This window comes from Rhamphochromis sp. 'chilingali' (genome assembly GCF_963969265.1).
Source record: "Rhamphochromis sp. 'chilingali' genome assembly, chromosome: 8".
Taxonomy (NCBI): Eukaryota; Metazoa; Chordata; class Actinopteri; order Cichliformes; family Cichlidae; genus Rhamphochromis; species Rhamphochromis sp. 'chilingali'.
The window spans coordinates 4,645,598-4,789,776 of record NC_137935.1 but is presented as its reverse complement, the minus strand read 5'-3'; the positions used below and the strand labels follow the sequence as shown (position 1 = coordinate 4,789,776).

At 41.4% G+C, this 144,179-nt stretch overlaps 3 protein-coding genes and 3 pseudogenes across 10 annotated transcripts; 4 read left to right on the top strand and 2 right to left on the bottom strand.

The window, feature by feature from the left end:
* Positions 1-26,174: 26,174 nt before the first annotated feature.
* clns1a (chloride channel, nucleotide-sensitive, 1A) lies at positions 26,175-31,451 on the top strand (the record flags this gene model as incomplete). Of its 2 annotated transcripts, XM_080889224.1 has the most annotated exons (7): positions 26,177-26,564; positions 27,517-27,653; positions 27,852-27,983; positions 28,089-28,199; positions 29,459-29,632; positions 30,327-30,393; positions 31,082-31,451. In XM_080889224.1, coding segments are annotated over exons 1-7 (741 nt in total). In that variant the 5' UTR covers positions 26,177-26,445. The 2 variants fall into 2 exon arrangements, with proteins under 2 accessions (XP_080745349.1, XP_080745350.1); XM_080889223.1 differs by lacking the exon at positions 31,082-31,451 and having other exon boundaries at positions 26,175-26,564; positions 30,327-30,397.
* A 1,764-nt stretch (positions 31,452-33,215) lies between these two features.
* aqp11 (aquaporin 11) lies at positions 33,216-38,439 on the bottom strand. Of its 2 annotated transcripts, XM_080888664.1 has the most exons (3): positions 37,351-38,414; positions 35,627-35,743; positions 33,216-33,982 (listed from the first exon to the last, which is right to left on the bottom strand). In XM_080888664.1, exons 1-3 carry the CDS (start codon positions 38,114-38,116, stop codon positions 33,882-33,884), a joined length of 984 nt encoding a protein of 327 aa, XP_080744790.1. In that variant the 5' UTR covers positions 38,117-38,414; the 3' UTR covers positions 33,216-33,881. The 2 variants fall into 2 exon arrangements, with proteins under 2 accessions (XP_080744790.1, XP_080744791.1); XM_080888665.1 differs by lacking the exons at positions 33,216-33,982; positions 35,627-35,743 and adding an exon at positions 35,755-36,921 and having other exon boundaries at positions 37,351-38,439.
* A 60,217-nt stretch (positions 38,440-98,656) lies between these two features.
* Positions 98,657-114,346, bottom strand: LOC308401128 (putative nuclease HARBI1). Of its 3 annotated transcripts, none has more exons than XR_013972470.1 (5): positions 113,995-114,344; positions 100,844-103,937; positions 100,655-100,767; positions 100,458-100,569; positions 98,657-100,377 (listed from the first exon to the last, which is right to left on the bottom strand). XR_013972470.1 is itself a non-coding variant. In XM_080889222.1 (5 exons), exons 2-5 carry the CDS (start codon positions 101,274-101,276, stop codon positions 99,995-99,997), a joined length of 1,041 nt encoding a protein of 346 aa, XP_080745348.1. In that variant the 5' UTR covers positions 101,277-103,937; positions 113,995-114,346; the 3' UTR covers positions 98,660-99,994. The 3 variants fall into 3 exon arrangements, 1 of the variants encoding a protein (XP_080745348.1); XM_080889222.1 differs by having other exon boundaries at positions 98,660-100,377; positions 113,995-114,346; XR_013972471.1 differs by lacking the exon at positions 100,844-103,937 and having other exon boundaries at positions 98,664-100,377; positions 113,995-114,341.
* On the top strand, positions 105,591-108,047 carry LOC308400973 (tubulin alpha chain-like; annotated as a pseudogene). The gene is made up of 2 exons: positions 105,591-105,605; positions 106,897-108,047. The product of its transcript is annotated as a tubulin alpha chain-like (transcript).
* A 4,643-nt stretch (positions 114,347-118,989) lies between the features above and the next one.
* On the top strand, positions 118,990-121,446 carry LOC308400972 (tubulin alpha chain-like; annotated as a pseudogene). Its single transcript has 2 exons — positions 118,990-119,004; positions 120,296-121,446. The product of its transcript is annotated as a tubulin alpha chain-like (transcript).
* A 9,196-nt stretch (positions 121,447-130,642) lies between these two features.
* LOC308401038 (tubulin alpha chain-like) lies at positions 130,643-134,589 on the top strand (annotated as a pseudogene). Its single transcript has 2 exons — positions 130,643-130,698; positions 133,670-134,589. The product of its transcript is annotated as a tubulin alpha chain-like (transcript).
* The last annotated feature ends 9,590 nt before the right edge of the window (positions 134,590-144,179 follow it).

The following is a 144,179-nucleotide window of genomic DNA, read 5'->3' as shown; positions in this document are numbered from 1 at the left end:
GCTGGTTGGTCAGATACTGTGAGAGATGTAATCTATTACTCTTCCTGTGACTTCCTGAGAAAGAAATTGTCTCTGAGATGTACTAATAATGTACTGATGCTTTCTTTATGGGTAAAAGATGAGGCGCATGAAACCAGTCCAAGTAGTTTCTGGTCCTGTTTCTCTTTTCATGTCACAAACTGGATGGAAGATTAGTGAATGTACTCTAGGACAGTTTGGTTCATGTGTTCATGTCAAACAGGTGACATCAGCGTCATGTGGTTCTGCTTCTTGCACTGATCACACAAACACACTCACACAGACACACAAGTAGTGTAATGCCCTCCACCACAGTGGATTTTAAACTTTAATTCAAGGAGTTTAACAGAAGGTTTGTGTTAACTGTTCAGGAATTACAGACATCTTTATACAGTTTCTCATTTTCACAGGCTCTGAATTAACTGAACACCTGACTGAGCATCAGTTTCATGTCCAGGTGAGGCTTGTTCCCTCATTTTGACAGATTCAGCTGGTTAAACATCTGGATCAGTTGTTTTATCAATGACCTAGCTGATGTCATTGGTCAGAGGAGAACGGTCAGACTGCTTTGAGCTGACAGGAAGTACGTAACACATCAGACCTTAAAGTGGGCTTCACCCCCCTCCCTACCTCATGGTTATCTTTGTTTCATGTTGATTTCATATGAAAATAAATCAGTAGTGAGCTGGGACACAACAAACAGATTAAAGCATATTTAAGTGTTCCTGCAAACAGGTGAGCACTCTTTTAAAATGAAGTCGGAAATCTGTAACAAGCAGATTTATTAATTATTGCTGTGTTCAGAATTTTTGGAAGGAATCTCAGGAGAAAAGTTTGTCTTCTTAAAAAAGGATTTACTTTGCTTTTGGCAGTTGAAATTACAAGTTTACACAGCGCTGCGGACCTCTATGTAAACCAGCAGCATGTTTCACAAAAAGGATGACCCTCAAATGGGCTGTACAACATTATATAGTGAGACAAAAACAGAGATTATAGCAGCTATCTTTCACCCACATGGACGTGGCAGTCTTGGTGTCTGCTGCGAAGCATCCTCGTATTTCTGTGACCTCGTCTGGTATCCGCTGCCTCCTCTGTAAGAGACAGAAAAGGAAAACACTTCCCTGCCTAGCCTTGATAATCTACCGTAATGCTATTATCCATCATACTTCTTCAAAGTTGGTTTAGAACACAGGTGTCGAACTCCAGGCCTCGAGGGCCGGTGTCCTGCAGGTTTTAGATGTGTCCTTGATCCAAATGTGTGTCCTGATTTAAATGGCTAAATGACCTCCTCAACATGTCTTGAAGTTCTCCGGAGGCCTGTTAATGAACTAATCACTTGATTCAGGTGTGTTGACCCAGAGTGATATCTAAAACCTGCAGGACACCGGCCCTCGAGGCCTGGAGTTCGACACCCCTGGTTTAGAATATCATATTTGGAACCTCTGACCCAGAGACTTATTCTATTCATAATCTATGTGTGCAAGCATGTTTGCAGTTACCCCTCTGCACTCTAAGTCATTTCCTACAATATATCAGTCCAGACAGTCATGAAGCGCTGTGGTGATGACCACAGCCACCTCATGTACACGGTATTTCTCCTGCACTGATTGTGTGTGTGTGAAAACAGTCTGAACCACAAAGCTGTACGTGAGCTCCACTGCAGCAGTTTGTCGTGATGTATGTACGTATGATCCTCACAGAAGTGAGTAAAGACAGAGTTTGTAAGGACTTATAAGGGCTGAGGCAGTTATGTAATCTTGTAATCTTGGCTCGGTACACACACGCAAACACAGATACACACAGACACTCCGTTTTAATCTGTATCTAATATTTCTGAGCAGCATGTCTTCATTATCTGTGTGTCTGCAAACACTCTGGTTTCAGTGGTTTCAGATCCATTTTTCTCTCACGTTGGTACAAATTAGTAAACACTTTTTATGTTTCACTGTTTTCACACAAGTAAGCAGCACGTCCTTATCAAGATCAATATGCTTGCAAAGTAGAGTTTTAGTCAAAGGTAATCGTAGTAATAATAAAACATTTTAGCATTATTTTCTGACTCCATGTTCTGAGTGTTACATTTTGCCAACTTGTCTGTTGGCGATAAAAAGTAAATGTTAGACTGAAAGCAGGTTTAAGTGTCCAATGTTCTTCATGATGATGCAGTGCACTCACACAGAGCACAGCACAAGTGTGGTTTGTCACTGATATTTGGGACTTGAGTTTGTGCAGCTGAAAGCAGATGAAGAGGTAATTTCATGGAACAAATCAGAGGTTTAGATTTAAAACACACTTTACTTCAAAGAACAGGCAGTAAACGTGCAAATTGCTTGCAAGAAACTGACCTCACAGCAACATTGTTCCTTGAGTGGGCTGGTTTCAGCCATTATGCAAATGTACTGTTTAAAAGTTAGGGGAAACCTGCAGTCAGCCGAGACTGAAGAAGTCACTTTAATGAAAACACTACGTCCAGATGAACAGAATCAAGTTTTTGGGACGTTTATGGAAAGTGAATTAAAGTAAGTACACACAGCCTGACTTAATGGAAATGTCTTTTACATTCAGTCAGCGTGTTGTTATAAACTTCATTGGGTTGTAAAAAATTTCACTGTTACATTTATCTTTTGGGTGACAGCATGAAGACAGAGGGGAGGATAGAGAGAGAAGTAACCACCACCTCCCTTCAGCACCTCCTGACAGTAACATGGTCCTGTTCCAGAATGAGTGTTGAATCAATAATGAAGTGCAGGTTGGAGAGCTTTCATCAGGAAAACAACTTTTTGGATGTGACAACAGGGAAAAATACAACTTTTTTCTATCTTACTACTACTACTAATAATAATCAGGTAAAGTAGGGATATTTCTGCATGCATATGTCTTTGTTTGTGTGTTGCAGCAGGCCCTGTACTGGTGAGGGCCGCCTGGCTCCTTCATTTAGATCCAGGCAGACTTTGAGGACATAAATCCGTCATGATTGTGCAGAGCACAGAGACGCAGACTTAAGACACACAGACTGACACAACATCAGGGAATAAACAAGTAAAACAATGAACATACAGCAGAGCTGAGAAGAAACAATGAGAGCCACACATGAACAGGTAAGGGAAATGAAACACAGAGACACTATTAAGAGGGCGAGGGTAAGAATTGGAACGGCTCTGTTTACGGCAGCAAGGTCGCTATTTCTCCAGGTCACGTCTTTTAGTTAGGAAGTTAACTATGAAAAATAGTGTTGAAATGCATCCGTGTGCACTTCAGTTCCCTCCTGCTTTCATCTCCCCGATGTTGGCTGACCATGAAGACAAACATGGCTCTCCTGCCTCTTCTGTGAGGCGAGACTAAACACACAACATCTGCCGGACTGAATGAAGATCCATCCTGAACTGGTTAAACAGCAAATAGTGATTTTAAGTTTTCCCATCAGGCCTGTTTCCTTTATTTTGTACCGTAGCAGTACCGTATCTACTAGCTAGCTGACTTTGGGAGAGACCACTAGCCTCAGCAGTGCAGGAAAGAAAGGGCAAATTACCAATGATGTCACTGTTATGATACCAAGAAAAAAAAAGAAACAAAAAGCTATATGTTTTGATATAGTTTCAAGAACTAATATTTGCCTCTTGGATTAGCCTCCAACTGCGCATGGACCATGCAAGTCCAAAACCCGAGAGTGCTCTGGAAGTCAGTTCCTGTCACTTAGTTATGTTCGGTATTATTTGCTTAAATGTGATACAGTGGGATGCAAAAGTTTGGGCAACCTTGTTAATAGTCATTATTTTCCTGTATAAATCGTTGGTTGTTAGTAAATATATGATATAGGAGACACACACAGTGATATTTGAGAAGTGAAATGAAGTTTATTGCATTTACAGAAAGTGTGCAATAATTGTTCAAACAAAATCAGGCAGGTGCATAAATTTGGGCACTGTTGTCATTTTATTGATTCCAAAACCTTCAGGTGTCGGTGTGTTGGTGGTTCTTTGTGTCTGGGGGTGGGCGTCCGGGTACACACCGGCTCACTCCTTGGCGGCCGCTTGTCGGGGCCTGGGGCCTGGGGCCTGGGGCTCGCTCAGGCCCCTTTGGAGGTGGGGTGCCCCCGGCCTCTCGGCCTGGGGCTCGGTCACTCAGGCACAGCTGGGGGCCGGCGGAGCTCACGGGCGCGTCACTGCAACTCCCCCTGACTTCTGCTCCGCAGCTGCTGGGCGAGCCCTCATCTGGGACTCTCCTCAGCTCTTACTGGAACAGTGGCGCGGCTGCCCCTCTGTTGGTCTTCCATGGTCTCTTGTGTTCTGGGGGCCTCTGGATGTCTGGAGTTTTGATCTCCTCCATACCCGCTTCACACCCTGGAGGACGGGGCTGTGGCCCCCCCACACTCCCTAGCAGATCATTACATGGAGAAACCTTTGGAATGCAAGCATGCTGATCCACACAGGTATGCACACATGGGTATTCACAGACGCGGACTAAAGCTTTCTTGGCTGCTACCTCAAAGCACACTGTGCGCTGTCTATCTTGCGTGCTGCACAATATCGTTTATTATTTAGTAAATATTGATATCTATGACTAGCTAGTTTATTGTGATGGTGCTTTGTTTTCTTTATTATTATGTTGCTCTTTGTTGTTTGCTGTCTCCTCTGTTTGTTTTTTTTGTTTTTTTTTTTTTTTTTCTCCATACAGGTGACCCAGGAGTTCTTTTTTTTTCTTCTCTCTCTTCCCCCCCCTTCTCACCGTCTCTTCTCCCCTTTGGTTTTCTTTCTTTCTCTCCCCCTCTTTCTCTCATTCATTCCCCCTGTCCTATTTATTTAAAAAAAAAAAAAAAAAATGACAAAGGATGAACTGAAGCTCTGCCATCACGTAATGTCGCATACTGCTGTTTCTGATGTCATTTAGGAAAAAAAAAGAAAAAAGAAAAGACTTTATTATTGGAACTCAAATTGGCTTAGTAAACTCAGTGACCCCTGACCCTACATACACAGGTGAATCCAATAATGAGAAAGAGTATTTAAGGGGGTCAACTGTAAGTTTCCCTCCTCTTTTAATTTTCTCTGAAGAGTAGCAACATGGTCATGGTTTAGGGGAAGGATACAGAAAGGTGTCTCAGAGATTTCAGCTGTCTGTTTCCACAGTTAGGAACATATTGAGAAAATGGAAGGCCACAGGCTCAGTTCAAGTTAAGGCTCGAAGTGACAGACCAAGAAAAATCTCAGATAGACCGAAGCGATGAATGGTGAGAACAGTCAGAGACAACCCACAGACCAGCACCAAAGACCTACAACATCATCTTGCAGCAGATGGAGTCACTGTGCATCGTTCAACCATTCGGCGCATTTTACACAAGGAGATGCTGTATGTGAGAGTGATGCAGAGGAAGCCTTTTCTCCGCCCACAGCACAAACAGAGCTGCTAAAGCACATTTGGACAAGCCAGCTTCATTCTGGAATAAGCTGCTGTGGACTGATGAAACTAAGATTGAGTTATTTGGGCATAACAAGGGGTGTTATGCATGGAGAAAAAAGAACACAGCATTCCAAGAAAAACACCTGCTACCTACATGGTGGTGGCTCCATCATGCTGTGGGGCTGTGTGGTCAGTGCAGGGACTGGGAATCTTGTCAAAGCTGAGGGACACATGGATTCCACTCAGTATCAGCAGATTCTGGAGACCAATGTCCAGGAATCAGTGACAGAGCTGAAGCTGCGCCGGCACTGGATCTTTCAACAAGACAACGACCCGAAACACTGCTCAAAATCCACTAAGGCATTCATGCAGAGGAACCAGTACAACGTACTGGAACGTTCATCTCAGTCCCCAGACCTGAATATTATTGAAAACCTGTGGTGTGAGTTAAAGAGAGCTGTCCATGCTCGGAAGCCATTAAACCTGAATGAACGAGAGATGTTTTGTAAAGAGGAATGGTCCAAAATGCCTTCAACCACAATCCAGACTCTCATTGGAACCTACAGGAAGCGTTTAGAGGCTGTTATTTCTGCTAAAGGTGGATCTACTAAATATTGATTTCATTTATTTTTTGTAGTGCCCAAATTTATACACCTGCCTGATTTTGTTTGAACAATTATTGCACACTTTCTGTAAATGCAATAAACTTCATTTCACTTCTCAAATATCACTGTGTGTGTCTCCTATATCATATATTTAACTGACTTTTTGTTATTGTAACAACCAACGATTTACACAGGAGAATAATGACTATTAACAAGGTTACCCAAGCTTTTGCATCCCACTGTGGTTGGTTTTGATTATCATGTTCAACACTGTTTATTCATATCTGACCTCAAACAGCCTATGGAAAAATAGTGAATGCAAAAGAAACAATCTCTGTGTGAGGTGATAATTCTGCAGAATTTATTTTTTAATTAAAAAGTCTCATTGTGACTTCATGTGAAAGAAGGCGTTTCAGAGATGTACCAACAGTGGAGTGCTTTCTTTATGGGCAAAAGATGAGACGTGTGTTTCTGGTTTCATTTCTTTTTGCCTCGCTGCAGTTTAGTATCTGTATCAACAACAGAAAACACTGATCACACAAATAAGACGCACACAGAGTGATGATTACAACATCATATAAGGTAAGGTCTTGTTTTCCTGTCTGCTTTCAGCTCTGTGTTTCTAAATCTAAAGTTCATGACAGGATCTGCTGTGGTGGAACTTTGACATCCCATTTTCCTCCTTTAATGGTTGCAATATAATAACGTTTATTTTACCCACAGTCTTCACCAGCCCACTCACCCTCACCACTAGATGGCGCCATCTGCTCATTCGCCTTCTTTCTGTTGCTTTCGGGTCAAATCTGACCGATTTACAAATTAAAAACTCATAAATAAATGTTGTGTTTTACATCATTTGCACTACGCACATATGTGAACATATAAAAGTGATGGGCACCCTTTTCTTTAAACTTTGAGTGTTTTAATCAATGTTGTTAAAACATTGTGTGGTGTTCCTGGTCAAGAGTGACCGCCATAGGAAATGAATGGGAATCCACCCAGCACCCACCCTTTGGCGTCAGACCCCCTGAATGGCCCACTGAACTGAATTTGGTGAGGAAAAAATTTCTTATGTTCATTTAAGAGCTGCTAAAACAGACTGGTCAATTGTGACTGGAACACTAAAGTGAGGGGGTGGGGGTGCACACAACCAGACTTAATGGCTGAAAAAAACATTGATGTGGATTAGATAGGTCTGTAACCAAAAAAACTGCACAGGATTTTTATTTTTGTTTCTTATATACTTTTGACTCAGTGAAACTGGGAAAAATCATTTAAAAATTCCATCTCATCAGGTTTTCTTGCAACACTAGCATTTTTAGTTAATTAATTATATACTTTCCCTTTTTAAACTGAAATCTGATATCCCCAAAAATTGATTCTGGTCATCTGGATGTAGCATTTTCAGCGGGAGAAACATTTCTTCACTCATCCAAGTGACTTCTTCACTCTGAGCCAACTGCAGGTTTCCTCAACCAGTAGTACATTTGCACAATGACCTCACATCCCACTGAAGGAACAATGGGCTGTGAGGTCAGTTCCTTGATCATTAATATGCAAATTGTCATGACTATTAATCAAAAACCACAGATCAAATCCCATTTATCAAAAACCATTGATCACTGATTAATGATCAATTGGGGGGGGGGGGGGGGGATGGTTCCTTTAGGCAGGCGAAGCGACTGATAGAGGATTTCCTTAATGAGGAATGGCAATGGTGAAAGTGAGCAGTGAATGCGGACCGGAGCACAAAGAAACAGAGTTAATCACACGGCTTAACACGAATGAAGAGTGGAGCACAGACAAGGCCTAGTGACCCCAGTGGGTGACTGAACGAACTGACGATGAGTAGCCCAGCTCCATCCTGCACCACACATTTACACACCAAGATCAGACCCTGTACAGGCTACAGTGATGCTTGTTATTAGAATCAGTGTCATTCTAATTTCTTCATTTCTTAATAGGCATTAGAGAAAAGCTCTGTTTTAGCACTTTGATCATTTTTAATCACATAAGGTTGGACATAAAGACCTTTTATCCTCTCTTAGCTGTGATGTAAATGCAGCTGGGGGGACTTCAACCTCTTTCTAAGGTGAAGTTCCTGAGTTCAACTCCACCACTCAGCCGGGATCTTTCTGTGTGGAGTTTGCATGTTTTCCCCGTGTTTGCATGGGTTCTCTCTGGGTACTTCGGCTTCCTCCCACAGTCTGAGACATGCAGTTAGTGGGGTTAGGGTAATTGATGAGTCTAAATTGCCGATAGATGTAAATGTGAGTTTGAATTGTTGTCTGTCTCTATGTGTTAGCCCTGTAACAGGCTAGGAACCTGTCCAGAGTGTATCCTGCTTCTGGCCCTATGACAGCCGGGATAGACTCCAGCCCAGCTGTGATCCTCACAAGGATAAGAGGATGGAGAGTGCCTCTGAATGCCACCCAAATATTATTAGAAATATTTATAAAAAATAATTTGCCCTTTTTTGGCTTGACCACATGCCCCAAAGAATGTCTCTGCACATCTGTGAAAATAAGAATAAAGATAAGTGTGACAGCACTAATGGAGGAAAACTAAAAACATTTCCTGCAACACTCTCAGTATTCACTTATCAGGATTCAGGTGAACGGCTGTGTCTAAAAATAGACTAATAACTAACTTTCCAAGGCCCCAAAGAAATTGTTACTCTAAAGTGATTGTTAATCTGGTTATTTCGCTCCTGGTTCAAGAAAAACGTCTAAAGTAAGATGAGAAAAAACAAACTGGATGTTGCTGCTGTGATAACCACATTTATTCAGGGCCTTCTTGATACGATGTTCTTCTGCTTCCCTGGCCGCTGTGTCTGTGGGGATGTTATTCGGTCTGTGTTGCGTCCTGATGACACCCAGTTTGTACTCCAGTTGATGATGAGTCAAACCTTAAATGATTAAGGAACTGACCTCCCAGCCCATTGTTCCTTCATTGGTGCTGGTTTCAGTCATTGTGCAAATGTACTGTTTATATGGTTGGAAACCTGCAGTCAGCTGAGACTGAAGAAGTCACCTGGATGAGTGACGAACCGTTTCTCCCACTGAACACGCTACGCCCAGATGAGCAGAATCAACTTTTTGGGATCAAACTTTCTTAATATCATTATTCCTCTCTTGTTGTTCACACTGTAGAAAAATATAAACAGAAAAAACTGAAATCAAAATACAGAAATAAACAATTTTTATGGTTTTACTTTTTGCAAAATAACACACTGAGTTAAATAATCCACGTCACTGCCGCTTTCAGCCACTAAAGGAGGAGAATGGGGAGATGGCGCCTCCTAGTGGTGAGAATGAGTCGCTTCTTGAGGACTGAGAGTCCAAATAAGGGAATAAAAACAGGCATTTATTTTTTCTTTATAAATTTGCTGTTTATGTTGTGAGAAGTAAAAAAAGGAAGAATATGGCGTAATTAAATTGCGACTGCACCTTTAATTTGATTTCTGAGCTCTGGAGACTTTAAGTTGCTCTCTGAAAAAGTGCAGCAGGGATTTGGAAACTGGTTAGAACAAAATATTGGGTCACTCTGAGAAACCACTGCCCATTTCTCTGGTGCATTAATGCAAGAGGAGGGTCTGGATGACCAGGAGGAGCCAGAGCCTCCACAGAGTAAAGAGGAGGAGGAGGAACTGTGCTGCAGCCAGGAGGGAGAGCAGTTTGTACTGAAGCAGGAGGCTGATGCCTTTATAGTGACAACAAGCAAAAAAGCAGTTCAACTTCTCCGCTAGTTAGATGTGAACTTCAGCTTCTCCATGACTGCATTTAGTTGAGGAGGGATCTGGTATTAGTGAGGAAAAGGCTGGGAGGTTGGTGGTTTGTGAGGCTGTCTCCAACTCTGCAAGCTCGCTTCTGCTTCGTTTAAAAAATAAAAATTAAACACCTGGCTGTTTTTGAATATGATTTGGGAGGAGCTATAATCATGGTCTCATTCTAGTTGTTTTAAAAGAAATCATTGCTAGATACACGATCACTGTACACGATCTCTCAGAGACACCTTCTTTCTCGGAAGAGTAATAGATTACATCTCTACAGTATCTGGTTAACCAGCTGCCGTGGAAAGTCAGCTTTGAGTCTTTTTAGGCACAGAGATAAAAAATGTTTGGTTAAATGCTGATCGGTGAATACTGAGAATTTAGAATCTGATTAAAACTGTCACACTAATCCTTATACTTTTTTGAAACCCTGCAAACAAGAAACTAACAACTCTTTTTCATCATTTGCATTTTTTGCTCTTATTTTTTTGCTATGTGTAAATAATTCACAGCAAAGTGTTATTTTCCTCAGTGGTTAGCTCTGTGACCTCACAGTAACATGTTTTCTTCAGGAGCTTAAATTTCTCCAGCCAAAAAATACATTTCAGGCTAAGGGAATGCTTCATGCACCAAAAACGACATAATCACACAGCCATTGATACTAAATAAGACATCTGATTTGACATGGCTTCATTTTTCAGTATGACATACTGCCAATGCAGTAAAAGCATACCTAGATATAAAAACAGTCAGGGATTGGCCTCCCCAAAGTCCAGAGAACTGTTCCTGAAGACATCTTTCTTCTAATTTCCTTAAGTAGAGTTCAGTGAGAGTTTGGTCTGTGTTGCAGGCTAAAGGTGTTAACACCAAATACTGAATTTCAACCTTATACATATGTACATATTTCCTATTTCCAAAGTATTTGTACCAAAGTATTAAGAAATGAAGGGTGACTCCAAACCTAAGCACAGTACTGTATTGTGAGTAAACTGGCAAATTGAAGAGGAGACTCCATGCTCCTCTTGAGTTGTCCCAAATTAACAAGAGTGATGTTCAGGCACATCTCTTTTGTATATCGGTATATATATATGTGTGTGTGTGTGTGTGTGTGTGTGTGTGTGTGTGTGTGTGTGTGTGTGTGTGTGTGTGTGTGTGGTGCGCCTAAATGTAAAAAAATAAAAAATACAAAAATGTAAAGTTAGGCGCACCCAAGTTTTTCACCATTTTGCTTAGCACCGCAATTTTACATGTGCACTTTTTTGGGAGGAAAATTGCCGTCCATATCGATTTGTAAATGATTAACTAAAAATCTTGTGCTTGTGCTTAAAGTGGTTTGGCACTCTTTGGTAGTATTGTAGACAATGTTAAACTTAATCATCATCTCGGCCTCCTCTGACGACCTGTCTGCTGCTGCCTGCCGCTGAAAAGCAGTGGGGAGAGGGGACACTTGCTGCAGTGCATTTATCGCAGCATATAATGTGTTTTCTGGATACACTGTGCTTTTTCAGCATTCAGAGATTGATGGCTCCGTGTCAGAACACTGGCTATGAATTTCAGATGGAACAGGCCTTAACTTAACAAAAAAGTTATCAGTAGTTCTTTTCATATTTTCTTATTCACAGCTACATCCACTTCTGTCGGGCCTAGGCTGCTGACTAGGGCTGGGTACCATCTCTGGTTTCTATTATCCATTCGATTCTCATTTCCAAGGTCCCGATTTGATTCGATTCAATTTAGCCTCAGACAGCCAGAAATATTATAATTCTGAACATTTATCAGTACTGATACATGTGAGACTTCATCAGAATTGTGAACATCACAGCAGATGCCTTTGTGTGAAAGTAACTGAGAACAAAACACAAAACATGAAGGAGATTTTCCTGGCCCGAGTTTTTATAGCAGATAACCTTAAAAACATTCTGCAATATTCTGCAATTTTACATAATTTGCAAGTCTAAATTTCTTCAGTATTGAACAGCAGAAATTAGGCTTTCTTGTCCGAGGTCATTTAAGTAAAAAACAAAAGCCAGCGGCCGACAGCGCTGTAAACAACGGCAGACTGTTGGGTAATAATCGAATGAATAATGCAGAAAACAGATTTGTGATGGAAAACTGTTCTGGGAGTACAGAGAAAGAGAGAGCTGTGCATGAAGTGTGATTTTTATCGTGGTGGAAGCAAAGCAGCAACGGTAAGATTCATGATGATGTTTATCAAATGTGAAGCGTAGTTTGTCGGCACTCAACTTTTTTCAGACCATTGCAAAAAATTTGGTGCTTCCATGTGATTGGCTGATAAGATACTTCTTCGTTACATTCTGAGTAACATAAACAAGGGAGGTAATGGAAGGCAGTGGATCACACCACACCGAGACATCTGAGTCCATTTTTCAAACTTCAAAATGTGTTGATTTACATCTCTGATCCTCTAATACAAATAATAATATGAGTTCAACACTTAGAATCACTTAGAATTTCCACTTGAATCTGTCAAAATGAGGGAAACTGATTCTCAGTCGGATGGAAAGTTTGATTTTTAAGACACTCGGACCTAAAAGTATCTGGCAAAATGTTAGCTTAATATTAGCATTTAACCAGCTGTTTTTTTTTAATCTGCTCCTGTCAGTTGTTGGGAGGTGAGAGTTTTGTTTATCTAATCTAATAAATAACTTGATGATATTAGGAGTAAATAAGAGTGTTTATGCATGTTTTTGTATTTTGGTTGAGGTGGAAATGAGGAAGGAGCGGGAGCAGTGATGAAGGAGGAGAGAGAAATAATGAGAAAGAGATGATGAAAAAATAGACATATAGTGAAGTGAACATTAAGCAGACAGACCACTGGATAACCAGTCAAATGTTTCATGCATAAATCTGATGATGTGATAAAGAAGTGGCGTTCCTCCTCCAACCACAAACAGGAAGCTCATGAAGCGAGCAGTGTCAGTGTTTATGTTACACTGACCAGGAGACCTCTGAGCAGGATGGCTGCAGTCGCACAGCTCTGCTTCTCCCTGCTGTTCACTCTCATCAGCAACATTCATGCAGAAGAATTTATTCTCACTATTGAAGAAGGAGGCTCTCTTGAATTCAAGCTCCCAGATCAAAACAGCTCCTGCATCACCTCCAGACGTGTTGGTGAAGATACTCTGGTCCTGTGGAACATCTCTGACCCCTGGAACAGAAACTTCACAGTACATGAAGACCTGACAGGACGACTCTCATTTCCTGAGACATTTCATGGTTCTCCTTCATTTACTCTCAACAACCTGACCCACTCAGACTCTGGACTGTACCAAGATGTGTGCTGGACTCAGGGCAACGTGACATATGAGAGAAACATCAGCCTGACTGTGTGTAAGACAGTAAGTAAGGAAACAACGCGTAATGTAACACACAAAGCCATAGTGGACGTACGATGTGAAGGCGCAGGTGAGGATCTGATGGTGAAGTGGATCAAACATGACTTTACGTATAACAAAGACTTAAAGCTAACAGTTTTAGATGATGGCACAGCTTTGAAGGTGAACAGTTTAAGAGAAAGTTTCCTGGAGGTAAAGAAAACGTCACTTCTTCACGTCTTCAACACATTACAAACATTGTACATCTGCCTGGTGATGAACCAACAGCAGTGTGTGAGCACTCACTCAGTACGTTTGACCAAAGCAGCAAAGATAGTCCATGGCTCAGTGGGAGAGACAGCTGTGCTGCAGTGTCCCTTCATTCATGACCAACACCCGGTTTGGAGGAAGTGGGAAATGGGCTCGAAGACTTATGAAGAAGTCGGTCAAAACTACTCGCTGGTGCTTGCATTGCTAATGTTAAATGATTCCGGTTGGTACACCTGTGGAGGTCAAACCATAAAACAATGGTACAAACTTTTGGTGTGCCCCAAATTTGGTCCACCTGCAGTAGAGGTCTTCTCAGAGGGAGATGAAGTCAATCTCACATGTACTACTGAGAGAAAACTGGGTATGAAGCCCTGGTGGTTTATGAATTCGATCAAAAGAGAAGGCAAAATCATTGAATTTACTGAGATTATTGAAAATCAAAGCAGAATCCTTTTTTCCAATGAAAGCCTGATAATGTCTAATGTCTCACTAGAAGATGCAGGAGAGTATTGGTGTACAGTTTTAGAGTCAGAGGATGAGTGTTGGTCAGCAGAAAAATTTGTTCTGATCCACAGAGAGGCCTTTGGGGTTTACTCGACCTTCTACAGAGTCAGGTGGATACTGCTCAGCGGTCTGCAGGTGATGCTTTGTGTTGTTGTGGTCTGTGTGATACAGAAAACCAGGAAAGGAGAGCAGCTTTCAGCTCAGACACACACTTAATATGCTCATCAGCATTTAATAACAACATTATTATTATAAGTAATAATAATAGTGTTAATATTAATACAGGGACCTAGGATTGATGGAATCAAAACAAAAACAAACAAAAATATTATTGTAGATATGAATCTGTGACCTGACTGTACGGCTCGCTCTCTTATATGATTATATATTTTAAACATTTTGCCTTTTTTATCTTTCGACTTAATTCTTATTTTTTTGTACTCATTTTTTATTTCAGCTTTAATGATTTTGTGCTTTTTTGTTTTATGTGATTTAATTTTATCCATATCTCATTCATGTATCTCTCAGAGTATCATTTTGAATATTCTTCTGTTTCTATCAGTGATCAGTTCGATCTATAAGAAATGTTAGAAACCAGTTGTAAATGTATTCGTTCTTCACTCTGATGTGAATCATTATCATCTCTCTTGGAAAATGTATTTTGTTATTGTGTTTAAGAGCAGATTCATTACAGCACCATGTTTATCTGCACTATATTGTTTTCATTGTTGTGAATCATTTATATTTGCATTTCAATTGTTGTGATGCAGCAGACTGGAAACATGATTGTCTGATACAGCAAACACTTCATAATATGGACTTTACTGCTTTGATTGTGTTTTTATATTCTCCATTTTTGTTAGGAATCATTTCTGAAATAAAAATATCAAAATCTAATTTAACAGGCTGAATGTTGATGTTCTTCTGTCAATGACTCCATGATGATTTTAAATTTTAATAAACACACAATCCTCATATTTCAGTGCAGGATTTAATTAACCGGATCAGAGCTCCCAAACTTTGTTTTCAGGATTTTGAGTGAATATGCAGCCAACACACTTTAACATGTCTCTGATGTAGAGTGAAACAGAGCTGTTACATCATTTATTAACGTGGTGATTGTTTGAGAGAGAAATGTCTGTCTGACTGTTCATTTCACCTTATTTTTGAGAAATGATCAAACAAAAGGTTTTAAGGAATGTCGTCCTGCTTTTCTTTAATGTGCACTGATAGTTTAGTGTAAATCATGCACTTAGCTCACAATGGCAGATAAAAGAATGATGAAGGACATGAAAATAAAATGCACTGTAGATCACATAATATCACCAACATCAATCAGTGAAAATCATTTACACTGAAGCACGAGCCTGACTGATTTTAGGATAAAAGTTGAGGTGAAACTGTAATCGTGGCCTCAGTCCTGCTGTGGGTGTTCAAAACAAGAGCATTGCGGTAGAGCCGATCACTTTTCATACATTCTCAGAAAGTCACATGAACAGTAATAGATTGCATCGTGCACACTGAATGCTGATAAGTGAATACTGAGAATTTAGAAGGAAATGTTTTAAACTTGTTCCAGATAGTCTCATTAAAACTGTCACACTAATCTTTGTACTCTCTCAAACTCAGAAAAACTCAAGAAATCTATTTTTTTTTCATAATTTAAACATTTTCTCCAATTTGTAAGTGCTATGTAAATCAGGTGTTATTGTCCTTAGCTCTGTGGTCTCACACTAAGAGGGTCCTGGGATCAAACCTGGTCAGAACTCTGTGAAGGGTTTGCATGTTTTCTTAAGGAGCTCCAATTTCTCCAGTCATCAAAAACAGTTCAGGCTAAGAGAACCATTACACCCACTACACTGGTCGCTTCACACACCAACAATAACATCATAACAGCCACGTGCATTTATATACACTGCTAAGGTGTTTTTGACACAGTGGGAAACAGCAAAAAATTCAGAGGTTCACTGATAATACCGAAATAAGACTAAAGTGTGGCTTGTGCCAATGGATTTAACATCACTTTTGTGCTTTCTTATCCTCGCCAGAGCAAGAACAGCAAGGATCATGGCTCCACAATGTCACCGATCTGGGTTCAGGACCCTAAATAACTTGTTACTCTAAAGCGATTGTTAATCTGAATAGTTCTCTCCTGGTTTGAGGAGAGAGATGAGAAACAGCAAACTGGATGTTGCTGCGGTCACATTTATCTTCCCCTCACACACCTGGGGGGCTGATGTGTGTCCCACAGGATCTAATTCCAGTTGTTCTCCACCACCTCCAACAGTGAAGCACAGCTGGAGTTGAGGACTTGTAATCCACATGTGACACAGATGTTCCTGTGCACTACCCCAGTCGTCTGGTTGTGCGTCTCAGTGTACAGATACACCCACATAGAATGACCACCCCCAGATAGCTACCAGCGAACTGCCAGCCAGTTACCTGTTGGCCGTTCCTCCTCCTCCTGGGGTGTTTGGGCTTTCTACACTCCCCTTTCATTCAGTCACAGAGTGGCACCAAGAGGTGGCGCTTTCTTCACAAAAACTGAAAATGTCAAATAGACCAAACTTTACAGACAGCTTGACTTTTCAGACATTTTTCACTGCACTAAAAGTATTTCTGAAAACATTCCTTCATTTTAATTTAAACCAATTTAAAGTAAATTATTAATTAATTAAATAAATAAATGGAAAAAGGAAACCGTTGATAAAAACGTCATACTCTAAGCCCACAAGCAGATGTGAATGTAAAAGCTGATATTTGTACAACTTTCATGTTTCGTTTACTGTTTGCTTCATTGTTACTTGTTCAGACTTCTGTTTCATCTCTAAATATCCATCCATCCATCTTCATCCGCTTTATCCGAGGCCGGGTCGCGGGGGCAGCAGCCTAAGCAAAGAGGCCCAGACCTCCCTCTCCCCAGCCACCTCCTCCAGCTTATCCGGGGGAACACCAAGGCGTTCCCAGGCCAGCCGAGAGATATAATCTCTCCAGCGTGTCCTGGGTCTGCCCCGGGGCCTCCTCCCGGTGGGACATGCCTGGAACACCTCACCCAGGAGGCGCCCAGGAGGCATCCTTGTCAGATGCCCGAACCACCTCAGCTGGCTCTTTTCGATGTGGAGCAGCAGCTGCTCTACTCTGAGCCCCTCCCGGATGGCCGAACTTCTCACCCTATCTCTAAGGGAGAGGCCAGCCACCCTTCGGAGGGAGCTCATTTCTGCCGCTTGTATCCGCGATCTCGTTCTTTCGGTCACTACCCACAGCTCGTGGCCATAGGTGAGGGTAGGGACGTAGATCGACCGGTAAATTGAGAGCTTCGCTTTTACACTCAGCTCCCTCTTCACCACGACGGACCGGTGCAGCGTCCGCATTACTGCAGCTGCAGCCCCAATCCGTCTGTCGATCTCCGGCTCCCTTCTCCCATCACTCGCGAACAAGACCCAGAGATACTTGAACTCCTCCACTTGGGGCAGGAACTCATCCCCGACCGGGAGTGGGCACTCCACCCTTTTCCGGCTGAGAACCATGGCCTCAGATTTGGAGGTGCTGATCCTCATTCCCGCTGCTTCACACTCGGCTGCGAACCGTTCCAGTGCGAGCTGGAGGCCCTCACCCGATGGAGCCAACAGAACCACATCATCTGCAAAAATCAGAGATGAGATTCTGAGGCCACCAAAGCGAAAGCCCTCCGCCACTTGGCTGCGCCTAGAAATCCTGTCCATAAAAATTATGAACAGAACCGGAGACAAAGGGCAGCCCTGGCGGAGCCCATCACGCACCGGGAACGAGTCCGACTTATTGCCGGCAATGCGAACCAAGCTCTTGCAACGGTTGTATAGGGATCGAATGGCCCGTAGCAATGGGCCAGACACCCCATACTCCCGCAACACCTCCCACAGGACACCCCGAGAGACACGGTCGAATGCCTTCTCCAAGTCCACAAAACACATGTAGACTGGTTGGGCAAACTCCCATGCACCCTCAAGTATCCTGGAGAGGATAAAGAGCTGGTCCAGTGTTCCGCGACCAGGACGAAAACCGCATTGTTCCTCCTGTATCCGAGGTTCGACTAGCGGACGAACTCTCTAAATATGATTTATATTTTTCCATCAGATTACAGCTCCTTTGTTCGTTCATTTTAATTTTAGTAGTTTCAAGTGGTTGTTCAAAAAACACCTGAGGCATTGACAACATTTTTAGGTAAATAGTTGTATGAACTTTATTGTTTATAACATTTGTGCCTAGGTTTTTTTTTTAAATTTACAATTCATTTTTGTATTTCAAGCTGTGAAAATAATTCTATAGATATGTTTGTGGTTTTTACATTACAAAAAAAAACCAACGACAGCCTTTTCTTACTCATTTATGTTTTTGTGTGATTTCAGATCAGTTGTGTTAGTACGGTATGTCAATAAATAAATAACTTTAAATTCAGACATGTGAGATTGTGCTGAAAAGGTTGATACCAAACAAGGCAAGAATAAAAAATGTAAAAACAATTTAAAGGTGATGAAATAGAAAGGTAAAATCAAAAGTAGCCAAAAATGGCCAATTATACCCTGGACCCCAGAGGCTTAATCCAATAAATCATGAGAAGCTAGGTTTAAATTTTTGGTAAAAATGTATTCATGACAATGATTTCTGGCATTTTGTGTAAATTAAAGCAGGTAACAATTTGATTATTACTAACAAAAACAGAGTGAAAGTTAAGTTAGACTAGTGTTTGTAAATGAACCACCCCATGTTGTGTAGCTTTCTTGATTTTATACTTATTGAGCTACATACGGATTTATTCAGAATCAGAATCAGAATCAGAAAGGGTTTTATTGCCAAATGTTGAGCAGGTTTACAACATTAGGAAATTGCTGCGGTGCTTCAGTGCAAACATACTGTCATAAATTACGCTTAAATAGACATGAAAATAAAAATGAGAATAAGAATTAAAAGTGCTAAGTAGATAGATATATACATGATATATACATGAGTGCAGGTGGTGATCAGTGCCAAACATGGAATGATGCAGTGACACAGCGTAGGGTCATGTGTTAGTGGTGGGAACAGTCATACGGTTATTGTTCATGTGTCCAACAGCAGAGGGGAAGAAACTGTTCTTATGGCGAGAGGTTCTGGTGCGAATGGACCGGAGCCTCCTGCCTGAGGGGAGCAGGTCAAACAGACTGTGTCCAGGGTGAGAAGGGTCAGCTGAGATCCGAGCTGCACGCCGCAGTGTCCTGGAGGTGTACAGGTCCTGCAGAGATGGGAGTCTGCAGCCAATCACCTTCTCAGCAGAGCGCACAACACGCTGCAGTCTCTGTTTGTCCCTGATAGTGGCTCCAGCGTACCACACGGTGATGGAGGAGGTGAGGATGGACTCGATGATTGCAGTGTAGAACTGCATCATCGTCCGTGTTGGCAGGTTGAATTTCTTCAGCTGCCTCAGGAAGTACATCCTCTGCTGGGCTTTCTTAATGACGGAGATGATGGTGGGCTCCCACTTCAGGTCCTGGGTGATGGTGGTACCCAGGAAGCGGAATGAGTCCACAGAGGTGATGGGGGTGTCAGACAGGATGATGGGGGGAGTGGAGCTGTGTGCTTCCTGAAGTCCACATTATATAGAGAATAGAAAACATAAAATCAAAATTCTAATTTTTTATGTAACTGAAATCTTTAATTATCTAAGCTAAAGAAAATATTTAAGTTATAGACTATTTATATGAAACCTTTGTATATTTAATGCATTTGATGTATATAATGTATACATGTAAACTTATATAATTGTCATGGTCCTGAGTCTGTGGACTCAGTGCTGTTGTTTTGATTATTTTCTCATGTTTAGTTTTATTCTGATTTTGTATTCTGTCTGGGAACTTCCTGTTTTACTTTGGAGATCTGTGTGTGACTTAACTGTGTTCAGCTTGTATTTCCCTTTCATATTGTGAATTAGGATCAGCTGTGATTTCCTCCTATGTGACAAGTGCCTCAGTATTTATGGACCTTACAGTCCTTACAAACTCTGTCTTTATTCTGTTTCCAAACTATTTTTCAAGAAGCTGGTATAGTGAGGATCAAACTGATTTGTAAAATTTTTGTCTCTCTCACTTGACAAAAATACCAACAGGACAAACAAAAAAAAATCTGAAAACACAAAAATATTTTTGTTGGTTTGACTTGATGGAAAATAATCAACTGAGGAAAAAAAACATCCATCTTCTTTCTAATCCATTTGATTTTCAGAGTCACAGTCTGTGACTCTGTGCTGCGAGGGATCGGGATGTCTGACATTAACACATGAACCAAACTGTCCTAGAGTACATTCACTAATCTACCGTCCAGTTTGTGACATGAAAAGAGAAACAGGACCAGAAACTACTTGGACCGGTTTCATGCGCCTCATCTTTTACCCACAAAGAAAGCATCAGCACACTATTAGTACATCTCAGAGATACTTTCTTTCTCAGGAAGTCACATGAAGAGTAATAGATTACATCTCTCACTGTATCTGACCAAACAGCTGCTGTGGAAAGTCAGTTATTAGTCTTTTTAGTCTTTTTTTAGACACAGAGATTGATGTTTTAAACTTCTTCCAGATAAGCTGATTAAATTTCTCAAACTAATCTTTATACTCTTTTCAAATTCAGAAAAACTCAAGAAACTAACAGCTATCTTCATAACTAAAATGTATTTCTCCCACTTTTAAGTGCTACGTAAATAATTAGACTGTTAAAAAAATCATTAAAGATGCAGTTGTCACTGCTGAGCAGCCAGTGTGTTAAAGGTACAGACCCAAATGCGGACACGGGAGAACTGAACTGAAGTTAAACAAAGAGCGAACCTTTTTGGGGGCTGATACACAAGAAACCAAAAATCAAGGCGAGATCAAACTTGGGCCTAAACTAAAACCTAAACTGGGAGAACTAAATAATTTGACAAACCGTGACCACAATGAGGAACGATGAAACAACTATGACAAGAGGTACAAGAACGTGATTTTGAGCAGCAGCATGAGAAACAAAAACATAAACTAGAGATTAAGGAGCTTGTAAAGAAAGTCGTCTGGACTTCTTTAGGTTGCTTGAAGACGTTTCACCTCTCATCCGAGAAGCTTCCGAGAAGCTTCTTCAGTTCTAGGGTCACATGGTGGATAAGACAGGTCCATGTCACTATAGATGCCCTCCAGAGCAAGATTAGACAAACCCTTCTACCCTCTCCTATCCTAGAAGAGGTTTATAAGTTTGTGGACAAGGCTCAGCGGGCCAACACTTTAAAGGAAAAGAAAGACAATGCAGGAAAATCCACAGCTTGCTTTCAAAAACACTCACTCCTCAGTCTGAATCTACACAACTCAGAGAAGAACACACACCTGAGGACAGTCAGGAAAAATGGGTGAAGAACCTTTCTGACCGGAATCTCACTGAACCTGAAAAGAAAGTGTTGGCCAAAGGACTCATTTTTGCCATTTCTCCTCAACATTTGCCCATAGTGGCCCTCATCACAGCCACAGAAACCGCCATACGGATTAATGAATTATCACAAACAGAAGCAGAGCAAATCAGGATGAAAGTCTCAGCCACCCTCTCCAGTGCCAAAGTCCTAACCTCACAATACAACTAACTACTTTTAACTTTTAGTAACTGGATTACTTTTTTGGAGAAGTGTTGAGCAGTGCATCATCAACAGCGATCAACTCGAAACTGACGACGGAGGCATGCTTGGAAGTTCTTTGGGAAATTTATTACATACTGACACACATTACATCCTCTCTTCAAGGCTTTGTTGTGTTGCCACAGTATTTAACTGTCTTCTCACATACATTGCACACAGCATAATTTCTATGCTGAGCACCTCCAGTTTCTCATTGGCTCTTGCGGAGCCTTAGCACGCACATGAATGAGAGGTGGAAGGCGATTGTGGTTTCTATTAACAGCAACAGTGGAGGTACGATGTGAGGGAGCAAATAAGAATCTGCTGGTCCAGTGGATCAAATACGAGGGGGATACACGGCAAAGAAATTCTTTTACAACGACAACAATTGTGAAGGTGAAAAGTTTAAAAGAAAGTTTCTTGGAGGTGAAAAAAACACCACTTCTGCATGTATTCAACACATCACAAACATCTTACATCTGTCTGGAGATGAACCAACAGCAGTGTGTGACCACTCACTTTATAGATGTGACCAAAGCAATAATGTTCATCTATCACACAGTGGGAGAGACAGCTGTGCTGCAGTGTCCCTTCAGTCATGGCCAACCACCGGTTTGGGAGAAGGTGGACCTTTACTTTGGATCAAAGAAAGCCGGGCAAAACTACTCGCATGTGTTTCCATCACGATGTTAAATTATTCAGGTTGGTACATCTGTGGAGGTCAAACCATAAAACAATTGTGCCGGCTTGTAGTGTGCCACAGATTTGGTCCACCTGCAGTGGACGTCTTCTCAGAGGGAGATGAAGTCACTGTGAGATGTTCACAAAAAAGTGAATGGCTCACAAGGTGGTTCATGAAGTCAATCCAGGCACAAGGAAAAATCACTGAGTTTACTGAGATTATTGAAAATCAAAGCAGAATCCTTCTTTCTGATGACAAACTGATAATCTCTAATATCTCACAGAAAGATGCAGGAGAGTACTGGTGTGCAGGTTTAGACTTTTTTGAAGAGTGCAAGTTCACAGAAAAAACAGTTCTGATCCACAGAGAGGCCTTTGGGGTTTACTCGACCTTCTACAGAGTCAGGTGGATACTGCTCAGCGGTCTGCAGGTGATGCTTTGTGTTGTTGTGGTCTGTGTGATACAGAAAACCAGGAGAGGAGAGCAGCTTTCAGCTCAGACACACACTTAATGTGCTCATCAGCATTTATAATGATAATAATAATGATAATAATAATAATGATAATAATAACAAACAAAAATATTATTGTAGATATGAATCTGTGCTCTGAGCTGACTGGATGGCTCACTCTCTTATATAAGTTATAAATTATTATTATTATTATATTTTGCCTTTTTTTTTTAATTCTTTGATGTACATCTTGATGATCTCTTTTCATATATTCTCATTTAATGTCAGCTAAAGTGATTATGTGCTTTTTTCTTTTATGTAATTTGATGTTTATCCATATCTCATTCATGTATCTCTCAGAGTATCATTTTGAATATTCTTCTGTTTCTATCAGTGATCAGTTCGATCTATAAGAAATGTTAGAAACCAGTTGTAAATGTATTCGTTCTTCACTCTGATGTGAATCATTATCATCTCTCTTGGAAAATGTATTTTGTTATTGTGTTTAAGAGCAGATTCATTACAGCACCATGTTTATCTGCACTATATTGTTTTCATTGTTGTGAATCATTTATATTTGCATTTCAATTGTTGTGATGCAGCAGACTGGAAACATGATTGTCTGATACAGCAAACACTTCATAATATGGACTTTACTGCTTTGATTGTGTTTTTATATTCTCCATTTTTATTAGGAATCATTTCTGAAATAAAAATATCTAAATCTAATTTAACAGGCTGAATGTTGATGTTCTTCTGTCAATGACTCCATGATGATTTTAAATTTTAATAAACACACAATCCTCATATTTCAGTGCAGGATTTAATTAACCGGATCAGAGCTCCCAAACTTTGATGTAAAATGAGTAATCAGTGTGTGTGCGTGTGTGTTCTGAGGCAAGATTAGAAAATTGCATAACTGCCTCAGTGCTTGTGGACCTTATAGTCCTTACAAACTCTGTCTTTTGCTACTGTAGGCCCCGGTCTGGATGGACCTGGGCTCCCTTGCCTTGGTGGGTACCAGAGGACGGGGGTGCCTACTGGGGTCAGCGGGGGAGCTGGCCCTAGGGAGGGGCATCCTCCCCTCCCTCCTTTTCCTCCCCATCCCCGGCTACCTCCCTCTTCCCGCTCCACCACACTCACCCACACAGGTAGGGCCTTGGGGTGCGGGTGTGTCACAAGGGTGCATGGGAGACATCCCCCCCCCCCCCCCCCCGTCCCCTTCTGACCACCTTTGCCTCAATTTTATCTCACAACTTAGACATCCACATTACTTACACTCTCATAACACACACATATATATAGGGCCTTGAGGGTGGGCACGTTAACAGCATCCAGTGGACGGTCTGTGTACTCAAACCTACCTCTGGCGCTGGTGCCCACCTCCCAATTTTAAATCCATGTAGACACTGAGGGTTCTCGGGAGGGGCCGTGCTAACACCTGCTGCTCTCTGGCAGCAGCACCATGCTCTCCCTTGTTTTAAATGCACTTTAGACTTTAGAACAACACGCAGCAACACTACACATGAGCGGGAGGAGGGAGGTATGGGGTCTTCACACACCCCCGTTCTCTGCTAGCCATTGGGGCGGGGGGGCTGGGAGGAGATGTTAGCTGTCCGATTGGCCTCCCTGCTGCTGCGGAGCCTGGGACGGTCTGCTTGCCTCCACCCCGGGGGAAGGGTAACATCTCTTGGGTCTGGGTTCTGTTTCCCCCTCTGGGGGCGAGGGTACCTGGACCCGGGGTATAGAATATGTTTGGGGAGTGTGATTGTGTGTACATGTCCATTTATGTCAATCCTTACGTTGGGTGAGTGCTGAGTGTTTGTATATGTGTGCATGAGGGTGGGAATGCATGTTTGTGTCTGTGTGTGCCTGTTTTTCTGTGTCTATGTCAGGTCGGGTCTTACACTCCACCTCTCTGGGAACTCCCAGGCCCTCCAAGGCCTATCTCCCCTCACCACACTCCCTGCCGGTGACTGATGCCTTTAGGGGTCGGTGCATTGGTGGTTCTTGGTGTCCGGGGCTGGGCACTCAGGTATGTACCGGCTCACTCCCGGTGGCTACCTGGCGGGGCCTGGCGCCTGTTGCTCGGTCGGGCCTCCTCCGGGGTGCGGGGGGCCCTCGGGCCTCTGGGCCTGCCGCTCGGTTCACTCTGGCACAGCTGGCTGCCGGCAGAGCCGGCGGGCATGCCGGTGCAGCCCCCTCTAGCTTCTGCTCGGTGGCTACTGGGTGACGCCTCGTCTGGGGATCCTCAGCCCTTCCCATGAGGGTGGCACGGATGCCCCTCCGGTGGTCCTCTTTGGGCTCTCGTGCTTTGGGAGCCTCTGGATGTCTGGGGCCTGGATCTCCTCCATGCCTACTTCATGCCCTGGGGGACGGGGCTATGGCTTGCTACATCCTCTTGCAGACCATTACATGTGGAAACCATTTGAATACAAGCGCGCTGATCCACACAGGTATGCACACGGGTGTTCACTGCTCGTAGACTTAAATTACACCTTTCTTGGCTGCTACTTCAAAGCACATTGTGCGCTGTCTGTCCTGCGTGCTGCACAACAACATTGAATATTCAGTATTTACTGCTGTTTACACTTAGCTAGATTAATGCGATGGTGTTGTGTTTAGTATGTTGCTTTGGTTTTTTTTTTTTTTTTGCTTGTTTTCTATTCTTCTTCTCTCAACAGGTGACCCAGGAGATTTTTTTCTCCCCCCCTTTCTCACTGTCCCTCTCCCCTTCTGTTTTTCTTTTCCTTCCTCTTTCTTTCTCCCTTTCCTATCCCTCACTCATGTCTGTCCCGTCTGTAACATCTGAAAATAAAATATAATAAACAATAAAAACAAAGGTCGATCAAATGGACCAATACGGCAATGCCACGATGATCCATTTGGCAAAGTAAATCCATTGGGTATCCTTGTTGGTCTTCAGACAACAATTCTGACGGCTAAAGAACCAAATGGGACTGGCAAAAAAACAAACAAACAAAAAAAACAACAAAAACAAACAAACTCTGTCTTTATTCTGTTTCCAAACTATTTTTCAAGAAACTGATATAACGAGGATCAATTATCCAAACGTAATGAGTTACTATTTTGAATATTAATGATTCTTTTTTATTAAGTCAGTGTTTAAATCAGTTTATAAAGCCCTTAAGTTAATGTCTTTACCAACAAGTGAAAAAAAGAAAGAAAAAAAATCTTATAAAATCAGTGGTGTTTACTCAGTGTGTCCTTTCCCTTTTTTACCTTGTTGATTTGTGCTTGTTTATTTAAAAAATCGTGTTTGTTTTGTCTATATGCTCAGTCTTTGTTAGAATGGTTTTTTTTTTTAACTTTTTTTGGGGGGGGGGGGGGGGGGTAAATAATGTAAGAATTTATGTTTCTACATCTTTAGGAATAAAAGATTACGAAACAGCTCCATCTCGCGACAGCTTTTTAAACTGCCAATCTGGAGTATGTGAATTCTCGTTGGGAGTTCTGTGTTGTCGCGATACTTTAGCGTGACGTCACCCTGAACAAGCACTTTGTAACCTGTGTTTTCAGTTTTTGTCACGCCTGTTCTCGCACTCAAAGCTTTCTGTCCCGGATCTGCTAATCCAAGGGAAGAGGCGTTATAGCACGGCTGACGTTTACTCGCCTCCAGCTGTCGGACTTTGATTTAGCACTGAGAAGTTACCCCGGGTAAAATTAGCCAGCTTTAGCCAGCACAAAATTTGTCACGCAGCTGCGCGTTTTCACCGGTTTCTGTTCTTTTCCGTCCGAGCGGACCGAGGACTATGGTATTACTGAAAAACCTCCACCCTCCCACCGAGGGAGTGAGACACGAACAAGCCGAGACCACGGCGGTTCTGGACGGCCAGCGGCTCGGCTGCGGCACCCTCTACGTCGCAGAAACGTAAGTGGTGCACGTGGCGCGTGTTTTGCTCTTTGGCTCGTGGGTCTGGGGTTCAGGCTCGTGTTTATTGAGGTTCTTATCGGGATTTCACGCGCACTTCATTGGAAATCACACCAGTTTACATTATAGACATAAAATAAAGGTCTGCTCCGCGCGCTGAAATCACTTCCGGAGCGCACTCTTTCAAAATAATACATTGCAGAACAAAATGTGGATGTCTTCTTTTAAATCCAGTATTAGAAATATGTCTACTTATTATTTATATTACATTTTTTTTCTGGTACTTCTCCGTAAACATGATATATTTTGTGTGTGTTTTGGTATTACTTGGACTCTCGGTAATGTTAAAAGGCGGGTTTCTTTTTCCTTTTTTTCATGTTTTTTTTTTTTTTAATGTATTTTTTATTTTAATTTTTTTGGAATTTGTTTCTGTGCTATCATTGTATTTCTTTCCTTTTTTACATTGTCTTTGCGTTCTTTTTCTTCTTGTTGTCTTCATGTTGTTATATTATTTCAGTTATTCAATTCTTAATTTAATTTCATATTTATTTTTCTTAAGCTAGTAAAAAATTTTGGAAAAGCACAAAACAGCAATAAACTGGGAAGGAAACATTGTGTGTGTGTGTGTGTGTGTGTGTGTAAATTCAGATTTTACAGCTGTGTTATGTTTCTCACAGACCCTCGCTGTTGCATTACAATTACATATTTTCTTATTACATATTTTTTTACAAAGCACTTTTTTACTTTTAGGAAGTAGAAGCAAACAATGTTAAAGTAATTTAGTTGGCATTTTGTAACATTTTTTTAAAATATCATATGATAAATTAATAGTCAGTTGAGACCGTAATTAGTCGTTGCCAGAAAAGTCAGATAATAAGCTTGGCAGACATTTAAAAGCATCTAAAAGTTGTTTAGTGCTGTTGTTTAAAGCAGTTTGTTTTCTTTTTATCAGGCGCCTGTCGTGGTTTGACAGCTCAGGCCTGGGTTTCTCTCTGGAGTATCCCTCCATCGGTCTGCACGCCATCTCCAGAGACGTCAGCGCTTACCCACAGGAACACCTCTACGTCATGGTCAACGGCAAACTCAACAGTGAGGCGAAGTTTACATCTGAACTTTATATCTCTTTTTACTTGTTTAGGCCCCCAAAAATATGTAGTTTTTGGGGGGTGAGGGGAGTCCAGTCTTCAGGGTTGTTAAAGCGTGTTTGACCTGTTGTGTACAAATAGTTTCTTTACAGTTTCTGAAGGAGTTTTTGGGTCACTGCTGACTTCTCCTGTTTCCTTACAGAAGAGAACGAGGCAGAAATGGCAGAGAAAGCAGCTGATGATGATGATGACGGCAGCAGTGATGGTGGTGACGATGATGAAGACGAAGGGGCGATCACAGAGATTCGATTTGTTCCCAGCGACAAAGCGGCATGTGAGTGACCTCGCTGAGGATGAGCAGCAGGCTGCACATCCTGTATAAACGACAGTTGGAGATGGCGCAGCATCACACTTATACCTTTGTGTGCCTTACTTGCAGTGGAGTCCATGTTCTCAGCCATGTGCGAGTGCCAGGCGCTCCACCCCGATCCCGAGGATGACGACTCGGACAACGACTTTGAAGGAGAGGAGTACGACGTGGAGGAAGCCGGTGAGGCAAAACTCAAACGCATAGATGCAGAATGCACCTGGCTCAACGTTACAATGGAGTGGCCTGTAAAAATGGGTCTGATTTCAGTCTGGATGATTTAGGATCCTCTTTTCATGCACTTCTTTGTCTCTTTAGCAGACACAAAGAAGACAACAGCTCCTCGCATTCCAACAAACAGTGATATAAATCCTCAAATTAATTCAGAAACACAAAACAAGCAGAAAATCTTTCCAGAAAAAAAAGTTTTCTTTTTAAGCATTTTATTGTATTTGAGAATACAGAGTAGAAATGGCTTTGTGCCTAATTGTATTTCTATTGAAGTGAATTTCTTACATCACCAATGGCTGTTCTTGTAAAGTTGATCTGTTCTGCTCATTTCCAACCTAAAGTTTTATTCTTGGACACTAAATTATCTTTAAACACATTTCATATTTACTTTATTCCTCCTTCCGACAGCACCACAGTTCATCCTCGATCCTCCTTTGTCTGACACAAACCCCTCCCATTTATCTCCTTTAGCTCCTCCCATTTAAGTAAGCTTCCTTCTGATGGATGGATGGATGGATGGATGGATACTTTATTAATCCCACAAGGGAAATTGTTGCTGATTAGCTTTGTCTAGCAAAGAGAAGGTCTGATTAGCCACATTATGGATGTCCCCGTGTTTGAGATTAGACAGATCCAGGTTATAAACTAATCCTCATTAATAAGCGCTTAAAAGCTCATAATGATTACTTGTTAGTATGGTGATCTCATGATTTGTTATGGTGGCTGTTTTACTCTGAGCACGCACCATTGTAGCTGCATATATGACAGAAAATAAGGATTACCAAATAGTTCCAGTTTAAATAGTTTACTGTAAAGAACATTTGATAAAATAGTTCTTTTGTCTGAATGTAAAAGTCTTCTCATTTTTCTCCTTCTGTCTTTTCTCTTTCCACTTCACGGACTGGTGACTCGGACTGCTTGCTTGCAGAGGCTGGTAAGTTTAAATGAGATGAGCACAGAGTAACTGATGTTTATGGCAGTGCAGTGTGGACAGGTGGATTAAACAGTACTCTTTGTAAATCTGTCTTTAAATCACTGAAGAAGCAGCAGGACTGAGAATAGATGGTTATCAGCAGCTGAACTTTCAAAATAAGAGTGAGGGGATTGTGCTATCCTGTTGTTAAGTGATGATGTGTGAACCCTGCATCCAGGTCCAATTTGTCTTTAAATTGTTGCTGCTGAATCACCATCTCTCTCCTCCACCTGCTTAGAGCACGGTCACGCTGACATCCCAACCTTCTACACCTGCGACGAGGGCCTGTCGGCGCTAACGCAGGAGGGTCAGGCCACGCTGGAGAGGCTAGAGGGGATGCTGGCTGAGTCAGTCGCTCAGCAGTACCACATGGCTGGAGTCCGGACGGAAGAAACAAAAGCCGAGTTTGAAGGTCAGAGTCGCACAAACCTCGACCTGTCGCTCTTTGTGTTTTAGTCTTAATAAGTAATGGCATGACACACGGAGCACGATGAGACCGATGTGAGGGACACAATAACACAAAGTTAGACTAAAACTAAACAAAATGGCACTGTAGATACAAAAAAGGTCAACTCATGTTCGACGTTGCTCTGATGCGTATCGGGAAGGCGGATGGTTGATCAGCATGCAGCCTGGCTGTCATCCATTGCTATCTGAACTTTGCAGCATTAGTGTTTTGGTTGCCACCATGTTGGTTTATTCAACGAACTGTATTTGTCAGATAAGTTCATTAAAATGCTTCAGGAGGCACCAGCAGCATGGACAGAGTGGAGGTGAAGCTTAGCAGGCAGCTAGCAGCTACACCTGTGGTGACACACCTGTGAATCAAAGCAGCCAGTCCCTAACTTTAAGCTCTGGTATGAGTTATCATCACCTGTACAGTTGTTACTAAAAATGAAACTATCCTATGTTTTTCTTGCTTTAACCAGTCAATGAGAGACTAATAAATATACTGTTCAGTTTATAATGTAGAGCAAATATAAATTACTTGCATTTCCTCAAAAATCTTTTCTGTGCAGTGAAAATTAAAGTATTTCTGGATGATTTGCAAGATGAGGATCAATTATTTTAAGATTTATTTCTGGTGTGTACATTTATGTTGACAGATGGGATGGAGGTGGACACAGCAGCGATGGAGGCGGGTCAGTTCGAGGATGCTGACGTAGAGCACTGGTAGGTCTCAGTGTGTCGGTCAGCATTTGCAGGAATTGGCCTTTAGAAGCAGGAACAGGCAGTCTGGCCAAAGAGCAGACGTTATGAAGAGAAAGAGAAAGCTCTGTGAAAAATGTGGTGGTAAAACAGTAGCTTGAGGGTGGAAATCTTTTTAAAACTTCATTTTGGGGCAAAGGCGGCACACTTTTAAGCATTTTAATCTGATTTAACAGGTGATGCTATAAGTGCTGATTTTAATTAGCACTGAAATAAGAATTCATTTACGTCATGCTTCAAAAATAAGTACAATTACATTTATAATGGCTGCAAAAGATCATGTGATGATCTTTTGGGTCCAGATCCACCGTCTGAATCTCACCATGCCGGTGAAATGTAACTACACTCACACTACACTACCACTTGTTTAACTAAAAATGTGTGAATGGGTGGATGACTGGATGTGTAAAGCGCTTTGGGGTCCTTAGGGGCTATTTACCATTTAAAAAAGGCAGTGATAATATATACAGAATATCATATGCAGAATAAAATGTAAAATGTGTGCTGAGATGAGAAACATACTGCACACGGCCCACTGAGCTAATCATCAATCAGTGTTTGCATTGATTAACCGTGTCGTGAACTTGCGACCACAGAAAAGTTGCCCGTTTGCAGTTTGGTTCATTCGTGTGCGTTCTGACTCTTTCTGTAGATGGAAATCGTGTCTGCAGCCGGTCAAAGCATCAGTGTTGCATCGTGGGATTGAAGACAAGGACAACAGCACTTCTTTAAAGCTCTTACTCTCTTTTCTGTGAAACCTTTTACCGCTGAGCTTCCGACATCTGCTCTGCCGCATCGTGTGGTTTCTGTTAATTCGATAACGGTCACATCGACATACTGTCAGGCACTTCTGTAACAAAGCTACTCTGGACTTTTGAGATGCAGTCCTGAACGTGTTTGTAAAACCAACTAACGCTGAGTTTTTGTTTGTTTTGTACCTAATGACCAATTGAATATTTGATGTTTTTGCTGAGGACAGTGGATCTTTGTATGTGATTGTCAATAAACAAGTAGTTTTTGTATCAGCTTGTTTATTTCAGTGTTAGTGCAGATAACAGTGAAACTCAATGTGGATGGGAGCACCAAAGTTTGTCCGTCTGGAGCTGCTCATTAATTCGTATATCACAGAATTTCAAACACCACAACAGTTTGAGGTGTTTGTCTTCAGTCCTGTTTTTGAGCATCAACAGTTCATTTGTAAGGCGCTGTTCTCAGGCCAGCAGCTCTAGCGGTCCTGGTTAAAGTCGGTGTCAGCTGTGTGAGTTATAGATGTGATTTATTTCCTACAAACTAAAAAAGCTGAACCATCGTCCTCCAAGTGTTGATTACATCAGCGGTCCCCAACCCCCGGGCCTCGGACCGGTACCGGTCCGTGAGTCGTTTGGTACCGGGCCGCGAGAGTTGAGGCTCAGGTGTGAAATGTATGGTTTTCAGGGTTTTTATCGGTTTTCAGCGTTATTTTGTTATCGTTTTTATCGTTTACTCGGTTTTCCTGGGTCTTTTCACGTGTGTTATGAATAAATCTTCTTTGTTTTGGTACCGGTACTAGTTTCATTTTGTTGTATTTATCCGCGACACCTTAAAGGCCGGTCCGTGAAAATATTGTCGGGCATAAACCGGTCCGTGGCGCAAAAAAGGTTGGGGACCGCTGGATTGCATCATTTTTTACATGGTTTGTAAATGGAACAGTTCCATAGCATTATATTCTATAGACCATACTGGTGGATCTGGAGAAGCTGACCATTAAACCACCAGCCTTCCAATAATGGTAAACAGCCTGCACTTCCTCCTCAGCTGTCATTGAACAGGCAGTGAATGCCTACTCATTTGGATATGCGAGGAGCAGCGCCAGGAGCCTCTGGTGGCAATTTTTTAAGGATTTTATATATGATAGAAGCTTCTGAGTAATTTTCAGCTTTGCATGGTTTCACTAAGGTCAGTCAAAAGAGGAAGTGTAATCTCACAAAATTATATTTTCTTGATGGGCATCTTGACACTGGATTGAGTCTTGAATTTTGCAAATGTTTAATGGACTTTATCAAAAAACGGTAATCATAAAATAGTAAATGAGCCAATTATTGCATCAGCTTGTAAAAGTTTTCCATCTTGCAGATTATCTGCACAGAAGAAATCAAAAATATCTTTATTTAACTTATTTGAGCAGCCATGTATCCCACACGGTGAAATGAAAACGCCCTTTTCGAAGTTTCCTTCAGTTAATCTTCAGAAAACGGATCAAACTTTACTGCAGGCGTCTCAAACTCGCGGCCCACGTCACACCTATTTGCGGCCCATATATTGACGTGAAGAAATACAGTGGAATTTGGTCCTTGTTAAAGTGAGTTCTTTAAAAAGCAAAAAGTTTTTTAATATGAAGGCAACAAGAGCAGAGAGCACAAACATGCTGAGGGATTGGCTGTTAGTCCAGTGAGAGAGTCAAAAACTGATGTGCACACTTATGTCTGCGTTTTTATTTTGTTAAATACAAACACAATTATGCGATGTTTCTTGTTTTTCTGGTACTACTTGAACACTAAAGTGGCCCACAGCTCATTTAAGGTTGAGACCCCTGCTTTATGGTATCAACATAAAACTGATGCATATTTAACAGCAACAGATGTGTTCAGACTGACACTTGGATTTGGCTGAAATGTGTTTTTCAGCCCTGAAATGTGCAAAATTTCATGAAGCTAATATGAAGTATGAAGCTAATAACTTTTCGTGGCTTCTTTGGAAACACTAATGTTTTTGCTGAACCCTTCCCAGGATCAAAGAAACAACCAATCAGCACTGATTACACTGTTTATTTATGTTTGCATGTACAGTATTTACAAAGAGCTCAAAGGCACTAATTGCATTTGTGCAAAAACTAACAGACATGTGCATGTACACTCCTACACTGTGCATGGCTCAGGAATGTTGTATTAGGTAAAAATATGACTAAAATACACAGATCATTTACTCAAAGACAGACTAATGAGGTTGTTGCAATATTATGCTACATCACATTTTCAGTTTGCAGTTGTCAGATTAGTTTAGTAGCTTAAAAAGTGATTGAAACATAAAATAGGGGCTAAGTGTATGTTACTGTATAACATTTGTTTGCAGGGTTACAACACATCTGTGTCCTTTATATCAGCTCTGTGGTTCCAGTCTTTTAAAAAAAACAAAAAAAAACTCATGCAAACATTATTTTAGTAACCCTAAAAAAGGTCAGTGTGTTGACTCAGGATTAAATACAAAAAGTTCTACAGGTTTGATTGAAAGTAAAATGTTGGCGTTGCCCTGTTCACAAATTTAAAAGCTAATTTTGTGTTGAACTTCTCAGATGTGCTTCTGGTATCCCTTAAAAAGAAGTGCATTCGTGCGGTTCTTCTTCTTCCTTCTTTCTCAGCAGCAGGTTGACAGTCCGTCACAAACAGCTTCACCTGAAAATCGCCGTCCAGTAACGCTCACGCCTTCTTCTTGCTCTCCGTGGGAAGATGGCGAGGTGACGGTTTTGTTGAGAGCGCAGGGACGAGTTTGTCGAACAGCAGCACCGAGCTCATCATCCCTGAAAGAACCACGATGCAGAAGAAGAGGAAAAAAATTAAACTTTTAGGACAAAAGTTGTTTTCTGTATGTCAACCATGAAACTTCTGAATAAAACATTTAAGGTGTTACTGTGAAGCGACGCACACCGCTCAGATAAATGAAACAACTCCCAAACAACAGTCACCTCGAGGTGCTTTGTACCCAAAGCTGTCTTATTTTTTAACTACACAACAAATGTCAGTCAAAAACTGGAATATTTCATCGACCAAAATCTGATGTGTGCTCTCTCACGTTTTTGAGTTTTGCTGTTGCATCAAATTAAATGTGCCTGAATCCTGAAACGGCAATCATGGGATTTATTCCATTAAACAAACGATGTCATTCCTGAAGCACCGAGAGATATTTTTAGACGCTCGTCGCTCTGCCAGTGAAGGTAAATTACACACATCTTTGCTTCAAACAAATGAGTCATGAGATTTTAATATTTAAGCAGCTTATCAGATTTGTGTCAACACTTTGAACACAACTGGCTCGCTGGCTGCCAGAGACACAGGCACTAAAACGTAGCAGTGCTCATCGCTAATGCGGTTTCTTCTGTCTAACAGTTCAACTAAAACCTTTACTGGTGATCCACGTGGCAAAGAGGGGTCATTTATGACCACAGCTCTTTATTTCTGTGTACCGTCGTGTAAAAATATTTTCTATCTTGAATCTGTCCTGGAAATATAAAGACGAAACTGTCTTTAAGGCTGCACCACGTTTTGGACTCAACTTGAAAGAAAGGCAGATGTGAAGGGTAAAAGTGAGGTCAGAGGTCAAATGTATATGTATGTATATATGTATATGTAAATATATATGTAAACTCCACGGTGTGTGCATACAAAAATTGAAACAGAAACATTGTGGGGCGGTATACAAAGACAGTTATACAATATAATAAATAAATAAATAAATAAATAAATAAATGAATAAGGGAGGGGCTATGGTCATTTAGGGTGGGGATGGTAATTTCACTGAGACCAAAATATTGCACAGAACATGGAAAGACTGAGAAGGTCAGAAAGAAGGTCCAAAATAAAGTGATATTCAGGAACCCCATTTATCATTCCCTATACGCCGACACGATGAAAATACAATGACAGTAAGAAACATAGTTTTAAATAGCACTATTATTATCCCTTTGACATTCAGAGCAATCAACTGACCTTGAAGGAAAGATCGGAGGTCAAATGTGATATATTTTAAACCTTTATATGGTATTTTCTATATGTTGACGATACACACCACACTTGTAAGAATCATAGTTTCTTAGTTAAAAGGCTTTTTGTCTGTTTTCAAATAGCATGTAAGGCAAATGTTACTGGATTGTTAACATGACTCCACGCTACACCCCCTCAAAGTTTTATCAGAATTCATTCAGGACTTTTTGAGCTGTTGTGTTTATAAACAAAATGAAAAGCCAGAAGAAATTTCACTTATCCTTATTAAAAGTCAAAGACCTGAATTTATAGCACTGAGGATTTTCCAGCCAGTTTGTGCAAAAATCCCATTAAAAACTATTTTCAAACTGATGTTACTGGCTTCAGTCGGCAGCAGGAAAAATACTTGTGATCTCTTTAAGTTGAGATTTTTCTAGCGTCTCTGTCAGGTGTGTTAGTCTCACCGAGCAGCGGGCCCAGCCAGTAGACCACGCAGTACTCGAGGAAAGAGTGTCCACTGCAGGGGAACTGTGTGGAGAAGGCCAGCGCTGGGTTAAAGACAGCTCCGGTCACGCTGCCACCTGGACACACATGCACAGTTTTATTAGTGAACTCACATTTGTTCATCATTTAAATCTGCTATACAGCACAAAGCAGCTGAATGCATTCCTGAATCTGCCTTAGAAAGTTAAAGTCTGTGAAGGTTCTCAGTCATCCAGGTCATATTTGCATCTGGACTCCAGACGCTTTTCTTCTCCATAAAGGTATAAAAAGAGAGCAGAAAATGATAATATTCCAGCGGATGTGTGACTTTAAAGGTTACTGGCTGAAAAAAGGTCATTGATCAAACAGATTCTTGCTTAGATTTTAATTCGATTCTCTGCAGGAAAATTTGAAAATATTTCCTCCTAAATTCTCAGTATTCACTCATCAGCATTCAGTCAAACGTTCATTTACGGGTGTAGTTAAAAAACTGCTAATAACTGACTTTACACGGGAGTTGGTTGACGGACACAGTGAGAGATGTAATCTGTTACTCTTCATGTGAGAAAGAAGGTGTCTCTGAGATGTACTAATAGTGTGTTAGTTCCAAATAGTAAATTAGTGAATGTATTTCATGGCAGTTTGATTATTCTGGGACAAACAGTGCAGTCTTCCTCAAAGCATCACTGTGAATATAATCATATAATGTTAAAAATATAATAACAGTCTTTTTATTATTGGTCAATGAAATAAATAAATCCTCTTTATTATCAGAGTGAAAACACTTCCACAAACGAACGTCAACTGATGACTCCATAATTATTCACCTCTTTAAAGATGACTGACCTCATTCAACAGCCAAATGACTTATAAAATCCTAAAATCACATATTTCTGGAAGGTCCACTCACTGGTTATTCAGCATGCCAGGCTGCAGTTACACCATGCAGACAAAAGAGCACTCGGAGCAAGTTAAAGGAAAGTGTATTCAAAAGTAGAAGTCTGGGAATGGAGACAGAGGAGTTCACTTAAATCTGTCATGATGAAACGGAAGCAATCAAATCTGCCTAAATCTGACACTCAAAGGTAAACTGGATACCTGGCTGACCATCACGTTCACGACCAGGTGAGGACGGATCAAAGATCAGGAGTCGATTTTAAGCGTTGAGTTTGGCTTGATCATAATTGTCCCTGTCTGCTTGTTCTAAATAAACACACAGTGAACATGTGTTCCTCTACACACACTCAGAGTAAAGGTTCACCGGTCACGCTGCCACCTGATTGGCTCCCATTCTTAACACTTTAGGACTGAGGCTTTTCCAAGCCCCCAGTGTTTGTGAAGAGAGACCGTTATCATGGCTCTCCCGCAGGGTAACGTGTCACTGCCTTTTGATGCCTGCACTACCCTGAGGTGGGACACGTTGCCACATAACTATAAGCTGCACACTTTTGTGTGTAATATGATGAAAACTACACAAACAAAGCGGCTCCGACCCTCACACCGCTAATGCGTGTTTATGAGAGCAGGAGGTCTGAGCCACTGTTCAGCCACATTTAGGTGATTTTTATGTATTCGTGGCTGAAGTGTATGATTGGTGCCCGGTTCGATGTAAATACTCTGATGTGCTCGTGATTTCCGATCACGTGATTAATTAGCGGTGGAGCCGGATTTGATTCCCTGCAGCAGTCATATAGAGTTATCATACCTGCATAAACCGCTGTGGTGATGACCGCAGCCACGGCGTGCACGCGGAATTTCTCCTGCACCGATTGCGTGTGCGTGATAACAGTCTGAACCGCAAAGGCGCACGCGAGCTCAACCGCAGCGGCCTCGTGCAGGGGCGCGTGGATGGGGCTGGTGCATCGGAACCCGAACAGCTTGTGTCGCGCGTGCAGTCTCGACAGCCCGACCCCCCACAGCCTCGGCACCGCAGCGCGTGCAGCGGCGGCCGCCGCGAACTGGCACGCGATCCTCCGCAGGGCGCGGGAGCCCGACAACTTGGCGTGGTAGGCGCGCTCGAGCGCACCGGAGGGGTTCCCGATCGCCCCGCTGAAGGTGAGCCCGTGGACCACCGACGCCAAATACGTGAAGGTGAGCGCGAGACCAGGCTCGATGCCGCCCACCTCGGACAGCAGCTTGAGCTCGTGGGTGCAGCAGCACAGCTGGAAGGTGGACACGAGCTCCACCACGTACTCGGAGAGCCCGGTGTCTGCTAGGGCCCGAGCCAGCAACCTGCGGGTCACGTCGCTCAGCACGACGATCCCCGCGAGCACCGCCAAAGACACCGCCACGTCCGCAGACATGCTGCCGGCCGGTCCGTGCTCCCAGCCGGGGACAATCCCTGTGCGTGGCCGCTGCGTGCACTGAGCTGCGGGCCTCCTTTCTCCCACTAGAGCGCCCTGATGATGGGGTGCGGAAGTCTTTGCTGTGCCGGGGTGCTGTTTCTCTATACCGGAGGATGTGGAGTTCATGCGGGAGCAAATGAGCTCCAGTCCCGGTGGCTCACATGGTGCGGAAGTGACTGAGCTCCGCAGTCCTCCTCCTGCTGGTTGTCTGCTCACAGTACGGACTAGTGATGTGTCGGTCGCGAACGAAATGTAAAAGGAAAAGGCTGAAAATTTAAATAGTTAAGAGTTGAAATGTGAATAGTTGGTTTTTGTATTATATGATTTATTTCTTACATTTTATGTGGAGTGAATAAATAAAAGTATATTTACGGTGGCCCCTACAGACAAAGCATGTGCCAACTCCAAAACACATAAAAACTCAGAAACACACAAAAACTCAAAACACATACAAAAGACAACCGAAGTGCTCCAGGATGCTGGGCGCAGTGTTGAGCTTTTGTTATCTTGTGGCTACACAAGCCAGCAAGTACCAACGACCGGATTTGGTGTGTGGTAGTAACAGGTAAATGAACTTTTTTTTTAATTATTTGAACATATATGAGTGCTTGTGTATAAATACACAGAAAATACACAAATGCTTTCAATTGTGTAATTTAAGTGATCTAGTAGCTCTGTTTTGGAAGTTCAGTTAATGCTAGAAATGTGTTTTGGAGTTTGTACTAAGTGTTTTGTCTCTAGGGGCCACCGCATATTTATATATAAACATATATAAATAAAACCATTTTTTTTACATTAGTAATTCCTTTTGTGCATAATGTTATATTATTGTTAACAATAAATTAAAGCAACAAAACAACCTGAAGAGCCGGCTCTTTTTAGTGAGCTGAGCCGAAAGACCCGGTACTCTAAAAAGAGCCGGGAATCCCATCACTAGTACGGACTCAGATCAGTATAACGATGTAGGGAAAGGAGGGCTGATTCACTGCGTTTCTTCTCCTTCTTCCGCTTTCTTCCATGTTTTTTCTCCCACTCGCGGCCCTGTGACATCACACACAAACATTTTAAAATTTACTCAAACAGAAGCAATAATCATATTTACAGTACAAAAGAGTTACTATCAAATTATATTTAATGTCAATAATACTTTTATATTGTGCAGAATCATGAAGTATGATCATGAGTACTGGTTCATTAAAGTATTCTTCACTATTTTGTTGCAGTAGATTATTTCAATTAACCTACTTCATATTCTGCAGTGAAATCTAAATTAGTGAAGAAATAAAGCAGACACCATAAACCATCCCTTAAATTGTGTTGGCCGGCATTCTGTTTTTGGCTGCATGTTAAGGTCAAAATGCTGATGAGGTCTGATCCAGTTTACTGATATACTCTGTTCTACATCCTGCACTGTAATATGAGGATTGTGTGTTTATTAAAATTAAAAATCATCATGGAGTCATTGACAAAAGAACATCAACATTCAGCCTGTTAAATTAGATTTAGATATTTTTATTTCAGAAATGATTCCTAACAAAAATGGAGAATATAAAAACACAATCAAAGCAGTCAAGTCCATATTATGAAGTGTTTGCTGTATCAGACAATCATGTTTCCAGTCTGCTGCATCACAACAATTGAAATGCAAATATAAATGATTCACAACAATGAAAACAATATAGTGCAGATAAACATGGTGCTGTAATGAATCTGCTCTTAAACACAATAACAAAATACATTTTCCAAGAGAGATGATAATGATTCACATCAGCGTGAAGAACGAATACATTTACAACTGGTTTCTAACATTTCTTATAGATCGAACTGATCACTGATAGAAACAGAAGAATATTCAAAATGATACTCTGAGAGATACATGAATGAGATATGGATAAACATCAAATTACATAAAACAAAAAAGCACAAAATCACTATAACTGAAATAAAATATGAGCAGAAATATAGAAGAATTAAGTCAAAAGATAAAAAAGGCAAAATGTTTAAAATATGAAATCACATAAGAGACTGAACCGTCCACTCAGGTCACAGATTCATATCTACAATAATAATTTTGTTTGTTTTTATTTTGATTTCATCACTTCTATGTATTATTATTATTATTATTATTGTTATTATTATTATAAGCATATTAAGTGTGTGTCTGAGCTGAAAGCTGCTCTCCTCTCCTGGTTTTCTGTATCACACAGACCACAACAACACAAAGCATCACCTGCAGACCGCTGAGCAGTATCCACCTGACTCTGTAGAAGGTCGATTAAACCCCAAAGGGCTCTCTGTAGATCAGAACAAATTTTTCTGCTGACACACACTCATCCTGTGACTTAAAACCTGCACACACATACTCTCCTGCATCTTCCAGTGAGACATTAGAGATTATCAGGCTGTCACGGGAACAAGTGATTCTATTGTCACTGCAGAACTCATCATCGTACACAATTTTGCCTTCTGTTTGGATCGACTTCATGAACATAAAGCCCGAAGTACTAGTTTTCCAATCATCAGAGCATCTCATAGTGACTTCATCTCCCTCTGAGAAAACCTTTACTGCAGGTGGACCAAATTTAGGGCACACGAAAAGCCAGTACTGATGTATTACTTTTTCACCTTCACAGTAGTAGATACCTGAATCATTTAACGTTAATGATGGAAGTACCAGCGAGAAGTTTCGACCAATTTCTTGATCAGCATCGTAGGAAATTTCCTTCATCCAAACTGGGGGCTGGTCATGAATGGGGTCCATGAAGGGACACTCCAGCACAGCTGTGTCTCCCTCTGAAGCATAACGTAGCTTTGTTTGTTTGGTCAAATGTACAGAGTAAGTGCTCACACACTGCTGTTGGTTCATCACCAGGCAGATGTAAGACGTTGGTCGTGTGTTGACATGAAGAAGTGATGCGTTTGTCACCTGCAGGAAACTTTCTTGGACTTTATTCACCTTCAAAATTGTTCTGTCTTCGAAACTACTCAGCCCGGCTTGTTGCCACTCCCCGTAATGTCTGATCCAACGCACCGTCAGATTCTCACCTGCTCCTTTACATCGCACGTCTTCAGTGGCATCAGGACTTATGATAGATTCTTCCCACCTTACTGTCTTGCACACAGTCAGGCTGATGTTTCTCTCATATGTCACGCTGCCCTGAGTCCAGCACACATCTTGGTACAGTCCAGAGTCTGAGTGGGCCAGGTTGTTGAGAGTAAATGAAGGAGAACCATGAAATGTCTTAGGAAATGAGAGTCGTCCTGTCAGGTCTTCATGTACTGTGAATTTTCTGTTCCGGGGGTCAGAGATGTTCCACAGGACCAGAGTATCTTCACCAACACGTCTGGAGGTGATGCAGAAGCTGTTGTGATCTGGGAGCTTGAACTGTAAAGAGTCTCCTTCTTTTCTTATGGCGATAAATTCTTCTGCATGAATGTTGCTGATGAGAGTGAACAGCAGGGAGAAGCAGAGCTGTGCGACTGCAGCCATCCTGCTCAGAGGTCTCCTGGTGAGTGTCGTACAAGCACTGACTCTGCTCGCTTCATGAGCTTCCTGTTTGTGGTTGGAGGAGGAACGCCACTTTATGATGTCATCAAGGAACACTTTGAAGCATTTGGCTCGATATCACGCCGTATATCTGCTTTCACTCTTCACAGGCCAAAGTGTGGACACGTTTTTTTATACTTCGTTGCATGGGTCCAGGGGTATCAAACATGTGGTCTGGAGCACAGAACCGGCCAGTCACAGTGTCCAATCTGAACCATTACAAGTGAGATAATGTCAGCTTTACCACACAGCCATGAATATTTATGAAAATGTAAAAGTCCTTTCTAAACTATTTAAAACTTTTTGAATCGTTTTTTTCACAAAAAAGACAGAAAGATGGCGGGGCGCTAGGTCGCTGCGGAACTATGGCATTACACATGTGACAATTATATTATCTTGGCAGCATTTAGAAGAAATACATAGTTAATATGTTTTAGGCTGTCCCGAATTCTGTGATGTTGGGCTGAGAACAAACAACCAATACTCAGAGCAGGTTCAGTCAATCAACAATTATTTATTATCATACATGTATGGGAGAAGTACAAAATACCAGTCTCTGTGCCGCTCTCAAAGAAAAACACATGAAATCTACTGTTTTATTTTTCAGGGCGCACGCCCCTTCATGAGTAAGCAGATAACATAACATGCGTCAGTTACAGTTCGTGGCGGCTAGATAGAATTCCTTTTTTGGCACTCTTCTATAACACTTAGGATCTCAACTGCCTTTCACTCCAGGTGTTTCCTGTTGTTCTCACTATGAGGCCCAGGATCAGATGTGGCACATACTGAATACATCCTGTTCCTGTATCTGTAGGGATTTATACCAAATCTACACAAGTGGAAAAAATTAAGGTCATTTGTTGCAGAGAAAGGATTGATGGACAATGTGGAGGATATGTGGGAGGAAACGGACGTCAAACCACTGAAGTAAACATGTTTTCAGAGATAATGAAGAACTGCATGTGGGAAAGTGTACGAAACAGATAAAAGCCACGTGTGTGTGTGTGTGTGTGTGTGAGAGGGTCATTTTCTAAAGTATCAGATTATAAAGTCAAAGAGAAAACAACTTTACCATAAAAAACAGGCTGCGGAGCATCCACACTTCTTAAATCAGTAGTATATAACTGTCACATGTAAATGTGTAACAGCAGCAGTTATAACAGTCGTGATTGTGTTTTTGAATGCATGTCCAAGGTGTAGTTTATACCCTTGAGTAAGTATCTTGTTTGCACTTTATAGATATGATATTAATGTCATAGACGGTGTTATAGAAGCACTCGCTTCTCTCTCTTTCTCGGCAGCTGTCGGAGGGGCTTTTCAACCCAGGTACGTGATCCATGGTCCAATCAGCAGCCCACTGCACTTCAGTAGAGGAACAACCTGCAGAAATTCTTAAAACACAGGACAAAACACAAGCAGCTAACACAGACTTCTTATGGCAACTGTTGGGAGAAAGAAGTGATGAAACAGATGTCGGCTTTCTCACCCAACCATGGACATGCCGTTGGAAAGCTGACAGCTCACAGATTCTGATGACGGGTCTACACTTTGTGTTTACGTCTTTTTTTGCGCTAGATTCTGAAGCTGCAGGTCTTATCACTCTCCAACCAAAATTAACTGAACCAGCAGCAAAAGAAGATCCCAACTACATTTCAAATTTCGCGTCACATAAACACCATCATGAATTCCCTACGTTAAGAAGTGGCTCGGCCTTCCAAAATGCCTCCGCAGCGCTAGACTCTACAGCGACGGGATACTGTCACTGCCTATTGCTAGTCTGGTAGAGGAGTTTAAATGTGCAAAAGTGAGGCTTGAGATGTCACTCATGGTTTCCCGGGACCCCATAGTGAGAGGCACTGCTCCCACCTTGGAAAGGGGAGGAAGTGGACTCCAGCCACATCTGTGCTACAGGCCAAATCTGCTCTTCGCCATCGTGACGTGGTGGGTCACATCCAACAGGGCAGAGGAGGATTTGGTCTTGGAACAGTAACACCTCTGTGGCAACAGGCATCCGTAACCAAACGTCGGAAAATGGTGATGGTGGAGGTGCGTCAACAGGAGGAAACAGCCAGACATGCCAGAGCCGTAGCGCTGGCCAAGCAGGGTCACTGGATGAATTGGGAGAGTGTTGAAAAGAGGAACTCTCATGGAGTGAAATCTGAGGAATGGAGTCTAATAGACTAAGTTTCATCATCTGAGCGACATACGATGTGCTACCTTCCCCTATAAATCTGCAGCTGTGGTTTGGAAAGGACCCATCCTGCCCCCTGTGTACAGTCCCAGCAATACTCAAGCACATCTTGGTTGGTTGTAGGACTAGCCTTACTCAGGGCAGAGACACATGGAGACACAACCAGGTCCTCAGGTGTCTAGCCAAGAAAGTTGAGTGCAAGAGAAAATCCATCAACACTCAACCTTTCACAAACCAAGAGGATCGTCGGCCTTCATCAACATTTGTCCGGGAGGGAGACAAGCCGAGGACAAGCCCCTCAACCCCGGACCTGGGCCCGCTGAAGGTTGCCAGGGATTGGTAGATGCAAGTGGACTTGGATCAGAGGCTAATGTTTCCCTCAAACATCGTAACAACTACTCTGAGACCAGACCTCATCCTTTGGTCCAACTCCCGAAAACTTGCGTACGTCATTGAGCTGATGGTACCATGGGAGGAAGCAATTGAGCGTAAGAAGCTGCGGTATGCCAACTTGGCAGCTGAGGCAGAGGACAGAGGCTGGAAGATCAAGGTGCGCCAAGTGGAAGTGGGGTGCAGGGGCTTTGTTGCCAGTACAACAGCAAAACTGCTTAGAGAGATTGGGATCAGAGGACAGCGCAATGGCAGGCTATAAGAGAATTAGCTAACACTGCTGAAAGGACCAGTCACTGGCTATGGTTAAAAGGGGCTGACATCACTTTGGCAGCTAAGGCAGTCAGCTAACCGCGACACACATGCCCAGGATGGATCATCCCGTGGAGGGCATGCCTAAGTAGAGGGCTCTTCTTCTCTTTCCTGGGAGGCAGTGGGGAGGTAGAGTGTACAGCCTGATCTGGCGGAGAGGTATGGGAAGCCAGATTGGGCGCCCCCCTTCCGGCTCTCCTCTCTGCTCTCTCCTATCTTGTCTCTTTTGTTTTACTTCTCTCCATCACCTTTTCTATCCCTTTAAAGAAGTGAGCCTCCATAAATGTTAAAGAGGTAAGTATTACTTGTCAGTAGCAGGGAATTGATAGAAGAAAATAAATTGTAGAAAACTAAACAGAAGAAAGAAGAGAAAAAACAATTTAACATAAACCAGTGACACACTCCAGGGCCTGATCAACCCTGGCAGGGCCTCCTTGGATGAGGGTGTCTAGTGATAAAGGCCGAAACACCTGATGATTCCAAGGTCCACTACTGACGATGTGTCCCAAAATTGAATATGATAATCTAGATCAGATCTCTAATCCCTACACATAACCAAGGAAGGTTAAAAAATGGCAGATTAGCCTGGGTAAAAGACCAAAACACCCTGTTAAGTTCAGGCATACAACGATGTGTCCTGCTGGTAAAGTTTATGGGCTGCCTTTCCTCATAACAGCCATCCCTCAAGACTTTCTCTATTCGAAGCAGTGCATTATCAGGGATTGTAACATCTAGTCCTTTTACTGAACCACCACGATAAAATCCCACTTCCTGCTGAGCTCTCTCTCTCTCTCGGTGTACTTCAAGAACAGTTTCCCATCTAAACATCTCTCTTTTCTGCATTATTCGCTTGCTTATTCCACACCAGTCTACCTTTGTGTACAGCACTGTTGGCCGCTGTTTTTTTAATTTTTATTTAACCGTCTTCTTCTACTGCAGAATAGTTTTTAGGTTATCTGCTTTAAAAAGCCAGGCCAGGCAAATCTCCTTCATCTTTGTCTGTGTTTTATGTTCAGTTACTTTGACGCAAAGGCATCTGCTGTGATGCTTACACCTCTGATGAAGTGTCAGCTTTCTTTTTATAGATGTAAAAATATGGATATGTACTGATAAATGATCAGAATTATAATAATTTCTGACTGTCTGAGGCAAAATTTCCCCAATCCAAATCAAATCGTGGATCGAATCGAATCAGGACCTTGTGAATTGGAATCGAATCGATTCTAGAAATCAGTGACGATACCCAGCCCTGGCGGAGCACTCACAGGCTTTGTGTATTAGTTGCTGTTTCCTAAAAACAATCAAGTATTTGAGTGAAATCCCTTTTCTCATTAAATGTCAAAGACCTAAATTTATAGTACTGAGGATTTTCCAGCCAGTTTGTGCAAAAATCACATTAAAAACTATAGTGGAGCCCCGACTTACGAAATTAATTCATTCCCGAGGGTCTTTCGTAAGTCGAAAATTTTCGTAAGTCGAAGCACCCATTGCGCGTTTTGACTGAGGCGATGCTGAACGATAGACTATAGGCTAACTAGAACAACAATACGTCGTTCAAGTGGAACAATGAAGCGCAAGTACGGAAGCCAAGGGGTTGTCAAATGATTCGGAAGTCATTGTGGGCATTGTAGGCTCAGCCAATCAGAGCCAGCGGGTTTCATTACTCGGGCATTTTGCCGTAACACGGGCAAAGATATTGCCGTTCAGTGCCTTCGTAACTTTAATTTTTCGTGAAACGGGGTATTCATAAGTCGGGGTTCCACTGTATTTTCAAACTGATGTTACTGGCTTCAGTCGGCAGCAGGAAAAATACTTGTGATCTCTTTAAGTTGAGATTTTCCTAACATCTCTGTCAGGTGTGTTAGTCTGACCGAGCAGCGGGCCTAGCCAGTAGACCACGAAGTACTCGAGGAAGGAGTGTCCACTGCAGGGGAGCTGTGTGGAGAAGGCCAGCGCTGGGTTAAAGACAGCTCCGGTCACGCTGCCACCTGGACACACATGCGCAGTTTTATTAGTGAACTCACATTTGTTCATCATTTAAATCTGCTATATAGCACAAAGCAGCTGAATGCATTCCTGAATCTGCCTTAGAAAGTTAAAGTCTGTGAAGGTTCATCAGAGACTCTGTTCATCCCAGTGTGGAGTCCATGCAACTCTGGCCCACAATAAATGAAAAACATAAAAATGACAGTTTCCCTCAACAGCCACTTCAAAATCATACGTAATAGTGGGGTAAAACTGAAAGTATGAAGCAAAGTATATAAACTACTGATAATTACTCAAAATATTTAAATCTTCACTAAGATGGGTCAATTACAAAACACATATTCATAAAAAAGTAACTTTTCCCAGGATAGCTGAAAACACTATTTAACGTGCCGCCTTAGGTGACGAACTCATTATAAACATAACACAAAATCTATACATGACTCTAACATTTACACGTACCTACAAAACAAAATGCAGCAGCAGGCCTCTCTGCTGTGGAGGGTGAGGAGTGACAAAATGAATTAATTAAATACACCATTAAATAATTAAATGCCCATTTGTTTCATTTACAACATTTAATAAATTATTTATTTCAATTTTTAAAATGTAAGTAAAGTTTTAAAATGCAGCGTTTTTCTGTCACCAACTACATTTTTAATAATGTTTTAGCCACAAATGTAGTAATGTAATCTTCACGTTTGGTCAGGTTGTGAAAAGTCAGCACATGCGATGTTTTCGGTGATGTCGCTAGCTCTGCTAACAGTCAGCTGACAGAGTGTACTGAGCTCACAGCTTAGCTGATTTTGACAATAAGTGGGAAGATTAACATAAAGTGACTGACCTGGGTTAAAGATGACAAACAGGATTTAAAAGGCAGTTAGAAAACTACAGAGCACTTTATAGGCGAACCCACTTTATCAGTGGCTGATTATCCAATCACTGGCACACAGCTTTAAAACCTCCACTGAGTTTTAGCTCTCAGTGGTTAAACATTGGACTCAATTCACTCAGGTTCTGTCTGTCAGGTTGTGCTTACTTCGCTGTTTTATTTACAGCTGAGCAAATCGGTTTGGCACAGATTAAAGTTAAGTTTCATGACTGCATAGTTTTACTGAAGTTTATTGTCTCACTGGCACACATGTTAGACTGAAACATTCGGTTTTCTTTATCTGGTGTTCGTATGTGTTACGTTTTTTTCTTTTTAATCGTGAATTTTGAATTAAAACTAACATTAAAAATCTTTTTTATATGAGGATGTCAATGGAAAATTGTACTTAGTAGTCAGTATAAGCTTTTAATGATATAAGTTTACATGTGATAGAACACTGATGACCTTTGTATGACTTAGACTGTTGTCCACTATAAGATTTGTTTCTGTTTTATAAATTCTTTCCCACAGCGATAATAGCTGAACAAGCAGTTTATCTCCTACCAGGAAGAGGAGAGCTGGACACTTTTATCAGCGCTCCCTCACAAGAAGAGGGGCCGCGTCCTTCAGAATCACACACACACACACACACACACACACACACACACACACACACACACACACACACACACACACACACACACACACACACTTAACATACGCACATACATACGCACCAACATTCCTCTGTCTGTTCACTATTGTATTACTTTTGTATATAAATAAAAACCAGGGCAGTGGCAGAGCGCACATCGCAGGGCCCCCACTCTGGTGTGAGCGTTCTGTGATCGCCCTTGCAAGTAAAAACTGCAGCGTGTGTGTCTCCACTCTCTGACTCTCAGCTGAAGAAGTGTCTCTTAGAATAAATCTCTTGACAGAGGAGGAACGAGAAAGCACATTTTCCACCGAGAGGAGCAGCATCTGAACCAGCATGCTGATCATGAAGACTCCAGTCTGTCCAGAAATATCCACTGTTTAATATTTATTCAACTGTAGAATTTTCTGAGTTTACTAAAATAAAAATAAAATCAGAGTGACATCTGATTTGTGTGGGGTGTTTTCTTTTTCTCTCTCTTTTTTTAAAAATGATGTTCATGTTCCTTTTAACTCTCAAAGGCTTCTTAGAAACTATGAAAGACAAAACACATCGTGCAGACTTCTGGATGTTAGAAGAAAACTAATACTGATGGGTTTCACAGTGTCAAACAAGTCTGATGAAGTTAAACCTAAGAGTTGCTACATGACAGAAACACCAATATTATCTCTTTTAATAAAGTTTACATGTGTATACACAGGTCACGCTGAGTATTGAACAGAAAGCACAAAGATCAGGTGTTAATCTGATTTATTTGCTCTCTCTCCTTCTTTTTAATATTCGTTATAATTCAGAAATGGCGACTGAAACAAGTAGATATAACCCTAGGAAATGAAGCCGGTGTACCGTCAGCTGGGGTCATGAGAGTTGTGTACCGGGTCTATCGGGTAGCAGGTCTATCACACGCTTTGCTGTGAGACTGGGCTGGGCAGACATCCAGGAAATCCACAAAATCAGCACTTCTGCAAAGAGGCTCCATCTTAAAACAACGCTACATCCTCGGCTAAAAAAATATTAAAAGTGTATTTGGTGACACACAAACAGAGTACTTCAAAGCACAGTTCAGTTATTTTCTACATGTTCATAATTGTTGCTGAGAAACGCCCTGTTAGATTTGTATTGTTTATTGTCATTTATGCTTAGAAATATTTAACCATATATACTTAGAGGTGTATAATCGATTGTGTAGTGATAGGATGTGTGATCCTTAATAGTCTTCAAAGGCTTTGTGTGCATTCCAGAGTGCTCTGGCATTCACACCCACACTCTGGGAGCATGGGAGAGGTCGTACCTTCTCTTATTGTTTTATGGTCGGATAAACGTGTCTATATCTGTTTTAGGCTAAGTGCCTTTTGTTTAGATGAACTGTTGGACTTCCAAACCAGCAGGGTTAGGGAAGTCGTTTATGGGGTCACACTCTGACCACACACACACACACACACACACACACACACACACACACACGCACACACACACACACACACACACACACACACGGTACTCTGTGTGTATGTAGACGTCATATGTTAATGAACCTATGTATATTCATGTAACCTCAATAAAAGAGCAGTGTTACGGGGGAGTGGACGAGAGCGACTGGGGTCAAGCGAAGGAACGGCGCTTGTCGTGGTTCTCTCCCTCATGCATGAGTAACATGAAGAATTTTGCCTACTTGGTGTTTAATGCTTTTTGCTGTGTAGTTGAATTGTCCTTAACGTTCCAGCGAATGGGTTTATGCTACAAACCTATCACGCCCGCTGAAGGAATGGCCACCAGCCTGAAGCAATGGTTTTGACTCAAACAGCATTAACCCCGCCCCTGAGTTTGAATGTGAGTGAAGTTGGCCCCCCCACCTTCTTCAAATCCAACAAAAGTGGTATCAAACATTTGTGCTACGTTTGTGCTGCAAAAATTGTCGTTTGTGCTGCTATCATTTTAAAGATATTCAAGAAAATTTCTAGAGGTCATCAGAGGTCAACCAGCCCCCCCACATTAATGGAATCAAACAAAACTGGTGTCAATCAACTGTGTTACGTTTGTGCTGGTTTGTGCTGCTAAAATTGTTGTTTGTGCTGCCTCTGTTTTAAAGATATTAATGAAAATGCAAACGACAAAAGGTCAACCAGCCCCCCACATCACCCAAATCAAACAAAAGTTGATGTCACAGGTTTGTGCTGCAAAAAATTTTGTTTGTGGTGCTATTATTTTAAAGATATTAATGAAATTCCATCCATTTGCTTATCCTTTTCAGGGTCGCAGGGGGTGCTGGAATCTATCCCAGCTGTCATAAGGCAAGAGGCAGGGTACATCCTGGACAGGTTGCCAGTCTGTCACAGGGCCAACACACAGGGACAGACAACCATTCACACTCACATTCACACCAATGGGCAATTAGGATTAACCAATTAACCTATCACCACAAGCTGCATGTCTTTGGAGAGAGCCCACGCAAACACGGGGAGAGAACCTGCAAACTCCACACAGAAAGACCCTGGCGTGATGGTGGAATTGAACTCAGGACCTTCTTGCTGTGCGGCAACAGTGCTAACCACTGTGCTGCCGTAATAATAACAACATTAAATAACATTTATGAAGAAATTTAAAGGGGCATGCCAGTAGGTGCGTATCAGTTTATAATTAGATAAGGTGTTTTGAGCCGATAAGCTGGTTGTGGATCACTGACTACCATGTTTCTTAACATTACCTTACTCCATCTAGTGTGCTACCAGCAGGGTATATGCTAAAATGCTAATGGTTGTTAAAACATTAACCTAATAATATGTGAACTGTAGCTTTTAAGTCAAATGCTAATATTAACAAAAGTGCTGTCATTTGTATGTAGGCTGTCATGAGCAAGTTGTATAAAATTAACATACACAGGAGTGCACTTCAGTGATTCAGCAAATCTGAACTCAAAGGCTCCAAACAGCCTGCAGAACTGTGAATCTCAGATAACTGTCAATGTTACCTGAAAGGGCCGACCTATATTTTTTGCAAGAGTCAAACTTCTGTAGCCATGGTCACAAAGGGCTATTAAATGAGTGGGCTATTAAACACGTGTGGGATTGACACAGACACAGATTTATCTCAACAGAGTCTGGATTTATCTACAAGTATTTTAATGATGAGCTTTGAACATTGACTAAATTCATTTTTATACCAATCAAATGAATTTTGAACTAGATCGTGTTAAGGATAAACTGATAAACTCTGCCAAAAAAACCAAACATAGCGACCTGTGTTTGGTTTGTGATCACCAGGGGGTGCTATCATACACATTCTTCTTCTGAGAGAAAAAAACAAGAGTTGAAGAAAACATGTGCTAGCTATCTTATTTGCATTTTTAAGATCCCATGAGCAACAGCAATCATCAACACTTCAATTTACTACGTCAAAACAGTGTATCAAAGTAAGTAATTTAATGTCCACTTAAAGATGTAGAATTAAAGTTATAACCAAATTATAGCAGTAATATATCACATTTTTAATTTTTGCTTGACAGATGCAAAAGAAATCAGTGGTGGACAAAATTGCAGTATTTGAAGTCCTTCATGCTTCTAAAGAAGCAGTCATAAAAAAATGGAAAAGTTTCAACTCCAAGTGATGACATATGGCAAAATCTATGCAAACAACTTGGTGAAAAGATGACACCAAAAGCTCTTTACACTTTTGTTAAATTAAACAGACACAATGTATGGGCTGCTCTGGATTACAGTGACGAAGAGAGACTGACTGACACAGACAGCAGTGACAATGATAATGATTTTGAACAAAGCAGCTCTCCTTTTCAAAACAAAGACTACAAGACTTTCAATGTGGAGCTCCCATTTGAACAGTGGATACATATGATTCCACATAAAGTCACATACAAAAAGAATACTTTCAATAAAAGGGAATACACAATTTTGAAGCCAGGTACATGGACTCATGTTGTAAACCAGGGAATCTGGAAAGAGGTTAAAAGTACATGCACCATTACTTTTAAACGAGCCAAGGTGTACCCCAGAACTGTATCTTGTTTTATTAAAATCAGAGGCTTTTACAAAGAGTGTAGTGGCCAGCTGTACATTACATGTGAAAAGGAACCTGAAAATCACTGCCCAATGGTGCTGAAGTGTGTAATGGCAAACACGGATGAATCCATGCACACTGGCTTTTCTAAGAGAGCCATGTCCGGAAGTCTGAGGGCACAAGTAACAAAAGAACTTTGTGAAGGCAGACTGCAGCCCCATGTGTGGAGAGCATCAGAGGCAGCAAAGCTGATGGACTTTGGTGATCCAGAGCCAAGCCATCTACCAAATTTGCAAATGCATATGCAAATGTTGTCAGAGAGACATGATGTCCAGGTGTTGGGAAGCATTTAAGTAACAAAGTGTTGCAGGTTACCTTTGTGGTGGCCATCTTGTTTTCCCAGTAAAGAGGAAGCCTGCCTCAATTGCAGCTCTTTTATAGGCCAAAGGAGCTTGCAAAGAAAAGCGTCTGGACTTCTTTAAGTTGCTTGAAGACGTTTCACCTCTCATCCGAGAAGCTTCTTCAGTTCTAAGGTCAAATGGTGGAGAGTCCCAGATATAAACCTAGTGGGAGTGACCCCCACCGAGGGACAAAAGGACCCCCCGATGATCCTCTAATCACCTGAGCCAAGGTGTGAAATTGGGTGTGGGTCCCAATCAGCCAGAGTTTCGGGTGTGTTCATTGTGAAACCTGGCCCCACCTTGTCATGCGAATTCCTGAGATCAGATGGCCCAGGATGTGAGTCGGCGTTAAGGCGTCTGGGAAGGGATCTCAAAACTGGATTATAGATGGCAGAGAGTTGGTGTCGTAAACCCCCGCCTCTGTTCAAAGATGGTCGCTCACAGTGGACATAGATGGCTTCTAAGAGGAGTGAAAGAAGCCAAGCCATTAGAACTGAAGAAGCTTCTCGGATGAGAGGTGAAACGTCTTCAAGCAACTTAAAGAAGTCCAGATGCTTTTCTTTGCAAGCTCCTTTGACTACGATGACCTGGATGACTGAGAACCTTCACAGACATCTTTTATAGGCCAGTTTGTATTAAGAAGGTGTGTCTTTAGAGTATTTAAAGGGAGCAGGAAATGGATTGGGGGCCATTTTGAAAAGTTGCTGTCTGCATGTGTATGATGTTGGCAAGAGATAATAAAACAATTACTTTAATTAAGATAGAGTGAAGTCTGATGTTTCCCTCACCGCCCCTCACTGCGTAACAGTTGGTGTCAGAAGTGGGATTCGGTTACGCCTGTGAATGAGGGACAGAACACGCTGAATGAGGGGTGTAGGACGTGGAAGAAACCGTTGGACAAGGAAAAACCCCCTTGCTGACATGGAAGAAAGAGAAGGTGGACAAACAATTGAGCCAGGTCCACCACCTGAAGGAGCAATGGCTGATGAGGATGATTTTGAACCAGTAGTACGACCTAAGCAGACTGCAGTTGGTGTCGTGAGTAAAGAACTTTCTGAACTGGATATCTTTGATGAAATTAGAGAATTTATGCGGCATTCCAAAAGAACAGAGGCAATACTGTTTGAACAGATAAAACAACTGAGTGACAATATACCAAGGCTGCAACATGTTGTACATTCTGAACTTCAGCCTTCTGTCCAGAGTGACATTTCTACAGCAGCTGTTTGTCCAAAGCAAGAGGCTGGGAAACTGCTTCCACTATCAGCTGTGCAGCCACCTCACGGAGCCACTGAGCACCAAGCTGAGCTGCCTTCTCCATCTCAACCACTGCCTGCACAGTCTCAAATGCATGTCGTTCAACCTGCTCCAGTGCAGAGAGCAGAAATACACCGTGGGGGTGAGCCAAGAATACCTGACTTCAGGGAAGGTGAGGATCCTGAAAGTTTTTTTGTACGATTTGAACGCATAGCTAAAACGTGGGGATGGCCGCAAGTTGACTGGGCAGCTAGAGTAGTCACCTTATTGACTGGAAAAGCCCTTGAAGCTTATGCTGGCATGGATGAAGAACAGTCTGACTCTTATGAGGCCATTAAAGCTGCAGTGTTATCCAAGTTTAATGTAACAGAGGAGACCTACAGATACCGGTTCCAGAGCACCAGTGTACCCGTGGGAGAGAGTGTGCGTGAAACCTACAATCGGATAAAGGGACTCTATAAGCGATGGATGCGTCCTGACAGTCGGAGCAAAGAAGAGATTGGCGAAACCATTATTTTGGAACAGTTTCTTCGCGTGCTGCAGTCAGACGTCCGCACATGGGTCAAAGAGAATAACCCAAAGACAGGAGAGGAAGCTGCAGATCTGGCTGAACGTTACCTAGCTGCTCATCGTGAACCTTCTAAGTCAAAGATGACTGTAGGGAGACCAAAGTTTGGTGAGATAAAACCTCCAGGGGTGACAAGTGTTGAAAGCTTGGACACTAGGGTGGTAAGAAGCCTATACATTGCAGTCAAAGGTACAACCTCATTTGCTATTACTGTCAGCAGCCTGGTCATAAAGCTTCTTTATGTCCCCTAAGAAAACCAAAGTCAGTAGAGTTGTGTGTAGTTCCCTCCACAGGTCTTGAGGGGGAACTTACTGGTGATGGTTTAGTGCCACATAAACATGTGGTAGATGTTTCAATAAATGGCCGAACAGTAAAGGCTCTTGCTGACACTGGTAGCTCACAAACCTTGGTTAAATCTTCTATGTTGAGCAATGTATTACCTGACTTTAACAAACCAGTAAATATTACTTGTGTTCATGGGTGTCAAAAAGATTATCCAACAGCAGATGTCACTATTGAAGTTGAGGGCCAAGCATTTATGTTAACTGTAGGAGTGTTGGATCAGTTAGCATATGATGTCATTCTGGGAGAAGACTTGCCAATTTTAGACAGTTTGGTTCATAATAACTCTGAAGCCTATTCCTGTGCTGTTGTCACTCGTTCAATGAAAAGGGATTTAGAACCACTGCCTGATGTAGATGAAGACTTATTTGAAGGAGGGAGTAAACTCAGGAAAACAAAGCGACAACGTAGGCAGGAGAAAAATAAAAACAGTGTGAGGGCAAAACTTCTGGAACCAACCTTACCAATGTCTTCACCTATTGATCTTCAGTGGGAGTTTCCTAATAATTTTAGAGAAAGACAGGAAAATGATTCATCTTTAAAACCTCTCTTTAAGAAAGCATGCAATGTGGATGATGGAAAAGAAAATGATGTAGGGCTTAAAAGTGTAACTGGAGAACCTTTCATAATAAAGGATAAACTTCTGTATCTAGCGGACATGGAGAAACCCAGACTTGTTGTACCAAAAGAGTACCGATCAGTAATCTTGCATTTGGGCCACACTGTACCATGGTCAGGACATTTAGGACAGGCAAAGACTTACAATCGTGTTGCTCAACATTTTTACTGGCCAGGATTGTACAAAGATGTGGTTGACTACTGCAAAACATGTCATGAATGTCAGAAAGTGGCTCCTACCAAAATTTCAGACCGAGCCCCGTTGCAAACATTACCAATAATGGATGTACCTTATGAGAGAATAGCTATGGATATCATAGGTCCTTTACCTAAGAGCAGTAGTGGTCATAAATATGCGTTAGTCATTTGTGATTATGCCACAAGATATCCAGATGTTTATCCACTGCGTTCTCTGCAGGTCAAACACATTGTTCGATGCTTAGTAGACCTTTTTTCCAGAGTTGGCATTCCAAAGGAGATCCTGACAGATCAGGGTACCAGTTTAATGTCACATTTGATAAAGTCTCTTTATGACCAACTTGGTGTAAAAGGTATTCAAACTACTCCCTACCATCCAGAAACGGACGGTCTGGTGGAACGATTTAATGGTACATTAAAGCAAATGTTGAGAAAGTTTATTGATGATACTGGCAAAGGTTGGGATAAATGGTTGCCTTTTCTGTTTTTTGCATACAGAGAAGTACCACAGGCTTCAACTGGTTTCTCCCCTTTTTAGCTGCTCTATGGAAGGCAGGTTAGAGGCCCCCTGGATATGCTGAAAGAGAACTGGGTGGCTGGAGTGGCACCGGGGTCTACTGAAGTGGCTTCGACGATGAACATCATTTCCTACATATTGCAGATGAGAGACAAACTGGAAACATACAGAGAACAGGTTAGAGACCATATGCAGAAGGCGCAGCAAAAGCAAAAGGTATGGTATGACAAGCATGCCTGTGAGAGAGAACTAAAGACTGGTCAAAAAGTTTTGGTACTTTTGCCTACTGGACCAAGTAAGTTGCTGGCTAAGTGGCAAGGACCTTATACTGTGGCCAGAAAGACTGGCCCAGTGACATATGAGGTCATTTGTCCAGAGAAACATAAATCAAAGCAACTGCTACATGTAAACTTGTTAAAAGAGTATCATGAAAGAAACGCCCCAGAAGCAGGTGTGAAGCAAATCCTGATGGTACAAGATGTTCGGCCTGAAGACAGTGGCATTCTGGAGGTTGGAGAAGCTGAGATGAGCCCATTCAGAGGCATTCCCAAATCTGAAGACCCTCCTGAACATCTGAATGAAGATCAGTGGCAACAGTTGAATGAGGTGAGGCAATCCTTTCCATCTTTGTTCTTAGACACACCAGGGCGAACAAATGTCATAACACATAACATCATCTTGAAAGACACAAAACCTCTTCGTCTTAAGCCTTACAGAATCAGAATCAGAATCAGAAAGGGGTTTATTGCCAAATGTTGAGCAGGTTTACAACATTAGGAAATTGCTGCGGTGCTTCAGTGCAAACATAGTGTCATAAATAGCACTTAAATAGACATGAAAAAATAAAAGTAAGCATAAGAATTAAAAGTGCTACGTAGAAAGATATGTGCATGAGATATACATGAGATATATACATGAGAATAAGAATTAAGAGTGCTACGTAGAAAGATATATACATGAGTGCAGGTGGTGATCAGTGCCAAACATGGAATGATGCAGTGACACAGCGTAGGGTCATGTGTTAGTGGCGGGGACAGTCATATGGTTATTGTTCATGTGTCCAACAGCAGAGGGGAAGAAACTGTTCTTATAGCGAGAGGTTCTGGTGCGAATGGACTGGAGCCTCCTGCCTGAGGGGAGCAGGTCAAACAGACTGTGTCCAGGGTGAGAAGGGTCAGCTGAGATCCGAGCTGCACGCCCCAGTGTCCTGGAGGTGTACAGGTCCTGCAGAGATGGGAGTCTGCAGCCAATCACCTTCTCAGCAGAGCGCACAACACGCTGCAGTCTCTGTTTGTCCCTGATAGTGGCTCCAGCGTACCACACGGTGATGGAGGAGGTGAGGATGGACTCGATGATTGCAGTGTAGAACTGCATCATCGTCCGTGTTGGCAGGTTGAATTTCTTCAGCTGCCTCAGGAAGTACATCCTCTGCTGGGCTTTCTTGATGATGGAGGTGATGGTGGGCTCCCACTTCAGGTCCTGGGTGATGGTGGTACCCAGGAAGCGGAATGAGTCCACAGAGGTGATGGGGGTGTCAGTCAGGATGATGGGGGGGAGTGGGGCTGTGTGCTTCCTGAAGTCCACAATAATCTCCACTGTCTTCTGGGCATTCAGCACCAGGTTGTTGTGGCTGCACCAGGACACCAGACGTTCAACCTCCCTCCTGTAGGCAGACTCATCCCCGTCCGAGATGAGCCCAATAACGGTGGTGTCATCTGCAAACTTGATTAGCTTGACAGACTGGTGGGTGGAGGTGCAGCAGTTGGTGTACAGGGAGAAGAGCAGAGGAGAAAGAACACAGCCCTGAGGGGAGCCGGTGCTGATGGTCCGGGAGTCCGATACATTCTTTCCCAGCCTCACAGGATACCAGAACGGATGGTGGAACCGTTGAGGAAGGAGGTTCAGATGATGCTGGAACTGGGAGTGATTGAGCCCTCAAGGAGTGAGTGGTCAAACCCCATTGTACTTGTTCCAAAGAAAGACTCCCCTCAACCACGATTTTGTTCAGACATGAGAAAGCTAAATAGTATTTCCTGTTTTGATTCTTATCCAATGCCACGGATTGATGAGCTACTGGAAAGACTAGGAAAGGCTAGATACATTACAACCTTAGATTTGTGTAAGGGTTACTGGCAAGTGCCCTTAGAGCCATCCTGTAAAGAATACACAGCCTTCCAAATTCCAGGAATGGGCTTATTTCAGTACACCGTGTTGCCCTTTGGTCTTCATGGGGCACCTGCAACTTTTCAAAGGTTGATGGACATTATCCTTAATGGTTGTTCAAAGTTTGCAGCTGCCTACCTGGATGATGTGGTGATTTACAGTGAGTCTTGGGAGGAACACCTGCAGCATCTAAAGGTTGTGTTGGCAAAGATCCAGGAGGCTGGTTTGACTCTGAATGTGAGCAAGTGTGCCTGGGCACAAGAAGAGGTGAAGTATCTAGGATACATTGTTGGACATGGACAAATAAAGCCACAAGTTGAAAAGGTAATGGCTATACAAACAATTCCCAGACCTAAAACCAAAAAGCAAGTGAGGCCGTTTCTGGGCTTGGTTGGCTGGTATCGGAGGTTTATTCCCCATTTCTCAACCTTGGCAGCCCCTCTTACAGATCTCACGAGAAAACACACTTCTAAAGTGATGTGGAATGGCGACTGTGAACATGCCTTCCGATGTTTAAAGAGACAGATTTCTGAAGCCCCTGTTTTGCAAAGCCCGGATTTTTCCAAACCATTTGTTGTACAGGTAGATGCCTCTAATGTTGGACTTGGAGCAGTGCTGGCTCAAGGAGAAGCTGGTGAAGAAAGACCTGTGCTTTTCTTAAGTAAGAAGCTGTTTGACAGGGAAAAAAACTATTCTACAGTAGAAAAAGGAGGACTGGCAATTAAGTGGGCAATTGATTCGTTGAAATATTATCTCCTTGTAAGAGAATTTATTCTTCAGACGGATCACCGATCCCTGGTGTGGATGCACTCCAAGCAACACCAGAATGCGAGGATACTGCGCTGGTGCCTAGCCCTCCAGCCATACCAGTTCACTGTCCAGCATTGTCCGGGTAAGAACAATCTTATTGCTGACTATCTTTCCCGTTTGCCGGAGATGTGTCGACCAGAAGGGGGGGGGGGGGGGGGGTAGTGAGTAATGTTGGGAAGCATTTAAGTAACAAAGTGTTGCAGGTTACCTCTTTGTGGTGACCATCTTGTTTTCCCAGTAAAGAGGAAGCCTGCCTCAATTGCAGCTCTTTTATAGGCCAGTCTGTATTAAGAAGGTGTGTCTTTAGAGTATTTAAAGGGAGCAGGAAATGGATTGGGGGCCATTTTGAAAAGTTGCTGTCTGCATGTGTATGATGTTGGCAAGAGATAATAAAACAATTACTTTAATTAAGATAGAGTGAAGTCTGATGTTTCCCTCACCGCCCCTCACTGCGCAACACCAGGCAATCACAAGATGGTTATCGGAATGGATTCGTGCTGGAGCACCAATCCCAAAGGAGGCCATCTGTGATTTTTCCTTAGCTTGACTTGGTGCTTTAGTTAAGGCTTTAACACATCATTCAGATTTGAAGAGCTACATTAATGAATGCTTTGGTGTCTTGCTTCGGAAAAAATCCTACAAACTACCACCATGTTTCATCAGTGGATGTGGCACACTTAATCAAAATGATTTGCCAGTGGGACTGTTTGAGAAAAAAGCCTCATCGGGTGAAGGATTTCTACGTGCGATCAATGGCACAACTTGTCAAGTCCCAATCCTTGGAAGAAGCAAAGGTCCTAATACGCAGCATTGCTATTGTGGCATTAAGTGAGACAGAAGGCTGTGACAGTTTTGGAAACCCCATTATGTCAGAAGTGTCCAAATCAAATCTGAAAAGAAAAATTGCAGATGAGACTATGTCTGTTTCTGATGACAAGGAAGAAGAAGACATTAGACTGGATCCATGCACAGAAATAAACACTGACTTAAGGCAGAGGGTGGCAGATATTTGTGAGGGGAGCAGGTGCCATGCTGAAGATCATGGTGATCGAGACAATATGCACTATCTACCTGAGCTCGTCCCACACCTAATTAGATTGGGAGGATACCTACCACTCTGGACTGGAGTAATGGTTCCCCTATTTCAGAGCGAAAAGCTCACTGCAACTTCAGCTAATGTTGAAAGCAGAGTTCAAGAACATTAAACATGGTCTGTTCAAGCATGAAAATCTCCCTATAAGGATAGATAAATTCATTGCACGTCATCTTGGTTTTATTGAAGGGAACATGCGGATCTGTTCTGCAAAACAAATACAAAAAGAAGCAGAGGTTGCCAGACAGGATGGTACAAAATTGACACAGACATGGACATTGAAGAAACAGCAGCTTTGGAAAACTGGAGAGGCCTTGCAGTTCCACCAAAGAAGAGGAAATTGACCTCATACCTCTCCCCTTGTCCTGAATGGCTCCACTCAGATCCAGCTGTGAAAAAGAAAAAAGTAAAGCTAGGGCTGTTAAAAAATGGAAATAATCAACAACCAGTAAAACTTGGCAAAGGACAATACTGTGTCATGAACACCTGTGCCTTTGATGCCTTCTGTCAAAGTCTGTGCTGCTCTTACTGTGACAGTCATACTGCTCAAAACATGTTGAATAGTTCAGAGGAGAACAAAGTATTCCAGCTTGTGAAATCCCTTGCTTCAAAGGGTGTCACTCAACATGCCTATTCATTGAGGGCAGAGGTGCTGAGCTCAATATTCTGCCCTGTTCAGTTGAAGACTGGTGTTCATCGTGTTGATGCACAGTGCCATGTGTCCACAGTAATTCAAAAAACAATGACGGAAAATCCAAGTGTTCACTTCACAAGACAGTGTTCCTCCCAGTACTGCTTTAGAACTTTACACACCAAACACAAGGCAAATACCTTTTGTTTCCATTGATCTGTCAGTCCTCTCAGCTTCTGGCATAGCTCACCTTCAGTCTGCTGTTGAACAAGGATCGCCATGCCTAAGACCAATCGAAAGTTCTGATGCATCTCCAACAGCATTTAAAACAGATTCATCAGGAAAGCAACTTTGCACAGGGACTGCTTGTCACAGTTTCACCCTGAGAGAGCTTGTATGGATTGACACAGACCTTGGAAAATGCTCTACAGAAACTCTGGAGCACAGTTTTCACAGTCCAAAAAGGTTTTTGCTTACTGAATTTCCATCCACTCTGCTACTTCAGGGAGAGAAATTCACACTGAAAGCAGTCATTACATTTCAGGAGGGCCCAACACCAGAAACACTCGGGCATTATATGACATTCTGTAACAGGACCCCGTACATCTGGGAGATGTATGATGACCTAAGAAAGGATGTAACTATAGCATCTGAAAACACCAGCGTATGTCCGCACGCTGTGCTTTACACAAAGGAATGATGGCAAGATCTCATGAAAGAAAGTCCTTTTCTAGTTTGTGAGTTAGATAATGGAAATAGCTGTTATTTTTCAGTTATTGTATTAGACTTGTGAGGCTCAGACAGTTCCATGTATTTACCTTTTCTAACAGGAAACATATATACTACATTATTCTCGTAGTTTTGTATTTTGTTACCAGCAAATAAAGTTTTTTCTCCAACCGAACGCATTAATTATTTTAAATGCTATATTTAACCTAGTTTTTAAATAAGTTATAGCAGTTTGATTACTAGGTTTAAGAGTGTGATCATAAGAAAAAAATATCCAATGCTGGTTAATATCTCTCAATTTCTTTACAGTAAAGAAAGTGGCTGGTTGAACTTTAGAAACTTTTGGTAATATCTTTAAAATGAAAGCGGCACAAACGACAATTTTAGCAGCACAAACCAGCACAAACGTAGCACAAACGTTTGACACCAGTTTTGTTCGATTCCATTACTGTGGGGGGCTGGTTGACCTCTGATGACCTCTAGAAATTTTTATCAATATCTTTAAAATGAAAGCGGCACAAACGACAATTTTAACAGCACAAACGTAGCACAAACGTTTAATTTAAAAATTAAATCCTTAAATATATTAAATATTAAAACTAGTGCTGTCAGCGTTAATCTTGTTAAAATGACGTTAACGCCACGCGGCATATCTCCGTTAGTGAATTAACGCAGATTGTGTGGTTGTTTGCTGACAACAGAAAAAAGTTGCATCTAAGAACGCGTTTTTTTTCTTACTGATGCTCATTAGTGAAACACAAAGACATTAGACTAGTGATGGTAAATTTGATTCTTTTTACTGAATCGAGTTTTCATGAGTCACTCACCAAAGTGAATCGGATTTTTGAGTCATTTGATTCACTGAGTCAGTTGACCAGAGTGTGCAAAAAATGTACATTTTCACTCAAACTTAATTTGTTTCTCTTTTCATGTAAATCCCACTGCTCAGATAAATGATAAAAAAAACCCCCAACTATTTTATAGAGAAAAAAAGAGCAAAAATATTTCTAAAATTAAGCAATTTCCTATCAAAATTGCTTAATAAACATTTATTTTGTTTATCTTTATTTTATTAGTATTTTCCTTAAATGTGTCAAATATATATTTTCTCATCTAAATGTCCACTGAAATGTGAGCCAGGGGGCGGTAATGCGCCTTAACATTGGTTGCCAACCAAAAAGAAGAAGCTGTGAGCCAGGAGGGAGGGGGTGAGCGAGTCCTGAGCAGTGTTGCCAACTTAGTGACTTTGTCACTATATTTAGCGAGTTTTCAGACCCCTTAAAGACTTTTTTTCTAAAAAAGACGTGAAAGCGCATATCACTTTTACTCTCAACAAGCAGCGGGTGCTGTCAGTTCTTTTACTCTTTTACTCTTATGCTGTTTTGTGGATCACAAGGTTTAAAACGACTTATAAACACACACACAAAATAACTCCACCAGAGTGTCTATTTCGGGTCACTTTTGCCGGTCCAAGCCTGGATAAAGGAGCAGGGTTGGAATTGTGACATTAAAAAAAACAATAATTGCTAAAAGAAATTTAATTTGTAGTTCTACATAAACTCTAAATGCATTTAGGACGTTTTTTACTGACTTTATGTCTCTTCCACGATGTTATTTCTCTCTCCAACAAATTAGGTTACAATTAGATTAGCATGACCAATTATGCAAATTAGGCGATGACGTCATTTAGCGACTTCTAGCGACTTTTAGGACAACCAATAGCGATTTTCCTTACTGAGGAGTTGGCAACACTGGTCCTGAGTGATTCACTTACGCTTATGATTCAGCACAGCAAGGGAGGGGGTGAGTAGCTTAAATGTGCTGTTAGCATGTTAGCAGAGCGATGCTACTGTGAACCGAGGAGATATTCTTGATGTGAGCTTCTACTCAGGGTTTTTTCTTCCAGTTCAGAGCAGAAATGTTTTTGTTAAGATACTGGATGTTGTCTTTTTCTCCACAATTTTAATTATAAGCTGCTAACAGCAACAGGGATGAGTCAGTGAGTCAGTTGGACTTGTGAATCATGATTCATGAGTCAGTAAAGTGATTCTCGAGTATTGAACGATTCGTTCATGATTCACGCGTCACTACATTAGACAAAAATGAAACTTTAGACCCTCTTCTCCCCCAACAGAAGTCAAAGGGATCTTCCAGGAATAGTGACATTATTTTCTGGAGAATTGATTGGTCAGTACGTCGTGATTTCATACCTGCTGATCTCTAATCTGGAACCTAACCGGCACCAGCAGAGTAAAAGACACTTAACAGCTAAATTGAATCAAGCATAAAAACATTTTAGGCATCAAGACTGTTGTGAATTTTAGCATTACGGTTAGCATTTACAGGATATTGTTTTTGATGATATTAAGGATCCTGTTTTTGCAATGCCCTTTGTTTAAACTTCATCTCCTCTTGCTGCGACCCCACGGCAATTTCCTGTGGCCTGCTGGCCTGGAAAATCCAGCAGTTCATCTATATGTAAACAAGGCACTTAAACTGGAATAGGCATGGCTGCGTTGATCGTATAGTGGGACAGTGCATTCCTTGAGTGCATTCCTCAAGCTTGCAGCCTGCTAAAAGATCACACACCATTGATTATGTGCCTCTAGGTATATATGGTTAAACATTTTCTAATGCAAATAACTACATGCAGTATTCTACCCTGTGCAAACTTATATCACTAAAGGATTCTAAATGTTCAGTGTTTAATGGACTTGTCAAAAGTATGTTGAGATTATAGAAGGCCCCCCTTTTCAGAGCTAGGGGGAACTTCCTTATATGGTTGTAAATTGTAACTTGAAACTTGCTGACACACAAACCTTTTTTATTGAAGATTCTGAGACTTAACAAGGCTCTTTATGTTAACCGTTATTTTCTCTTGCCTTGCCAACTCAAGATTTATGGTGTGAAAGTGGATGCTAAGAGTAGGAGGAAAAACACCAACAAATCACTCTTTTACCTTGCTCAAAATGTTTATGTGAAGACCATCTGGTTTTTGTGTCAGAACTCAGGATGTAGGAAGATCTCTGTAAGATTTATTGTTTTTGTGAGTGCTTTTTTTATTGCCCTTGCTGAACAAAGGATTTTAGCTGTCAGGACGCCACCCCACCCAGTGGGCAGGGTCTGAACTGAAACTTGTTGTCTGCCTATAAAAACCCTGCACAGAAGAATAAACTTTGAGTTGATTTTGGGAAAGCAACCTGAAGCAGTCTCTGTATCATTTTGTTCTCCCAGGCTACTCCCGGCGCTGTAACTAACCCGCTGAACAGCATACCTGAGCTTACTTTGAATAATTAATTTTATACAGAACTCTGCTTATCGCTGCCCACGTCTCGAAGGAAACTCTATCTACGGATGACGGAGATTTTCCTTCAAAGACAAGTCATATTATCTGTGAATTTCCCTTTTTTTGATTGGTCAGATGCTGCCAACACCTCCCTTTCCTTGTGATGGTGCATGAGAAACTAACCAGCGAACAGCCCAGTGTGCCCAGCAGAGCTGACATGAGGGCTGTTTCAACTGAATCACACACTCTGCTTGCCAGAGGTGAGTGAGTGGAGTCATGTGGGGTCCCTTTAGGGAAGTCAGGTCCAGCGTACCGCCACTGCAGACTCTGCACATTATCGCTGCTGTAGTCTCAAATTGTGCAAACAGTGCATTGTGGGTTGTGTTGCATCCGAATCTGCTGGCAGGCATCTTTTTCTCAATCCTGCCAAACTCCGCCCCTTTCATGTAAGCGTGCAGGGAAGACCCTGGGTTAGAGAACTGATAACAAACTCTGTGTGACAGTTTATCCTGATAACAAACGTTAGGGTACGTGAATCCAGATGATGGAAAGATAGCCCGGGTCTGTTGATGAGTCTCCACTTAAACACTGACTTTGTTTGTGTTTCCTGGAGTCCCGTCAGTCCTGTAAACCAGCGTCCCCAACCTTTTTTGTGCCATGGACCGGTTTATGACCGACCTTTAAGGTGTCGAGGATAAATACAACAAAATAAAACCAGTACCGCTGCCAAAAAAAGAAGAGTTATTCAAAACACATGGGAAAAGACCCAGGGAAACAGTTAACGATAAAAAAGATTAAAAAAAAAATAACGCTTAAAAATTCATAGTTTTTCATTAAAACATTTTAATTAATTAAAATAAAATATTAAATTTTTTTAACTCTACCACCGAAAATCGAAAAATAAAAATAATAATAAATGATGATAACATGTATTTATTATGTTGCTCTTTGTTTGATTTCTCTTGTTTTTTTTCTCCATACAGGTGATCCAGGTGTTTTGTTTGTTTTTCTTTTTGTTCCTTCCCCCCTTTCTCATCATCTCTTCTCCCCTCTGTTTTTCTTTCTCTCCCTCTCTTTCTTTCATTCTTTCCTTCTCCCTGTCCTTTCCCCCCGTCATGTCTGTCCCGTCTGTAACAACCGATAATAAAATAAAATAAATACACAATTATAATAAAGGTCAATCAAATGGACCAACATGGCATCTTTCTTGGCCTTCAAACAACAATTCTGATGGCTAAAGATTCAACTGGGACAGGCAAATAAATAAATAAATAAATGATGATAACCATGTGCAGCTTCTCTCGTCTTCCATTTTTCCCTGATATGTTTCAGACACGTGTTAAAGTGTGTTGGCTGCATATTAAGTTCAAAATGCTGATGAGCTCTGATCCAGTTGACTGATATACTCTTCTCTACATCCTGCACTGAAATATGAGGATTGTGTGTTTATTAAAAGCAAAAATCATCATGGAGTCATTGACAGAAGAGCATCAACGTTCAGCCTGTTAAATTAGATTTAGATATTTTTATTTCAGAAATGATTCCTAATAAAAATGGAGAATATAAAAACACAAAGCAGTAAAGTCCATATTATGAAGTGTTTGCTGTATCAGACAATCATGTTTATTCACAACAATGAAAACAATATAGTGCAGATAAACATGGTGCTGTAATGAATCTGCTCTTAAACACAATAACAAAATACATTTTCCAAGAGAGATGATAATGATTCACATCAGAGTGAAGAACGAATACATTTACAACTGGTTTCTAACATTTCTTATAGATCGAACTGATCACTGATAGAAACAGAAGAATATTCAAAATGATACTCTGAGAGATACATGAATGAGATATGAATAAACATCAAATCACATAAAACAAAAAAGCATAAAATCACTATAACTGAAATAAAATATGAGCAGAAATATAGAAGAATTAAGTCGAAAGATAGAAAAAGGCAAAATGTTTAAAATATATAATCACATAAGAGACTGAACCGTCCAGTCAGGTCACAGATTCATATCTACAATAATATTTTTGTTTGTTTTTGTTTTGATTTCATCACTTCTATGTATTATTATTATTATTATTATTATTATTATTATTATTATTATAAATGCTGATGAGCATATTAAGTGTGTGTCTGAGCTGAAAGCTGCTCTTCTCTCCTGGTTTTCTGTATCACACAGACCACAACAACACAAAGCATCACCTGCAGACCGCTGAGCAGTATCCACCTGACTCTGTAGAAGGTCGAGTAAACCCCAAAGGGCTCTCTGTGGATCAGAACAAATTTTTCTGCTGACACACACTCATACTGTGACTCAGAACCTGCACACACATACTCTCCTGCATCTTCCAGTGAGACATTAGAGATTATCACCCTGCCATGGGAACAAGTGATTCTATTGTCACTGCATAACTCGTCGTACACAATTTTGCCTTCTGTTTGGATCAACTTAATGAACATAAAGCCCGAAGTACTAGTTTTCCAATCATCAGAGCATCTCATAGTGACTTCATCTCCCTCTGAGAAAACCTTTACTGCAGGTGGACCAAATTTAGGGCACACCAAAAGCCCGTACGAATATATTACTTTTTCACCTACACAGTAGTAGATACCTGAATCATTTAACGTTAATGATGGAAGTACCAGCGAGAAGTTTCGACCAATGTCTTGATTAATAATGTCGGGAGGTGTTATCATCAACCAAACCGGGGGCTGGTCATGAATGGGGTCCATGAAGGGACACTCCAGCACAGCTGTGTCTCCCTCTGAAGCATAACGTAGCTTTGTTTGTCTGATCAAACGTACAGAGTAAGTGCTCACACACTGCTGTTGGTTCATCACCAGGCAGATGTAATACGTTGTTCGTGTGTTGACATGAAGAAGTGATGCGTTTGTCACCTGCAGGAAACTTTCTTGGACTTTATTCACCTTCAAAATTCTGTCTTCGAAACTACTCAGCCCGGCTTGTTGTTGCCACTTCCCGTAATGTCTGATCCAACGCACAGTATGATTCTCACCTGCTCCTTTACATTGTACGTCTTCAGTGTCTTCATTACTTGTGATATATTCTTCCCACCTTACTGTCTTGCACACAGTCAGGCTGATGTTTCTCTCATATGTCACGCTGCCCTGAGTCCAGCACACATCTTGGTACAGTCCAGAGTCTGAGTGGGTCAGGTTGTTGAGAGTAAATGAAGGAGAACCATGAAATGTCTCAGGAAATGAGAGTCGTCCTGTCACGTCTTCATGTACTGTGAAGCTTCTGTTCCAGGGGTCAGAGATGTTCCACAGGACCAGAGTATCTTCACCAACACGTCTGGAGGTGATGCAGGAGCTGTTTTGATCTGGGAGCTTGAACTGTAAAGAGTCCCCTTCTTTTCTTATGGCGATAAATTCTTCTGCATGAATGTTGCTGATGAGAGTGAACAGCAGGGAGAAGCAGAGCTGTGCGACTGCAGCCATCCTGCTCAGAGGTCTCCTGGTGAGTGTCGTACAAACACTGACACTGCTCGCTTCATGAGCTTCCTGTTTGTGGTTGGAGGAGGAACGTCACTTCTTTATCACATCATCAAGGAACACTTTGAAGCATTTGGCTCGATATCACGCCGTATATCTGCTTTCACTCTTCACAGGCCAAAGTGTGGACACGTTTTCTTTATACTTCGTTGCATGGGTCCAGGTGTCACGGTCCTGGGTTTCCTGACCCAGCGTTTTTAGTTCTTTGTGATGTTTGTATTATTGTACTTGTTTGAGTTATTCTATGGTTTCTAGTTTCGATCCCTTGCCCTTCATGTTTCTCTGTGTCCCCTCTGTTCTGTGTAAGTCTGTGTCTGCATGTTTGAGTTCCCCTCTGTGTCTCTCGGTTCTTAGAGTCCTCTGCCTTATGGTTTATGTCTCTGTGTTTCTTAGTTGCTGTCTCCACTGTGTCAAGTTCGCGTCTCTGTGTGATCCTTCCTGTTTTACTTTGAAGGTCCGTGTCTTATTCCGTGTCCTGCTTTGCTTGTCTTGTCAGTCCTGATTTCTCCCAGCTGTGCCCTCCTTCTGTGTCTCATTCCCCTCGTTACTCCCCAGTGTATTTAAACCCTGTGTTTCTCTGAGTCAGTGTCGCGTTGTCCCTCATGCTGTGTGGATCTCCCTGTGTCTCTCTGTGGGTTTAGTTTGTGAGTTTCCAGTTAGTTTGCTTCGTATGACTTTCTCCTGCCAGCGAATAAAGTTGAGTTCTTTGTGTTTAAACCTCGTGCCTGCATTTTGGGTCCAACTCCTGCCCGCCGCACAGCGATTCATGACAGTATGATGCGACCAGACATGGACCCAGCAGCACTCAACCCACCAGAAGAACTGCGTCTGGACATAATTTACTCCGTGGAAAGACTCCTGCATCTCTGGCTTGAACATGAGGGGAGGGAATTTCGCCGTGCAGTGGAAACCAGACTACAGCGTTTAATCTTTGGTCTTCCTTGGCTACTCAGTGCGCTCCACACACTCGAACAGGATTTAATCCGAAATGAGCTCCACCTTCATCCCCCAGCTGCTACTGCCCACCTGCCTGAAGGGCTGGACGTGGAGCTGCTCGGCCCGTCGGAGCCATCATCAAAAAAGAAGCGGCGATCACACCGCCGGCGTCCATCACCACAGCCGGACCCCGAGTCCTCTGAGTTACCAGCTGTGGTAAAAGAAAGAGACAATATTCAAGAGTTTCCTGGATTTGGGACTGTTTATTCCGGAGCCGTTTGTTTTCACTCAGCTGCCCAGCCAGAAGCTCTCTTTGCTGCCCAGCTACAAGCTGCATCTCCTGTGTCCCTGCTAGCACCGTCATTAACTCCACCACAAGCTCCATTTTCACCTCTACCATCGCTTCAGTCATCAGTTCGGTCTGCCACTCGGTTGCCCTTAGCTCCATCATCCACACTACCACCTGTTTCCCTTCCACCACAACCATCACTACACCCAGCCATTCAGGCTGCTACTCAGTCAGTCATTCAACCCATAGCCCTGCCATTAATACACTCTGTAGCTGAGCCATTAGCCGCCCGACCTGCAACCAATTCAGCCACTCCTCCACCCGTTACACCTCCACTACAACCGTCACTGCAGTCTCCAGCTCAGTCCCCTGCAGCTCAGCTTTCCCCAGCGCAGTCTCCAGTGTCCCCAGTGCAGCCTCCCTTAGCACAGTCATCCACTCAATCACCAGCTCCACTTTCCCCCCAACTATCACTACTACCTCTAGTTCAGTCTCCTGTGCACTCACCTCTGGCTCAGTCTCCTGTGAAGTCATCAACTCCACCGCCTACTCCACTCTCACCACCACCGTTACAACAGACATCAGTTCAGTCTCCCGTGCAGTTATCTACTTCACCACCATTAGTAGCTCAGCTCCCCGTGTCTCCAGTAGCTCATCTCCCACTCTCACCCGTGTCTCCAGTAGCTCAGCTCGCACCTGAGCCATTGGCCCAGTTCCCCGTAGCAGTGCAGTTTTCTAGCCAGCTTAACATTGAGCCAGGGGTCCCAATCCTCTCTGGCTCTTTATCAGCTCCTGCTGGAAGCTTGGATGAGCTCATCCAGGACTCTACCTCGTCCGCTGGGGGTTCCAGTGAGCCCGGCCAGCACCTCCTCGTCTCCGCTGGAGGGTCCGAGGGGCCCATTCAGCCTCCCATCTCCGCTGGAGGGTCCGAGGGGCCCGTTCAGTCACCCGTCTCCGCTGGAGGGTCCGAGGGGCCCGTTCAGCTGCCTGCTGCTCCACCAGCGTCACCCACGCCGTCGCCTGGTCCAGCTTCAGCTTCGCCCACGCCGTCGCCTGGTCCAGCCTCCGCTTCAGCCTCCGCTTCAGCCTCGTCTGGTCCAGCTTCAGCCTCCGCTTCAGCCTCGTCTGGTCCAGCTTCAGCATCCTCAGCCTCGTCTGGTCCAGCTTCAGCATCCTCAGCGTCGTCTGGTCCGGCCTCATCCGAGTCTTCATCCCCGTCTGGTCCTGCCTCGCCTGGTCCTGTGCCCTCCAAGCCTCGGCCGGTACGCCTGACACTTGGGAGCCGCCGCTGCCTTCCGCGCGGCCGGCCCCCTGAACTGCTCCGTCGTCTCCTTCGCCGCCGCCGCTGCCTTCTGCACGGCCGGCCCCCGGATCGCCATCGCCTGAGTCGCCGCCGTTGCCTTTATACAAAATAAAGTTAATACATTTCAATATTGCTTCTGTTCTGATTCAGTTACATGTCGAAAGGGTGTCTGAAGTGTCTGTTTGACCCAGTATTTTGAGTTGTCATGTTTTTGCAGGTTTAGTTTAGTTCCATGTGTCATTTTCTGTCTGTCTCTCTATGTCGAGTCTGCGTCTTAGTGTGATGGTTTCTTGTTCCTGTTTTATTGTGAAGGTCTGCGTCTCATGTGAGTGTGTTCAGTTTTACCTCTGTCTCGTCTTGTTGATTATTCCCAGCTGTGTCCACCACCTGTGTGTAATTCCCCTGTGTTTCTCTATGTGTATTTAAGTCGTGTCCTCTGTCATTGTAGTTGCTGGTCCGTCTGCGTATTCACCATGTTTCATCTGTGTGTTCCCTGCTGTCTACCATCGTCTGCCTCTGCTCGCCCTCCTTCATGTTCGTGTTCTGGTTTCTGCGCTGTAGTTCAGTTGTTTTCCAGTATAGTTTAGTTTGTCTTCCTTTGCCATTTATTCAATAAACCACCTTCACAACTGCCTGCGCTTGGATCCTCCTTCATTTCTTCCACACGGCTCTTCTCACTCACCGTGACAAGAAGAAGTACACATTTATTTAATCCCACCCCTTTGCCATAAGTTATCCGTCAATATTTAGTCAGCTTCCTTACTAATATAATCTGTAATAAAAATAGTGAACAGATTTCTGATATAATATCACATCAGGAAATTTTCTAAATAGCGACATTCACTTAATTTCAACATTTTCCCTTTTCTTTATATCTCAAGAAGATCATATCTTTATAACTCTTTTTGAACTGTTTTGTTTGGATATTGCTTCAATTTCATATTTAAGCTGTTCCACAGCTTCACTCCATGCACAGAAACACAAAAGCTTTTTCCTGTTGCACGTACCTTCCCTGTTTTGAAGTTACAAAAACCCTTAAATTATAACTTACTCCTTTAAAAAAACATACTCTGAATATAATCTGGCAGTTCCTTATTTTTTGCTTTGAATATAATTTGTGCTGTTTGGAATTTCACTAGATCAGCAAATTTCAATATTTCAGACTGCAAAAATAGTGAGTTTGTATGTTCCCTATAACCTGCATTGTGGATGATTCGAACTGCTTTTTTGTTGAAGAGTAAAAAGTGAAAGTAATGTGGTTTAATAGTTGTTGCCCCAGACCTCTGCACAAAAGCTTAAGTATGGTGAAACCAGTGAACAGTAGAGAATATGAAGTGATGTCCCGTGTGATACCTGCTTTGCCTTGTTTAGTACTGCAATGCTTCGTGATACTTTGGAATGAATATATCTTACGTGAGCACTCCAGTTTTTCATCTATTATTACCCCCAGAAATTTATTTTCACTGACTCTTTCAATATCAACACCATCCATCCATCTTCATCCGCTTTATCCGAGGCCAGGTCGCGGGGGCAGCAGCCTAAGCAGAGAGGCCCAGACCTCCCTCTCCCCAGCCACCTCCTCCAGCTTATCCGGAGGAACACCAAAGCGTTCCCAGGCCAGCCGAGAGATATAATCTCTCCAGCGTGTCCTGGGTCTGCCCCGGGGCCTCCTCCCGGTGGGACATGCCCGGAACACCTCACCTAGGAGGCGCCCAGGAGGCATCCTTGTCAGATGCCCGAACCACCTCAGCTGGCTCCTTTCGATTAAAGGGTTAGGGTATCAACACCATTTAGTTTAATCTTAGCATTGTATTTAAAGTACTATTTCCAAATAACACAATTTTAGTTTTATTCAAATTTAATGATAATTTGTTTTTATCAAGCCAGAACTTCACTTTACTTATTTCATTAGTCATATCATCCAATAAATTCTGCAGATCATCACCAGAGCAGAAGATGTTTGTATCGTCAGCAAAGAGAACCATTTTTAATACTTTGGACACTTTTGGTTGTTAAACAGTTTTTCAAGAATTTCTGAGAATTGAGGTAGTAAATAGACACCGGCGTGTAGTTTATGAAATGGTGTTTGTTGCCAGATTTGTATAGAGGTATAACTTTTGCTATTTTCATTCTGTCTGGAAATCGACCAGTTTGAAACGATTAATTACAGATGTACGTAAACGGTTTTGTAATAGCCTTACTATATCTTTTAACCACTATCATATCAATATCAATTGGGTTCCGGCTTGAGTGAAAGCTGGTGCGCCTGGCTGAGCTACTCACCGGTACATTTTTGATTATTTAGATTATTTGGATTCAGATTTGAATGAACAGGGACATTCACACTCAGGACCAGATCGATCTCTGCCAGGGATTGATTTGCAACGCTTGTCCTCAACATCTGCTGTTTCAGCTGAATGTGCTCTTATGTCTTCTTCTCAGTGAGCTGCACTAGCTTAACTGTTTGAGCTATTTTAGTCTACCTGTTCGTCGCTCCGGCTGGCTCGGCTCTTTTCCCTCCACATAATCGAAGATGTGGCCCAAGATGTTCCTGAGCTGGTCGGCACTATTATGGATTCTCCTGACACTCGTCTACCATCCTATGGCTGGACTGCTCCGCTATACAGCCGCTGAGCTCCTGCGCCTTCGTGGGCAGCTGTCGCTCCCGTCGCCGGCAGAGCTCCACTACCACCCAGACATCACTTTCCAGCCTCGCCGGAGATACATCCATCGCGGGTCCCGCAGGATTTTCCATAACTCCAATGGAACTAAATCGTTTTGGTCCCCCCCCCCCCCAAACCTAACCCTGTCTTCCTCAGTGACTTTGCTAATCTACTAACCCATCTTTCATCTCTCTCCCCAGATGTGTCCTTGATTCTCTGGCTCCTGTAGAAACCCACTCTGTTTCCTTTGCTCGCTCTGCTGCCTAGTTTACCTCTGACCTCTGAGTTTTGAAGGCCAAAGCTCGGCAGCTAGAGCGTAAATATAAGAAATCTGCTTTAACTGTTGACGCAGAAATCTATAAATACCATGTACTTAAAAGACTCCATCAGCAAGGCCAAACAAAGTTTCTACTCTGGTATTATCAGGTCTTATTAGGGTAATGCAAGGACTCTGTTTTCAGTTCCCAACAAACTAATTCAACCCCCCAATGCTTTACCACCACACTTCTATTCCTCTGAAACCTGCAACTCCTTGATGCTGTTCTGGACTACGAAAATGAATAACATCCACCAGCAACTCAGATCAAATGTTGTGTCTACGCCCTCTCCAGAACCTTTTCTCCTTTTTGAGCCGTTTTCCACTTTTCATCTTCCCGATTTATCCGATATTTCCGAGTTCATATGTAAATCAAAACCTGCCACATGTCATCTCGTTCCCATGCCTACAGGGCTTGTGAAATCCTGCCTCTCTTCCTTACTCCCACTCATCTTTGCTATCATTCACTCTTCACTCACCACCGGCATCGTTCACTCAAGATTGCTTCAGCCACTCCAGTACTGAAAAAACCCTCCTTAGATCCTAGCAACTTTAACAACCTCCATCCGATTTCTAATCTACCTTTCATCTCTAAAATACTTGAAAAAGTGGTTGCAGCTCAACTTTATTTACACCTGGTTAACAATAAGACCTATGAGAGATTTCAATCTGGTTTTTGCTCATGTCACAGTACAGAAACTGCTTTACTTAAAGTCACTAATGATCTTTTAGTCAGAGCTGACTCTGGTCTTCTCAACATTCTCATCCTTTTGGATCGGAGCTCAGCCTTCGACACCATCTCTCACTCTGTACTTCTAAGCAGACTTTCCTCTCTCGGCTTCTCTGACACACCCCTCGCCTGGTTTCAATCATATCTCCTTGACCGCTCCCAGTTTATTCAACTAAGATCATTCCGCTCTCGTCTATTCCCCGTCACCTCTGGTGTACCCCAAGGCTCAGTTTTTGGCCCTCTTCTCTTCATAATATACATCCTCCCTCTAGGTACCATTTCCCGCAAATTTGATCTTCAGTTTCACTGTTTTGCTGATAACACCCAGTTATATCTCTCTTGCAGACCTGATTCCTCCGTCCCACCTTCCTCCCTTTCAGAATGTCTATCCGAGTTAAAATCCTGGTTTATCTCTAATTTTTTCAAGCTCAACGAGGATAAAAGTGAAATTCTTCTTATTGGTACCAAATCCAACCTTTTGAAGGTGAACCATTTCTCTCTCACTATCGATAACTCCACAGTTTTCCCTTCTCCTCAGGTTAAGAGCCTTGGTGTCATCCTAGACAGTTCACTATCCTATAAATTTCACATCAATAATCTCACCCGTTCTGCCTACTTCCATCTACGTAACATTAACAGATTACGCTCTTCTCTTTCCACCCAGTCTACGTCCATTCTTGCCCACAGTCTTGTTACCTCCCGTATTGACTACTGCAATTCTCTTTTGCATGGTCTCCCCCAAAAATCCCTCCATAAGCTTCAACTGGTTCCGAACTCTTCTGCCCGCATTATCACTAGAACCCCCTCCTACCAGCACATCACCCCTGTTCTTCAGGAACTTCACTGACTCCCTGTGAAATTCCGGATAATATTCAAACTTCTTCTGCTCACCTTCAAGGCCATTCATAACCTCGCTCCTCCTTACCTTTCTGACCTGTTAAGCAGTACCTGTTCTGCCCGTTTACTTCGATCTTCTTCTTCTATCCAGCTTGCTGTACCTTCTTTCTGCCTCACCACCATGGGAAGCAGAGCTTTCAGCCGCTCTGCTCCCAGACTGTGGAGCTCTCTACCCCCATATATAAGAAACATTGGTTCTCTCCCAACTCAAAACCCATCTGTTCAAATCTGCATATTCACAGTGAATCCACTGTTAGTTAATTTAATCTTGTGCTTTTTGTTTTATTGTTCTTATTTTGACATTGTTTTATTATGTTTTGATCCTATTGTAAAGTGTCCTTGGGTGACTTGAAAGGCGCTCATGAATAAAATTTATTATTATCATTATTGTTAATATCAGTACAATCCAAAGATTGCCACAACATCCATATTATATTCTTCACGGTCATTACAAATTAAATACTTGGGATGGTTCTCTTGTCCAGCTCCACGTTTTATAACACTGTTCAGTATGTCCCATAAACTTTTAATATTATTTCTATTTATATCTAATTGCTTCTTATAGTATTCCTTTTTACTATATTTAAGTATATTAATTAACTTATTTTTTATATCTTTTGTATCTGATTTCAGCATCTTCAGTTCTCTTTCTTAAGACATTTTTCTTTATAGATGCATTTTGCAGACCTTTTCTTATCCATGGACAGCCCATATATTTACGTTTCCTACTATATTGCTTTATTGGACAGTTGGTATTATACAATAATGTAAACATTCTAAGGAATTCATTATACGCACTATGAACGTCTTGTTTCTGATATATTTCACCCTAGTTCTGTTTCATTAAATCTTTTTTCAATGCATTCACTCTTTCTTCTGTTCTTGCTTGTCTGTACTGTTTTTTACTGTCCACTTTATTGATCTTGTAATTCCTATCATAGATGGTAAAAATTGGAAGACGGTCACTTATGTCTTTAATCAGGAGTCCACTTACAGTCTTATTTTTAATGTCATTTGTAAAAATGTTGTCTATGAGAGTTGCACAATGTGATGTGATCCTGGTAGTCTAGTAATTTTTCTGCATTTTGGATGTGAAGGAGCTTTACCTCCACAATTTCAAGGATATTTTTCTGCTGCAACCTGATAGTGGAAATTTCCTCCATTAAGAAGTAAAGAGACCTTTTAATGTCCCCGACTTCCTCAGCTGATGGAGTCTTCTTCAGCCCCATTGTATCTGGTTCCACTGGTAGCAGGTTCAGCCAGCTGTTTCCTCGGTCAGCTGTTAGCTTTCTCAGCTGTTAGCCTGGTAGCTTGTTGGCTAGCCTGCAATTACCTCTTTAACTTTGATAATCCAGTCCAATATCCTGTATCAGAGTCATACAGTTATAACAGTCATGATTGTTAGGGGTGCAACGATACACAAAATTCACGGTTCGGTTCGGTTCGATACTTTGGTGTCACGGTTCGATATTTTTTCGATACAAAAAAAACATGTTCATGCCTTTTTAATTTGTCCTTTATTAAAATTATAAATATATATTTTAACACAAAAGTACAGTTTTTAAATTTAACTTAACTCATAACTTCTCCGTTTTGTGGTAAGCTTTTCTTTGGCTGTCACTTCTTCACCCTGACCTGTCTTATTTGGCTCAGCAGAACTAAAATATATATCTTGTCTGTGAAGGTTCTCAATCATCCAGGTCATCGTAGTGAAATATATATCCTGCCGCACTCACATAAGCTCAGCAATTCTCTGCGCGATCAACCTCTCACATGTTTAAGCTGCGGGAGATTTCACTTGTCATGTTTGCATAGTAAGCTAACAATTAATAAGACGATGTCAGAGGAATTGGTGCACAAATTATCATCACTCACAGATCAGTGCTGTCGCTCTCTATACACAGTTCGCGCGATTGCAAAGTGAAAGCAAAAAAACAAGCGCAAATTCAAACGCGACTTCAATATGTCACATATTGACAGTGGCTCACCCAATGACATAATTACCCAGCTACATTTCTGAAAGAATGCAAAAGCATTGACATATATTTTTCCTTCCTACAATAGCCCGACAGGCAGGGCAGAGATAGCCCCGGGACGTCGGGCTAGCGATATTGCGAGCCCTGTATCTGATTGAGGAATCACTCATCTTTGGAAAAGAGAGTTTATTACAGAGAAATGTCTCTTTCCAAAATAAAAGCTATACTATCCGCTTCTTCTGGGCTATATTCTCAGCAGCATATTAAACATATCAGGTCTCCATAAGGAGAATCCTGTGCTAACAGCTGTCTAAATGACTCGGCTAAAGTTTGTAGCATGCATGCTTGTTGTTTTTGTCTTTGCACTAGGATGATGTCGGTGTAAATGTGCAGTCATATTCGTTGTGTTCCCACTAGTGCTTTCAGGTTAATCTCGTTGAAATAACCTTAACGCCACAACACGGCAAATCTCCGTTAACGAGCTACCCTATACAGAGGGGCTAGACGGCCAACACGTTAACGAGCTAACTGCGCTAACACACTAGCTCCCACCCATGTAATTGAGCATTGCATGGCACATCCAACATACTGTTTTACTTTAGTCCATGACGCGCTTACCTTCAGGGTCATACGTCACATGAAAACCAAAATAATTCCAAACGCCAGATCTGAATGAGGGTGGGGAGGTCCACTTCTGTCTCGCTAGCTTGCCCTGCGCTCTTCCTTCTGACCATCCTGTCTGTGTTGAGTGCTCAGTGAATCTGCGTTCGACTACTCCGCCTAGGCTGCACTCTCGAGCCTAGGCGGAGTAGTCAAATGCAGATTCACTGAGCGCTCAACACAGACAGCATCGTCAGAAGGAAAGTTGATAAAATAAATTACAAATTTTGTATTGTTCTTTTTTTTTTCTCCCCTTTGGTTTTCTTTCTTTCTCTCCCCCTCTTTCTTTCATTCTTTCCCCCTGTCCTATCCCACAGTCATGTCTGTCCCGTTTGCAACTGAAAATAAAATAAATTCATAATTATAATAAAGGTCAATCAAATGGACCAATATGATGATCCACTTGGTAAAATAAATCCTCTTGGCATCTTTCTTGGCCTCAAGACAACAATTCTGATGGCTATAGATCCAAACGGGACAACAAAAAAAAAAAAAAAAAAAATTGAAAAAAATTGTATTGTTCGATACATATGCGTACCGAACCGAAAGCACTGTATCGAACGGTTCAATATCGATACGAATTTCGTTGCACCCCTAATGATTGTGTTTTTGAATGGATGTCCAAGGTGTAGTTTATACACTGGAGTAAGTATCTTGTTTGCACTAAAGAGGTTTGATATTAATGTTATGACGGCTGTAATGCAGGCACCCAAAATGCAGACGGAGACGGGAAACTCAAAAACACTGAAAGGCAAATAATGCAAAACTTTACTGGGACATATATAAACTAAACATACGAAGAGGCACACGGGGGAAACGCACAGCCATGAGGGAGAATGCGACACTATACTTAGAGAGACAGCGGCAAACACAAAGTACAATGACGAGGGAACAGAAGACACATAAGGAACGCAAGACTGACACATGAGTTTGACAGAGAAGTGGAGGAAAGGTAGATTAGAGGGAGTGAGGGAACGAGAGGAGACATGAGAAACATAACAGGCAGGGGGGAAGAGAATGAAACATGAGGAGGGAAGCAAGACACAATAACTCACAACATATATAAACACAGACACACAGAGAGACACAGAGGCCAAAGACACAAGAGGGAATCTGATAATCAAGACGCTAAACAGGGAATATAAGAAACTCAAAACAGAATAACTAAGACTACAAATGAACCAGAGTATGAACTATGATACAAAGTAACACTAAAACACAAGACATGCAGCACTATTAGTTCTAACAGTCTCAGAGTAGCATTTCTAATTTTGATTGAAACTATCAGAGAAAACGGCAGCCTCGAGCAAGCCAGGATATTAGTTTATAGACGCTGTTAAAATTATATGTCTAACGTTAAAATGTTGGTGACACAATAATTTCATCCTAATGGTACTGACATATTCATAGGGTTAATTTTTGAGACAAAATATCATGAGGTAGTCATGATTTTGCAAATATTCCACCTTGTAGTGCAGTTTGCACAAATTGTTTTAAAAATGCACTCAGCCTGCAAACATTACTGATGAGTCAAGATCTGCACAAAGTGACAGAAACACTGAAGTAGCTACACATTTTATTCTTATTGTCATGTATGTCCTATTTATCAGGTGACAGAAGAACCAACACAAAGCTCAGAGAGTAATGGTAATACAAGATCACAGGTGAAATTGGATGATGACTTGGTGGTTCATGTAGGCAAGTATATTTCTCCCTTTTTTAATCTTTTTTTTGTCTTTAGCAAAGACAAAAAGGGGGGAAAAAGAAACAGGGCAGTGTTCGGTGGTGGAATCATCCATCCCCACCAATGCCAAACCCAAATCTACGCCCTTGGATTACAGAATACATGCCCCAAAATGTATTTTGTAACATAATCCATTACGTTACTCAATGAGAGTAACATATTCTGAATACTTTGGATTACTTAATATATTATCACGCTATTTACAACTACATGAATGTACTATTGCTGTGTGATTTGTTACTATTACTGTAGGTTCTTGCCATACCAATACCAACTAGATTTTTAAATCTTAATAAAAAATGAGTAACAGTAGGTGGACATTAGGTAAAGCTGCACTTTTAGCAGCGATCTCGTATAGAAAACTATTCCGCAGGTATATAAAACAGGTCCGCGGCTCCGAACCGTAGTAAAGGGACCTCTGGCTAATACATCGGGTTCGTGTCGGGCTTGTCGCCCAAAACTAGCTTTACTTTGTTGTCTGGGTCAACTTTGCTAGCGAGGGACAGAGAGAGGCGTTGAAAGGCTGCTCCAACGGAACTTATTGTTTCGGAGGAAAACACAAACACAGTGTACAGTCGACTCTTAATAGCTTACTTACAACTGAGGCTACATTCTTTAGGGCTATGCCTGGAACAGTCTGCCTGTTGCTTTTATATTAAATAATTTTTGAACAATAATTGAAAAAAAGAATTTCTCTACGTCATTATGTGGGCTGCAAGTAGGGTGACATGGGCCGCGAGATTGAGACACCGCCATTAGAGCCTCTTAATGCGTGTTTTTTTGGGGGGTTTCTGTCGGTATGGAATTGCCAAAAACAGAGAGGGCATAGCCGAACATATGAAACAGGAAAAGACCGCCGTGTAATCCCTTTATTTCAAAAAAGTAACTGTATTCTGAATACCACCATTTTAAATGGTAACTGTATACAGTTACTCATATTTTGTATTTTAATACGTAACTTCGGTACATGTATTCCGTTACTCCCCAACACTGAAAATAAATAAAAGAACATTGAAGTTCTTGAGATGTTCAGTGCAATGACACACAAACTAATCCAAAAGTTAACAGCTCACATCATGACTTATGACCTCAAAGTCTGCCTGGATCTAAATGATGGAACCATGCGGACCTCATCAACAGGGCCTGCTGCAGCACACAAACAAATTTATATATATACACACACACACACACACAAATATATATACATATAAAAATATAAATTTGTTTTATTTTTTTTTAATTACCTCTTCATCTGCTTTCAGCTGCACAAACTCAAGTCTCACATATCAGTGACAAACCACAGTTGTGCTGTTGGAGCATCCACAGCCTCTATGTGAGTGCACTGCAACATCATGACATGAAGAACACTGGAAACTTAAACCCACTTTCAGTCTAACTTTAACTTTTTATCGCCAATAGACAAGTTGGCAAAATGTAACACTCAGAACATGGAGTCAAAAAATAATACTAAAATGTTTAATTATTACTACATTACCTTTGACTACAACTCTTGTTTGCGAGCAGCTTATTGATCTTGATAAATATGTGCTGCTTACCTGTGTAAAAACAGTGAAATATAAAAAGTGTTTACTAATTTGTACCAACGTGAGAGAGAAATGGAGCTGAAACCACTGAAACCAGAGTGTTTGCAGACCCACAGATAATGAAGACATGCTCCTCGGAGATGCTAGATACAGATAAAAATGGTGTGTGTGTGTGTGTGTGTGTGTGTGTGTGTGTGTGTGTGTGTGTGTGTGTGTGTGTGTGTGTGTGTGTATTGAGCCAAGATTGCCAAACTGCCTAACTGCCTTAGTCTTCCTCCCATTAGGGCCTACATGGATGACATGACCATCATTACAACAACAAAACCATGTACTAGGCCAAGGGCGTAGATTTGGCATGGACAGAGGGGACATGTCCCCACCAATAATTTGATCTCTTCAAGTAAAGAAAAACAAACGCGATAGAAAGAAAAAAACGATCTGTCAACGTCTCATTCAACCAGCGGTGAAGAAAGATTTAAATTACGTTCTCTACCTCATGTGACAAATATGGCCAATGTGATTGGCTGTGCCTTTCAGGGAGCTCTGTTTAGTTTTAGCAGCAGCAAGCCTGCACTGTGAGGACCTGCAAGTAGGAGAGGAGGATGGCAGCAAAAAGGAAGAACCTGGATATAAGAAAGTATTTTTCAAAGAAACCTGTAAGTCACTTAAAGCCAAGTTCACTCATAAAATGTGTCCGTCATAATAACGTTACAGGCTATGCTAGGCTTTGGCCCACATCAGTCTAAAACTGTATGTAACCATGAATAACGTGTTTTGGAAACTAACTGCACAACAGGCAGCACTATTAGTTCTCTCAGTCTCAGAGCAGCATTTCTAATTTTGATTAAAACTGTCAGAGAAAACAGCAGCCTCGAGCAAGCCAGGATAATAATACTAAAATGTTTAATTATTACTACATTACCTTTGACTACAACTCTTGTTTGCGAGCAGCTTATTGATCTTGATAAATATGTGCTGCTTACTTGTGTAAAAACAGTGAAATATAAAAAGTGTTTACTAATTTGTACCAACGTGAGAGAGAAATGGAGCTGAAACCACTGAAACCAGAGTGTTTGCAGACACAACACACAGATAATGAAGACATGCTGCTCGGAAATGCTAGATACAGATAAAAATGGAGTGTGTGTGTGTGTGTGTGTGTGTGTGTGTGTGTGTGTGTGTGTGTGTGTGTGTGTGTGTGTGTATTGAGCCAAGATTGCAAAACTGCCTAACTGCCTCAGTAATTATGGACCTTATAGTCCTTACAAACACTGTTTCACTAACTTCAGTAAACATTTTGCATACATATGTCACACCGTGAACTCAGCAGTGCACGAGCCACTGCAGTGGTTCAGACTGTTATCACACACAAACAATCAATGCAGGAGAAGTACCGCGTGCACGTGGTAGATGCGGTCATTTACACAGTGCTTCATGCAGGTGTGATAACGAGACTGTTTGACTGCTGCAGGAGAAGATTGTTGATTTATGTATCTGTGCATTTTCAGATTTTTGTGTTCCAGCTGTTGTATGTTTGTTTTTTCTTACAGGTGCAGCAGTTGGTGATTGTGCATTTCTATTTGGACTCTATTCTTTTATTACATCTTGCACTACAACCCCCATGCACCAATGCCGTGCACCGGGTGTGGTAGGCCTTTGTGTTGCTCAGTGAACGGAGTTGATTCAGCACAGTCCTTCAAGCTATGTGCAGTAAATGTACTATCGTCAAGTACTGATTATTATCCACTTTTTATACTTTTTCTATTTTTTTGCCTTTTTGTGTCATTTCAGATATTGTGTCAGTCACTGTTCCCTCTGAGCACTTGAGCAATCGTGCACTGCTAACACAGTCTCCGCGCACTGTAAATCAGCGAAATAAAATAACTACATGTATTTACTTTTATTCCAATTCAGGCTTGATTTTTTTTGTGCGCAGCGCAGATTTTCTGTGTGGGGAGACCGTGTCAGCAGTGCGCGACTGCTCACGCGCATAGCTTTATTACTTCTGCTGGATTACTGCAATTCATTATTATTAGGATGTCCTAAAAACTCGGGTTCATTATGACATCTATAAAGAGAAACTTCACAATTATAATTTACAACTGAGGAGTGCAAGGAGGTCCTACTTCTCTGACATCATCACCAAAAACAGCCATAATGCTCGGGTCTTATTTTCTACAGTTGACAGGCTAACAAACCCTCCTGTGTCAGTGGCAGCTGAACTTCATTTGACCATGACCTGCAATGACTTTGCCAAATTCTTCACAGACAAAATCCAAAAGATTAAACAAGCAATTGGTACATCAACAGCAGATTCAGGATATGTACTGTGTCCACCGAAAAACTGTTTAAACACCATGAAACAGTTTCACCCGATTAACAGCAAAGACCTGGAGGACATCTTAGGTCAACTGAACTCCTCCTCCTGCTGTTTAGATGTCCTGTTTTTCAAAAAGGTCTCAAAGACTTTAGAGTCAGACCTGTTACAGATCTTCAACTTTTCTTTAATGTCATTTGTGTTTCCAGAACCACTAAAAACTGCTGTAATTAAACCTATACTGAAAAAGGACAATCTTGACAAGATACAAATGAAGAACTACAGGCCGATCTCAAATCTCCCTGCTTGTTTGTTTGTTTGTGTGTATTGCTAAATTAAAGTACCTTTTTATAAAAGAGCTTATGAGGTTCTCAGTGGCAGAATATAATCTGCAATAAGACGTTATTTTTTAGCAAAGTCAAAGGAAAATAAGAAGGTACAATCTGCACAGAAATGAACATTTGTGAGATATAGAATGAATTTTGATTTTACAAACTTTTCCCTTCCTATTTTTTTCTGTTTCCATATCAAAGCTGAATGATACAGGGCTGGCGGTCCATAAAGATGACTGAGGCTCAAATTTTGTATCTCTATATGTAATCATGGGAAATGAGGGATTTGTGTCTGGTCAGAACATACCATGAGAGTGAAGCGATGATCATGAGTTGTTTGTTTGGTTTTTTTACTGTTTTTTTTTTTTTTCATGTGGATGACTGTCATAATTACAAAACTTTCAATAAAAAAAAAGAAAAGAAAAAGAAATGTGCAATTCACTTGTATTTTTACTTTTATTTTTATTCCTATTTATTCTATTTATCCCCTTCGTATATTTTATTTATATATGTCTCTGTATTTATGTGTGTGTGTGTGTGTGTGTGTGTGTGTGTGTGTGTGTGTGTGTGTGTAATATTCTGTAACTCTGTAACTTCTGTCAGTGCTGTGCTTTTGGAAACCGAATTTCCCAGAGGAACCCACCTGAGGGATTAATAAAGTTTTATCTTATCTTATCTTATCTTATCTTATCTAAATGCTTCAGTGTTCCTTGATGATGTAATAAAGATTTGGCGTTCCTCCTCCAACCACAAACAGGAAGCTCATGAAGCGAGCAGTGTCAGTGTTTGTACGACACTCACCAGGAGACCTCTGAGCAGGATGGCTGCAGTCGCACAGCTCTGCTTCTCCCTGCTGTTCACTCTCATCAGCAACATTCATGCAGAAGAACTCATGGTCATAATCAAGGAAGGAAGCTCTTTTGAATTCAAGCTCCTAGGTGAGGGTGACTTCTGGATAACCTCCAACATGTTGGTGGTACATTTCTCACTTTGGGAAGAGAGTCCCCACATTACATGAAGATGTGACAGGACGAGTCTTTCATTCAGCATTAAATGGTTCTTCTTCATTTACTCTCCATAAGCTGACCCACTCGGACTCTGGACTGTACCAAGATGTGTGCTGGACTCAGGGCAGCGTGACATATGAGAGAAACATCAGCCTGACTGTGTGCAGGACAGTAAGTAAGGAAACAAGTTATATTAAAACTCTTGAAGCAACAGTGGACGTACGATGTGAGGGAGCAGGTGAGAATCTGACAGTCCAATGGATCAAATATGAAAAGATGCTTGGGGACGATTTATGGACTGGAGGTTTCAGGTCGCTTTACAGCTGTGAAGGTCAAACAATGATACAACGATACAAACTTTTGGTGTGCCCCAAATTTGGTCCTCCTGCAGTAGAGGTCTTCTCAGAGGGAGATGATGTCACTGTCAGATGTTCAGCAAAAAGTCTATTATTCATGAGGTGGATCATGAAGCCGATACAAACAAAAGGAAAGATTGTGCACTTTGATATTCATTCTGATTGGCTTATTAAACAACTTGGCAGGACAACTCTTTCTAAAGACAGACTGATATTCTCTAATGTCTCACTGAAACATGCAGGAGAGTATTGGTGTGCAAAGATAAATTCAGATGATGAGTGTGTGTCAGGACAAAAAATTTGTTCTGATCCACAGAGAGCCCTTTGGGGTTTACTCGACCTTCTACAGAGTCAGGTGGATACTGCTCAGCGGTCTGCAGGTGATGCTTTGTGTTGTTGTGGTCTGTGTGATACAGAAAACCAGGAGAGGAGAGCAGCTTTCAGCTCAGACACACACTTAGTATGCTCATCAGCATTTAGAAGAAGAAGAAGAAATCCTTATCACCATTTATTATTATTATTATTATTATACATAAAAGTAACAACATGAAAAAAACTGGACTTCTTTAAGTTGCTTGAAGACGTTTCACCTCTCATCCGAGAAGCTTCTTCAGTTCTAAGGTCAAATGGTGGGGAGTCCCAGATTTAAGCCTAGTGGGAGATGGCTAGTGGACCCCACAGAGGGACAAAAGGACCCCCTGATGATCCTCTAATGGCGTTCTTAAAGTCAGCAAAGAGGCACAGAAAAGAAGACCAGACACCAGCGAGGGAGGATAAGAAGGACAGACGCAACAACATTGTCATCCCCTATGTAGCCGGTGTATCAGAGAAACTCAGGAGAGTTTTCTCCAAGCATGACATCCTGGTTCCCCATCCCATTTCAGACCCAGCAACACGCTCAGACAAAAACTGGTTCACCCGAAAGACAAAACTCCAAAACACAGACTTAACAATGTGGTGTTTGCTGTACAGTGCAGCGAGGAATGCCCAGACCTCTACATTGGAGAGACCAAACAGCCACTTCACAAGCGCATGGCACAACACAGAAGAGCCACCTCCACAGAACAAGACTCGGCAATCCATCTGCATCTTAAGGATAAAGGACACTCTTTGAGGATGCCAATGTTCACATTTTGGACAGAGAGGACAGATGGTTTGAAAGAGGAGTGAAAGAAGCCATCTATGTCCACTGTGAGCGACCATCTTTGAACAGAGGCGGTGGTTTACGACACCAACTCTCTGCCATCTATAATCCAGTTTTGAGATCCCTTCCCAGACGCCTTAACGCCCACTCACATCCTGGGCCAGCTGACCTCAGGAATTCGCATGATAAGGTGGGGCCAGGTTTCACAACGAGCTCACCCGAAACTCTGGCTGATTGGGACCCACACCCAGTTTCACACCTTGGCTCATGTGATTAGAGGATCATCAGGGGGTCCTTTTGTCCCTCTGTGGGGGGAAACTCCCACTAGGTTTATATCTGGGACTCTCCACCATTTGACCTTAGAACTGAAGAAGCTTCTCGAATGAGAGGTGAAACGTCTTCAAGCAACTTAAAGAAGTCCAGACGCTTTTCTTTGCAAGCTCCTTTGACTACGATGACCTGGATGACTGAGAACCTTCACAGACAATGTGAAAACAAAAATATTATTGTAGAAATGAATATATAATATCATAATATTTAGACTTTAGAAACTTTATTGTCATTGTCACGAGAACAACGAAATGAAGAATGGTCCCCGATCATTGCATCATCCCCAGCAATATCAAAATATAAATAAAACAATAAAATTCAATAAATAAATTAGATAGAATACTTAAAATACTAATAAGATGTAACAGTAAAACATTCACATACATTCCCACACACATGCTTCAGACCGTGCATAGATTAACACAAGAGTGGCGTGATGGACATTTTTTTGTAGTATTCAGATGTGTTATTGCAGTTGGATAACAGCTGTGTTTGAGTCTATTAGTCCTTGCTCTGATTGCCCTGTACCGTCTGCCTGAGGGCAACAGTTCGAACAGGGAGTGGCCAGGATGTGAGGTGTCTTTTATGATGTTTTGGGCCTTTTTAAAACAGTGGGCGTTGTGTAGAACTTCCAGTGTGGGGAGAGGGCAGCCAGTGATCTTTTGGGCGGTGTTAATGATCCCTTGGAGTGCTTTCCTCTGAGCCCCTGTGCAGCTAGTGTACCAGATGCATATGCAGTAAGTTAGAACACTCTCAATGGTGGCTCTGTAGAAGGACACCAGCAGTCTCTGTGTGATGTTATTCCTCCTGAGAATTCTCAGGAAGTACAGTCTCTGTTGGGACTTTTTAAGCAGCTCGGAGGTGTTCACACTCCAGGAAAGGTTCTCCTCTATATTGACTCCCAGGAAGCGGAAGCTTGCCACCCTTTCTACACAGTCCCCATTTATGAATAGTGGTTGGATCTCTGCCTTTTTCCTTCTGAAATCTATTATGAGTTCTTTGGTTTTTGAAGTGTTGAGGAGGAGGTTATTGGCCTTACACCATGACGTCAGCTGCTCCACCTCGTCTCTGTACGTAGACTCGTCTCCCTTGGAAATGAGCCCCACCACTGTGGTGTCATCTGCAAATTTCACAAAGATGTTGCTGTGGTGGCGAGGAGTGCAGTCGTGTGTGTAGAGAGAGTAGAGCAGTGGACTGAGCACACAGCCCTGGGGTGAGCCAGTGCTGAGACTCAGGGCTGAGGATGTGTGATATGGACTTTACTGCTTTGATTGTGTTTTTATATTCTCCATTTTTGTTAGGAATCATTTCTGAAATAAAATAATATCAAAATATAATTTAACAGAAGATGAGAAAATGCTGTTCCATATTTCACTGCAGCGGGCCTTCATTCATGATAACCATTAACACAGTAAATAAAGTGACACAGATCATGCAAATGTTCATTCTAACTGTATTTTCCTATTCATGCCAAAACCTGCTGTCATATTTGGAGTTTTAACAGTTTCTAAGCTCACTGTTGAACTCTGAAGATCACACTGCTGGAATAAAAACTGCTTCTTGTTGAGTTGTTGCTTTGCATGAAAAACGCACATTTATATAAAGTCAAGTGTGTTTAAGGCTCGATATAATCAGTTTGCAGTAATAATGCCCTTTGCTTAATTCCAAACAAGAAAAATGAGGAGGCTGAAGAAAAATCAACATGCTGTTTATATCACAAATAACTCTTTGGGTAGAAATTGCTGAGCAAAGGGTCTGAGAATTAGGACTCAGGTGCAGATTCATCAAGAGGAGCGTGGCATTATTACAAACTGTTCCACCCTATAAACACTAAATGCATGTGAACAGGTGACCGGCACAATGAGCTGAAGAGCACAAAACATTATTTACCTTCAGATCACGAGCCGTCGCAGTCGGACATTTTTGAAAAGCAATAAATTGTGTGCCAAAGACTTCTTATTCACATTTATTTGACACATATAAGTGTAACTACAAACTCACAGGCTAAGCCATAAATTTAGCTGCAAAAATATTCCTGTTCACAACTTTCAGTTACAAAACTGACACTGTGCCTCTTCAGTAAATCCAGCAGCTTTTTAACATTAAACACTTTTTGCTGCAGATGTTAGTAAATTTGACCCAAAGTGTAACTTTTCTTTAAATTTCCGGTGTTTGTACTGAACGGATATTTTTCACACATGCGTCTCATTTAAATGACCTGCATGAAACAACAAGGTTAGATCATGTTCTGGTGAAGTAAGATGGGCTTTTTTTTGTCCATCTTTTGTCTGGATCTAGCACATGCTGAGACTTGGCCCCTGTGGGAAAGGGGGGGTGACAAGCGGTTCTTGGGTGCCTGGGGCCCTGGGACCTCATTCTTACTTCTTGTACCAGGGTGGCTGGCCTTTAGCGGCATCGTGGGGACCCTATCTGGGGCCTCCTTCCTTCTCCTTCTGGGATGCATGCGCCGATGTCACTGTTTTGTGCGCTCTCAGGTCTTCAGTACTCTTCGGGACTGCGGATGGTCCGGTGGTCCTGGTTCCATCTCTCTCTCCCTGTGGCTCCTGGGCAACGATTTCAAGTACATTTCATGTCAAAGACACACTCTCTTCCTCTCCCTCTCAGGCTACAAAAGGATTGTGGGTTTATGTATCTGTGCATTTTCTAATTTTTGTGTTCCAGGTGTTGTATCTTTAATTTTTCTTACAGGTGCAGTAACTGGTAGTGACACATTCTGCATGTGTATTTGTACTCTATCCTTTTAATATATTTTCTCGCCCTCCTTTTTTCCCCTCCTGCCTCAGACACTGAAACTGAAATAACACAAGTGGAAATTAAGAAATAAAGATAAAAGATTCACATGAACAAGAGGAGCCTACAGAGATCTTATACAGCTGTTCTTGGATGAACTCGAACTGGCAACCTTCCGATTACAAGACAAACTGCCAACCCTTGAGCGACGATCACCCCCTAACTTTCAAATATGAATGTTATTGTATTTCACTGGTAGTCTAAGTCTAAAAAACAAACAAACTAATATGTAGTTGTGTTTTTCTCGACGTTATTGTGTTTTACTTGCACTTTTCAGTTGTGGTTGCTGACAATAAATAATATTGATTTGAATAATTAATGATTTTAGTACGAGATACTGATGAGTATAGATAACTATTTCTCAAATATTTTGATTCAATTTTAAACTAAAATGTAAAGTACATGCAAAGGTATTCTGTGAACCACATACTGAATTTTTTGTCTGAGATAAATGTAAATAAATACCTTATTTTAACACAAACGTTAAAATTTGAGAAATTTATTTCAACTTACCAAACTCAAATAATTACTAAAAGGATATTCATAGATTTTATCAGGCTCATCTAGCTTATATTTATAGTGATATTTACCAAGCCTCTGAATTACTTTTTAGAGTGTATATGGAATATGGCTGAAGTAAACTAAAGCCTAAAATACTTAGTAATTTGTTTAATAGTAATTTAACATTACATAATTCACATATAAAACTATGAATTGTAATTTTAAATAATTTAAAAGCATGTAGAATAGCATATGCAGGCAAGTATATTTCTCCTTTTTTTTATTATCAAAAAGCAAAGACAGAAAGGAAAAAAAAAGAAACAGGGTAGGGTTCGGTGGTTGAATCATCCGTCCCCACTAATGCCAAAACCAAATCTACGCCATTGTACTAGGTGACTGCTACAGAAGCTCCAGGAAAACATAGAATGGGCAAGAATGGAGTTTAAGCCAAGTAAATCTCGCAGCATCTCCATCATAAAAGGAAAACTGACAGCCGAGCAACTCTATATCAGTGGAGAACAAATTCCAACAGTCTTAGAGAAGCCAATAAAGAGCCTGCGACGGTGCTACAATGCAGACCTCAAGGATACGTGGCAACTAGAACTAAGGCAGAGCCTGGCTGATGACCTAAGGCGGATTAACAACACTGCACTCCCAGGGAAACTGAAGCTATTGTTACCCAGACTAATGTAATGGTAAATGTTCTGTATTTGTATAGCGCTTTATAGTCCTAAGGACCCCAAAACACTTTACACTATACACAATAATCCACCCATTCACACACTGGTGATGGCAAGCTACATGTAGCCACACTGACAGAGGCGAGTCTGCTGGACACTGGCGCCACCAGTAGGCAACCGGTAAAGTCTCTTGCCCAAGGACACAACGACCGAGACTGTCAGAGCCGGGGCTCGAACCGGCAACCTTCCGATTACAAAACGAACGCCCAACTCTTGAGCCACGATCGCCTTTGACAATGTACAAGATCTCACTCAATCTTGCCAATCGACTAGAGAGGCTATTGAGCTCCTACGTTAAGAAGTGGCTCAAACTTCCCAAATGCCTCAGCAGTGTCGGACTCTATAGCGATGGGATACTGCCATTGCCCATCCCTAGTCTGGTAGAGGAGTTTAAATGTGCAAAAGTGAGGCTCACGTACTCCCAGGGCCCAATAGTGAGAGGCACTGCTCCCACCCTAACAAAGGGGAGGAAGTGGACAGCCACATCTATGCTAACGTTGGGATCCTCGAAAGAGTGACCTTTGTCTTTTAGATGCAGATGAAAACAAGATAAAAAATACAGTCATGACATACATATGTGCAGCATAATATGCATTTATATACCACCCTGCTACTACATAGCATATGTCTAATTGTCTAATTAATGTCTAATTATGTGAACTTGTACTATCGATGCTATCCCAGACAACCTCCAAAATCGCGGGTAACTAGCTTAACAAAAGGATTAGCTTTACAGCCAAATACTGCATTGGTGGGCAACATATTGCACAAAAACAAAGTTACAACTTATACTTTAAGTACATACCAGCGATACAACCACAAACAGAAGATGCAGACAGTATTTTCTCCGACAGGACACCATAAACTGCGTGCCGATATGTTTCACTTCTTTTGCTCACTCGCTTTTCTTGACTGAGCTGACTTCCTGTTCAATAAAGTTTTTTCTAAATAAAGCCGTTTCTGACGTGCATTACTTGGAGCAACCACAGAGGGCGCTGTAAACACATAATGAATAACAACTGACTGAGAATGATATTTTGGTGATACAACATTTCACAACTTTTAGTGATAACAGAACAGCTGGTAAGTTATTGCAGTGCCAGCTGTTTAATTCACAGTAAGCTTATGCAGTAGGATGATCTGATTTCCTCGTGTTGGTGTTGTTCCCAGACCATCATGAAAATGTTGTTCCAGGTTCAACATTGCAAGTGACCAATCACATTGTTGTGACGTTATTCTTTTGCGCGCCAAGCCATTCGTGCATTTATGAAATTCCAATGTTGCAAGGACAATATCAATTCTGCTTACTGTTTATTAAAGGGTTACGGTTAGGGTTAGGGTCAGGGTCCGTTGATCGGCGGACAGAGGCGGTTTCACGCAGCTTTAGTACAGTTTTTTGTTTTACGCCGTTTTTTCCCGAAGTCGCAAAAGTATGACGTCACAACATTCTGATTGGTCACTTGCAATGTTGATCCTGGAACAACATTTAGTATGATGATCTGGGAACAACACCAACACGAGGAAATCAGATCAACCTATGCAGTAACCACGCTAACTACGGCTGGATCGACGCAGGTCAGACTTTGGGAAATACTCCTCATGTCTCTGAAACTAAAAAGTGGTCGTTCATCAGCTGTGTAGAGAGTTTTCCAGCAGGGTATTGCAAACGGAAACGTGTTGATGATGAAAATAGCGGGTCTGCCTTTACAGTCTTTAAGTTTCCCGGATGAGTATCAGTAACAAAGTCACAGACACAACTTTATTTAACTTTCTCATGTTGGTAAAAACGAATCTGCAGCTGAGAGAATAACAAACTCAAACTGTCGGAGCTGGTTTGATTTTTGGATTATAAATCAGCAGGACGTTTTCACTCAGTCTTTATTTACAGCATGTTTTAAAGCGTTTAAAATGGGGGAATGATGGGGGAATATGTTTTAAATGAACAGCAGTTGTAAAGCCTGCTGTGCGAAAATCACTGAATGAAGAGCAAACAGTGGCACAGCAACATGTGTGAATTAATTTGGTGATTTATTAAATGTATAAATGTTTTTATACTTGATTTTAATCTGCTGCTGAGTCTTTTACACTGATGGAAATGCCAATATCACAGAACATGCAGGAACACCTGTTCAACCAATCACATTCCACTTTGATCTGCGACAAACTGAAGCATTCACCTCTTTTACAACAGTGTTGTGTTTGACTGCTATATTGTTATTTTCTTTATACTGTAGATTTTCATGTCTCTGGAATAGTTGGCAGTAATAAGGATTATTGTCTGTAAAAGAATATCGACATGTGAATTCGATTAGTTTGATGCTGCCAACACTTTCATGTAACTGCGCTGCTGGTTTAAATCAACTAACGGAAAGATATCCTGGATATGCTGACTTTGCTCCGTGGTGTACAGGACTCTGAGACAGCATCTGGACTGCCTGTTTAGCCTCATGATTAATGTCCACAATGAAAATATTAGTCGAACATCGTGAAGTCTGTATAGGTTTCACAGTGTCGAACAAGCCTGGTACAGTTAAACCTGAGAGTTACTATATGGCGGGAACACCAATATTATCTCTTTTAAAAAAGTGTATACACAGGTCACACTGATTATTGGACAGAAAACACAAAGATCAGGTGTTAATCTGATTTATTTAATCTCTCTCCTCCTTTTTAATATTAGTTATAATTCAGAAATGGCGACTGAAACGAGTAGATATAACCCTAGTAAATGAAGCCGGTGTACAGCCAGCTGGGGTTATGACAGTTGTGTACTGGGTCTATCACACGCTTTGCTGTGAGACAGACATCCTGGAAATCCACAAAATCAGCACTTCTTCAAAGAGGCTCTATCTTAACAAACCGCTACATCCTCGGCTAAAAAAATATTAAAAGTTTATTTGGTGACACACAAACAGAGTACTTCAAATCACAGTTCAGTTATTTTCTGCATGTTCATAGTTGTTGTTGAGAAACGCCCACTGAAGGAATGGCCACCAGCCCAAAGCAATGGTTTTGACTCAAACAGCGTTAACCCCGCCCCCTGAGTTTGATGGGTGATGCTGACAGATAAAAATAAATCAAGAACACAGCTGCAGGGTCAGGAGTGCCAAAATGAATTAAAAAAAAAAATACATAATTAAATAATGAATTAAATGTTTTGTATAATTAATTAAAAATGGAAAATGAAATTAATGGGCATCTATTAATTACTGCCACATTTAATTAATTATTTATGGTGTATTAATTAATTAATTTTGTCACTCCTGACCCTCCATACTCTTGATCCCTGCATCCCTTCATCAGCACATTGGGGGCATTTAGCCCTAAGAACTAATACTTAGTAAAGCAAAATACACCAAACTTATAATTTAGTAAAGGGGGAGGAGCTACGGAGAATGAGCCTTATCAGTGTGGAGTCCATGCAGTTCTGGCTGGGAAACCCCACACATGTACTATCGGTGTCCCACTGATGCCCCACTACAACAGTGACATGTGGAACCTTAGTATTACAAAAATTCCATCTGAATAATAAAAAAATTAAATATATACAATGCACATTTGAGAAAGTTCACTATGACTCACTCAGTACATTATAGCTCAGTAAGGAGCTTGGAAAGAAAAACATCTGGCATCAGGAAATCTAGATGTTTTTCTTCTCTACAAAGGTGTATTAAAAAAAGAACAGCAAATTATAATATTACAGCGGATGTGTGACCTTAAAGGTTTCTGGCTGAAAAAAAGGTCATTGATCAAACTGATTCTTGCTCGCTGAGTGCAAAAAAACATTTTAATCAGATTCTCTGGAGGAAAATTTGAAAACATTTCCTCCTAACTTCTCAGTATTCACTTATCAGCATTCAGTCAAATGTTCATTTACGGGTGTAGTTAAAAAAATGCTAATAACTGACTTTCCACAGCAGTTGTTTGGTCGGACACAGTGAGAGATGTGATCTGTTACTCTTCATGTGAGAAAGAAGGTGTCTCTGAGATGTACTAATAGTGTGTTAGTTCCAAATAGTAAATTAGTGAATGTATTTCATGGCAGTTTGATTATTCTTGGACAAACAGTGCAGTCTTCCTCAAAGCATGACTGTGAATATAATCATATAATGTTAAAAATATAATAACAGTCTTTTTATTATTGCTCAATGAAATAAATAAATCCTCTTTATTATCAGAGTGAAAACACTTCCACAAACGAACGTCAACTTATGACTCCATAAATATTCAGCCATTCAAAGGTGACTGACCTACTTCAACAGCCAAAATCACATATTTCTGGAAGGTCCACTCACTGGTTATTCAGCATGCCAGGCTACAGTTACACCATGCAGACAAAAGAGCACTCGGAGCAAGTTAAAGGAAAGTTTATTCAAAAGTCTGGGAATGGAGACAGAGGAGTTCACTTAAATCTGTCATCATGAAACGGAAGCAATCAAATCTGCCTAAATCTGACACTCAAAGGTAAACTGGATACCTGGCTGACCATCACGTTCACGACCAGGTGAGGACGGATCAAAGATCAGGAGTCGATTTCAGGCTTGGGCTTGCTTTCATCATATTAGTCCAATCCAACTTTATTTATAGAGTACGTTAAAACCAACATGGTTGAATAAAGTGCTTTCCATCACAAAAACTGAGATAAAAGTAAAAAAAACCATAAACAGACAAAGAAAGTGAAATAACAATAAAATAAATACATAAATGAAAAAAAGATTTCAAAATTAAATCCTTAAATATATTAAATATTAAAACTAGTGCTGTCAGTGTTAATCTCATTAAAATGACGTTAACGCCACGCGGCAAATCTCCGTTAGTGAATTAACGCAGATCGTGTGGTTGTTTGCTGACAACAGAAAAAAAACATCAAAGGAGAAAAGTTGCATCTAAGAACACGTTTTTTTCTTACTGATGCTCATTAGTGAAACACAAAGACATTAGACAAAAATGAAACTTTAGACCCTCTCTTCCCCCAACAGAAGTCAAAGGGATCTTCCAGGAATAGTGACACTATTTTCTGGAGGATTGATTGGTCAGTACGTCGTGATTTCATACCTGCTGATCTCTAATCTGGAACCTAACCGGCACCAGCAGAGTAAAAGACACTTAACAGCTAAATTGAATCAAGCATAAAAACATTTTAGGCATCAAGACAAGTCATATTATCTGTGAATTTCCTTTTTGTGATTAGTCAGATGCTGCCAACACCTCCCTTTCCTTGTGAAGGTGCATGAGAAACCCTGAATTAACTTTGCTAACCAGCGGTTATCCTGATCACGACTGTTAGTGTAAGTGAATCCAGATGATGGAAAGAAAACCTGGGCATGCTGAAATCACTTCGTAGTATGTGCCCCAGGGTTCAAAGGCCATCCAGTCGCACCATAACAAGAACATGGGAACACTAATGTTGTTTCTCCTTTTACAGTCATAATCTGCATTCATGAATGTTAAAAATGATTTTATTAGAAATGTATTTTGAAACAGAAGAGGTATTTCAGTTAAGATAACACAGAACCACTTCAGTGACAGTGGACGAGATCTTTCCACTGCTGTGCAGTCCAGATGTACAGCTCACAGACTGATGGCAACCTCTCAGAAAACACGAGTTACAGTAGTAGTGATAAACAGCGAGACAAAGATCCTCTGCTGAAGCAGAAAAGGTTTTATATATTTCCTATGTAACCTGCAGGGGTGATTCTCAAGTCTGTTGGAGCCCAGGCAAAAAGGGACAAGGACACCTGACAGCCCAGTGTGCCCAGCAGAGCTGACATGAGGGCTGTTTCAACTGAATCACACACTCTGCTTGCCAGAGGTGAGTGAGTGGAGTCATGTGGGGTTCCTTTAGGGAAGTCAGGTCCAGCGTACCGCCACTGCAGACTCTGCACATTATCGCTGCTGTAGACTCAGATTTGTGCAAACAGTGCATTGTGGGTTGTGTTGTATCCGAATCTGCTGGCAGGCATCTTTTTCTCAATCCTGCCAAACTCCGCCCCTTTCATGTAAGCGTGCAGGGAAGACCCTGTGTTAGAGAACTGATAACAAACTCTGTGTGACAGTTTATCCTGATTACAAACGTTAGGGTACGTGAATCCAGATGATGGAAAGATAGCCCGGGTCTGTTGATGAGTCTCCACTTAAACACTGACGTTGTTTGTGTTTCCTGGAGTCCCGTCAGTCCTGTAAACCAGCATCCCCAACCTTTTTTGTGCCACGGACCTACAATATTCTCAAGGACCGGCCTTTAAGGTGTCGAGGATAAATACAACAAAATAAAACCAGTACCGCTGCCAAAACAAGAAGAGTTATTCAAAACACATGGGAAAAGACCCAGGGAAACAGAGTTAATGATTAAAAAAGATTTTAAAAAATAACGCTAAAACCCCTGAAGAGCATCAGTTTCACACCCGAACCTCAACTCTCGCGGCCTGGTACCAAACGACCGGTGCCGGTCCGTGGCCCGGGGGTTGGGGACCGCTGCTGTGAATAAAAGGAATCTGTTTGAAGGCTGTGCAGAGCAGCGGGACCACACATTGTCACGTAACATTTTTCATCATATTAATATTTATTTGTAAAATAGTAAATTTTAGTTTTAATGTTCAGTATATAAAATTACATTATTGAATACTACGTGCTACGCAATAATAGTAATAATAGTACTTCTAATAGTCGTAATAGCAGTTGTTGTTGTTGTCATCATGCTGTTAATATCGTGACTTTTTACATTCAGTTTTTGATTAAAACATTTTAATTAATTAAAATAAAATATTAATTTTTTTTTAACTCTACCACCAAAAACCGAATACTAAAAAATAATAATAAATGATGATAACATGTATTTATTATGTTGCTCTTTGTTTGATTTCTCTTCTGTTTTTTTTCTCCATACAGGTGATCCAGGTGTTTTGTTTGTTTTTCTTTTTGTTCCTTCCCCCCTTTCTCATCATCTCTTCTCCCCTCTGTTTTTCTTTCTCTCCCTCTTTCTTTCATTCTTTCCTTCTCCCTGTCCTTTCCCCCAGTCATGTCTGTCCCGTCTGTAACAACTGATAATAAAATAAAATAAATACACAATTATAATAAAGGTCAATCAAATGGACCAACATGGCATCTTTCTTGGCCTTCAAACAACAATTCTGGGCCCTATTTCAGGAAGCCGGTTTAGAAAAGTCAGAGTGAAAAACGATACTCAGGGTTGAGTAACCCCGAACTGTCCAACTCGGAATATTCAGTTTCAGAAAGGCTGATAACAAGTAGTTCAATCAACGCGGAGTTGCATTAACCCCAAGTCAAGCGCGCGCACGAGGATACATAAAGCCCTGATCAGTGGAGCACAGATTACGCGAGTCACCATGGAGACGGAGGGAAAGAAGGTGCGGTCGACGTATTTCACAGCGCTTGAGGCCGAAACCCTGATGGCAGCATATGCCGACAGCATGCACATCTTGCAGAAAAAAAGTAACACAGCCGCAGCTGCAAAAGACAGGGAGCATGCATGGCAAAACATAGCCGACAGAGTCAATGCGTGAGTGTCAATTTAAACATTGATCTAGGGATTTCCACCCATTTAACACGTTATCTTAGTATATGTTATTTCATTTTTTATGTCATACAGCGCAGGTGCAACCCAACAGGCCCCAAACGTTCCTGGCAGCAAGTAAAAATGAAATATAAAAACATAGTCCAAACAGGTGAGGTGTAATTATAGTATGAGCCACAGTGCTTGGTCTGTTTGTCCCATGTAAACCAATTGCAGTTACAGGCTACATTAATTTACCTCCTGTAAGCACTTATTGAAATTACCTGAGCACATTACAAGTACACATTTGCCTACTCTGTATGCTCAAATGTGTGCCGTCACAACCAACAGAAAAAAAGCGGAGGCCCGAAAAACAGGTGGGGGTCCTCCACCACCACCACTCACAGAGGCTGAGCAGTTGGCCCTCAGCCAAAACAGTGGGCGCCCTGTGGCCGAAGGCATCTCTGCGGGGACATCCTCTGAGTCAATAACCCCGCAAGACACAAGTGCCTACATAGGGGGTAAATTCAAAATAATACATGATGTGCATACATCCATTCTTCACAGTCACCTTGACCAAAATGAACTATGTCGTAGTGAAGTTATTGTCCTACTGTCAGAGATTTACAGTTATCAAACAGTTAGGTGAATAAACAACACTGAGACACTTGGAGACTGTTAACGTGCTGCACGGGTGAGGGCTCAGGGAGAGACCCACTCACACCGAGCTGCAGGTAGTTCGTCTTTATTTATAGCATAGCAGTGTCCTTTAATTTTGCATACATGTGTGTGTGTGTGTGTGTGTTAATCTCTCACAGGGTGAGCTTCCTGTTTCTAGAGACAGAGCGAGTAGTACATTTTGTTCTTTCCCCATTAAGAGTAACATATGAACATATACTCTAATGCAACATAAAACTCATAAAAGCATTTCCACCTTAACACCTACTGATTTTGCCTTCCCTCAGTGTCGGTTGTCTCTGAGAGCATACTGACAATGAGGTGTATGGTGATTGGTATGTCTGGTAGTTGCCAGTTGTGCCCACATAAGTCATGAGTGACCTGTATGAACCCCATATTCTGCCAGTTGATGGTGATGGTGTACTGCATCTGGTGCAGCCCCCTGTTGAGCCAGACCAACATGCAGTTGTGAGTACTCGTAATACTCCACAGACTACATGTGTCAACAGTAGAACAGCAATGTTGTTAAATGTCTCCACCACAGGCATATGATGACGAAACAGTGACAGCTGTTACAGAGGAGGACGCAACAGAGCCACACTATGAGGTATACAGTGTACAGTGGAAAATATAACAACTGACTACAATGTGGTACTATGATAACACCATGGACTTACTATGTCCCTGGCAGAGTGATGCTGGAAATGAAGAGGAAGAGGGTCCAGCCACTCCTACAACAAACCTTTCCACAGTAGGATTTTCAGCACTGATTTACAACCAACCTAAGTAGGCATGTACTATGGATGCCAATGCTATGTCCTGTGTTGCAATAGCTCCCTGTGAAGCAGCTGTACAAGACATATCTGGTCAGGAAAATACAGAAGTGCGACATGGAAATGGTACACCTCAAGCTGCAGATCCAAAAGTCCAAGTTGGAGATTGTACTGCTGGAACAACAGTTAAGGGTGGGTGGAGTGATCAGAGATGGACGAATCATGTCAGTGTTTGTACAACATACTAATATACGCATTTATATGACATACAGGGTGACCAATAAAGCCAGTTGACCACAGAATCTGTGTATTTGTCTTGTAACATGTTGGGTTGACGGGTCACAGGAAATGGTTGTGGCATATGGTGTCTCTGACTGCTCTTCCATCCTGTACGTTCGTGGGTGGGTCAGGATGTTCATCGTGTGGATCACTGCTGATGTCTGGTTCAGCTGGACAGTGTTCACCTCTAATCGTGGCAATGTTGTGAAGAATCACACATGCCACAATAATGTCACATGCCCTTTCTGGGGCGACCCTGAGTCTTTGAAGGCACTGGAACCGGGCCTTGAGCATTCCGATGGTCATTTCAACTCTGGCCCGTGTCCTGCAATGGGCCAGATTATAACGCTGCTGTGGGCCCGGTTCAGGGTCAGGGTAAGGGGTGAGCAAATAGGGTAGACATGGGTACCCCCTATCACCAAGCAGGTGGCCAGTGAACTCTCCTAGGACAGAAGAATACATGTCAGTGCAAACGTCCCTGTGGCAATTGGTCTCTGTATATTTCACAGTAACTTTGACCCACCATGTCCAAATTTGGTGCTCAGTGTACATTCCCGGAAGATTCGTGAGTCATGTACAGAGCCTGGCCACTTGGCTTCCACATTTGTGATGATGTTGGCAGCATCACATATGATCTACACAGTGCAGAGAACACAAATTAGCATCCATTACTATGATGCCATCACTTGTTAGTGTGAAATGCTACAGGGAACTATGTACCTGCACATTAATGCTGTGGAAAGACTTCCTGTTCACATAGTCTCCTTCATTTACTGAGGGTGCAATGATTGGAATGTGAGTGCCATCTGTACAGCCAATCACGCCTGGGAACCCTGGAAATTAATGTACCATTTAAGTAGTAGTCCAAGTATCACCACATCATGAATTAAGTTTTGTTCATCCTGATACCTGCAATTTTGTGGCATCCCTCTTTGATAAATCTTGTGGGTCTGTGACCGGGGAACACCACAAACGAGTACAGGAGACGTTTCAGTGCAACTGTAACATTCCTGACTGCCCGACAGACGGTAGCCTTGGAAACGTGCTCAGCGTCACCAATATTATACAGAAAGCTCCCGTTTGCAAAAAAACGGAGTGCAGTACAAAGAATATGTAATGAACTGAGAGCATGTCCGCGATGTGTCACATGCGTAATATATGGCCTGAGGATGTTATCCAAATAACTTATAGATTGTGCTGAGAAACGGTAACGTTCGCACAGAAAATCATCAGGTAATGATAAAATGTCCAAACGCGCTCTAATCACTCTCTCCCGGCAGAGAGCTCTGCGGAGAATTTGGGCTTCAACATCTACTGGCTCTTCGAGGTAGGGGCACGCCATGTCTGACACTTCCTACAGTCAGGTTTCTGACAAAGAGGCGGGGAAAGTCAGGGTTAGTTGAAGTAAACCTGCTGGGGAGCAGGTTAGCTTCACGGAGTGTGTCGTCATAGTAACTCACTCAGGATTAATCTGAACTCGCTTTGTGAAACCGAAAACCCAGAGTTTTCGTTAACTCAGGGTATACTTACTCAGAGTTTGCACTAAACCGGCTTCCTGAAATAGGGCCCTGATGACTAAAGATCCAAATGGGACAGGCAAAAAAATAAATAAATGATGATAACCATGTGCAGCTTCTCTCGTCTTCCATTTTTCCCTGATATGTTTCAGACACGTGTTAAAGTGTGTTGGCTGCATATTAAGTTCAAAATGCTGATGAATGCTGATGAGCTCTGATCCAGTTGACTGATATACTCTTCTCTACATCCTGCACTGAAATATGAGGATTGTTTGTTTATTAAAATAAAAAATCATCATGGAGTCATTGACAGAAGAGCATCAACGTTCAGCCTGTTAAATTAGATTTAGATATTTTTATTTCAGAAATGATTCCTAACAAAAATGGAGAATATAAAAACACAATCAAAGCAGTAAAGTCCATATTATGAAGTGTTTGCTGCATCAGACAATCATGTTTCCAGTCTGCTGCATCACAACAATTGAAATGCAAATATAAATGATTCACAACAATGAAAACAATATAGTGCAGATAAACATGGTGCTGTAATGAATCTGCTCTTAAACACAATAACAAAATACATTTTCCAAGAGAGATGATAATGATTCACATCAGCGTGAAGAACGAATACATTTACAACTGGTTTCTAACATTTCTTATAGATCGAACTGATCACTGATAGAAACAGAAGAATATTCAAAATGATACTCTGAGAGATACATGAATGAGATATGGATAAACATCAAATTACATAAAACAAAAAAGCACAAAATCACTATAACTGAAATAAAATATGAGCAGAAATATAGAAGAATTAAGTCAAAAGATAGAAAAAGGCAAAATGTTTAAAATATATAATCACATAAGAGACTGAACCGTCCAGTCAGGTCACAGATTCATATCTACAATAATATTTTTCTTTGTTTTTATTTTGATTTAATCACTTCTATGTATTATTATTATTATTATTATTATTATTATTATTATTATTATTATTATTATTATAAGCATATTAAGTGTGTGTCTGAGCTGAAAGCTGCTCTCCTCTCCTGGTTTTCTGTATCACACAGACCACAACAACACAAAGCATCACCTGCAGACCGCTGAGCAGTATCCACCTGACTCTGTAGAAGGTCGAGTAAACCCCAAAGGGCTCTCTGTAGATCAGAACAAATTTTTCTGCTGACACACACTCATCCTGTGACTTAAAACCTGTACACACATACTCTCCTGCATCTTCCAGTGAGACATTAGAGATTATCAGGCTGCCATCGGAACAAGTGATTCTATTGTCACTGCAGAAGTCATCACCGTACACAATTTTGCCTTCTGTTTGGATCAACTTAATGAACATAAAGCCCGAAGTACTATTTTCCCAATCATCAGAGCATCTCATAGTGACTTCATCTCCCTCTGAGAAAACCTTTACTGCAGGTGGACCAAATTTAGGGCACACCAAAAGCCAGTACGCATGTGTTACTTTTTCACCTGAACAGCTGTAGATACCTGAATCATTTAACATTAGTGATGGAAGTACCAGCGAGAAGTTTTGACCAACTTCTTGATCAATATTGTAGGCAAATGCCTCCCTCCACCAAACTGGGGGCTGGTCATGAATGGGGTCCATGAAGGGACACTCCAGCACAGCTGTGTCTCCCTCTGAAGCATAACGTAGCTTTGTTTCTCTGGTCAAACGTACAGAGTAAGTGCTCACACACTGCTGTTGGTTCATCACCAGGCAGATGTAAGACGTTGGTCGTGTGTTGACATGAAGAAGTGGTGCGTTTGTCACCTCCAGGAAACTTTCTTGGACTTTATTCACGTTCATAATTGTGTCTTTATATAATAGTCCCCCTAAGTAAGATCTGATCCAACGCACCGTCAGATTCTCACCTGCTCCTTTACATTGTACGTCTACAGTAGAATCAGAAGCTATGATAGTTTCTCCCCACCTTACTGTCTTACACACAGTCAGGCTGATGTTTCTCTCATATGTCACGCTGCCCTGAGTCCAGCACACATCTCGGTACAGTCCAGAGTCTGAGTGGGTCAGGTTGTTGAGAGTAAATGAAGGAGAACCATGAAATGTCTCAGGAAATGAGAGTCGTCCTGTCAGGTCTTCATGTACTGTGAAGTTTCTGTTCCAGGGGTCAGAGATGTTCCACAGGACCAGAGTATCTTCACCAACACGTCTGGAGGTGATGCAGGAGCTGTTGTGATCTGGGAGCTTGAACTGTAAAGAGCCTCCTTCTTCACTTATGGCGATAAATTCTTCTGCATGAATGTTGCTGATGAGAGTGAACAGCAGGGAGAAGCAGAGCTGTGCGACTGCAGCCATCCTGCTCAGAGGTCTCCTGGTGAGTGTCGTGCTTTCACTCTTCACAGGCCAAAGTGTGGACATGGGTTTTTTTATACTTCGTTGCATGGGTCCAGGGGTATCAAACATGTGGTCTGGAGCACAGAACCGGCCAGTCACAGTGTCCAATCTGAACCATTACAAGTGAGATAATGTCAGCTTTACCACACAGCCATGAATATTTATAAAAATGTAAAAGTCCTTTCTAAACTATTTAAAACTTTTTGAATAGTTTTTTAGTTTCAAAAACAACTAAAAAAATGTTGTTTCCTATGTGATCCTTCATAAAACATCACATATTTTCCAACATAATTCAGGGTTTGGTTTGGTCTAAGTAAGCAGAGAAGTCCAGGCATCCAGTTTCCATGCAGATGTTTACATGAAGCTCATCATCTGATGATGAAACTTACTTTGCACCCAAGCAGCCCAACCAGAAATTGAAAGTGTACATGCAACAAGGGACGGAGCGCATCCCGTCAATAGGTCCAAAGTGCAATCGAGGCTAATCCCATGATCTTCTTATTTTCTTGTAGACCGAAGTTGAAAATCTGGCAGTATTTATTTTTGTGATTTTTTTTCCACTCTCAGCCGTCCTTCTCCTGTATTTGGGCCTGTTTGTTAATTTATTTCAATCATGTAAACAATATACAGGTACATTTAGCAAAGAAAATTAGAGAAAAAAACACTATACAAAATAAAGTTAATACATTTCAATATTGCTTCTGTTCTGATTCATTTACATGTCGAAAGGGAGAGGGAAGAAGTACACACTTATTTATTTAAGTTATCCGTCAATATTTAGTCAGCTTCCTTACTGATAAGGAAGGACGATCGTGGCTCAAGAGTTGGGAGTTCGCCTTGTAATCGGAAGGTTGCCGGTTCGAGCCCCGGCTTGGACAGTCTCGGTCGTTGTGTCCTTGGGCGAGACACTTCACCCGTTGCCTACTGGTGGTGGTCAGAGGGCCCGGTGGCGCCAGTGTCCGGCAGCCTCGCCTCTGTCAGTGCGCCCCAGGGCGGCTGTGGCTACAATGTAGCTGCCATCACCAGTGTGTGAATGGGTGGATGACTGGATATGTAAAGCGCTTTGGGGTACTTAGGGACTAGTAAAGCGCTATATAAATACAGGCCATTTACCATATAATCTGTAATAAAAATAGTGAACAGATTTCTGATGTAATATATAATATAATATTACACCATGAAATTTTCAAAATAGCGACATTCACTTAATTTCAACATTTTCCCTTTTCTTTATAGCTCAAGAAGATCATATCTTTATAACTCTTGTTGAACTGTTTTATGTTTGGATATTGCTTCAATTCCATATTCAAACTGTTCCACAGCTTCACTCCATGCACTGAAACACAAACGCTTTTTCCTGTTGCACGTACCTTCCCTGTTTTGAGTTACAAAAACCCCTTAAATTATAACTTACTCCTTTAAAAAAAACATACTCTGAATATAATCTGGCAGTTCCTTATTTTTTGCTTTGAATATAATTTGTGCTGTTTGGAATTTCACTAGATCAGCAAATTTCAATATTTCAGACTGCAAAAATAGTGAGTTTGTATGTTCCCTATAACCTGCATTGTGGATGATTCGAACTGCTTTTTTGTTGAAGAGTAAAAAGTGAAAGTAATGTGGTTTAATAGTTGTTGCCCCAGACCTCTGCACAAAAGCTTAAGTATGGTGAAACCAGTGAACAGTAGAGAATATGAAGTGATGTCCCGTGTGATACCTGCTTTGCCTTGTTTAGTATTGCAATGCTTCGTGATACTTTGGAATGAATATATCTCACGTGAGCACTCCAGTTTTTCATCTATTATTACCCCCAGAAATTTATTTTCACTGACTCTTTCAATATCAACACCATCCATCCATCCATCTTCATCCGCTTTATCCGAGGCCGGGTCGCGGGGGCAGCAGCCTAAGCAGAAAGGCCCAGACCTCCCTCTCCCCAGCCACCTCCTCCAGCTTATCCGGGGGAACACCAAAGCGTTCCCAGGCCAGCCGAGAGATATAATCTCTCCAGTGTGTCCTGGGTCTGCCTGCTGGGCATTCCCAGTTATGTAAAAATAGAAAACAATGATCCACGCTGCAGTTTCACACCTTGCATTTCCATCCACTGGGACAAATTGGACCCTTTGCCATCCTACTTATGGGGCATTTTAATATTATTTAAATAAACTGCCAAACGTTTTTTGAATTTGCCCTAAAATAAAGTCATTAAAAAAATTTGAATGTCCACTTTAAAAAAAAAGTGGACATTAAACACCACATGTATAAAGATTAATTTGCACCATGAAGCCCTGCTCTCACAAACTTGCATAGATGTAACATTGTCTCTGAAGTTAGATTTAAGAAAGAAGCGCTTGAAGTTTTTACAACAGAACGTGACGTCATCAGGTTGGTGGGTTGGCTGCGGCTCATAGACTTACATTATATTAGAAAACCAGTGAACCTCAGTGGAAAACAAGATTAAAACTAACAAGTCTAAGGGGGTCACTTTGGTGCTCCCCCTGGCTACAGCAAAGAGTTTCATGTTAAGAAACCAAAGATGTACTGTCCACTTTCACTCTGTGTCTCCTAAACAGTCAGTGTTTCCTCGTTGTTTGGCTAGCTGTGAAACGGGAAAATCCACCTGTTGGCTGTAATGTTCATGCAGGTGGCAGCAGGGAAAGTGGATATTTGTTATTCAACATGCGTCTGAGCTTATATTGACACCATAGGAGGTAAACTCTGTCGTGGAAGTAGGTTTCCATCTAAGTTAATGTCAGCTGTGACAGTTCTAACAGTTGTGCTGCTTGTTGTAGATCAGAAATAAATATAAACAGCTTATATTAAGTTGTGCCCAGTAGCTCAGCAGATACTCTAAAGCTCATGATGTAATGAGGAAAAGAAAACAGGCTGATATCCAGATTGACGTTTTGGAAACTGATTTTGCTTCTGCAGCATCCTGTGTGCAATCCTGTTAGAATATGTCTGATCAGGGCGATGGTTGGATCCTGTTAAATACCCCAATTCTTTGATCTTTGGGCTGAAAGAAGAACAACACTTGGTGTTTAATGCTCAATCAACAATCTCTTTAGACCATACAACCCTTTAGGCATAAACGTCTGGATGGGAGATTTGCACAGGAGGTGGAGTTTTCCATCTACCCAGCTCCCCAAGTGTCCACCGCTGTGGTTGAGCCATACAACTCCATCCTGACCACCCACACCACCCTAGAGCACTCTGACTGTGCCTTCATGGTAGATAACGAGATGACATCTGCCGTAGGAACCTCGATATTGAGCGTCCTACCTACACCAACCTGAACAGGTTGATCAGCCAGATTGTGTCCTCCATCACTGCTTCGCTCCGCTTTGATGGCGCCCTCAATGTTGATCTGACAGAGTTCCAGACCAACTTGGTGCCCTACCCTCGTATCCATTTCCCCCTGGCCACCTACGCCCCCGTCATCTCTGCAGAGAAAGCTTATCACGAGCAGTTAACTGTATCAGAAATCACAAACGCTTGCTTCGAGCCAGCCAATCAGATGGTGAAATGTGACCCTCGCCACGGCAAGTACATGGCCTGCTGCCTTTTGTACCGTGGCGATGTGGTGCCCAAAGATGTCAACGCTGCCATTGCTGCCATTAAAACCAAGCGCACCATCCAGTTCGTGGACTGGTGCCCCACCGGTTTCAAGGTCGGCATCAACTACCAGCCACCCACTGTGGTTCCTGGTGGAGACCTGGCCAACGTCCAGAGGGCTGTGTGTATGCTGAGCAACACCACCGCCATCGCTGAGGCCTGGGCACGACTTGACCACAAGTTTGACTTGATGTACGCCAAGCGTGCATTTGTTCACTGGTATGTGGGTGAGGGAATGGAGGAGGGTGAGTTTTCTGAGGCTAGAGAGGACATGGCAGCTCTAGAGAAGGATTATGAAGAGGTTGGAGTTGACTCTGTTGATGGGGAGGGAGATGAGGAAGGTGAGGAGTAGGTTCATTGCAATAAAATCATCAAAGTTATGCGAGTTCGCTCAGAAGCACTGTTACGTTGTTCTACCAAATCTTGTTACACATTCCTGTGTATATTTTTCAACTTTAAATAAATGTGTTTGAAAATGTGTTTTAATGCTATGTGAGAGTGTAACATGGAGACATGACCACTTTGTTTTGTAGTTCTGTTCTTTCAATATCAGCACTTTCTTTTATTAAGGTGCTGCTTAATAAAGAGTACATGAGCTGTTTAATCACTGCTATGCTTAATTTTAACCCCCCAAAATCTAGAAAAGAAAGTTAACCGCCAGGTTAATTCTGAATAAAGTAAAATAACGTAAATAAATTACAAATATAATAATTTAACATTATAATAACTAAAAGCGACATTTTTAGTGAATCTATATCTTTCTTAACCCCCCTAGTTCACAAAGCCTTAAAGTTTACTCTTCGGGCTCCCCTCATCCCCCGTTTTTTTCCGCCAAAATTATGCACACCCACTGCCGCGCTATGCATTCTGGGATATGTTGGGCCACGAAGTCTACACCGCCACATCCTTAAAATTCAGGGAAATGAAGGACGCATTTGAGGGCCGGATTTCGAGCAGCCATCGAAGTGGGACAGCCTTCGTCGCGTCGCTGTGACGTAATCGGCCTTAAAATGCGGCCTTTAAGGCTGCAGACCCTGAATTGGGAAACAGCCATAGCCTAACATATGAAACAGGAAAAGACGGCCGTGTAATCCCTTTATTTCCCTTGAGAGAGAAATGGATCTGAAACCACAGAAATCAGAGTGTTTGCAGAGTGCAGACACACAGATAATGAAGACATGCTGCTCGGAAATGTTAGATACAGATAAAAATGGTGTGTGTGTGTGTGTGTGTGTGTGTGTGTGTGTGTGTGTGTGTGTGTGTGTGTGTGTGTGTGTGTGTGTGTGTGTGTGTGTGTGTGTGTCAGAGTAGATGGGTGCAGTTTTAATACCACTCCATTTGTCTGATGTGACAACATTTTAGATAAACTAACTTTGAGTCTGGACTCTGCACTTTCAGGTGGGGAACCTGAAGTTCCTGTGTAGGCACGAGGGAGGAGAGAGTTCGTTAAGAAAGAAATCACAAAATCATTTGCACTGTGAACCGGATATTTTTTCTTTAGGTAATAAAAGAAAAACAATTATTTTCTTTTGTTTCTACATTCATTCATTCTTTATTCCTGCATTCCTTCCTTTCTTCCTTTTCCGGGCCGTGATCAGCTGACCTGTGTTACTGCAGCTTCATGGCTCCGTGTGGATTTAGCAAACTGTGTGTGTGTACTGAGCCAAGATTGCAAAACAGCCCAACTGCCTCAGTAATTATGGACCTTATAGTCCTTACAAACACTGTTTCACTAACTTCAGTAAACATTTTACATACATATGTCAATGCTGTATAATTTACAGCAAACGCCGTGAACGCAGCGGTGCACGAGCTACTGCAGTGGAGCTCACGTACAGCTTTGTGGGCTCAAAATGTGGTTAGAAATATTTTGTACTTGTACTTTTGTATGTGTAAAAAGAATTTGTGTGTGTGTAAAAAAGATTTGTATGTGGACTTAGCCAAAAAAAACCCCGTGTGAATCTCTGCAAGTTACAAGTACGAATTTTGACCCTATTTTTCTTCCTTTCATCTGATTGGTCAATGTCATGTCAATCACAAATGTAACAATCCAATCAGAGAACAGATGGGTTTGGCTGTCGGAGGGGAGCTTTTTTGAACTGCAGGTTATTACTCTATAATATTACTTACTCTAATATTACTAATAATAATTATTAGTAATATTAATTATTAATTATCTAATAATATACTAATCTAATATTACTTACACCGCACTTTACAGTTATTTATTTGTAAAAAATGTTTTGATTGATTGAATCTTTATTTTGAACATGTTGAAAAAGTACAACAAAATAGAATTAAAAGAGACAAATGAACAAAGCAAAACAAAAGGAAAACGAGCAACCACAACTCATAATAAGCATAAGCTTATTTAATCCCACCCCTTTTCCACTATCTAGTATCAATAGACTACAGAAATACCTCCTTCCAATTACATTATATGTCCTGTGTATTTATTTATTTTTTTAATATATATACATATATGTTTCTATCTATCCATACATATGTATACACACATACGCACATATACACATTTTCAATAACCCCATTAACACCTCAAGGATACACAACCTACAAATATATATATATATATACCCATACCAACATACCCGTGCACCTGCACACACATGAAAATATTAGACAAGAACACCCTATCAAATCTCTACCTTTTCCCTGTACCCTGTAAAAACCATATCCTTAAACCGCTTTTTAAACTGCGCCATGCTCGGACATTGCTTCATATCTTTACTTAGTCTGTTCCACAGCTTCACTCCACACACAGAGATGCAAAAACTTTTTAATGTTGTACGGATACGAGGATGTTTTAAATTTAATTCCCCCCTCAAATTGTATCCCCGTTCCCTTTTAGAAAACATTTTTAGAATATTGTCAGGAAGCAGGTTATTTATTGCTTTATATATAATTTGTGCTGTGAGAAAATGAACCAGATCTGTGAATTTTAGAATTTTTGATTTTAAGAATAGTGGATATTTGGAATCATGTATGATTTTTGTTCCACTTCTCACATGTTTACCACTTTGTGTTGGTCTTTCACGTGAAATTCCAATAAAATTGATTCAAGTTTGCGGCTGTAATGTGACAAAATGTGGAAAAGTTTAAGGGGGCCGAAACACCTGGCATCAGGACATCCAGATGTTTTTCTTCTCTACAAAGGTGTATTAAAAAAAAGAACAGCAAATTATAATATTAAAGCGGATGTGTGACCTTAAAGGTTTCTGGCTGAAAAAAGGTCACTGATCAAACTGATTCTTGCTCACAAAAAACATTTTAATCAGATTCTCTGCAGGAAAATTTGAAAACATTTCCTCCTAACTTCTCAGTATTCACTTATCAGCATTCAGTCAAACGTTCATTTACGGGTGTAGTTAAAAAACTGCTAATAACTGACTTTCCACAGCAGTTGTTTGGTCGGACACAGTGAGAGATGTAATCTGTTACTCTTCATGTGAGAAAGAAGGTGTCTCTGAGATGTACTAATAGTGTGTTAGTTCCAAATAATAAATTAGTGAATATATTTCATGGCAGTTTGATTATTCTTGGACAAACAGTGCAGTCTTCCTCAAAGCATCACTGTGAATGTAATCATATAATGTTAAAAATATAATAACAGTCTTTTTATTATTGCTCAATGAAATAAATAAATCCTCTTTATTATCAGAGTGAAAACAGACTTCCACAAACGAACGTCAACTGATGACTCCATAATTATTCAGCCATTCAAAGGTGACTGACCTACTTCAACAGCCAAAATCACATATTTCTGGAAGGTCCACTCACTGGTTATTCAGCATGCCAGGCTGCAGTTACACCATGCAGACAAAAGAGCACTCGGAGCAAGTTAAAGGAAAGGTTATTCAAAAGTAGAAGTCTGGGAATGGAGACAGAGGAGTTCACTTAAATCTGTCATGATGAAACGGAAGCAATCAAATCTGCCTAAATCTGACACTCAAAGGTAAACTGGATACCTGGCTGACCATCACGTTCACGACCAGGTGAGGACGGATCAAAGATCAGGAGTCGATTTCAGGCTTGGGCTTGCTTTCATCATATTAGTCCAATCCAATCCAACTTTATTTATAGAGTACGTTAAAACCAACATGGTTGAATAAAGTGCTTTCCATCACAAAAACTGAGATAAAAGTAAAAAAAAAAAAACATAAACAGACAAAGAAAGTGAAATAACAATAAAATAAATACATAAATGAAAAAAAGATTTAAAAATTAAATGCTTAAATATATTAAATATTAAAACTAGTGCTGTCAGCGTTAATCTCATTAAAATGACGTTAACGCCACGCGGCAAATCTCCGTTAGTGAATTACAGTTTTTTACAGACGCTAGGACACGTCTCAATACTTAGGTCACGTTTGCAAAACTCCTCACACAGTGAGCACAACAGAAGTCTATGTGGGCTAAACTGAGGATCAGTTATCATTGTTTTGGCACAAAATGCATTCAATGACTACATCTCTCAAATTTCATGAATCATCTTCTCACTCAGACACAACAACTGCCAAAAACCTTTGTACGGACAGGACATTTTGCATGTGCTTACATACTGTTTTCAAAACTGTTAAACTCATGGTCAAAACAATAACACAATGCAAAACTTGAAAAGACAGCAAAATCCAACAGCAATATTTTATTGAAACATATTTTAAATCTAAAAATGCAGTTTAACCAGCCACAGCTGATTCTCATTGTAGATGAACATCTACACAGGTGTTACTCCTTCAATTTTTCAACTCCTTCAATTCTGGCAGCCAGGAGATTCTTTCCTAGGTGTGTTGCCCAAGATGACATAAGATGTGATGTGGATGAGAACCTGTGGCCAAATGGAGAAGACCGAGTAGATTAGCATTACTATTGTATGTGTATCAGTGGATGGCGTGTACACAAATTCTTGTATTTTGGGATTACTTAGTGCAAAAAAATAAAAATACATAAACAAATATTACCGACGTCTGCATGATGTCTGATTCATTCCAGTAACATATATTGAAATTATAAACAGAGATGTGTCCTTGTTTTACACAGGAAAACACTGTAATGCTACATGTTGTTAGTGTTTTTTAGGTCATTGTTTTGTGGGTGACAAAGTGTGTTTGTCGGCTGTCAACCTTTGCTAGTGTTCTGGAGGAATGTGTTTATTTGAGACCTGAATGAAGTGTTTTGGTAGTTGTAGTGCATTTTGAATGTGAAATGAACTGCTTTGCCAAGCTGACGGTCAGTTAGGAGGATTGTGTGAAGAGTTTTGCACAAGTGACCTAAGTATTGAGAAATGTGTCCTAGCGTCTGTAAAAAACTGTAACGCAGATCGTGTGGTTGTTTGCTGACAACAAAAAAACATCAAAGGAGAAAAGTTGCATCTAAGAACACGTTTTTTTCTTACTGATGCTCATTAGTGAAACACAAAGACATTAGACAAAAATGAAACTTTAGACCCTCTCCTCCCCCAACAGAAGTCAAAGGGATCTTCCAGGAATAGTGACACTATTTTCTGGAGGATTGATTGGTCAGTACGTCGTGATTTCATACCTGCTGATCTCTAATCTGGAACCTAACCGGCACCAGCAGAGTAAAAGACACTTAACAGCTAAATTGAATCAAGCATAAAAACATTTTAGGCATCAAGACAAGTCATATTATCTGTGAATTTCCCTTTTTTTGATTGGTCAGATGCTGCCAACGCCTCCCTTTCCTTGTGAAGGTGCATGAGAAAACCTGGATTAACATTGCTAACCAGCGGACAGCCCAGTGTGCCCAGCAGAGCCCTTCACACTCTGTTACAGAAAAACCATATGTTTTTTTTTGTGTTGTGTCAGGGATGGATATGTAGTTGTAACGTTTGTGTTCACTAACTTTACTTTCTGTTTCCTACCCTGCCTAGTCTGCCTTGGACTCAATGCTGACTCAGCCTATAGTCTCTCCTCCACCTCTGCCTCTGCTCTCTCACGCTCTTCTCTGGCTCTACTTTCTGCTAACATTCTGCTCTTCTCTCCTCTTCTGAGCCTGCTCCAGCCACAACTTAGCAACTGCTAACTGCAATTCCTTCCTCTGCTTCGCTTTACCTGTTTTACCTGCTACACTTACAGCTATTCTTTCTACCAGCATTTTACACTGAACTTCCACTAATGTCCCTTCAAATCCACATTTCTTACACCAACAACCTACATACTGCGTGCTGCCTGGTAAAAAATTCTGCATAAATTTTACATCTCCTTCTAAGGCAGACTTACACATTTTATTCTCCATTACAAGACAACAATCAGCCACACTCACGCAGACCACGTCTGGCCCGCACACACACACAACATAGGCCTATCGCTTGCGTCTGCACGCACAGCTAGCGCTCTCTGTTGAAAACTCTCAAACGCCCCAAATGGCGGAGATTCCGGACTCTGAACCTAGGTTATCTCCACGCCCCAAACGGCGGAGAAGCCTGCGTCTCTCTCACGCGGCTAGCGCGCTCCCGTACCTGCGGTCAACGCAGGGTCACGTAGCCGCTCTCTAAGGCCTTCTGTACTCACTGTTTGTTTACGTTCATGGGAATCTCTGGATCCCGTCAATCGTCATCCATCCCGAGGGGAGGTCAGGCGCAAACTTCCCGGCCTGGTGGCAAGCCAAAAACACCAGGGCTTTACGTCAATCATCCCAGACGTTGCGGTGGCGTCCTCTCCCTCTCCTCGGTGGATGCAATGTGTTAGGCTCCGGCTCCGAAGGACCAAATAAATGTTGGGTCTGTGTTTCCACAAACCCCGCTAATTCTAGAGACTTATTCATCATGAAGAAAACAAGACAGTCGATCGATCCATTACTTGCACAAGGGAGGCCTCGTCTGTGTCCAGCACGACAAAGAACGCCAAATGGTGGCCTCCTCTCGCTGCCTTTTATTGACAATCTTCAAACAATAGTTTACAAAGCACCTCCCCTTGCAACCCCCCTTTGGTTACATAGACAAGGTACTGTATGTAAGTGTGTGTGTGTGTGTTATGTGAGAATGTGTGTGTGTGTGTGTGTGTGTGTGTGTGTGTGTGTGTGTGTGTGTGTGTGTGTGTGTGTGTGTGTGTGTGTGTGTGTGTGTGTTATGTGAGAATGTGTGACCTCCTGCTGACCAAAGGGTCATAAACCCAGGAAGCCTACATCAAAAGAAACAGATCTTTCAGATAGGATGTATCTACAATAAAACCTCCCCCAGCACAGAGTGGCTGGAGAGGTGGTCAGAATCAAAGGAATAGCTTTGATCCTACTGCTTAAACTAAGACTATACAAATTTAAGAAACACAATGGCAACATTCAACAATTAGACTTAACATCAATCAAATGGACCAACATGGCATCTTTCTCGGCCTTCAAACAACAATTCTGATGGCTAAAGATCCAAATGGGACAGGCAAATAAATAAATAAATAAATGATGATAACCATGTGCAGCTTCTCTCGTCTTCCATTTTTCCCTGATGTGTTTCACTCAACATCAGACACGTGTTAAAGTGTGTTGGCTGCATATTAAGGTCAAAATGCTGATGAGCTCTGATCCAGTTGACTGATATACTCTGCTCTACATCCTGCACTGAAATATGAGGATTGTGTGTTTATTAAAATTAAAAATCATCGTGCAGTCATTGACAGAAGAGCATCAACATTCAGCCTGTTAAATTATATTTAGATATTTTTATTTCAGAAATGATTCCTAATAAAAATGGAGAATATAAAAACACAATCAAAGCAGTAAAGTCCATATTATGAAGTGTTTGCTGTATCAGACAATCATGTTTATTCACAACAATGAAAACAATATAGTGCAGATAAACATGGTGCTGTAATGAATCTGCTCTTAAACACAATAACAAAATACATTTTCCAAGAGAGATGATAATGATTCACATCAGAGTGAAGAACGAATACATTTACAACTGGTTTCTAACATTTCTTATAGATCGAACTGATCACTGATAGAAACAGAAGAATGTTCAAAATGATACTCTGAGAGATACATGAATGAGATGTGGATAAACATCAAATCACATAAAACAAAAAAGCACAAAATCACTATAACTGAAATAAAATGTGAGCAGAAATATAGAAGAATTAAGTCAAAAGATAAAAAAGGCAAAATGTTTAAAATATATAATCACATAAGAGACTGAACCGTCCAGTCAGGTCACAGATTCATATCTACAATAATATTTTTGTTTGTTTTTATTTTGATTTCATCACTTCTATGTATTATTATTATTATTATTATAAGCATATTAAGTGTGTGTCTGAGCTGAAAGCTGCTCTCCTCTTCTGGTTTTCTGTATCACACAGACCACAACAACACAAAGCATCACCTGCAGACCGCTGAGCAGTATCCACCTGACTCTGTAGAAGGTCGAGTAAACCCCAAAGGGCTCTCTGTAGATCAGAACAAATTTTTCTGCTGACACACACTCATTCAGTAACTTTGAATGTGTACACACATACTCTCCTGCATCTTCCAGTGAGACATTAGAGATTATCAGGCTGCCATCGGAACAAGTGATTCTATTGTCACTGCAGAAGTCATCATCGTACACAATTTTGCCTTCTGTTTGGATCGACTTCATGAACATAAAGCCCGAAGTACTAGTTTTCCAATCATCAGAGCATCTCATAGTGACTTCATCTCCCTCTGAGAAAACCTTTACTGCAGGTGGAGCAAATTTAGGGCACACCAAAAGCCAGTACTGATGTATTACTTTTTCACCTTCACAGTAGTAGATACCTGAATCATTTAACGTTAATGATGGAAGTACCAGTGAGAAGTTTCGACCAATTTCTTGATCAGTATCGTAACGTACTTCCTTCATCCAAACTGGGGGCTGGTCATGAATGGGGTCCATGAAGGGACACTCCAGCACAGCTGTGTCTCCCTCTGAAGCATAACGTAGCTTTGTTTGTTTGGTCAAACGTACAGAGTAAGTGCTCACACACTGCTGTTGGTTCATCACCAGGCAGATGTAAGACGTTGGTTGTGTGTTGACATGAAGAAGTGATGCGTTTGTCACCTGCAGGAAACTTTCTTGGACTTTATTCACCTTCAAAATTCTGTCTTCGAAACTACTCAGCCCGGCTTGTTGCCACTCCCCGTAATGTCTGATCCAACGCACCGTCAGATTCTCACCTGCTCCTTTACATCGCACGTCTTCAGTGGCATCAGGACTTATGATAGATTCTTCCCCCTTTACTGTCTTGCACACAGTCAGGCTGATGTTTCTCTCATATGTCACGCTGCCCTGAGTCCAGCACACATCTTGGTACAGTCCAGAGTCTGAGTGGGTCAGGTTGTTGAGAGTAAATGAAGGAGAACCATGAAATGTCTCAGGAAATGAGAGTCGTCCTGTCAGGTCTTCATGTACTGTGAAGCTTCTGTTCCAGGGGTCAGAGATGTTCCACAGGACCAGAGTATCTTCACCAACACGTCTGGAGGTGATGCAGGAGCTGTTTTGATCTGGGAGCTTGAACTGTAAAAAGCCGCCTTCTTCAATTATGGCGATAAATTCTTCTGCATGAATGTTGCTGATGAGAGTGAACAGCAGGGAGAAGCAGAGCTGTGCGACTGCAGCCATCCTGCTCAGAGGTCTCCTGGTGAGTGTCGTACAAGCACTGACACTGCTCGCTTCATGAGCTTCCTGTTTGTGGTTGGAGGAGGAACGTCACTTCTTTATCACATCATCAAGGAACACTTTGAAGCATTTGGCTCGATATCACGCCGTATATCTGCTTTCACTCTTCACAGGTCAAAGTGTGGACACGGTTTTTTTTATACTTCGTTGCATGGGTCCAGGTGTATCAAACATGTGGTCTGGAGCACAGAACCGGCCAGTCACAGTGTCCAATCTGAACAGTTACAAGTGAGATAATGTCAGCTTTACCACACAGCCATGAATATTTATGAAAATGTAAAAGTCCTTTCTAAACTATTTAAAACTTTTTGAATAGTTTTTTAATTTCAAAAACAACTAAAAAAATGTTGTTTCCTATGTGATCCTTCATAAAACATCACATATTTTCCAACATAATTCAGGGTTTGGTTTGGCCTAAGTAAGCAGAGAAGTCCAGGCATCCAGTTTCCATGCAGATGTTTACATGAAGCTCATCATCTGATGATGAAACTTACTTTGCACCCAAGCAGCCCAACCAGAAATTGAAAGTGTACATGCATCAAGGGACGGAGCGCATCCCGTCAATAGGTCCAAAGTGCAATCGAGGCTAATCCCATGATCTTCTTATTTTCTTGTAGACCGAAGTTGAAAATCTGGCAGTATTTATTTTTGTGATTTTTTTTCCACTCTCAGCCGTCCTTCTCCTGTATTTGGGCCTGTTTGTTAATTTATTTCAATCATGTAAACAATATACAGGTGCATTTAGCAAAGAAAATTAGAGAAAAAAATACTATACAAAATAAAGTTAATACATTTCAATATTGCTTCTGTTCTGATTCAGTTACATGTCGAAAGGGAGAGGGAAGAAGTACACACTTATTTAATCGCACCCCTTTGCCATAAGTTATCCGTCAACATTTAGTCAGCTTCCTTACTCATAAGGAAGGACGATCGTGGCTCAAGAGTTGGGAGTTCGCCTTGTAATCAGAAGGTTGCCGGTTCGAGCCCCGGCTCGGACAGTCTCGGTCGTTGTGTCCTTGGGCGAGACACTTCACCCGTTGCCTACTGGTGGTGGTCAGAGGGCCCGGTGGCGCCAGTGTCCGGCAGCCTCGCCTCTGTCAGTGCGCCCCAGGGTGGCTGTGGCTGCAATGTAGCTGCCGTCACCAGTGTGTGAATGGGTGGATGACTGGATATGTAAAGCGCTTTGGGGTCCTTAGGGACTAGTAAAGCGCTATATAAATACAGGCCATTTACCATATAATCTGTAATAAAAATAGTGAACAGATTTCTGATGTAATATATAATATTACACCATGAAATTTTCTAAATAGCGACATTCACTTAATTTCAACATTTTCCCTTTTCTTTATAGCTCAAGAAGATCATATCTTTATAACTCTTGTTGAACTGTTTTATGTTTGGATATTGCTTCAATTTCATATTCAAACTGTTCCACAGCTTCACTCCATGCACTGAAACACAAACGCTTTTTCCTGTTGCACGTACCTTCCCTGTTTTGAGTTACAAAAACCCTTAAATTATAACTTACTCCTTTAAAAAAAACATACTCTGAATATAATCTGGCAGTTCCTTATTTTTTGCTTTGAATATAATTTGTGCTGTTTGGAATTTCACTAGATCAGCAAATTTCAATATTTCAGACTGCAAAAATAGTGAGTTTGTATGTTTCCTATAACCTGCATTGTGGATGATTCGAACTGCTTTTTTGTTGAAGAGTAAAAAGTGAAAGTAATGTGGTTTAATAGTTGTTGCCCCAGACCTCTGCACAAAAGCTTAAGTATGGTGAAACCAGTGAACAGTAGAGAATATGAAGTGATGTCCCGTGTGATACCTGCTTTGCCTTGTTTAGTATTGCAATGCTTCGTGATACTTTGGAATGAATATATCTCACGTGAGCACTCCAGTTTTTCATCTATTATTACCCCCAGAAATTTATTTTCACTGACTCTTTCAATATCAACACCATCCATCCATCCATCTTCATCCGCTTTATCCGAGGCCGGGTCGCGGGGGCAGCAGCCTAAGCAGAAAGGCCCAGACCTCCCTCTCCCCAGCCACCTCCTCCAGCTTATCCGGGGGAATACCAAAGCGTTCCCAGGCCAGCCGAGAGATATAATCTCTCCAGTGTGTCCTGGGTCTGCCTGCTGGGCATTCCCAGTTATGTAAAAATAGAAAACAATGATCCACGCTGCAGTTTCACACCTTGCATTTCCATCCACTGGGACAAATTGGACCCTTTGCCATCCTACTTATGGGGCATTTTAATATTATTTAAATAAACTGCCAAACGTTTTTTGAATTTGCCCTAAAATAAAGTCATTAAAAAAATTTGAATGTCCACTTTAAAAAAAAAGTGGACATTAAACACCACATGTATAAAGATTAATTTGCACCATGAAGCCCTGCTCTCACAAACTTGCATAGATGTAACATTGTCTCTGAAGTTAGATTTAAGAAAGAAGCGCTTGAAGTTTTTACAACAGAACGTGACGTCATCAGGTTGGTGGGTTGGCTGCGGCTCATAGACTTACATTATATTAGAAAACCAGTGAACCTCAGTGGAAAACAAGATTAAAACTAACAAGTCTAAGGGGGTCACTTTGGTGCTCCCCCTGGCTACAGCAAAGAGTTTCATGTTAAGAAACCAAAGATGTACTGTCCACTTTCACTCTGTGTCTCCTAAACAGTCAGTGTTTCCTCGTTGTTTGGCTAGCTGTGAAACGGGAAAATCCACCTGTTGGCTGTAATGTTCATGCAGGTGGCAGCAGGGAAAGTGGATATTTGTTATTCAACATGCGTCTGAGCTTATATTGACACCATAGGAGGTAAACTCTGTCGTGGAAGTAGGTTTCCATCTAAGTTAATGTCAGCTGTGACAGTTCTAACAGTTGTGCTGCTTGTTGTAGATCAGAAATAAATATAAACAGCTTATATTAAGTTGTGCCCAGTAGCTCAGCAGATACTCTAAAGCTCATGATGTAATGAGGAAAAGAAAACAGGCTGATATCCAGATTGACGTTTTGGAAACTGATTTTGCTTCTGCAGCATCCTGTGTGCAATCCTGTTAGAATATGTCTGATCAGGGCGATGGTTGGATCCTGTTAAATACCCCAATTCTTTGATCTTTGGGCTGAAAGAAGAACAACACTTGGTGTTTAATGCTCAATCAACAATCTCTTTAGACCATACAACCCTTTAGGCATAAACGTCTGGATGGGAGATTTGCACAGGAGGTGGAGTTTTCCATCTACCCAGCTCCCCAAGTGTCCACCGCTGTGGTTGAGCCATACAACTCCATCCTGACCACCCACACCACCCTAGAGCACTCTGACTGTGCCTTCATGGTAGATAACGAGATGACATCTGCCGTAGGAACCTCGATATTGAGCGTCCTACCTACACCAACCTGAACAGGTTGATCAGCCAGATTGTGTCCTCCATCACTGCTTCGCTCCGCTTTGATGGCGCCCTCAATGTTGATCTGACAGAGTTCCAGACCAACTTGGTGCCCTACCCTCGTATCCATTTCCCCCTGGCCACCTACGCCCCCGTCATCTCTGCAGAGAAAGCTTATCACGAGCAGTTAACTGTATCAGAAATCACAAACGCTTGCTTCGAGCCAGCCAATCAGATGGTGAAATGTGACCCTCGCCACGGCAAGTACATGGCCTGCTGCCTTTTGTACCGTGGCGATGTGGTGCCCAAAGATGTCAACGCTGCCATTGCTGCCATTAAAACCAAGCGCACCATCCAGTTCGTGGACTGGTGCCCCACCGGTTTCAAGGTCGGCATCAACTACCAGCCACCCACTGTGGTTCCTGGTGGAGACCTGGCCAACGTCCAGAGGGCTGTGTGTATGCTGAGCAACACCACCGCCATCGCTGAGGCCTGGGCACGACTTGACCACAAGTTTGACTTGATGTACGCCAAGCGTGCATTTGTTCACTGGTATGTGGGTGAGGGAATGGAGGAGGGTGAGTTTTCTGAGGCTAGAGAGGACATGGCAGCTCTAGAGAAGGATTATGAAGAGGTTGGAGTTGACTCTGTTGATGGGGAGGGAGATGAGGAAGGTGAGGAGTAGGTTCATTGCAATAAAATCATCAAAGTTATGCGAGTTCGCTCAGAAGCACTGTTACGTTGTTCTACCAAATCTTGTTACACATTCCTGTGTATATTTTTCAACTTTAAATAAATGTGTTTGAAAATGTGTTTTAATGCTATGTGAGAGTGTAACATGGAGACATGACCACTTTGTTTTGTAGTTCTGTTCTTTCAATATCAGCACTTTCTTTTATTAAGGTGCTGCTTAATAAAGAGTACATGAGCTGTTTAATCACTGCTATGCTTAATTTTAACCCCCCAAAATCTAGAAAAGAAAGTTAACCGCCAGGTTAATTCTGAATAAAGTAAAATAACGTAAATAAATTACAAATATAATAATTTAACATTATAATAACTAAAAGCGACATTTTTAGTGAATCTATATCTTTCTTAACCCCCCTAGTTCACAAAGCCTTAAAGTTTACTCTTCGGGCTCCCCTCATCCCCCGTTTTTTTCCGCCAAAATTATGCACACCCACTGCCGCGCTATGCATTCTGGGATATGTTGGGCCACGAAGTCTACACCGCCACATCCTTAAAATTCAGGGAAATGAAGGACGCATTTGAGGGCCGGATTTCGAGCAGCCATCGAAGTGGGACAGCCTTCGTCGCGTCGCTGTGACGTAATCGGCCTTAAAATGCGGCCTTTAAGGCTGCAGACCCTGAATTGGGAAACAGCCATAGCCTAACATATGAAACAGGAAAAGACGGCCGTGTAATCCCTTTATTTCCCTTGAGAGAGAAATGGATCTGAAACCACAGAAATCAGAGTGTTTGCAGAGTGCAGACACACAGATAATGAAGACATGCTGCTCGGAAATGTTAGATACAGATAAAAATGGTGTGTGTGTGTGTGTGTGTGTGTGTGTGTGTGTGTGTGTGTGTGTGTGTGTGTGTGTGTGTGTGTGTGTGTGTGTCAGAGTAGATGGGTGCAGTTTTAATACCACTCCATTTGTCTGATGTGACAACATTTTAGATAAACTAACTTTGAGTCTGGACTCTGCACTTTCAGGTGGGGAACCTGAAGTTCCTGTGTAGGCACGAGGGAGGAGAGAGTTCGTTAAGAAAGAAATCACAAAATCATTTGCACTGTGAACCGGATATTTTTTCTTTAGGTAATAAAAGAAAAACAATTATTTTCTTTTGTTTCTACATTCATTCATTCTTTATTCCTGCATTCCTTCCTTTCTTCCTTTTCCGGGCCGTGATCAGCTGACCTGTGTTACTGCAGCTTCATGGCTCCGTGTGGATTTAGCAAACTGTGTGTGTGTACTGAGCCAAGATTGCAAAACAGCCCAACTGCCTCAGTAATTATGGACCTTATAGTCCTTACAAACACTGTTTCACTAACTTCAGTAAACATTTTACATACATATGTCAATGCTGTATAATTTACAGCAAACGCCGTGAACGCAGCGGTGCACGAGCTACTGCAGTGGAGCTCACGTACAGCTTTGTGGGCTCAAAATGTGGTTAGAAATATTTTGTACTTGTACTTTTGTATGTGTAAAAAGAATTTGTGTGTGTGTAAAAAAGATTTGTATGTGGACTTAGCCAAAAAAAACCCCGTGTGAATCTCTGCAAGTTACAAGTACGAATTTTGACCCTATTTTTCTTCCTTTCATCTGATTGGTCAATGTCATGTCAATCACAAATGTAACAATCCAATCAGAGAACAGATGGGTTTGGCTGTCGGAGGGGAGCTTTTTTGAACTGCAGGTTATTACTCTATAATATTACTTACTCTAATATTACTAATAATAATTATTAGTAATATTAATTATTAATTATCTAATAATATACTAATCTAATATTACTTACACCGCACTTTACAGTTATTTATTTGTAAAAAATGTTTTGATTGATTGAATCTTTATTTTGAACATGTTGAAAAAGTACAACAAAATAGAATTAAAAGAGACAAATGAACAAAGCAAAACAAAAGGAAAACGAGCAACCACAACTCATAATAAGCATAAGCTTATTTAATCCCACCCCTTTTCCACTATCTAGTATCAATAGACTACAGAAATACCTCCTTCCAATTACATTATATGTCCTGTGTATTTATTTATTTTTTTAATATATATACATATATGTTTCTATCTATCCATACATATGTATACACACATACGCACATATACACATTTTCAATAACCCCATTAACACCTCAAGGATACACAACCTACAAATATATATATATATATACCCATACCAACATACCCGTGCACCTGCACACACATGAAAATATTAGACAAGAACACCCTATCAAATCTCTACCTTTTCCCTGTACCCTGTAAAAACCATATCCTTAAACCGCTTTTTAAACTGCGCCATGCTCGGACATTGCTTCATATCTTTACTTAGTCTGTTCCACAGCTTCACTCCACACACAGAGATGCAAAAACTTTTTAATGTTGTACGGATACGAGGATGTTTTAAATTTAATTCCCCCCTCAAATTGTATCCCCGTTCCCTTTTAGAAAACATTTTTAGAATATTGTCAGGAAGCAGGTTATTTATTGCTTTATATATAATTTGTGCTGTGAGAAAATGAACCAGATCTGTGAATTTTAGAATTTTTGATTTTAAGAATAGTGGATATTTGGAATCATGTATGATTTTTGTTCCACTTCTCACATGTTTACCACTTTGTGTTGGTCTTTCACGTGAAATTCCAATAAAATTGATTCAAGTTTGCGGCTGTAATGTGACAAAATGTGGAAAAGTTTAAGGGGGCCGAAACACCTGGCATCAGGACATCCAGATGTTTTTCTTCTCTACAAAGGTGTATTAAAAAAAAGAACAGCAAATTATAATATTAAAGCGGATGTGTGACCTTAAAGGTTTCTGGCTGAAAAAAGGTCACTGATCAAACTGATTCTTGCTCACAAAAAACATTTTAATCAGATTCTCTGCAGGAAAATTTGAAAACATTTCCTCCTAACTTCTCAGTATTCACTTATCAGCATTCAGTCAAACGTTCATTTACGGGTGTAGTTAAAAAACTGCTAATAACTGACTTTCCACAGCAGTTGTTTGGTCGGACACAGTGAGAGATGTAATCTGTTACTCTTCATGTGAGAAAGAAGGTGTCTCTGAGATGTACTAATAGTGTGTTAGTTCCAAATAATAAATTAGTGAATATATTTCATGGCAGTTTGATTATTCTTGGACAAACAGTGCAGTCTTCCTCAAAGCATCACTGTGAATGTAATCATATAATGTTAAAAATATAATAACAGTCTTTTTATTATTGCTCAATGAAATAAATAAATCCTCTTTATTATCAGAGTGAAAACAGACTTCCACAAACGAACGTCAACTGATGACTCCATAATTATTCAGCCATTCAAAGGTGACTGACCTACTTCAACAGCCAAAATCACATATTTCTGGAAGGTCCACTCACTGGTTATTCAGCATGCCAGGCTGCAGTTACACCATGCAGACAAAAGAGCACTCGGAGCAAGTTAAAGGAAAGGTTATTCAAAAGTAGAAGTCTGGGAATGGAGACAGAGGAGTTCACTTAAATCTGTCATGATGAAACGGAAGCAATCAAATCTGCCTAAATCTGACACTCAAAGGTAAACTGGATACCTGGCTGACCATCACGTTCACGACCAGGTGAGGACGGATCAAAGATCAGGAGTCGATTTCAGGCTTGGGCTTGCTTTCATCATATTAGTCCAATCCAATCCAACTTTATTTATAGAGTACGTTAAAACCAACATGGTTGAATAAAGTGCTTTCCATCACAAAAACTGAGATAAAAGTAAAAAAAAAAAAACATAAACAGACAAAGAAAGTGAAATAACAATAAAATAAATACATAAATGAAAAAAAGATTTAAAAATTAAATGCTTAAATATATTAAATATTAAAACTAGTGCTGTCAGCGTTAATCTCATTAAAATGACGTTAACGCCACGCGGCAAATCTCCGTTAGTGAATTACAGTTTTTTACAGACGCTAGGACACGTCTCAATACTTAGGTCACGTTTGCAAAACTCCTCACACAGTGAGCACAACAGAAGTCTATGTGGGCTAAACTGAGGATCAGTTATCATTGTTTTGGCACAAAATGCATTCAATGACTACATCTCTCAAATTTCATGAATCATCTTCTCACTCAGACACAACAACTGCCAAAAACCTTTGTACGGACAGGACATTTTGCATGTGCTTACATACTGTTTTCAAAACTGTTAAACTCATGGTCAAAACAATAACACAATGCAAAACTTGAAAAGACAGCAAAATCCAACAGCAATATTTTATTGAAACATATTTTAAATCTAAAAATGCAGTTTAACCAGCCACAGCTGATTCTCATTGTAGATGAACATCTACACAGGTGTTACTCCTTCAATTTTTCAACTCCTTCAATTCTGGCAGCCAGGAGATTCTTTCCTAGGTGTGTTGCCCTAGATGACATAAGATGTGATGTGGATGAGAACCTGTGGCCAAATGGAGAAGACCGAGTAGATTAGCATTACTATTGTATGTGTATCAGTGGATGGCGTGTACACAAATTCTTGTATTTTGGGATTACTTAGTGCAAAAAAATAAAAATACATAAACAAATATTACCGACGTCTGCATGATGTCTGATTCATTCCAGTAACATATATTGAAATTATAAACAGAGATGTGTCCTTGTTTTACACAGGAAAACACTGTAATGCTACATGTTGTTAGTGTTTTTTAGGTCATTGTTTTGTGGGTGACAAAGTGTGTTTGTCGGCTGTCAACCTTTGCTAGTGTTCTGGAGGAATGTGTTTATTTGAGACCTGAATGAAGTGTTTTGGTAGTTGTAGTGCATTTTGAATGTGAAATGAACTGCTTTGCCAAGCTGACGGTCAGTTAGGAGGATTGTGTGAAGAGTTTTGCACAAGTGACCTAAGTATTGAGAAATGTGTCCTAGCGTCTGTAAAAAACTGTAACGCAGATCATGTGGTTGTTTGCTGACAACAAAAAAACATCAAAGGAGAAAAGTTGCATCTAAGAACACGTTTTTTTCTTACTGATGCTCATTAGTGAAACACAAAGACATTAGACAAAAATGAAACTTTAGACCCTCTCCTCCCCCAACAGAAGTCAAAGGGATCTTCCAGGAATAGTGACACTATTTTCTGGAGGATTGATTGGTCAGTACGTCGTGATTTCATACCTGCTGATCTCTAATCTGGAACCTAACCGGCACCAGCAGAGTAAAAGACACTTAACAGCTAAATTGAATCAAGCATAAAAACATTTTAGGCATCAAGACAAGTCATATTATCTGTGAATTTCCCTTTTTTTGATTGGTCAGATGCTGCCAACGCCTCCCTTTCCTTGTGAAGGTGCATGAGAAAACCTGGATTAACATTGCTAACCAGCGGACAGCCCAGTGTGCCCAGCAGAGCCCTTCACACTCTGTTACAGAAAAACCATATGTTTTTTTTTGTGTTGTGTCAGGGATGGATATGTAGTTGTAACGTTTGTGTTCACTAACTTTACTTTCTGTTTCCTACCCTGCCTAGTCTGCCTTGGACTCAATGCTGACTCAGCCTATAGTCTCTCCTCCACCTCTGCCTCTGCTCTCTCACGCTCTTCTCTGGCTCTACTTTCTGCTAACATTCTGCTCTTCTCTCCTCTTCTGAGCCTGCTCCAGCCACAACTTAGCAACTGCTAACTGCAATTCCTTCCTCTGCTTCGCTTTACCTGTTTTACCTGCTACACTTACAGCTATTCTTTCTACCAGCATTTTACACTGAACTTCCACTAATGTCCCTTCAAATCCACATTTCTTACACCAACAACCTACATACTGCGTGCTGCCTGGTAAAAAATTCTGCATAAATTTTACATCTCCTTCTAAGGCAGACTTACACATTTTATTCTCCATTACAAGACAACAATCAGCCACACTCACGCAGACCACGTCTGGCCCGCACACACACACAACATAGGCCTATCGCTTGCGTCTGCACGCACAGCTAGCGCTCTCTGTTGAAAACTCTCAAACGCCCCAAATGGCGGAGATTCCGGACTCTGAACCTAGGTTATCTCCACGCCCCAAACGGCGGAGAAGCCTGCGTCTCTCTCACGCGGCTAGCGCGCTCCCGTACCTGCGGTCAACGCAGGGTCACGTAGCCGCTCTCTAAGGCCTTCTGTACTCACTGTTTGTTTACGTTCATGGGAATCTCTGGATCCCGTCAATCGTCATCCATCCCGAGGGGAGGTCAGGCGCAAACTTCCCGGCCTGGTGGCAAGCCAAAAACACCAGGGCTTTACGTCAATCATCCCAGACGTTGCGGTGGCGTCCTCTCCCTCTCCTCGGTGGATGCAATGTGTTAGGCTCCGGCTCCGAAGGACCAAATAAATGTTGGGTCTGTGTTTCCACAAACCCCGCTAATTCTAGAGACTTATTCATCATGAAGAAAACAAGACAGTCGATCGATCCATTACTTGCACAAGGGAGGCCTCGTCTGTGTCCAGCACGACAAAGAACGCCAAATGGTGGCCTCCTCTCGCTGCCTTTTATTGACAATCTTCAAACAATAGTTTACAAAGCACCTCCCCTTGCAACCCCCCTTTGGTTACATAGACAAGGTACTGTATGTAAGTGTGTGTGTGTGTGTTATGTGAGAATGTGTGTGTGTGTGTGTGTGTGTGTGTGTGTGTGTGTGTGTGTGTGTGTGTGTGTGTTATGTGAGAATGTGTGACCTCCTGCTGACCAAAGGGTCATAAACCCAGGAAGCCTACATCAAAAGAAACAGATCTTTCAGATAGGATGTATCTACAATAAAACCTCCCCCAGCACAGAGTGGCTGGAGAGGTGGTCAGAATCAAAGGAATAGCTTTGATCCTACTGCTTAAACTAAGACTATACAAATTTAAGAAACACAATGGCAACATTCAACAATTAGACTTAACATCAATCAAATGGACCAACATGGCATCTTTCTCGGCCTTCAAACAACAATTCTGATGGCTAAAGATCCAAATGGGACAGGCAAATAAATAAATAAATAAATGATGATAACCATGTGCAGCTTCTCTCGTCTTCCATTTTTCCCTGATGTGTTTCACTCAACATCAGACACGTGTTAAAGTGTGTTGGCTGCATATTAAGGTCAAAATGCTGATGAGCTCTGATCCAGTTGACTGATATACTCTGCTCTACATCCTGCACTGAAATATGAGGATTGTGTGTTTATTAAAATTAAAAATCATCGTGCAGTCATTGACAGAAGAGCATCAACATTCAGCCTGTTAAATTATATTTAGATATTTTTATTTCAGAAATGATTCCTAATAAAAATGGAGAATATAAAAACACAATCAAAGCAGTAAAGTCCATATTATGAAGTGTTTGCTGTATCAGACAATCATGTTTATTCACAACAATGAAAACAATATAGTGCAGATAAACATGGTGCTGTAATGAATCTGCTCTTAAACACAATAACAAAATACATTTTCCAAGAGAGATGATAATGATTCACATCAGAGTGAAGAACGAATACATTTACAACTGGTTTCTAACATTTCTTATAGATCGAACTGATCACTGATAGAAACAGAAGAATGTTCAAAATGATACTCTGAGAGATACATGAATGAGATGTGGATAAACATCAAATCACATAAAACAAAAAAGCACAAAATCACTATAACTGAAATAAAATGTGAGCAGAAATATAGAAGAATTAAGTCAAAAGATAAAAAAGGCAAAATGTTTAAAATATATAATCACATAAGAGACTGAACCGTCCAGTCAGGTCACAGATTCATATCTACAATAATATTTTTGTTTGTTTTTATTTTGATTTCATCACTTCTATGTATTATTATTATTATTATTATAAGCATATTAAGTGTGTGTCTGAGCTGAAAGCTGCTCTCCTCTTCTGGTTTTCTGTATCACACAGACCACAACAACACAAAGCATCACCTGCAGACCGCTGAGCAGTATCCACCTGACTCTGTAGAAGGTCGAGTAAACCCCAAAGGGCTCTCTGTAGATCAGAACAAATTTTTCTGCTGACACACACTCATTCAGTAACTTTGAATGTGTACACACATACTCTCCTGCATCTTCCAGTGAGACATTAGAGATTATCAGGCTGCCATCGGAACAAGTGATTCTATTGTCACTGCAGAAGTCATCATCGTACACAATTTTGCCTTCTGTTTGGATCGACTTCATGAACATAAAGCCCGAAGTACTAGTTTTCCAATCATCAGAGCATCTCATAGTGACTTCATCTCCCTCTGAGAAAACCTTTACTGCAGGTGGAGCAAATTTAGGGCACACCAAAAGCCAGTACTGATGTATTACTTTTTCACCTTCACAGTAGTAGATACCTGAATCATTTAACGTTAATGATGGAAGTACCAGTGAGAAGTTTCGACCAATTTCTTGATCAGTATCGTAACGTACTTCCTTCATCCAAACTGGGGGCTGGTCATGAATGGGGTCCATGAAGGGACACTCCAGCACAGCTGTGTCTCCCTCTGAAGCATAACGTAGCTTTGTTTGTTTGGTCAAACGTACAGAGTAAGTGCTCACACACTGCTGTTGGTTCATCACCAGGCAGATGTAAGACGTTGGTTGTGTGTTGACATGAAGAAGTGATGCGTTTGTCACCTGCAGGAAACTTTCTTGGACTTTATTCACCTTCAAAATTCTGTCTTCGAAACTACTCAGCCCGGCTTGTTGCCACTCCCCGTAATGTCTGATCCAACGCACCGTCAGATTCTCACCTGCTCCTTTACATCGCACGTCTTCAGTGGCATCAGGACTTATGATAGATTCTTCCCCCTTTACTGTCTTGCACACAGTCAGGCTGATGTTTCTCTCATATGTCACGCTGCCCTGAGTCCAGCACACATCTTGGTACAGTCCAGAGTCTGAGTGGGTCAGGTTGTTGAGAGTAAATGAAGGAGAACCATGAAATGTCTCAGGAAATGAGAGTCGTCCTGTCAGGTCTTCATGTACTGTGAAGCTTCTGTTCCAGGGGTCAGAGATGTTCCACAGGACCAGAGTATCTTCACCAACACGTCTGGAGGTGATGCAGGAGCTGTTTTGATCTGGGAGCTTGAACTGTAAAAAGCCGCCTTCTTCAATTATGGCGATAAATTCTTCTGCATGAATGTTGCTGATGAGAGTGAACAGCAGGGAGAAGCAGAGCTGTGCGACTGCAGCCATCCTGCTCAGAGGTCTCATGGTGAGTGTCGTACAAGCACTGACACTGCTCGCTTCATGAGCTTCCTGTTTGTGGTTGGAGGAGGAACGTCACTTCTTTATCACATCATCAAGGAACACTTTGAAGCATTTGGCTCGATATCACGCCGTATATCTGCTTTCACTCTTCACAGGTCAAAGTGTGGACACGGTTTTTTTTATACTTCGTTGCATGGGTCCAGGTGTATCAAACATGTGGTCTGGAGCACAGAACCGGCCAGTCACAGTGTCCAATCTGAACAGTTACAAGTGAGATAATGTCAGCTTTACCACACAGCCATGAATATTTATGAAAATGTAAAAGTCCTTTCTAAACTATTTAAAACTTTTTGAATAGTTTTTTAATTTCAAAAACAACTAAAAAAATGTTGTTTCCTATGTGATCCTTCATAAAACATCACATATTTTCCAACATAATTCAGGGTTTGGTTTGGCCTAAGTAAGCAGAGAAGTCCAGGCATCCAGTTTCCATGCAGATGTTTACATGAAGCTCATCATCTGATGATGAAACTTACTTTGCACCCAAGCAGCCCAACCAGAAATTGAAAGTGTACATGCATCAAGGGACGGAGCGCATCCCGTCAATAGGTCCAAAGTGCAATCGAGGCTAATCCCATGATCTTCTTATTTTCTTGTAGACCGAAGTTGAAAATCTGGCAGTATTTATTTTTGTGATTTTTTTTCCACTCTCAGCCGTCCTTCTCCTGTATTTGGGCCTGTTTGTTAATTTATTTCAATCATGTAAACAATATACAGGTGCATTTAGCAAAGAAAATTAGAGAAAAAAATACTATACAAAATAAAGTTAATACATTTCAATATTGCTTCTGTTCTGATTCAGTTACATGTCGAAAGGGAGAGGGAAGAAGTACACATTTATTTAATCCCACCCCTTTGCCATAAGTTATCCGTCAACATTTAGTCAGCTTCCTTACTCATAAGGAAGGACGATCGTGGCTCAAGAGTTGGGAGTTCGCCTTGTAATCAGAAGGTTGCCGGTTCGAGCCCCGGCTCGGACAGTCTCGGTCGTTGTGTCCTTGGGCGAGACACTTCACCCGTTGCCTACTGGTGGTGGTCAGAGGGCCCGGTGGCGCCAGTGTCCGGCAGCCTCGCCTCTGTCAGTGCGCCCCAGGGTGGCTGTGGCTGCAATGTAGCTGCCGTCACCAGTGTGTGAATGGGTGGATGACTGGATATGTAAAGCGCTTTGGGGTCCTTAGGGACTAGTAAAGCGCTATATAAATACAGGCCATTTACCATATAATCTGTAATAAAAATAGTGAACAGATTTCTGATGTAATATATAATATTACACCATGAAATTTTCTAAATAGCGACATTCACTTAATTTCAACATTTTCCCTTTTCTTTATAGCTCAAGAAGATCATATCTTTATAACTCTTGTTGAACTGTTTTATGTTTGGATATTGCTTCAATTTCATATTCAAACTGTTCCACAGCTTCACTCCATGCACTGAAACACAAACGCTTTTTCCTGTTGCACGTACCTTCCCTGTTTTGAGTTACAAAAACCCTTAAATTATAACTTACTCCTTTAAAAAAAACATACTCTGAATATAATCTGGCAGTTCCTTATTTTTTGCTTTGAATATAATTTGTGCTGTTTGGAATTTCACTAGATCAGCAAATTTCAATATTTCAGACTGCAAAAATAGTGAGTTTGTATGTTTCCTATAACCTGCATTGTGGATGATTCGAACTGCTTTTTTGTTGAAGAGTAAAAAGTGAAAGTAATGTGGTTTAATAGTTGTTGCCCCAGACCTCTGCACAAAAGCTTAAGTATGGTGAAACCAGTGAACAGTAGAGAATATGAAGTGATGTCCCGTGTGATACCTGCTTTGCCTTGTTTAGTATTGCAATGCTTCGTGATACTTTGGAATGAATATATCTCACGTGAGCACTCCAGTTTTTCATCTATTATTACCCCCAGAAATTTATTTTCACTGACTCTTTCAATATCAACACCATCCATCCATCCATCTTCATCCGCTTTATCCGAGGCCGGGTCGCGGGGGCAGCAGCCTAAGCAGAAAGGCCCAGACCTCCCTCTCCCCAGCCACCTCCTCCAGCTTATCCGGGGGAATACCAAAGCGTTCCCAGGCCAGCCGAGAGATATAATCTCTCCAGTGTGTCCTGGGTCTGCCTGCTGGGCATTCCCAGTTATGTAAAAATAGAAAACAATGATCCACGCTGCAGTTTCACACCTTGCATTTCCATCCACTGGGACAAATTGGACCCTTTGCCATCCTACTTATGGGGCATTTTAATATTATTTAAATAAACTGCCAAACGTTTTTTGAATTTGCCCTAAAATAAAGTCATTAAAAAAATTTGAATGTCCACTTTAAAAAAAAAGTGGACATTAAACACCACATGTATAAAGATTAATTTGCACCATGAAGCCCTGCTGTCACAAACTTGCATAGATGTAACATTGTCTCTGAAGTTAGATTTAAGAAAGAAGCGCTTGAAGTTTTTACAACAGAACGTGACGTCATCAGGTTGGTGGGTTGGCTGCGGCTCATAGACTTACATTATATTAGAAAACCAGTGAACCTCAGTGGAAAACAAGATTAAAACTAACAAGTCTAAGGGGGTCACTTTGGTGCTCCCCCTGGCTACAGCAAAGAGTTTCATGTTAAGAAACCAAAGATGTACTGTCCACTTTCACTCTGTGTCTCCTAAACAGTCAGTGTTTCCTCGTTGTTTGGCTAGCTGTGAAACGGGAAAATCCACCTGTTGGCTGTAATGTTCATGCAGGTGGCAGCAGGGAAAGTGGATATTTATTATTCAACATGCGTCTGAGCTTATATTGACATCATAGGAGGTAAACTCTGTCGTGGAAGTAGGTTTCCATCTAAGTTAATGTCAGCTGTGACAGTTCTAACAGTTGTGCTGCTTGTTGTAGATCAGAAATAAATATAAACAGCTTATATTAAGTTGTGCCCAGTAGCTCAGCAGATACTCTAAAGCTCATGATGTAATGAGGAAAAGAAAACAGGCTGATATCCAGATTGACGTTTTGGAAACTGATTTTGCTTCTGCAGCATCCTGTGTGCAATCCTGTTAGAATATGTCTGATCAGGGCGATGGTTGGATCCTGTTAAATACCCCAATTCTTTGATCTTTGGGCTGAAAGAAGAACAACACTTGGTGTTTAATGCTCAATCAACAATCTCTTTATACCATACAACCCTTTAGGCATAAACGTCTGTATGGGAGATTTGCACAGGAGGTGGAGTTTTCCATCTACCCAGCTCCCCAAGTGTCCACCGCTGTGGTTGAGCCATACAACTCCATCCTGACCACCCACACCACCCTAGAGCACTCTGACTGTGCCTTCATGGTAGATAACGAGATGACATCTGCCGTAGGAACCTCGATATCGAGCGTCCTTCCTACACCAACCTGAACAGGTTGATCAGCCAGATTGTGTCCTCCATCACTGCTTCGCTCCGCTTTGATGGCGCCCTCAATGTTGATCTGACAGAGTTCCAGACCAACTTGGTGCCCTACCCTCGTATCCATTTCCCCCTGGCCACCTACGCCCCCGTCATCTCTGCAGAGAAAGCTTATCACGAGCAGTTAACTGTATCAGAAATCACAAACGCTTGCTTCGAGCCAGCCAATCAGATGGTGAAATGTGACCCTCGCCACGGCAAGTACATGGCCTGCTGCCTTTTGTACCGTGGCGATGTGGTGCCCAAAGATGTCAACGCTGCCATTGCTGCCATTAAAACCAAGCGCACCATCCAGTTCGTGGACTGGTGCCCCACCGGTTTCAAGGTCGGCATCAACTACCAGCCACCCACTGTGGTTCCTGGTGGAGACCTGGCCAAGGTCCAGAGGGCTGTGTGTATGCTGAGCAACACCACCGCCATCGCTGAGGCCTGGGCACGACTTGACCACAAGTTTGACTTGATGTACGCCAAGCGTGCATTTGTTCACTGGTATGTGGGTGAGGGAATGGAGGAGGGTGAGTTTTCTGAGGCTAGAGAGGACATGGCAGCTCTAGAGAAGGATTATGAAGAGGTTGGAGTTGACTCTGTTGATGGGGAGGGAGATGAGGAAGGTGAGGAGTAGGTTCATTGCAATAAAATCATCAAAGTTATGCGAGTTCGCTCAGAAGCACTGTTACGTTGTTCTACCAAATCTTGTTACACATTCCTGTGTATATTTTTCAACTTTAAATAAATGTGTTTGAAAATGTGTTTTAATGCTATGTGAGAGTGTAACATGGAGACATGACCACTTTGTTTTGTAGTTCTGTTCTTTCAATATCAGCACTTTCTTTTATTAAGGTGCTTCTTAATAAAGAGTACATGAGCTGTTTAATCACTGGTATGCTTAATTTTAACCCCCCAAAATCTAGAAAAGAAAGTTAACCGCCAGGTTAATTCTGAATAAAGTAAAATAACGTAAATAAATTACAAATATAATAATTTAACATTATAATAACTAAAAGCGACATTTTTAGTGAATCTATATCTTTCTTAACCCCCCTAGTTCACAAAGCCTTAAAGTTTACTCTTCGGGCGCCCCTCATCCCCCGTTTTTTTCCGCCAAAATTATGCACACCCACTGCCGCGCTATGCATTCTGGGATATGTTGGGCCACGAAGTCTACACCGCCACATCCTTAAAATTCAGGGAAATGAAGGACGCATTTGAGGGCCGGATTTCGAGCAGCCATCGAAGTGGGACAGCCTTCGTCGCGTCGCTGTGACGTAATCGGCCTTAAAATGCGGCCTTTAAGGCTGCAGACCCTGAATTGGGAAACAGCCATAGCCTAACATATGAAACAGGAAAAGACGGCCGTGTAATCCCTTTATTTCCCTTGAGAGAGAAATGGATCTGAAACCACAGAAATCAGAGTGTTTGCAGAGTGCAGACACACAGATAATGAAGACATGCTGCTCGGAAATGTTAGATACAGATAAAAATGGAGTGTGTGTGTGTGTGTGTGTGTGTGTGTGTGTGTGTGTGTGTGTGTGTGTGTGTGTGTGTGTGTGTGTGTGTGTGTGTACTGAGCCAAGATTGCAAAACAGCCCAACTGCCTCAGTAATTATGGACCTTATAGTCCTTACAAACACTGTTTCACTAACTTCAGTAAACATTTTACATACATATGTCAATGCTGTGTAATTTACAGCAAACGCCGTGAACGCAGCGGTGCACGAGCCACTGCAGTGGAGCTCACGTACAGCTTTGTGGGCTCAAAATGTGGTTAGAAATATTTTGTACTTGTACTTTTGTATGTGTAAAAAGAATTTGTGTGTGTGTGTAAAAAAGATTTGTATGTGGACTTAGCCAAAAAAAAAACCCGTGTGAATCTCTGCAAGTTACAAGTACGAATTTTGACCCTATTTTTCTTCCTTTCATCTGATTGGTCAATGTCATGTCAATCACAAATGTAACAATCCAATCAGAGAACAGATGGGTTTGGCTGTCGGAGGGGAGCTTTTTTGAACTGCAGGTTATTACTCTATAATATTACTTACTCTAATATTATTAATAATAATTATTAGTAATATTAATTATTAATTATCTAATAATATACTAATCTAATATTACTTACACCGCACTTTACAGTTATTTATTTGTAAAAAATGTTTGGAATCGTATGATTTTTGTTCCACTTCTCACATGTTTACCACTTTGTGTTGGTCTTTCACGTGGAATTCCAATAAAATTGATTCATGTTTGCGGCTGTAATGTGACAAAATGTGGAAGAGTTTAAGGGGGCCGAACACTTTTGCAAGCCACTGTAAAGAACTTGGAAAGAAAAGCATCTTGCATCAGGACATCCAGATGTTTTTCTTCTCTACAAAGGTGTATTAAAAAAAGAACAGCAAATTATAATATTAAAGCGGATGTGTGACCTTAAAGGTTTCTGGCTGAAAAAAGGTCACTGATCAAACTGATTCTTGCTCACAAAAAACATTTTAATCAGATTCTCTGCAGGAAAATTTGAAAACATTTCCTCCTAACTTCTCAGTATTCACTTATCAGCATTCAGTCAAACGTTCATTTACGGGTGTAGTTACTGCTAATAACTGACTTTCCACAGCAGTTGTTTGGTCGGACACAGTGAGAGATGTAATCTGTTACTCTTCATGTGAGAAAGAAGGTGTCTCTGAGATGTACTAATAGTGTGTTAGTTCCAAATAGTAAATTAGTGAATGTATTTCATGGCAGCTTGATTATTCTGGGACAAACAGTGCAGTCTTCCTCAAAGCATCACTGTGAATATAATCATATAATGTTAAAAATATAATAACAGTCTTTTTATTATTGGTCAATGAAATAAATATTCAGCCCTTCAAAGGTGACTGACCTACTTCAACAGCCAAAATCACATATTTCTGGAAGGTCCACTCACTGGTTATTCAGCATGCCAGGCTGCAGTTACACCATGCAGACAAAAGAGCACTCGGAGCAAGTTAAAGGAAAGTTTATTCAAAAGTAGAAGTCTGGGAATGGAGACAGAGGAGTTCACTTAAATCTGTCACTATGAAACGGAAGCAATCAAATCTGCCTAAATCTGACACTCAAAGGTAAACTGGATACCTGGCTGACCATCACGTTCACGACCAGGTGAGGACGGATCAAAGATCAGGAGTCGATTTCAGGCTTGGGCTTGCTTTCATCATATTAGTCCAATCCAACTTGAATCCAGATGATGGAAAGATAGCCCGGGTCTGTTGATGAGTCTCCACTTAAACACTGACGTTGTTTGTGTTTCCTGGAGTCCCGTCAGTCCTGTAAACCAGCGTCCCCAACCTTTTTTGTGCCACGGACCAGTTTATGACCGACAATATTCTCAAGGACCGACCTTTAAGGTGTCGAGGATAAATACAACAAAATAAAACCAGTACCGCTGCCAAAACAAGAAGAGTTATTCAAAACACATGGGAAAAGACCCAGGAAAACAGAGTTAATGATTAAAAAAGATTTTAAAAAATAACGCTAAAACCCCTGAAGAGCATCAGTTTCACACCCAAACCTCAACTCTCGCGGCCTGGTACCAAACGACCGGTGCCGGTCCGTGGCCCGGGGGTTGGGGACCGCTGCTGTGAATAAAAGGAATCTGTTTGAAGGCTGTGCAGAGCAGCGGGACCACACATTGTCACGTAACGTTTTTCATCATATTAATATTTATTTGTAAAATAGTAAATTTTAGTTTTAATGTTCAGTAAATAAAATTACATTATTGAATACTACGTGCTACGCAATAATAGTAATAATATTACTTCTAATAGTCGTAATAGCAGTTATTGTTTTTGTTGTCATCATGCTGTTAAAATTGTGACTTTTAAAATTTTAATTAATTAAAATAAAATATTTAAAAAAAACTTTTTTAACTCTACCACCAAAAACCGAATACTAAAAAATAATAATAAATGATGATAACATGTATTTATTATGTTGCTCTTTGTTTGATTTCTCTTCTGTTTTTTGTCTCCATACAGGTGATCCAGGTGTTTTGTTTGTTTTTCTTTTTGTTCCTTCCCCCCTTTCTCATCATCTCTTCTCCCCTCTGTTTTTCTTTCTCTCCCTCTCTTTCTTTCATTCTTTCCTTCTCCCTGTCCTTTCCCCCAGTCATGTCTGTCCCGTCTGTAACAACTGATAATAAAATAAAATAAATACACAATTATAATAAAGGTCAATCAAATGGACCAACATGGCATCTTTCTTGGCCTTCAAACAACAATTCTGATGGCTAAAGATCCAAATGGGACAGGCAAATAAATAAATAAATAAATGATGATAACCATGTGCAGCTTCTCTCGTCTTCCATTTTTCCCTGATGTGTTTCACTCAACATCAGACATGTGTTAAAGTGTGTTGGCTGCATATTAAGGTCAAAATGCTGATGAGCTCTGATCCAGTTGACTGATATACTCTGCTCTACATCCTGCACTGAAATATGAGGATTGTGTGTTTATTAAAATTAAAAATCATCACGCAGTCATTGACAGAAGAGCATCAACATTCAGCCTGTTAGATTAGATTTAGATATTTTTATTTCAGAAATGATTCCTAACAAAAATGGAGAATATAAAAACACAATCAAAGCAGTAAAGTCCATATTATGAAGTGTTTGCTGTATCAGACAATCATGTTTATTCACAACAATGAAAACAATATAGTGCAGATAAACATGGTGCTGTAATGAATCTGCTCTTAAACACAATAACAAAATACATTTTCCAAGAGAGATGATAATGATTCACATCAGAGTGAAGAACGAATACATTTACAACTGGTTTCTAACATTTCTTATAGATCGAACTGATCACTGATAGAAACAGAAGAATATTCAAAATGATACTCTGAGAGATACATGAATGAGATATGGATAAACATCAAATTACATAAAACAAAAAAGCACAAAATCACTATGACTGAAATAAAATATGAGCAGAAATATAGAAGAATTAAGTCAAAAGATAGAAAAAGGCAAAATGTTTAAAATATATAATCACATAAGAGACTGAACCGTCCAGTCAGGTCACAGATTCATATCTACAATAATATTTTTCTTTGTTTTTGTTTTGATTTAATCACTTCTATGTATTATTATTATCATCATCATCAGCATATTAAGTGTGTGTCTGAGCTGAAAGCTGCTCTCCTCTCCTGGTTTTCTGTATCACACAGACCACAACAACACAAAGCATCACCTGCAGACCGCTGAGCAGTATCCACCTGACTCTGTAGAAGGTCGAGTAAACCCCAAAAGGCTCTCTGTGGATCAGAACAAATGTTTCTCTTGACACACACTCATACCGTGACTTATAACCTGCACACACATACTCTCCTGCATCTTCCAGTGAGACATTAGAGATTATCAGGCTGTCACGGGAACAAGTGATTCTTTTGTCACTGCAGAACTCAGCACTGTACACAATTTTGCCTTCTGTTTGGATCGACTTCATGAGCCAAAAGCCCCAAGTACTTTTTTCCAAATCATCAGAGCATCTCATAGTGACTTCATCTCCCTCTGAGAAAACCTTTACTGCAGGTGGACCAAATTTAGGGCACACGAAAAGCCAGTACGCGTGCATTACTTTTTCACCTACACAGCTGTAGATACCTGAATCATTTAACATTAGTGATGGAAGTACCAGCGAGAAGTTTCGACCAATTTCTTGATCAGTATCGTAACGTACTTCCTTCATCCAAACCGGGGGCTGGTCATGAATGGGGTCCATGAAGGGACACTCCAGCACAGCTGTGTCTCCCTCTGAAGCATAACGTAGCTTTGTTTGTTTGGTCAAACGTACAGAGTGAGTGCTCACACACTGCTGTTGGTTCATCACCAGGCAGATGTAAGACGTTGGTCGTGTGTTGACATGAAGAAGTGATGCGTTTGTCACCTGCAGGAAACTTTCTTGGACTTTATTCACGTTCAAAATTCTGTCTTTATATAATTGATTCCACTCCCCGTAATGTCTGATCCAACGCACCGTCAGATTCTCACCTGCTCCTTTACATTGTACGTCTACAGTGTCTTCAAGACTTGCGATAGATTCTTCCCCCTTTACTGTCTTACACACAGTCAGGCTGATGTTTCTCTCATATGTCACGCTGCCCTGAGTCCAGCACACATCTCGGTACAGTCCAGAGTCTGAGTGGGTCAGGTTGTTGAGAGTAAATGAAGGAGAACCATGAAATGTCTCAGGAAATGAGAGTCGTCCTGTCAGGTCTTCATGTACTGTGAAGGTTCTGTTCCAGGGGTCAGAGATGTTCCACAGGACCAGAGTATCTTCACCAACACGTCTGGAGGTGATGCAGGAGCTGTTTCGATCTGGGAGCTTGAACTGTAAAGAGCCTCCTTCTTCACTTATGGCAATAAATTCTTCTGCATGAATGTTGCTGATGAGAGTGAACAGCAGGGAGAAGCAGAGCTGTGCGACTGCAGCCATCCTGCTCAGAGGTCTCCTGGTGAGTGTCGTACAAGCACTGACACTGCTCGCTTCATGAGCTTCCTGTTTGTGGTTGGAGGAGGAACGCCACTTCTTCATCACATCATCAAGGAACACTTTGAAGCATTTGGCTCGATATCACGCCGTATATCTGCTTTCACTCTTCACAGGCCAAAGTGTGGACACGTTTTTTTTACACTTCGTTGCATGGGTCCAGGGGTATCAAACATGTGGTCTGGAGCACAGAACCGGCCAGTCACAGTGTCCAATCTGAACCATTACAAGTGAGATAAAGTCAGCTTTACCACACAGCCATGAATATTTATGAAAATCCTTTCTAAACTATTTTAAACTTTTTGAATCGTTTTTTAGTTTCAAAAACAACTAAAAAAAAATGTTGTTTCCTATGTGATCCTTCATAAAACATCACATATTTTGAAACATAATTCAGGGTTTGGTTTGGTCTAAGTAAGCAGAGAAGTCCAGGCATCCAGTTTCCATACAGACGTTTACATAACGCTCATCATCTGATGATGAAACTTACTTTGCACCCAAGCAGCCCAACCAGAAATTGAAAGTGTACATGCATCAAGGGACGGAGCGCATCCCGTCAATAGGTCCAAAGTGCAATCGAGGCTAATCCCATGATCTTCTTATTTTCTTGTAGACCGAAGTTGAAAATCTGGCAGTATTTATTTTTGTGTTTTTTTTTTCACTCTCAGCCGTCCTTCTCCTGTATTTGGGTCTGTTTGTTAATTTATTTCAATCATGTAAACAATATACAGGTGCATTTAGCAAAGAAAATTAGAGAAAAAAATACTATACAAAATAAAGTTAATACATTTCAATATTGCTTCTGTTCTGATTCATTTACATGTCGAAAGGGAGAGAGAAGAAGTACACACTTATTTAATCCCACCCCTTTGCCATAAATTATCCGTCAATATTTAGTCAGCTTCCTTACTGATATAATCTGTAATAAAAATAGTCAACAGATTTCTGATATAATATATACTATAATATCACATCAGGAAATTTTCTAAATAGCGACATTCACTTAATTTCAACATTTTCCCTTCATATCATATCAATATCAATTGGGTTCCGGCTTGAGTGAATGCTGGTGCGCCTGGCTGAGCTACTCACTGGTACATTTTTGATTATTTAGATTATTTGGATTCAGATTTGAATGAACAGGGACATTCACACTCAGGACCAGATCGATCTCTGCCAGGGATTGATTTGCAACGCTTGTCCTCAACATCTGCTGTTTCAGCTGAATGTGCTCTTACGTCTTCTTCTCAGTGAGCTGCACTAGCCTACCTGTTCGTCGCTCCGGCTGGCTCGTCTCCTTTTCCTCCACATAATCGAAGATGTGGCCCAAGATGTTCCTGAGCTGGTCGGCACTATTTTGGATTCTCCTGACGCTCGTCTACCATCCTATGGCTGGACTGCTCCGCTATACAGCCGCTGAGCTCCTGCACCTTCGTGGGCAGCTGTCGCTCCCGTCGCCAGCGGAGCTCCACTACCACCCAGACATCACTTTCCAGCCTCGCCGGAGATACATCTATCGCGGGTCCTGCAGGATTTTCCATAACTCCAATGGAACTAAATCGTTTTGGTCTGTTACTTGCCGCCCTCGCAGGAACCCTGATCGGGTTGTCAACCACCGATCTCTAGCCCACCTGCCCAGGGCACCGACCGCGATTAGCAAAAAAGAAAATACTCCACTCAGTTTCGATCTTCTAAACATTCGCTCACTGACAAATAAAGGGGCCTCTCATCCAAGAGCTCCTATCTGACCGTAAATTTGACTTTTTCTGCTAAACTGAAGCCTGGCAACAACCTGATCACTTTTCTCAGCTAAATGAATCTACTCCTCTGGGGTTTGTTTACCTTTCTAAACCTCGCTGCATAGGTCGTGGGGGTGGTCTCACGATCTTCTTTCGCCAGCACTTGAAAGTCCTGCCAGTTAATGTTGATACCTTTAGTTCCCTTGAGTGCCTTGCATGTGAGCTGACTGGACCCATTCCCACCATCATAGCTACTGTATACTGCCCCCCCCCCAAACCTAACCCTGTCTTCCTCAGTGACTTTGCTAATCTACTAACCCATCTTTTATCTCTCTCCCCAAATGTGATCTTGGTGGGAAATTTCAACATTCATATGGATAATAATGACCGTCTGCTCACCAGAGACCTTTCCTCTTGTCTCGAAGGCTCTGAATTTAAACAATTTACTGACTTTGCCACTCACTCTAAAGGACACACCCTGGACTTGGTCTGCTGTTCTGGTCTTACTCCCTCGAATCTTTCTGCTGCTGAAATCCCCATAACTGACCACTTCCTCCTTTCATTTAACCTCACTCTCTGTTGCGCTACTACCAAGCCAACCCGTCTCATCTCGTTCCGCAACATCAAGAACATTGATATGGACATTCTCGTTACCAGTTTGGACAATGTTCAGATTCCGGACTTCTAATCTACTCCTGATGATTTGTTGTTATATTATAATAATTGTCTACGCATTGTCCTTGATTCTCTGGCTCCTGTAAAAACCCACTCTGTTTCCTTTGCTTGCTCTGCTGCCTAGTTTACCTCTGACCTCCGAGTTTTGAAGGCCAAAGCTCGGCAGCTAGAGCGTAAATATAAGAAATCTGCTTTAACTGTTGACGCAGAAATCTATAAATACCATGTACTTAAAAGACTCCATCAGCAAGGCCAAACAAAGTTTCTACTCTGGTATTATCAGGTCTTATTAGGGTAATGCAAGGACTCTGTTTTCAGTTCCCAACAAACTAATTCAACCCCCCAATGCTTTACCACCACACTTCTATTCCTCTGAAACCTGCAACTCCTTGATGCTGTTCTGGACTACAAAAATGAATAACATCCACCAGCAACTCAGATCAAATGTTGTGTCTACGCCCTCTCCAGAACCTTTTCTCCTTTTTGAGCCGTTTTCCACTTTTCATCTTCCCAATTTATCCGATATTTCCGAGTTCATATGTAAATCAAAGCCTGCCACATGTCATCTTGACCCCATGCCCACAGGGCTTGTGAAATCCTGCCTCTGTTCCTTACTCCCACTCATCTGTGCTATCATTCACTCTTCTCTCACCACCGGTATTGTTCTCTTCTTATTCTGCTCTAGTCATTCCTATACTGAAAAAACCTTCTTTAGATCCTAACAACTTTAACAACCTCCGTCCGATTTCCAATCTACCTTTCATCTCTAAAATACTTGAAAAGTGGTTGCAGCTCAACTTCATTTACACCTGGTTAATAATAATATTTACGAGAGATTTCGATCTGGTTTTCGCTCATGTCACAGTACAGAAACTGCTTTACTTAAAGTCACTAATGATCTTTTAGTCAGAGCTGACTCTGGTGTTCTCAACATTCTCATCCTTTTGGATCTGAGCTCAGCCTTCGACACCATCTCTCACTCTGTACTTCTAAGCAGACTTTCCTCTCTCGGCATCTCTGACACACCCCTCGCCTGGTTTCAATCATATCTCCTTGACCGCTCCCAGTTTATTCAACTAAGATCATTCCACTCTCGTCTCTTCCCCGTCACCTCTGGTGTACCCCAAGGCTCAGTTTTTGGCCCTCTTCTCTTCATAATATACATCCTCCCTCTAGGTACCATTTCCCGCAAATTTGATCTTCAGTTTCACTGTTTTGCTGATAACACCCAGTTATATCTCTCTTGCAGACCTGATTCCTCCGTCCCACCTTCCTCCCTTTCAGAATGTCTATCCGAGTTAAAATCCTGGTT

What these genes read in the sequence shown, in the direction of transcription:
- LOC308401128 (XM_080889222.1), bottom strand. Translation starts at nt 101,276, where the DNA reads ATGGCGTGCCCCTACCTCGAAGAGCCAGTAGATGTTGAAGCCCAAATT. An exon ending in GGGATGCCACAAAATTGCAG is followed by an intron (nt 100,768 to 100,843) that starts GTATCAGGATGA and finishes ATTAATTTCCAG; the next exon opens with GGTTCCCAGGCGTGATTGGC. An exon ending in TCCACAGCATTAATGTGCAG is followed by an intron (nt 100,570 to 100,654) that starts GTACATAGTTCC and finishes TGCACTGTGTAG; the next exon opens with ATCATATGTGATGCTGCCAA.
- aqp11 (XM_080888664.1), bottom strand. Translation starts at nt 38,116, where the DNA reads ATGAACTCCACATCCTCCGGTATAGAGAAACAGCACCCCGGCACAGCA. An exon ending in CACCACAGCGGTTTATGCAG is followed by an intron (nt 35,744 to 37,350) that starts GTATGATAACTC and finishes ATGTGTGTCCAG; the next exon opens with GTGGCAGCGTGACCGGAGCT. An exon ending in CTGGCTGGGCCCGCTGCTCG is followed by an intron (nt 33,983 to 35,626) that starts GTGAGACTAACA and finishes TGGTTCTTTCAG; the next exon opens with GGATGATGAGCTCGGTGCTG.